Source organism: Oncorhynchus tshawytscha, linkage group LG04 (genome assembly GCF_018296145.1).
Source record: "Oncorhynchus tshawytscha isolate Ot180627B linkage group LG04, Otsh_v2.0, whole genome shotgun sequence".
NCBI classification, from domain to species: Eukaryota; Metazoa; Chordata; class Actinopteri; order Salmoniformes; family Salmonidae; genus Oncorhynchus; species Oncorhynchus tshawytscha.
Window position 1 is genome coordinate 31,790,454 of NC_056432.1, and position 132,641 is coordinate 31,923,094.

General features: G+C 43.4%; 3 protein-coding genes and 1 pseudogene across 6 annotated transcripts; 1 reads left to right on the plus strand and 3 right to left on the minus strand.

Moving 5' to 3' along the window:
- The first annotated feature begins 18,741 nt into the window (after positions 1-18,741).
- On the plus strand, positions 18,742-23,024 carry LOC112249498 (annotated as a pseudogene).
- On the minus strand, positions 21,875-40,548 carry LOC112248537 (squamous cell carcinoma antigen recognized by T-cells 3). Of its 4 annotated transcripts, none has more exons than XM_024417661.2 (19): positions 37,547-37,827; positions 36,749-36,875; positions 35,742-35,846; positions 35,463-35,647; positions 34,717-34,822; positions 33,834-33,958; positions 33,409-33,564; positions 29,373-29,511; positions 29,086-29,193; positions 28,890-28,967; positions 28,745-28,803; positions 28,516-28,625; positions 28,285-28,397; positions 27,636-27,712; positions 26,023-26,194; positions 25,410-25,885; positions 25,159-25,311; positions 23,938-24,128; positions 21,875-23,703 (listed from the first exon to the last, which is right to left on the minus strand). In XM_024417661.2, the coding sequence occupies exons 1-19, from the start codon at positions 37,730-37,732 to the stop codon at positions 23,514-23,516; spliced, it is 2,856 nt and encodes a 951-aa protein (XP_024273429.1). In that variant the 5' UTR covers positions 37,733-37,827; the 3' UTR covers positions 21,875-23,513. The 4 variants fall into 4 exon arrangements, with proteins under 4 accessions (XP_024273429.1, XP_024273428.1, XP_042176565.1 ...); XM_024417660.2 differs by having other exon boundaries at positions 29,065-29,193; XM_042320631.1 differs by lacking the exons at positions 36,749-36,875; positions 37,547-37,827 and adding an exon at positions 40,439-40,548 and having other exon boundaries at positions 29,065-29,193.
- Positions 40,549-55,007: 14,459 nt separating this feature from the next.
- On the minus strand, positions 55,008-60,285 carry LOC112248538 (transmembrane protein 119-like). Its single transcript, XM_024417663.2, has 2 exons — positions 59,963-60,285; positions 55,008-56,670 (listed from the first exon to the last, which is right to left on the minus strand). Exon 2 carries the CDS (start codon positions 56,360-56,362, stop codon positions 55,853-55,855), a length of 510 nt encoding a protein of 169 aa, XP_024273431.2. The 5' UTR covers positions 56,363-56,670; positions 59,963-60,285; the 3' UTR covers positions 55,008-55,852.
- Positions 60,286-62,498: 2,213 nt separating this feature from the next.
- Positions 62,499-118,833, minus strand: LOC112248539 (coronin-1C-A). Its single transcript, XM_024417664.2, has 11 exons — positions 118,679-118,833; positions 102,051-102,250; positions 79,346-79,468; positions 77,078-77,207; positions 76,487-76,668; positions 70,094-70,213; positions 69,799-69,903; positions 69,466-69,611; positions 68,960-69,017; positions 68,556-68,798; positions 62,499-65,431 (listed from the first exon to the last, which is right to left on the minus strand). The coding sequence occupies exons 2-11, from the start codon at positions 102,246-102,248 to the stop codon at positions 65,312-65,314; spliced, it is 1,425 nt and encodes a 474-aa protein (XP_024273432.1). The 5' UTR covers positions 102,249-102,250; positions 118,679-118,833; the 3' UTR covers positions 62,499-65,311.
- Positions 118,834-132,641: the final 13,808 nt, after the last annotated feature.

Consider the following 132,641-nt stretch of genomic DNA (forward strand, 5'->3'; position numbering starts at 1 on the left):
CTGCCTGTCACCAAGGGAGTACCCAGGTAAGGGTGCTCTCAAGCGGCTGGATGTTCTTTACCATTCGGCCATCATATTTGCTACCAATGCTCCTTATAGGACACCAGTGCACTCTATACTCCTCTGTAAACTGGTCATCTCTGTATTCCAGTCGCAAGACCCACTGGTTGATGCTTATTTATAAAAACCCTCTTCGGCCTCACTCCCCCCTATCTGATGTGTGTTTTGTCCTATATTTATATTGTGTTTATTTTATTTTTTAAATCCCAGGCCCCCGTCCCTGCAGAAGGCCTTTTGCCAGGCCGTCATTGTAAATAAGAATTTGTTCTGAACTGACTTGCCTAGTTAAATAAAGGTTAAATAAAAATTGTAATAAAAATAACATGAGGCATGAGAGAGGTGGGTCGTTCCACAAAAGGAGTCCCTTTTGTATTCCACTGATATTTTAAGTTGAAGTCATTCACCAATATTTAATTTTAAAAGCATGTTATATTAAATGAAGTGTCCTTTAATATAGACCACATGGAAAATTCAATAAATCAGACTTTGTATATGAAAAGACTTGCTAAAGTGCCAAAAATCAGATTTTTGAAATGTGCCTTGTTTTTCCTACTTCTAGGAAGATTTCAACCCACTTAACCCCAACATTTCTTCAAGTTCTCACCAACATTGTAAAGCCCTAGTTATGTTCTTTCTTTGACAAAATCCTTTCTGAAGATTATTATGTACTTCATGTGATTAGTGATTAATTTACATCTGTACCTAATTTTAAGGTTAATCCTGTTATGCACTTGAACTGAACTCTCGTTTTAATATGGTGAAACTATTCCTTTAAAAAAATGAAAATATAAAATAAACATTGTACATAGAATAGTCAAATCATAGTGTAAAAGCAAGTAGGCTGGTTCTACTCTTTTTGGCCATTTGCTGGTGTTTTGTAGAGGAAAAATGATTGTGTCATGTATAACACGTCAACAGTGTTACCCATAGATAGATAGACAAGCAATGTTTTAACATTTTTTTTTTTTTTTTAAAGCTTGTTTTCAAATGCCCCTCCCTGTTGTACACAACAAGCTTTCATCCCCCCTGTCACAAGAGGATGTCTGGCTGAATTAAGATGAAAACCTCAACCATGTTACGGTCTTTTACTTTAATGGCACTTTATTGGTACATACTATCTTATTTTTTTATTTATTTTTTTTACCCAAGAGAAACATGTTTTTCTATGAAGTTGAACATCTGTTCTTTATTACAGATTGTAAACATTTTGTAAAATAAATAAAAATGTTGGACAAATGCGCACTACCCAAAATGTACTCTATTCGTTGAATGATGCAGGTAATGAATGCCTGTCTCGCACCGTTGGCCTGTTGTTCATGCATAACGCACAGCAATCACTTGGTACCAATGATCTGGTAGATAACAGGTGTTCAATGAGGGTCGTGCGGCCCGGCTTCTCGTATAACACTGTTGTGTTCCGATCGAAGAGCTCCCTGAGCTCTTGCTTCTGGGCTGGGTCGAGGTCCTCATTGCTCGGGACCACCACTAGTACCGTTGGCGTCCTGGGTTCTGACCATAACATGGCCAAGGCTGTCCTCTAAACTTAGCTAGTTATTTTAGCCTACTCAAACATCCGGCTCAAACAGAGGGATGCTATGTTAGCTAGCTGGCTATGACTATCCAACACAACACTGGAACTCTTCAAAGTCAAGGTAAGCGTTTGGTTTTACAAATGTATTCCCACTGGGCCCGCCGGTGTAACTGCTAAACTGTTTACTGACTGTACACTGTAACATTACTGCATGATTGTAGTGGGTTTACTAAGGAGTTAGTTCTATTAGCTATGTTGACTATGACATTACTTTAGCTAATATGGTGACAATGATGTAGGCTGTGTGTAACAGTTATATGGTTTGGATTGAAAAGTTTTTTTTCACCTGGTCACATACAGCTGATGTGTTATGCATTGAAGTCCACAAACTAAGAGAAAAGGTGAGAGGAGGAGAGCGCATAGATGCGAGAAGGAATACAATGTGGCTGCTATGAAAGTGAACTGTGTTTATGTGTGATCAGGGGTTTATTCATGCCACCGATTCTGTTGAAAAACTTTTCTTAAACGGAAGCAAAAGGAAACGAAACGTGGATAAACATGCTTGAATTTGTCCAATAGAAATGTTTTTTTTTGCAACTGCACCCTAGATTAGCTAGATGCAGGCAAGAGTGTGCAAGGCGTTATTGAATTTGTCACCGTCTGTCACCTCAATTTTTTTCTCTCCTGTGTGCACCTACGTTGTAAACTTTAATTCATAGGCTAGGTTGTAGCAACCTCATGATGTAGCAACCTCATGATGGGTATTGCTAGCCTAAACCTATTTATGTTACATTGAACTGGATAAATGGAATATGAATGACGGTCATCCAATATGCCGCAACAGAAATAAGGCCATGCTCATAAAAATAAATAAAAATCCCTCATCTTAAACGGCACCGACAGCCACTGGTGCAGAAACACCACTCTTTTCCCTCTGACATTTCTTTAGATGAAGGAATAAAAGCTTTGAATCATCACATCATAGGATGAGCCTTTGGGGTTGTTTTTTTCTTTCCCGAATATACAGTATGTTAACCATGGGCCAGCAATAAGGCCTTGGCATGTTTCATGAATTATGGTAGGCCTTTTCCTCCAAGGCACACCTGTAATCATATATGTGGCCCATACTAGCGAATGAATACCCATATGAATACCCATACTAGCGTACTGCCTACTATCTACTCACCGCCATTTAGTAGTATGCAGTATGCCACGCAACGCAGTAGCAGCTCCTGACTGGCTGAGTATTGGTGGGGCCGAGTGCGGGTGGTGTTTTCCAAATTCAACAGACATGCATGGCATTAACCAGCCTGATAATAGCTAGTTTCCAATTCAATTAATTTCTCTGAACACAGAATATAATAGGAATGGTGTTATAGGTCTACTCAGGCTGGTTATAGGCAGACTACCACAGTCGACCTACATTGTAGGTAAGAATTTGTTCTTAACTGACTTGCCTAGTTAAATAAATGTAAAAAATTAATTATATAAAAATAGCCCATCTATCCTATTTAACAGGAACTGAAGACAGAAACAGATCATTTGGTTCCAAGTCAACATATTTATTAATGAAACCAAAGCGCTGTAACATATATCAATTAGCCCAGTACACACACCAAAAGTTTAATGTTCAAATCAAAAGGCTTCGACTGTATTTAATTTTGAACAGCTATTGCACAGAAAAACATGGACAGTCAGCTGCATCACAAATTCAGAACCGCTGGAGAGCAACATACTAAAGCATTGATCATTGGGAATGAGATCAGAATGACTGCTAAGGCTTGATCCATAAATTAAATAGGTAGCCTAGCCTACAAAACTCAAACAAGCCATGTGCTCAAGTCAAAAGGCCTGATTAACATGACATCTATAATGCAGGCCACATCTCAAGTCCCCGGTGCCGACACACTCAGAAATCAAATGTTTAGTATTTATTTTAGAAGCTCTGACAAAGGCCAAGAGAACAAGAAACATTTTTCAATGAGAAAACAGAAATCCACTTTGGGTAAAAAAATGTAATAAAAATGTCATATGTTTTCAAAGATGTAGCCTACAGTACGATGCAATACTCATGTTCATTTTAAGGAGAACAAAACTACTTAGGCTACATTTGAACACCACAGCATAAACTTCGCTATTCGGTGTCTTCCCAAATTAGGCATAAGTAGTTTAGTTTTTGTTGTTTGGCTACTTGAAGAGAACTAGGGCCTATCACTCGCAGCCCACCTCTTCCAATGCATTGTCGAAAAGTGTGCATCAAAGTCTACTGGATGACAAGCCGAAATTAGTAAAACATCCTGGCATTTAAACCATACTCGACTTTCGAAAATTCACATACTATAAAACATTCTATTTTCGCATAGGCATACTAAGATTGCGTTGTTTTCCGCTACTTGTGTAAGGAGTGATGCTGGAAAAGCAGGTACAGGGAGTCAGACATTTATTCGGGAACAGACAAGGAAAGAAGACAGGAGCAGCATTAGAACACGGGTAACACAAACATGAGACAATTAATCCCGATGCAGGGAACAGGGCTTGGGAACAGACAGATATAAGGAGGGTAATGACACAAGTAATTGAGTCCACGTGAGTTCAATGATCGCGTATGCGTGTGACAGGGGGAAGGCAGGTGTGCGGTACTGATGGTGGCATGAGTGCGTAATGCTGGGGATCCTGGCGCCCCTTAGCGCGAGGGGGAGGAAGAGCGGGAGCATGCATGACAATTTCTTGATTTCGGTAGCACATACCCATATCTAATTGATAAGCTGTTGTCATATTTTTCGCAATTTCAAAAGACCTACTATTTAGGACGCAGGCATGGCTATTTGGACACTGCCACGGCCAAGGCCACTGTTGTGTGTAGTCTACACCTCCACCCCCATTCAATTGAAAGTGCAGGATGGGGCCTGTACAGTAAATACACTTGGCCACTAGAACTGCTTAAGGTTGCAGAGTAGAGTTCTCTCATGCTATAAATCACACTTTTCCCTGGGCACCACAGAGGAAGAAGACAGCTGCAGCTTTAGCGCAGGCCTCAGCCCTTTGGGAAGTGTGTGTGTATGTATGCGGGTGGGTGTACTTATGTATGCATCAGTGGAGGCTGATGAGGGGAGGACGGCTCATAATAATGGCTGGAACGGAGCGAATGGAATGTGCTTCCATGTGTTGGATGCCGTGTTTTATGTATTTGATACCATTCCACAAATTCCGCTACAAATCAAATTAAATCAGATTGTATTAGTCACATGCACCGAATACAACATAGACCTTACAGTGAAATACTTACAACCAACAATGCAGTTTAAAAAATCTGAATAAGAAATAAAAGTAACAAGTAGTTAAAGAGCAGCAGTAAAATAACAATAGTGAGACTATATACAGGGGGTACCTGTACAGAGTCAATGGGCGGGGGCACCGGTTAGTCGAGGTAATATGTACATGTAGGTAGAGTTATTAAAATGACTATGCATTGATCAACATACTAAACTGCACCAACAGTTGTTGCCTTCTCACCAAGCTGCTTGCCTATTGTCCTGTAGCCCATCCCAGCCTTGTGCAGGTCTACAATTTTATCCCTGATGTCCTTACACAGCTCTCTGGTCTTGGCCATTGTGGAGAGGTTGGAGTCTGTTTGATTAAGTGTGTGGACAGGTGTCTTTTATACAGGTAACGAGTTCAAACAGGTGCAGTTAATATAGGTAATGAGTGGAGAACAGGAAGGCTTCTTAAAGAAAAACTAACAGGTCTGTGAGAGCCAGAATTCTTACTGGTTGGTAGGTGATCAAATACTTATGTCATGCAATAAAATGCAAATTAATTACTTAAAAATCATACAATGTGATTTTCTGTATTTTTGTTTCAGTATCCCTCTCTCACAGTTGAAAAATTACAGACTTCTACATGCTTTGTAAGTAGGAAAACCTGCAAAAATCGGCAGTGTATCAAATACTTGTTCTCCCACTGTATATCCCAAAAATATTTGGCGCGTTTGATCCAGAAAAAAAATCAGCAACGTCACTAACATCACTTTCCCAAAATATTTCAAACTACTTTTGTAATACAACTTTAGGTATTTTTAAACGTTAATAATCAATCAAATTGAAGACGGGTCTATCTGTGTTCAATACAGGAACAACAAACTAAGCTACTTTTCAAGTCTTGCGCAACTCTCAACAGTGCTACGCAGTTCCTAGATGGCCGTACTTCTTCATTGCACAAATGAATAACCTCAACCAAATTCCAAAGACTGGTGACATCCAGTGGAAGCTGTAGGAACTGAAAACAAGTTCCTAAGTAATATTGTTTGCTAATGAGAACTCACTGAACAGAGATCTCAAAAATGTTTTATTCTGAACGGTTAGTCCTCTGGGTTTTGCGCAAGACTACTCACAGACATGATTCAAACAGTTTTATAAACTTCAGAGTGTTTTCTATCCAAATCTACTAATAATATGCATATCTTATATTCTTGGCATGAGTAGCAGGAAGTTGAAATTGGGCACGCTATTTATCTAAAAGTGAAAATGCTGCCCCCTATACCTTAAGAAGTTAATGGAAAAAAAGCTTCTGCCAATTCGTGGTGAGTAACCGCTGTTCTGATGTCCAGAAGTTATTTTCAGTCATAAGAGACAGTAAGCAGCAACATTTACAAACAATGCAAAAAAAACAAATATAAAAACACAATCGTTAGGAGCAAGTAAAATGTCAGTCATCTTCTCCGGGGCCGTCAACAACAACTTCTCCGGCGCGAGCCATTACTATGAACCAGTTCTTCCCAAATAAGGTGCCACCAACCTCCACCAACAGCTGGTGCACAAAATCTAAGGAAGTCTCTGGATTTTGCTTGCCTGAAGTAGAGTATATTGTGATGAACTCAGGCCACACTACTTGCCTAGAGTTCTCAGCTATACTTTTTTTTAAGCAAACAGGAAACCACTCACACAGAGGCAGCACTCCTAGTGGCCTGGAGATGTTAATGCAGGGAAACTTAAATCAGTTCTAGCAAATCGATCAGCATGTTAAATGTGCAACCAGAGGGGAGAAAAAAATTCTAGATCACCTGTACTCCACACACAGGCACGCATACAAAGCTCTCCTTCGCCCTCCATTTGGTAAATCCGACCACAATGTGGCAGGACTTGCAAACAGGGCTTACAGACTACAAAGGGAAGCACATCCGCGAGATGCCCAGTGACACAAGCCTACCAGTGAGCTAAATCACTTCTATGCTCGCTTCGAGGCAAGCAACACTGAGGCATGCATGAGAGCATCAGCTGTTCCGGAAGACTGTGTGATCATGCTCTCCGTAGCCGATGTGAGTAAGACCTTTAAACAGGTCAAAATACACAAGGCTGCGGGGCCAGATGGATTACCAGGACGTGTGCTCCGGGCATGTGCTGACCAACTGGCAGGTGTCTTCACTGACATTTTAAACATGTCCCTGATTGAGTCTGTAATACCAACATGCTGCAAGCAGACCACCATAGTCCCGGTACCCAAGAACACAAAGGCAACCTGCCTAAATGACTACAGACCCGTAGCACTCACATCCGTAGCCATGAAGTGCTTTGAAAGGCTGTTAATTGACTACAGCTCAGCGTTCAACACCATAGTACCCTCAAAGCTAATCACCAAGCTGAGGATCCTGGGACTAAACACCTCACGACAGCCTATAGGGAGGAGGTCAGAGACCTGGCTGGGTGGTGCCAGAATAACAACCTATCCCTCAACATAACCAAGACTAAGGAGATGATTATGGACTGGACTACAGGAAAAGGAGCACCGAGCACGTCCCCATTCTCATCGACGGGGCTGTAGTGTAGCAGGTTGAGAGCTTCAAATTCCCTGGTGTCTACATGCCACATGAACAACAAACTAGATTGGTACAAACACACGAAGACAGTCGTGAAGGGGGCACGACAAAGCCTTTTCCCCCTCAGGAAACTAAAAAGATTTGGCATGGGTCCTGAGATCCTCAAAAGGTTCTACAGCTGCAACATTGAGAGCATCCTGACCGGTTGCATCACTGCCTGGTACGGCAATTGCTCGGCCACCGACCACAAGGCACTTCAGAGGGTAGTGCGTATGGCCCAGTACATCACTGGGGCAAAGCTGCCTGCCATCCAGGACCTCTATACCAGGCGGTGTCAGAGGAAGGCCCTAAAAATGGTCAAATACCCCAGCCACCCCAGTCATAGACTGTTTTCTCTACTTCCGCATGGCAAGCGTACCGGTTTGTCTAGGACAAAAGGCCTCTCAACAGTACCCCCAAGCCATAAGACTCCTGAACAGGTAACCAAATGGTTACGCGGACTATTTGCATTGTGTGCCTCCCCCCAACCCCTCTTTTATGCTGCTGCTACTCTCTGTTTATCTTATATGCATAGTCACTATAATTATACATTCATGTACATACTACCTAAATGGTCCGACCAACCAGCGCTCCCGCATATTGGCTTACCGGGCTATCTGCATTGTGTCCCACCATCTGCCAACCCCTTTTGACGCTTCTGCTAATCACTGTTCATCATATATGCATAGTCACTTTAACGATACCTACATGTACATACTACCTCAATAAGCCTGACTAACAGGTGTCTGTATATAGCCTTGCTACTCTTTTTTCAAATGTCTTCTGGCGATCCAGAAGAGCCGGCGACGGTGAAGCTCCCGCAGCAGTTCGGGGTCCAAGACATCCGAAACCGGAACCCAACAACTCTCCTCCGGACCGTACCCCTCCCACTCCACGAGGTACTGAAGGTCCCCTGCCCGACGCCTCAAATCCAGGATGGAACGAACAGAGTACACTGGGGCCCCCTCGATGTCCAGAGGGGGTGGCGGGACCTCCCGCACCTCAGATTCCTGGAGCGGACCAGCCACCCCCGGCCTGAGGAGAGACACATGGAATGAGGAGTTAATACGGTATTCAGAGGGAATCTGTAATCTGTAACACACCTCGTTCACCGTCCTCAGGACTTTGATGGGCCCCACTGTGGTGACGGTCCGCGCTGTTCTTCTGGCGAAGTGCAGCTCGCTGGAGCTGAACATGGGCGGCCTTCCATGTCTCCTCCTCGCGACTGAACCAGTCATCAACTGCAGGAGCCTCGGTCTGACCCTGATGCCATGGCGCCAGAACCGGCTTGTACCCAAATACGCACTGAAAGGGGGAGAGGTTAGTGGAGGAGTGGCGAAGTGAGTTCTGTGCCTTCTCAGCCCAGGGCGCAAACGCCGCCCACTCCCCCGGCCGGTCCTGGCAATAGGACCGCAGAAACCTGCCCACATCCTGGTTGACTCTCTCTACCAGCCCATTACTCTCGGGGTGAAAACCTGAGGTAAGGCTGATCAAGACCCCCAGACGTTCCATGAACGCCTTCAAAACTCTCGATGTGAATTGGGGACCCCGATCAGACACTATATCCTCAGGCACCCCGTAGTGCCAGAAGACGTGAGTAAACAGGGCTTCCGCAGTCTGTAAGGCCGCAGGAAGGCCGGGCAGAGTGAGGAGACGACAGGACTGAGAGAAACGATCCACAACGACCAAGATAGTAGTGTTTCCCTGTGAAAGAGGTAGATTGGTTAAAAAAATCCACAGATAGGTGTGACCAAGGTCGTTGTGGAACGGGTAAGGGGTGTAGATTACCACTGGGCAGGTGTCTCGGAGCCTTACACTGGGCACACACCGAGCAGGAGGAAACATAAACCCTCATGTCCTTAGCCAAGGTGGGCCACCAGTACTTCCCAGTCAGACAGCGCACCGACCGGCCGATCCCCGGATGACCAGAGGAGGGTGATGTGTGGGCCCAATAGATCAACTGGTCACGTACAGCAGACGGAACGTACATACGCCCGACAGGACACTGGAGGGGAGCAGGCTCTGTACGCAACACCAGCTCTATGTCCGCGTCCAGCTCCCACACGACCGGCGGTACCAGGCAAGAGGCCGGGAGTATGGGAGTCTGATCCATGGGTCGCTCCTCTATGTCATACAGCCGGGATAGTACGCCTGCCTTCGTATTCTGGGAACCTGGTCTGTAAGACAGGGTAAACACAAAATGGGTAAAGGACATGGTCCACCTTGCCTCCTCGCTGCCTGGATGTACTCCAGGTTGCGATGGTCAGTCCAGATGAGAAAAGGGTGTTTAGGCCTCTCAAGCCAATGTCTCCACTCCTTCAACGCTTTAACCACAGCCAACAGCTCCCGGTCCCCCACATCATAGTTACGCTCCGCTGGGATGAGCTTCCTCGAGAAGAAAGCACAGGGGCTGAGTTTTGGTGGTGTACCCGAGCTCTGTGAGAGCACGGCTCCTATCCCAGCCTCGGACGCGTCCAGCTCCACTATGAATGCCAAACAGGGATCCGAATGGGCCAGCACGGGAGCCGAAGTAAACAGAGCTCTTAGCTGCCCAAAAGCCCTGTCCGCCTCAGCCGACCACTGCAACCGTACGGGACCCCCCTTCAGCAGTGAGGTAATGGGAGCAGCCACCTGGCCAAAACCCCGGATAAATCTCCAGTAGTAATTGGCAAACCCTAAAAATCACTGCACCTCCTTTACCGTGGTGGGAGTCGGCCAATTACACACGGCTGCAATGCGGTCACTCTCCATCTCCACCCCTGATGTGGAAATGCGATACCCTAGAAAGGAGACAACCTGCTGAAAGAACAGGCATTTCTCAGCCTTGACGTACAGGTCATGCTCCAACAGTCATCCAAGTACCTTGCGTACCAAAGACACATGCTCGGCGCGTGTAGCGGAGTATATCAGAATGTCATCGATATACACCACTACACCCTGCCCGTGCAGGTCCCTGAAAATCTCATCTACAAAGGATTGGAAAACTGATGGAGCATTCATCAACCCATACGGCATGACTAAGTACTCATAATGCCCTGAGGTGGTACTAAACGCTGTCTTCCACTCATCCCCCTCCCGGATACGCACCAGGTTATACGTACTCCTGAGATCCAGTTTGTTGAAGAAGTGCACACCATGCATTGATTCAATCGCCATGGCGATAAGAGGTAAGCGGGTAACTGTACCTCACTATGATTTGATTTAGACCTCTATAATCAATGCACGGGCGTAGACCTCCATCCTTCTTCTTCACAAAAACTCGAGGAGGCGGGTGAAGTGGATGACCGAATGTACCCCTGACGAAGGGATTCAGAGACATATGTCTCCATAGCCACAGTCTCCGCTTGCGACAGGGGATACACGTGACTCCTGGGAAGCGCAGCTTCTACCAGGAGATTTATCGCACAATCTCCCCGTCGATGAGGTGGTAATTGAGTCGCATTCTTTTTACAGAAGGTGAGAGCCAAATCGGCATATTCTGGGGGGGATGCGCATGGTGGAGACCTGGTCTGGACTTTCCACCGTGGTAGCACCAACGGAAACCACTACACACCTCCACGAGCACTCTCGCGACCACCCTGTGAGAGCCCTCTGTTGCCAGGAGATAGTGGGGTTATGCTGAGCTAACCACAGAAGGCCTAGTACCATCTGCGTCACCATGCCCAAGGAGATGGTGACTTCCCTGATTAGCCCGAACCCTAATGGTCGACAATCCTGAGCATTTACCGGGAAAGGTCTAACTACAGGAATAATAGGGATCCCTAAACTAAGGGATAACGCTCTGTAGATAAAATTCCTCTGTTGACCAACCACCTGTTTGTACCTGTTTGTTTCCCTGATTTTCCCACGCATTCCCAGCATAAGGCGCCTGTCGATTCAGGCGCCTTATGCTGGGAATGCGTGGAAAAATCAGGGAAACAAACAGGTACAAACAGGTGGTTGGTCAACAGAGGACTTTGGATGAGTGTGGTGCAGACTCACCTGGGGTGATGCCAGAGTGCCCTGCCTGTTGCCTCTACTGCCAGAGGAACCGACATGGCACCGACCAGCAGTGTGCCCTCTGCGGCCACAGATGGGGAACGTGATGGCTCCTCCTCCAGTCTCCCTACGCGCAGGCCCTCCCAACTCCATGGGCACCGGAGCGTGGGTGCTGGAAGATGGCACCGACAGAGCCCCCTCTGGACGTCCGCGGGTGACCAGCAGGTTATCAAACCGGATGGACAAATCCACCAGTTGGTCGAAGGAGATGGTGGCATCCCTGCAGGCCAGCTCACGTCGGACATCCTCGCATAGGCTGCACCGATAGTGGTCGATGAGGGCCCTGTCGTTCCAGCCTGCTCCAGCGGCCAAGGTCCGGAATTCCAGGGTGAATTCCATGGCGCTCCTCGTCCCCTGCCTCAAATGAAAGAGCCGTTCCCCCGCTGCTCTACCTTCGGGTGGATGGTCAAAGACGGCCCGGAAGCGGCGGGTGAACTCCCCGAAGTGGGCCAACACCGCGTCTTCTCCCCACACGGCTTTTGCCCACTCCAGACCTCTCCCCGAGAGGCATGAGACGAGGGCAGAAACTCTCTCCCTTTCCGAGGGAGCTGGGTGCACAGTGGCCAGGTAGAGGTCCAGTTGTAGCAGGAATCCCTGGCATTGTGCTGCCATCCCATCATATTCCCTGGGAAGGGAGAGACGCATCCGACTGGGACTGGGTCCGGACGGGACGGGTAGAGGTAACCCCAGTTGCCCTGGTTGAGGCACTGGGGAGACTTCCTGTCTCTCCCAGCGGTCCATAGTCTGGACAACGCGATCCATCATGGTACCAAGATGATGTAACATAGCAGAATGTTCCTGGACGCTCCTGGACTCCTCTAACCGGGGTCCCTGCTCCTGCTGACTCCATAGTTTGGTGTGTAATTCTGTCAAGGGTGTGTACGGGAGGCAAAGTCAGGTGCAGGAGAGCAGAGTGTAGTGAACAGGTGCACTTTAATTCCGTTCCACAAAATATAGCACATAAAAACAACAGGCCAAAAACACAGAACATGGCAAAAGGAAAGCGCCCGATATTAATCCACATCACAAACAAACAATTACACACAAAGACATGGAAGGGAAACAGAGGACTAAATACATGCAGTAATTATGGAATGAAATCCAGGTGTGTAACGGAACAAGACAAAACCAATGGAATATGAGAAATGGAGCGGCAATGGCAAGAAAGCCGATGACGACGATCGCCGAACGCTGCCCAAACAAGGAGAGGAGCCGACTTCGGTGGAAGTCGTGACATAACTAGTTAATTGTTTACAAACAAAGTAGTGAATGTGCTAGAAAGCTAAACAGCTATCTAGTATGAGGTTTCTGTGTTATGCACTATAGCCCGTTACCATATGTGATTTTATATTATCTGCTGTTGGCTTGTGTGGATGTATGTATGTGTTATGCAACATAGCTGACTTTAAACATTGTTAACAGTTTCAGGGCCATGGGCCTTTCTCGTGATGGAAAAATACAGAGTAGCATGAAGACGAGAACTGTGCAATGAGTTGGCGGGGCATATTCAGAGCATGGGGTTGCGAGAACAAGCGGTCTTTTGTTAGATAACAGGAGCCAGGTGCGAGATAACAGTATCGAGCATGAGCGCATGGATGTTCTTCACAGCAACAGTTGCATCTATCAACTGAAGCGCTTAGGGGGTTGGGACCAGCCTCTGCGCCAACAATCAACGATAGGCTGGGTGAGTCTAAACCACGCCCAGTCTCTACTCTGACAGGCCGGCTCGGAAGTGGAACTATTACTGTCAGAGTATATTTATAATATCTTTGTCAGGAACAAGTCAGTTCTCTGTTTTGCCCTGCGAGGTGGGACAGAGAACCCGTATATATGAAAATTGCATTTACCACTTATTGCTTAGCTAATAAAAAATACATAGTATACAATCGGTGACTCAGTGTCATATTTATCCTGATACCAGATTCGAATTGACGCAACTCTAACACTAGCTAGTTTATTGCTGTGGCTAGCCAAAAAATACTTGTTTTGAAAGTTGGGTCATCTTATCCTTTAAAAGTGTTCTTATACTATGATTTTGAACATTCAAAGCAACTTTGAAACATCCATTGCTGTCACTTTAGCTTACTACATAACACGGAACCCAAATTTTGTCCAACTATACCAAACGCGATCACAACATGCAGGTTAAAATATCAAAACAAACTCTGAACCAATGACATTAATTTGGGGACAGGTCGAAAAGCATTAAACATGTATGGCAATTTAGCTAGTTAGCTTGCACTTGCTAGCTAACTTACTGTTGCTAGCTAATTTGTCCTGGGATATAAACATTGAGTTGTTATTTTATCTGAAATGCACAAGGTCCTCTACTCCGAAAATTAATCCACACATAAAACAGCCAATCAAATCGTTTCTTGTCATCTCGCCTCCTTCCAGGCTTTTTCATCTTTGAACTTATATGGTGACCCATCTACACTTTCATAGTATTACCATGACAACCGCGAAAACAGTTCGTCTTTCTATCACCCACGTGGGTATAACTATGAGGAGATGGCACGTGGGTACCTGCTTCTATAAACCAATGAGGAGATGGGAGAGGCAGGACTTGCAGCGCCATCTGTGTCAGAATAGAAAGGAGTTATATTTTAGCCCTTGGCATTGCAGATGCTCGTTGGCTCGCGCGAGCAGTGTGGGTGCAATAATTGAATAACATGGATTTCTACATTTATTTTGCGAAGCTCGCACACACGTCTGGTCAGCATGTTCTTGAGTGAGCACTCTTTGTAGTACTCACTCACTGCACGAGAACCACCACCAATCAGCCTACACCACTGCGCATTCACCTATCGTTACTATGGCAATTAGCGTAGCCATATCAGCAAATGACTGCTGTCTGAAAACACATTCAATTTGGTCACTTGTAACTTGCTGTTTGGACAGTCAAAAACAAAACTGATTTGAGCATTAAAGCTTGCAGTGTGAACAAGGCTTTATAAGCCTTGACACTGATTTTGGACATGGATTGGGAGATAATCATCAAGTCAAAGCAGAGCAGGGACGTAGATATATACACTGCACACTACTTAAAATAAACATGCCCTCCTTTCATCAGTAACATTCTGCCTTTACACAAAATGTCCCCAGGGTTGGGTAGGTTACTTTCTAAATGTAATACAGTTAGCCTACTACACTGAACAAAAATATAAAACGCAACATGTAAATTGTTTCATGAGCAGAAATAAAAGATCACAGAAGTTCCCTCAAAATTTGTGCTCACATTTTATACATCCTTGTTAGTGAGCATTTCTCCTCTGCCAAGATAAACCTGTCACGCCGTTGTAGGGAGGAGACCAAGGCGCAGCGTGTTATGAGTACATTCTCTTCATTATAAGAATGAACACTGAACAAAACTAACTGTGACGCTATACAAAGAGTGCTGAACAGGAAACTACACATAGACAAGAACCCACAAAATACCCAAGGGAATATGGCTACCTAAATATGGTCCCCAATCAGAGACAACGATAAACAGCTGCCTCTGGTTGGGAACCAATTCAGGCCACCATAAACCTACATATGCCTAGACTTACAAACACCCCTAGCCCCTAGACATACAAAAACCCTAGACAATACAAAACAAGCATACCCACCCTCGTCACACCCTGACCTAACCAAAATAATAAAGAAAACATAGATAACTAAGGTCAGGGCGTGACACCACCAGACAGGTGTAGCATATCAAGATGCTGATTAAACAGCATGATTATTACACAGGTGCACCTTGTGTTTGGGACAACAAAATACCTCAAATGTGCACACAACACAATGCCACAGATATTTCAAGTTTTGAGGGAGAGTGCAACTGGCATGCTGACTGCAGGAATGTCCACCAGAGATGTTACCAGATACTTTAATCTTGATTTCTCTACCATAAGCCGCCTCCAATGTCATTTTAGAGAATTTGGCAGTACGTCCAATCAGCCTCACAACCGCAGACCACATGTAACCACGCCAGAAAAGGAACATCACATCCGGGTTCTTCACCTACGGGGATTGTCTGAGACAAGCCAGATGGACAGCTGATGAAACTGTGTGTTGCCACAACTGAAGAAATCCATACGTAAATTGTTAGGATCGTAATTAAAACCATGCGTGAAACATGAAATGTACAAACCCTATGTTACGACTATGAATGAACATTTAAACACTGCTCAAAAAAATAAACGGAACACTAAAATAACACAACCTAGATCTGAATTAATGAAATATTTTTATCAAATACTTTGTTCTTTACATAGTTGAATGTGCTGACAACAAAATCACACAAAAATGATCAATGGAAATCAAATTTATCAACCCATGGATGTCTGGATTTGGAGTCCACACTACAGGCTGATCCAACTTTGATGTAATGTCCTTAAAACAAGTCAAAATGAGGCTCAGTAGTGTGTGTGGCCTCCACGTGCCTGTATGACCTCCCTACAACGCCTGGGCATGATCCTGATGAGGTGGCGGATGGTCTCCTGAGGGATCTCCTCCCAGACCTGGACTAAAGCATCCGCCAACTCCTGGACAGTCTGTGGTGCAACGTGGTGTTGGTGGATGGAGCGAGACATGATGTTCCAGATGTGCTCAATTGGATTCAGGTCTGGGGAACAGGCGGGCCAGTCCATAGCATCAATGCCTTCCTCTTGCAGGAACTGCTGACACACTCTAGCCACATGAGGTCTAGCATTGTCTTGCATTAGGAGGAACCCAGGACCAACCGCTCCAGCATATGGTCTCACAAGGGGTCTGAGGATCTCATTTCGGTACCTAAAGGCAGTCAGGCTACCTCTGGCGAGCACATGGAGGGCTGTGCAGTCCCCCAAAGAAATGCCACCCCACACCATGACTGACCCACCGCCAAACCGGTCATACTGGAGGATGTTGCAGGCAGCAGAACGTTCTCTACGGCGTCTCCAGACTCTGTCACGTCTGTCACATGTGCTCAGTGTGAACCCGCTTTCATCTGTGAAGAGCACAGGGTGCCAGTGGCGAATTTGCCAATCTTGGTGTTTTCTGGCAAATGCCAAACGTCCTGCACGGTGTTGGGCTGTAAACACATCCCCCACCTGTGGACGTCGGGCCCTCATACCACCCTCATGGAGTCTGTTTCTGACCGTTTGAGCAGACACATGCACATTTGTGGCCTGCTGGAGGTCATTTTGCAGGGCTCTGGCAGTGCTCCTCCTGCTCCTCCTTGCACAAAGGCGGAGGTAGCGGTCCTGCTGCTGGGTTGTTGCCCTCCTACGGCCTCCTCCACGTCTCCTGATGTACTGGCCTGTCTCCTGGTAGCGCCTCCATGCTCTGGACACTACGCTGACAGACACAGCAAACCTTCTTGCCACAGCTCGCATTGATGTGCCATCCTGGATGAGCTGCACTACCTGAGCCACTTGTGTGGGTTGTAGACTCATGCTACCACTAGAGTGAAAGCACCGCCAGCATTCAAAAGTGACCAAAACATCAGCCAGGAAGCATAGGAACTGAGAAGTGGTCTGTAGTCACCACCTGCAGAACAACTCCTTTATTGGGGGTGTCTTGCTAATTGCCTATAATTTCCACCTGTTGTCTATTCCATTTGCACAACAGCACGTGAAATGTATTGTCAATCAATGTTGCTTCCTAAGTGGACAGTTTGATTTCACAGAAGTGTGATTGACTTGGAGTTACATTGTGCTGTTTAAGTGTTCCCTTTATTTTTTTGAGCAGTGTATGTTAAATACTTACTTTACGTTTCCCTTAACTCGGTTACGGATATTTTTTATAGGTACAAACTTTTGTCAGTATTGTGACATCTGCAAAGGACATGAACCGAACGTAGCTAGTCGAAGTTTGCTAGTCAATCAAGCAACTCTAGCCCAAACGTTAGAGTTGCTTTGCATCTTCCGGTTTCATTTCCAAAATAAAAGTCTAGAGCTTGTTTTATAACTGCATTCAATAACAACGTTATACCATTAGATGGCGTAGTATAGGCTTGGTCCTTCAGGAAATGACTTAGACACAGTCTTGTCTAGATTCTAGAATAACTGCCTGAGCTGCAAAATAGAAAGTAAATATCATTTAGACTAGGTCTATTCCGCCATCTAAATATGCCGTGCTGTTGTGTGTTATTTAATGGCCATATAAATGCAAAATGTATTTTTATAGCCGCGTGAGGCTGCTGTGGTAATCATGTAACCTAATGAATAACACTTTTTCTAGTATTTGGGAGCACGGACTGTGCACGGACTGTAGGCTTTCTTAGGCATCTTGACTGTTGTATTAGTAAATTCCACTCTGTATGCAGGCTTGTTATAGCCATTTGAATTGCACAACCCCATCACGCACAGACTGTATCCATATCAATGAATGAGACAAAACAAAATAAGTATTGGCTATAACCTGTCCTGAGCAAAATAGCCAAGGGGTCCCGAATGGTCAAGACTATCTATAGCCTATTCTTATTGCCAGACCTGTTATCCTTATTACCTCTTCTTCTTTTTTTATAACAAGTTATTTTTTCATTTCACTTTCCCAATTTTGACTATTTTGTGTATGTCCATTACATGAAATCCAAATAAAAACCAATATAAATTACAGGTTGTAATGCAACAAAATAGGAAAAACCCCAAAGGGGATGAATACTTTTGCAAGGCACTGTATAATTAATCAGGAGATAAATGTTCTGGGGGCAAGGATGTCTTCGCCAACAGTTGTCTTCTGTGAAAGACAACCCCTTTGAAAGATTGCTGTTTCTCCCAATCATCTAACTGCAGACATCATCTATCAGGCCGCTCTCCAACGCCAGGACACCTCAATGATATAAGTATACTGCCACCTACTGGTGGTACGAGTATTTGGCGTTGAATGAAAATGGTTGAATAAACAGTCAGTTGTAGTAGTGCTGTAAAGTTGGTTGCCAACCGCCATATAAAGTCTAAAGAAGAAAAGCCATATAAAGTCTAAAGAAGAAAAGCCATATAAAGTCCAAAGAAGAAAAAGATGCCGGAAGGGATGAGGAGAGATAACGAGAAACAAATTCGGTTTACCATTTTATCTGTGGATTAATTGTTCGGAGTAGAGGACTTTGTGCATTTCAGGTAAAATAACAACCCAATGTTTATATACCAGGACAAATTAGCTAGCAACAGCAAGCTAGCTAGCTAAATTACCATAAATGTTTCATGCTTTTGGACCTGTCCCCAAATTAATTTTGACTCTGGTTCAGAGTTGTATTTATTTTTTAAACCTGCTTGTCCTAATCAACGTGCACTTGATGGCGTACACGGCAGGTGTCCGGTTTGGTCAGCATCAGACACCAGCATAGGCACAAGATCAAATCCTGGCGCAAGAACTGGCAAATCTGGTGCAGTCCATGAGGAGGAAATTGTGGTGGTTAATTTCTGTATTATCAAACGAGGAGAGTTAAACTTAACACACGAGTCAGAGTTATACTTAAACAACATCTTTAACAATAAGAGCTTTGCAATAGCAATGCCTTTCAATGATGCAGCATTTCTAATGAACCATTGAAAGTGACCACACAATGGCTACTGAGATCTTTTATAGCAAAGATGCACCCCTCTCAACCTTGATGACGAACAACAGATGCATAGAATGGTCACAAGGTTAAGATTTGTATGAAATGTATCTATAATACATAGCACACAGCAACTGCTGTGTCAACAGTTTTCATTGTATAGACAAGTGTCTAGTCCTCCTACTCCAAATTGTAACCATCTCACCCTGGTACGGTATAGCACAAAAACATTACCTCATGTTATCTGGAATGCTTTTTAGGTTTTATCACCCAAAGACATCGTAAATCTCCTCTGTCAGTGTTATCTCATAGAGGTCCATCCTCAGGAGAACACACACACAGTAGTTAACAGAACACTCTATTCTGTCGAATAAACAACCATTATAATGCAATACAAGCATTATAACATAACCTTGAAATTTACACGACAAGATGCACTGCAGTACTTAATGCTGAAGGTGGCCACACCAGATACTGACTGTTACTTTTGATTTTGATCCCCCCCTTTTGTTCAGGGACACATTATTCAATTTCTGTTAGTGACATATCTGGAACTTTGTCTGTTTTTGAACATGTTTAAATAATTGTATGAACACAAGATTAAGTTTGCTGAAAATAAAGCAGTTGACAGTGAGGAAGTTTCCTTTTTTTTCCTGAGTTTATTTCCCCACAGCCAGATTAATTTGTGGATACCATTTTTATGTCTCTGCGTACAGTTTGAAGGAAGTTGCCAACTAGCGTTAGTGCAATTCCTAACTAACTATAACTTACTTCATAGTGCATGCAGGCATACAAATAGTATGCATGAATTCATCTGTCTGGGGAAGTAGATAAAGGCCCAAAATTAATTGCCAAAATCCCAAAGTATCCCTTTAATACACTTCTTTAACAGCACAGCCTGGTTATGTAATATATGTGTGTGTGTGGATTGCAGAGACCCAGCTGGAGGCCAAGGCAGCGCTGCAACAGGCTGTCAGATGAAGAAGCAGGGGAAGAGGGAAAAGGCCCACAAGCTGCTGGTGCATGCGCTCAAAATGAACCCGGACTTTGTGGAAGCTCTGACAGAGCTGGGGACCATTCTGGAGGAGGAGAAGGATGTTGTCCAAGCAGACTACCTATATACCAAGGCCCTGGCCATCTCACCATGCAACGAGAGTTCCCTGGCCATCTCACCATGCAACGAGAGGGCCCTGGTTAGCAGTGACCGCACACTCCCCCTGGTGGAGGAGATCGACCAACGCCACTTTGGGGTTATTGACAGTAAAGTAAGCAGTATGATGTCCATCCCCAAGGGTAACTCTGCCCTTAGACGTGTCATGGAGGAAACCTACTATTACCACATCTACCACACCGTGGCTATAGAGGGCAACACACTCACTCTGTCTGAGATCTGCCACATCATTGAGACTCGCTACGCCGTGCCCGGCAAGAGCCTCCAAGAGCAGAACGAGGTCATTGGTGTGGACGCAGCCATGAAGTACATTAACACCACGCTGCTGTCCCTCACTGTCAATGACATCCTGGAGATCCACCGGCGTGTGCTGGGCTACGCAGACCCTGTAGAGGGTGGGCGGCTGCGTACCAGCCAGGTTTTTGTAGGCCACCACATCTCACCCCACCCACATGAGCTGGTGCAGTGGCTCAACCCAGAGGAGGCCCTGCAGCTGCACCCTGTGGAATCCGCAGCGCTCACCCATTACAAGCTGGTGTATGTGCACCCCTTTGTGGACGGAAACGGGTGCACGTCACGGCTGCTAATGAACCTGGTGCTCATGCAGGCACGCTACCCACCCATCATTGTACGCAAATTTCAGAGTACTACACTGCTCTGGACACAGCCAACAAGGGTGACGTCCGCTTCATAGCCAAATGCACAGAGATCACCCTGGATACCCTGCTAATCGCCACCACTGAGCACAGTGTGGGGCTGCTGGCTCCAGCCACCACCAGGCCTGTCCCGACTGCAAACAAACCACCCCTGTCCACAACAGTGAGGGGACGGGAGTGAGTGGCGCATGACTGTTTGGCTTTGTATTTCTCTTTATTTAGATTTGCCAGTTTGGGGTTAATCTTACTCTAAGTGTAAAGATATGTCAGTTGATTTATGGATAAAGAGCAGCTCTGTGTCAATGATAGCATGACCGTGAACGTTTTTACTGGGAGAATGCATCTTTACAGAAATTAACATTCCCATATCTCATGGTTTGTTTCCTCATACCAGGTAGAGGTGCAGCCGTTTGAACTAATTATTACATATGTGTTGTGAATAGAAAACATGTTTTCAGCTGCAGATTGTTGTCCGTAAAGGGATAATAAGGGTCACATGTTTCTAACATTGAATAAACATAAGGGTCATGAACTTGTTGGTGCACAGACACAAATGGACCTGTTTCATACTCTTGCCAAAGCTACTCATTGTTTTTAGTGTCGGTTCTGAAGGACATTTAGGCCTATAATTCTGAATTTGCATTCTATTCATCTGAGTTATTTTGATGAGTGAATGCGTTACATTAACTGAAGGTGTTACAGTATGTGTACATGTCTGAGATGATTGAGTTGTGATTCTGCTTTGAATTGTCCCCCTTAAGAAATACAGTGCACAGTAGATCACTTGCAGTGTGTTGATTCAACATGTAAAATGTTCTGTGGTCAGGCGATAGGCAGGCCAACAGTCGTGTTATTCTGTCTTGTCATTTTGAGAACATGGTTTGCATCAATGTAATATACAGTACTATACTATACAGTAGGTCATCTGGGTCATACTGTCTGCTATTTCACTGAAGCACTTTCATGTATTTAATCGTTTATTTTAATGTAATTAGGGCCATTTCGGCCCTAAATGTGATATGCTTAGTTTCAAAACTCAACATCTATTTGAATTGCTTTAATAAACAACTTAAGGTCAGAAATGGCAACAAAACCACAAGATGACATTTTTACAAGACTCAAATCACAAGTGTAAAACTTGGAACAAGTGGTAAATAAAAGAATCACTGAACAAAAGTAAAACAAGTTCAATCTCACAGGGTTGCGCTGACACTTCTGCAACTAAAAAAGAAGCTATTTCTAGTTTACATTTGCGTTCTCGTAATAGAAAAATGCGAACACCATGACAATGATTTCAAAATTACTACACAATGTACATCATATATTGGACAAACAGAAAGCAACTTCTAAAGCTCAAATGTTTGTAGTCTCTAACTAGATTAGGCCACTGTGGTGATAGAACGTCGCTAAATATAGCTAATAATTCTCAAACATACAAATGTATTACAAAACTATGGCCAATCACTTGGAGTGTGTGAATTCTGAACACACATGACGTTCCCCACTCATCCAAACAGGATTACTGGTCGACAGAATTGTTAATGACCACATTCATTTGAAAGGCAAATGAGATTTAGGAATTTAGTTCAAACCTTTACATTCCCACGATATAATTTATTGAACTTATCAAATCTGCCTACAATATGTGGACATGGAGGGCTCTTGCAATCAAAACCGCTGCATAGATTCTTTCTCCCAACAATGGTTGATTCACTTGTGGACAGGACTGGTTAGAATGAGATGACAAAAGCCAAGGCCCTTTAGTGCTTCTCCAAACTGTCAGTTCATTCCCTACCCATCTCATAGCTTAATCAATACCTTAGACAGGAATGAGCAAATTGGAAACAATCTCAGGAATAAACGAGAATACATTTTCTTAAAGTATTCCCTTCTAACCTTTCAGGTAAGACAGCCTAAACATGATGGGGTTTAATGAGTCAGACAACCTTACATTACAGTGCCACCAAAGAAGTCCCAGTAAGGGAATAATAAAGGATTATGTTTTGATGGGCAAAGACTTAAACTAGTCTAAATGTGAGCACAGAACTGGTGAGGAATGATTTCTGGCCAGTGCATATGCAAATTAATTATTTGTACAACTGCAGTTTTAGGTAATATTCTGTAAAGCGAAGCATTAGTCATTCACTGCATGGGAACAAATATTGTGATTCAAACAACCTGTTTGGATAGGGGAAAAAAAAAAAAAAGTGGTATGTTGACACCTTAAGGAAACTTAACACACACAAAAAAAATCTTTCATTGTTGTAATACATATTTACACATACATCAATGTCAAGCTCTTGCATATACCTTTAAAACATGAGTCACAAGCTGGTTTTGTATATTTTTTTTTATCCCTTTCCAAAACAGAACACACGATAAGTATTATTTACATACACACATATGATACGTCTTCTATAAAACACCTTTCCCAATTAAAAACAAACTGAAATTGGTAATTAAAATAGGCACTCACACTTGTTCACAAGGATGTAGTAATATGGAGTCTGGGGCCAGTTGAGCCAGGGAGATTAAGGCTTTTTTACAGAAAGTGACAAGGAAGATGGGGGGGCCATTGGTGTCGAATAAAGGAGAGTCAAAAATGTACAGCACAATACCTGCCACCTCTTCTCCTCAAGGACACAAGATGGCTTTCCATACAAAGGCAGTTTTTATTATTTTCACTTTTTGAAAAGCATTTTAGCAAAGTCTGAATTAGACAAGGGCTTGGTTTGTGCTTTAATCCCAGCATCTCCAGATGCGCCCCCTGTGGGTTTAGGTGCAGTCCCATTCTCTGCTTTACTTTCTGATCCAGTCTGCCGATGTAGTGAACGAGGGAGTAATGAGAGCTGGGTGCGCCCTTTTCCCCTCCTGAAAAACAAATCCAAAGGAAATCAGACCTCTCAAATTCAAGTTATTGTTTCACATCCCTTTAGTGGGTGAGAATAGCAGTTTCAAAAAGCAGTTTATGTCTTATGAGTTAGATAAACAAATGGGCTGATAGGAATGAGTACCATGTTAAGGGAAATATCTTTGTCTATTAAATTGTTTTAGGTGCTAGTGTGTGTGAAGAATACATTATTCCTCGATCGTTGGACAACTTACGATCCATAGACCATAGACCGGGGCATCATGGCTCCCATGGGTCTGCTGAAGCCAGGCTTGTCGGCAGTGTTTCTGCGAGGCGGGTTGCTAATGGCAACAGAGAGTGTGTGTTCCTGTAGTACTGTGCCATCCAACTTCAGCACGGCCTGGGAGGCCTGAGCCTCATCCCCAAACTCCACGTACGCCAGACCCTGCAGACACCAAACAGTAGCACATTAGACCAGCAAAATCTAATGACCAATGTGTCAATGGAGCTTTTACATTTGTGATTCAAACGATCTGTTTGGATTAGTAATGTGACAAATGGAACATTTAACATTGAAACTGAATTTGTTGAAATCAGTTTTCCATTAAAACCATGTGAATTGACATTGCAGCTGTGCTGCCGCCAGCAATGGTTTGGTTCTCACGGTGTGTCCCTTTCAGAAGGTTAAGCATTGCACCTCAATTCACATGACATTTTATTTAATTTCGGAGGAGGCTGCTGTCGCTTGCCTTTCTCTGCCATTTTTCCAACTTCATGACGTAGTGGTGGAGAGTCAACTCCAAAATAATTGACTCCTTGCACATCGACTCCCAACTTCAGTAAAGCAGGGCCTATCATCCATGAACAGGTTAGAATATTGAGATTAGCGAGATGCAACACTTCGCTGTCATACAGTATCTGTGCTTGTGCACGGGTTCACTTCATGCTGTTCACCAGGTGGTGGTAGCCAATACACCAAAACAACTGAAAAGTTGAGTCTTGCGCTTCAACACTCTGTGGAAATGTACCTACTGTACTGTTCACTTCCTGCATCTACAAAAAAAGTGATTTTTCTTAATGTTAAGGACACCAATTTCATTTAAACCTTTTAACGTTTAAAATGTTCACACCCCTAGTTGGGGTTCCAGAGTGGCACAGCGGTCTTAAGGCACTGCATATCAGTGCTAGAGGCGTCACTACAGACCCTGGTTCGATTTCAGGCTGTATCACAACTGGCCGTGATTGGGAGTCCCATAAGGCGGTGAACAATTCGCAAAGCGTCATCCAGGTTAGGGATTGGCCGGGGTAGGCCATCATTGTAAATAATAATTTGTTCTTAAACCGACTTGCCTAGTTAAATAAAATAGTTTGGATGTTTTATTCGCATTACAACAAATATAAGACTCAAGAAAATAACTATTCTTAACATCTTGATAGAGAAAGGAATAACCCTACCTACCAGCGTTATGCCTCACCTTGGGTTTGCCTGAGCGGTTGGTGACCAAGCGGATGTCTTTAATGGTGCCATGAACCTTGCACAGCTCCTCTAGCTGCTCCTTGGTGCAGGAAAAGGGCAGGCCCGAGATAAAGATCTTGTGTTTCTCTAGGTTTGTGTTGTACTTAAACACCTAGAGGAAGAGAAATTAAGTTACTTACTAGCCACATGGTGAACCACCATTCCATTCATTCACCTCTAAATGCAAACTAACAGATGTGGGTCTCATACCTTAAAATCAGGGTTCTTGTTTTTATCCACACAGGGTGATACGAACATGGGTCTGCCTTCCACCTCTTGCCGGTCCATCTTCAGGGCCTCGACCACAGACGCCTTGCCCTCAAACTGTACGTAGCAGTACCCTCTGAAGCCCTTGGCAGCATAGACGGGGCGCACTGACTGGACAGGACCACAGGGCTCAAACAACTGCTTCAGCCTCTTCTCTGGATCCTCCATGGTGAAGGCCAGGTTACTGATAAACACACTGCAGTCGTCCTTGCGTAGCTCGGGGTCATCTTCCTGGGTCTTCCATACGGTGGCTGGCGCCACCTGCTGGCCCCTCTTAGTACCAGGGGGTTCCTGTCTGCGGCCAGGGGGGGCTCTCCTCCCAAACAGCCCACTCTCTGTCCCCATGAACTCCTCAGCACCACCACATCCCCCCCTGAAGCCTTGGTCGCCCTCCCTTCGGTGCCTCTTTGGAGGTTGCTCTGTTGCAGAGGTGACACAAAGATTGCGCAAACACACAGGATGACTTCTATACATGACACTTTATTAGCATAAGTGGAGACCAAGCAATAATAATCCTATGTTAAATAAAAGGTATGATCTTCATGCTTCTCCTTACCCGATTCCTCTCCCCACTCATCCTCGTAATCCTTGTCCTCTGCCTTCCGCTTCTCTCCAGGCCTGCTGCCTTTCTGGCCCTTCTTCTGGTTCTTCTTGTCTGCCTTGGCCCTCCGCCGCTGTTCAGTCTTCTCCTCCACCTGTCGAGCCACATGGGCCTCTTTCTCTGTCACCTGAGAGGGACAGGGATGACGTTATGAACCTGACAGTTCCAGTCCTCAGGAACCTGATTGGTGTCACAGTTTTGCCCCAGCTAACACACCTGAATCCAATAATAAACTAATCATGATCTTCAGTTTAGAATGCATTTGGATTAAATCAGTTGTGTTTGCTAGGGATGGAGAAAGTGTGACACCAATCAGGCTCCCGACAACTGGAGTTGCCCAGGCCTGTATTACAGCCTGAATTTATAAATTGAGATGTTTTGTGTCACTGGTCTACACACAATGCCCCATTAAATGAGGTTTAGCTTTTTGAAAGGTTTATAAAAATAAAAAAAATGGAAAAGAGTCAAGTATGCAACCTCTTATGGCAAACCTAAAGCACATTTTTACTGATTAACAAGTCACATAATAAGTTGTGTGCAATAAGTGTTTAACATGCTTTCTGAATGACTACCTCATCTCTGTACCCCACATATATCATTAATTATCTGTAAGGTCCCTCAGTCAAGCAGTGAATTTTAAACACAGATTCAACCACAGACCAGGGAGGTTTTCCAATGCCCCGCAAAGAAGGGCACCTATTGGTAGATGGGTAAATATTTTTAAAAGCATTGAATATCCCTTTTAGCATGGTGAAGTTATTAATTAGACTTTGGATGGTGTATCAATACACCCAGTCACGACGAAGATACAGGTGTCCTTCCTAACTCAGTTGCCAGAGAGGAAGGAAACTGCTCAGGGATTTCACCGTGGCAAATGGTTACTTTAAAACAGTTTGAGTTTAATGGCTGTGATAGGAAAAAAAAAAAACAACAACATTGTAGTTACTCCACAATACTAACTAAATTGAGAGTGAAAAGTAGGCCTGTACACAAAAAAATATTCCAAAACATGCATCCTGTTTGCAACAAGGCACAACAAAATGTGGCAAAGCAATTAACTTTTTGTCCTGAATACAAAGTGTTTGTGTTATGTTTGAGGCAAATCTAATACAACACATTTACTCTCCATATTTTCAAGCATAGTGGTGGCAGCATCATGTTATGGGTATGCTTGTAATCGTTAAGGACTGGGGAGTTTTCTAGCAATACTCAACAACCAATTTGACAGCGCTTAAAGAATGATGGGCAAATGTTTCACAATCAAGGTGTGGAAAGCTCTTACAGACGTACCCACATCTTGTACAAAGTATTGCCCCAGGGGTGTGAATACTTATGTAAATTAGATATTTCTGTATTTCATTTTCAATAAATTTGCCCCAAAAAACAAAACATGATTTCACTTTGTCATTATGTGTGTAGATGGGTGAAAAAAGAAATCAATTTAGAATTCAGGCTGTGCACCAACAAAATGTGGAAGAAGTCTAGTGGTATGAATACTTTCTGAAGGCACTACATCCACAGGCATGACTAGCAGCAGTGTTGTTTTGAGTGTTGCTGTGTCGTCCTACCTTGGCCCTCTGCTCATTGACTCTGTTCAGCCGTGTCTCAGTCTTCTGCACCGCTGCATCCCAGTCCTCCAGAGAACCTGGAGGTTACATAGAACAAACCGCAATGAAACATTCACCTTACTCTCAGACTAAGGTTTACCAATACAGTGTTGTTTTCAACAAATCAGCCAATCCAGCCCATCAACTGACACTCCAGATACCGGTCCACTTATTGAGGGGATTTGGTTAAGCTCATGGTTGGTGAGAGTTCGCACTGGTGAAAAGTGATTGCATTCGTTTTGGAACCAGGCTGCCTCCCGGGCCTGACCTAGGTGCCCCGCTATGGCCGACGGCGAAGTACAAAAGTGACACAAGTTAAGTACGTGGAGTAATGAGTAGGATTCTGTGTTTTCACATTCTAAAGTGATTGTTTTGATAAAAATGCTTTCTGCCTTCCCAATGAAAACTAGTTTGAAAATTTTTAAATATATTTTAATGGAAAATAGATGTTTGTTTCTGAATAATGCATCATGCTGCCTTATTTTACAATATGACCAAGAGGCACTTCCCTCTCTGGCTTTGTGGTCACGTGACGGGCCATAGCCCAGTGCAACCCAGACCAGCTTAATCGAATCTCCTCATTCATGACATTTCCATCACGTTGACTTACCCTCAACCCTCTCAAAGGTGAGCAGGACCTCGCACACATGCTCTGGGTAGTCGGAGGTACACTGGACGGCCCTGTGGAGGGCTTTCCTGCAGTGGAGAGCATCTCCGTACGACCTGCAGAGTCAGAAAACGTCACACACAAAATCAGCATCAGATTTGTCACTAATAATCAATATCTCTAACCTTGAAAACAACAGTTTATAGGTGACGACTAAAGAGTGACCTCACTGACCTCTCCAGGTTATAGTACTCCAACCACATGTTGGCGAATTTGGCGTTCCCTTTGGTCATGATGCTGTCCCACAGTTCTCTGGCCTTCTGCATGTTCTTACAATGCAAGGCCTGGTCAAAGAGAGGAAAGAGATGGTTTAAAAATCACATTTTAATTTGTATAGATGCTGTTTTTGCACCGATAGAAGCAAGTGAACACAAGACAAGTGTGTCATAATCTTCACCCTTACCTCTATCTTTGCCCAGACCTGCATGATAGTACAAGAGGGGTCTCCACTTTCACTAAACCCTTAAAAGGAGCAAGACATGGTGGTGAGTCTCCAACACAAACACACAAAGACAGATGAACAGTACACAGGCTGCAGGTCCACTTACTCTCTTCCACATCCTGTTTCATATAGTCCAGGGACCGGGTGAAGGCTGCCCGCAGCTCCTCCAGCTCTCTGCTCGACTCTGGAAACGCATAATGCCATTATCAATAGAGGACTTCTTTCATGTATACACTTGACTCCACTAATAAGATTGTATTACTTATGTTACTTTGCATTACCCAATGTTAAGGTGCTTTCACCTTTACTGAAATCGACGCGCCGCCTCAGGTAATCAAGGTATGCTTCCCAGATATTCACGTAATCTGTGGCTTGTATGAAACCAGCATTCAGGGCCCTTTCAAAAACATCTGTGGAGGGAAAGAGATGATCTTCATAATTTCACAGTCTCATGGGCAAAACAACTCCTGTAACCAAGTTCACCTATTTTCATTGAAAATGAAAACAAATGTCTTCTTTGTTTACATCCACTCCACATATGACAGATATTAGTGTTGCCACCATGACCCTCCTGTGGTCCAGTGGTTACCTGAGATAGTGTGGTGGTCAGCCCCATGCCTCTCCAGGGCCAGCAGGTAGTTCTTCCACAGGCCCATGGTCCAGGGGCAGTTCCTGACCGCACGGTCGTGAGAGGACAGGACCAGGTCTTTGATCTTCAGTTGGCGGTCCTGAGGCAACAGCAATTCGATACAGTAGAGTATCCGCATTAGAGGTCGACCTGATTAATCGGAATGGCCGATTAATTAGGGCCGATTTCAAGTTTTCATAACAATCGGAAATCTGTATTTTTGGGTGCCGATTTGCCGATTTTTTAAAAATAGCTTTATTTAACTAGGCAAGTCAGTTAAGAACACATTCTTATTTTCAATGACGGCCTAGGAACGGTGGGTTAACTGCCTTGTTCAGGGGCAACATGACATAATTTCACCGTGTCAGCCCGGGGACCCAATCTTGCAAACTTACAGTTAACAAGTCCAACACAATAACGACCTGCCTCTCTCTCATTGCACTCCACAAGGAGACTGCCTGTTACGCGAATGCGGTAAGCCAAGGTAAGTTGCTAGCTAGCATTAAACGTATCTTATAAAAAACAATCAATCCTAATCACTAGTTAACTACACATGTTTGATGATATTACTAGATATTATCTAGCGTGGCCTGCGTTGCATATAATCTGACTGAGCATACAAGTATCTGACTGAGCGGTGGTAGGCAGAAGCAGGCGCGTAAACATTCATTCAAACAGCACTTTCGTGCGTTTTGCCAGCAGCTCTTCATTGTGCGTCAAGCATTGCGCTGTTTATGACTTCAAGCCTATCAACTCCCGAGATGAGGCTGGTGTAACCGAAGTGAAATGGCTAGCTAGTTAGCGCGCGCTAATAGCGTTTCAAACGTCACTCGCTCTGAGTTTTCTAGTAGTAGTTCCCCTTGTTCTGCTTGGGTAACGCTGCTTCGATGGTGGCTGTTGTCGTTGTGTTGCTGGTTCGAGCCCAGGGAGGAGCGAGGAGAGGGACGGAAGCTATACTGTTACACGGGCAATACTAAAGTGCCTATAAGAACATCCAATAGTCAAAGGTTAATGAAATACAAATGGTATAGAGAGAAATAGTCCTAGAATTCCTATAATAACTACAACCTAAAACTTCTTAACTGGGAATATTGAAAGCACCCCCACATCTACTCTACATGCTTCTGCGGCTCACAAAGACACGGCGGTTGGAACGAAATATCTAAAATTTGGACTCATTAGACCAAAGGACAGATTTCCACCGGTCTAATGTCCATTGCTTGTGTTTCTTGGCACAAGCAAGTCTCTTCTTTTTATTGGTGTTCTTAGTAGTGCTTTCTTTGCAGCAATTTGACCATGAAGGCCTGATTCACACAGTCTCCTCTGAACAGTTGATGTTACTTGAACTCTGTGAAGCCTTTATTTGGGCTTTAATCTGCGGTGCAGTAAACTCTAATGAACTTATCCTCTGCAGTAGAGGTAACTCTGGGTCTTCCTTTCCGGTGGTGGTCCTCATGAGAGCCAGTTTCATCATAGCGCTTGATGGTTTTTGCGACTGCATTTGAAGAAACTTTCAAAGTTCATGAAATTTTCTAAATTGACTGACCTTCATGTCTTGAAGTAATGATGGACTGTCGTTTCTCTTTGCTTATTTGAGCTGTTCTTGCCATAATATGGACTTGGTCTTTTACCAAACAGGGCTATCTTCTGTATACCACCCCTACCTTATCACAACACAACTGATTTGCTCAAATGCATTAAGGAAAGAAATTCCACAAGTTAACTTTTAAGAAGGCACACCTGTTAATTGAAATGCATTCCAGGTGACTACCTTATAAAGCTGGTTGAGAGAATGCCAAGAGTGTGCAAAGCTGCCATCAAGGCAAGCGTGGCTACTTTGAAGAATCTCAAATATAAACTATATTTTGATTTGTTTAACAATTTTTGGTTACTACATGATTCCATATGTGTTATTTCATCGGTTTGATGTCTTCACTATCATTCTACAATGCAGAAAATAGTAAAAAATAAAGAAAAAGCATGGAATGAGGTGGTGTCCAAACTTTTGACTGGTACTGTATATATATAACCCAATAATCACACTCACTACTTACCAACTATATAACCCAATAGTCAGATTCATTACTTACCAAAAACAGAGGCAAACTCCAATAAAACTAATGTTACATCACGTTTTGAAGTTCACTTTCCTTGCTTTGTCTAACACCATCATGACTGTAGCAAAGAAATTGTGAGTGCAGTATTTATTTAGTTTTATATTCATAGCACAAACAATTGTTAGCAAGTTTCACACACTGGCATTAGCCACAAGGGAAAGGCCTGCCCCAGCAAGTGCAGAGGGAGGTTGCCTAGCAACACATGTCTGGGGGAGCCAATGTCTGTACTGCACAACAAATTCCAATGATTTGTGAAGATTTGTGTAGCAAGGCAGCTAAAATGGCTTTGAAAAAAATACGATTTCAACTAATAGGGAGAAGTATCTAACAAAATAACTACATTGTGGCATTCACTGATCCTAAACCATTTACCTATAATAGAAATGTTGATACATTTGTGGACAAAATTCTTAACTGCTTCTCAAAAGAGAGGCTGCAGTAGCCAAGACGAATGCCAGTTGAATTTTTGTAGAGCTGTCTTCCTGTGTACTATCAACAGTAGCCTACTGCTAATTTTCAACTATGTTCACTATTGAAAGTGAACTTTTGTAAATCACTTTCCCTCAAAATAAATAAGCTCAGCGAGTGGATTGATGAGTTTTAGTTTTTTTGATAGTCTGGACAGTCCGCATGTGAATTACATTTTACAATTTAGTCTGATGCTCTTATCCAGAGTGACTTACAGTTAGTGCTCTGATCTTAAGATAGCTAAGTGGGACAACCACATCTCAAGTAAGTAAAATGTTCATAAATAAAGTAGTCATCAGCAAAGTCAGTGCTAGTAGGGGGACAAAAGTAAAGTGTGAGTCTTAGTTTACAAAGGACAAGTTCTTTTTTTTTGGGGGGATTATTGAATGATTGATTTATCGACTCACCCATGTACTGCTCAATAAAATGCGACTTGCATCAAGTATGGTGGTGCTAGAATGAACGGTCAATTATATTGCTCAAATAAAGCATGAGTTTTCCACGTGTAATCTCAATGCGGTGCACCAGCAGTTTTCTATTGGACTTTTACAGGGCATGTCGAACTGGAACGCCGAATGCATTGAGAAGTTACTGGCCCCGTTGGCAAATGACTAGACTTGATCCTCTCAGTCAGTATATGAAGTGAGACACAGTTGATAGAAGAATCGAAAGTAACAAATTCTAGTACCAAAATGTTTTTTCATGCTATAGTATCGAAAAAGTACCTAGGTTTCTGTACACCGTGCAACACTATTGACAAGGAACTCAAAGACAGCAAAACTTCTATAATTTCTACCTGGGTGATATTAAGGACATGTTTTTGTTAGATAGGTGCAACCATTGGATAGCAGAAATGTTTCACTACGGCAGCTACTGATATTCCACACCTCTGTAGATGTGAAAAGACCTACACCTGCAACACAACACTGCACCAGGAATAATATACTGCCAAACTCCATTAGACAGTGTCATGATTTGATTAATGTGTGGAAGCATATAATTCAGTTAAATCACACTTCCAATGTAACCAATTCCCTGAGTATATGCAGGAGACGACTAGATTTAATCACAGCACTTCCACAGCATATAGCTACCTTGATGGCTTTCTTTATTTCCTTAAATTCTATAGTTGTGAGACACAGAATGTGAGACACAGAAAGTGCCAAAACTGGGCTTCTTAAAGACAGCCTAATGGATTACAGGTTAGGAACCATATGATTAAAAGTATTTTTTCCCCTTCAAACTAGTGAAACGCCAAGGCTCTGATGAATTACTCTGTCTGTGTTTGCTATCGCAGCATCTAATTTCCATCCCATTAAAGATATTCAAAGGCCCATGAATACATTTCAGGAGCTGCTGGGGAGAGGGAGACGGCTGGCTGTGAGTAATGAAAATGGGGGAGGGGCACTCACCAGGTATTTGGTGTACTTTGCCCACATGTCTGGTACCAGGCAGTTTTCTGACAATGCCCGCTCAAAGATGATCTGGATCCGTGCTGGGTCACCCTCCTTTTGCTCATAGTCAATGTAGGTCTGATACTCTGCCAGCTTGGGTGGCTCGGCTATCATCTGCAACACAAATGTTGGCATGTTAAGGGCATTGAGCAGATAACCATGTCTAGAATAAAGACTCAAGAGTCCACAGAGATTTCACACGCATAAAAAAGCAAGACCTTTGCTTAAGCACATAATACTTAAAATTATACACAACTTTACTACTAATCCACTGCTACTTTCTAGGCAGTGTAATCAAATTGAATGCTTAAAATCCATTAAATCCTTCTAAAACAAACAGTATGGTACAAATGTCCAGACTAGAATACAATCTAGGTAAGTACCAGAGTCTCCTCATAAGGCTTGCTCTTCTCCATTTCTTGCAGGGCCCCCTTGTACTTCTGGGAGACTGTATCAGACACTCCCTGGTCAGACCACTCCTCATACTCTGCATATGTTCCATCCATGTCTGCAAAAGAGCAGTTATCATTATGAAAAACCTTTCACACTCAACCCTGAATATGCATACAACAGCCAGCCACATTCTAAGTGTGGCTAAGAATGAAGGTGATTCTATAAAAAGCATACTGTGCGTTTATTACAATGACTTGAATGGAGACAGACCAATAGTTCCAAATCTCATTTATTGGGATATTGGATTTTGAAATGTTCGAGTTCTTCCTCATTTGACTAATAACACACAGCCATGTAAATGCTTCACCGGTTTTCTTTTTCTCTGTGCCATCATCTTGTGGGGGTACAAAACACTCACTGATGACAGGCCATAGATAAGGAGGGATTATACACTGAGCGTTGGCACAGGTCATAGAAGAGGGAGATGGGTTTAGCCGTTCCAGAAATGCCTCCGGTGGCCATTCAGCCGTATCAGAAAAAAGGCAGCAGACAATGCCAGACCATTTATCTCTTGGCCAGTTCTGCACTTAGATGAAAGGTTGGTCAGGGACCACATTACTGGGCCTGGTGAGGATGAGTGCTTTCTCTGTAAACTTCTGTTTAGTCTTTCAAAAGCCACATAGTAAGAGAAAGCAACACACCACAACTCTCCTGACATTGCACTGGCTCTCCACATCTGTCCTGAAAAGGTCTTTGCAACGGGTACCTCCCAAGTCTGCCATGATGGACTCTTAAGGACATGCTATTCCATCCAACCGAATCTCCTCCCCTCTGTACAGCACCACCCCCAGAGACGAGCAGGAAGAGCCTTACCCATTAAGGGGATGGACAGCTGGCGGCGGAACAGAGTGTGGATGCGCTCGAGCTGAGCGTTCAGAAGCTCCTGCTGCTCGCGGGTGGGAACGCTGCCAGGGGGCGGCTGAGGAGAAAGTAGGGAGAGAAAACGGATTCAAAATCCAGCAAAGAGACTGGTTTGTGTAATATCAGATTGAGTTAAAATCATGCGTTTTTGTTTCTGCCTAATACTCAGATATAAGGAAAACGTACCATCATTCATTTAGCAAATGTTCTTATACAAAACACCAGTGATTGGGAAATCGATAGTTACATACCGGCATATAATTTTAGGCGATAAATCACCATATCGCATTGACAGTATCGCAATAATTATTGCGCTAGTTTGCTGTACGTGCACCAAAACACAAGTATTTCTCCTTCATAGCGTGTTCTCCATCTTCTTTTCAAATAGGGAGGCAATTTGTTTTTCGGCACTTTTATTTCCACGACTGATCAAAACTCGTTTTCTCATGGCTCTCTTGTCCTTCTGCAGCAGACATATGGTCAGCAATATGTTTGGAACATCAAATCACAGTATCGAATTGCAATACATATAGAATCGTGAGAACCGCAATACATATCGGCACATAAGTATTGTGATAATAATGTATAGCAATTCCGAGCCCTACAAAACACCCTAAGAAATAAAGACATGGGGAGGTATAGAGAAATGAGTAGCATTTTGCAGCTATTTGAGATCATTATTCTTCAGGGGAGCTCACCTGAACTGTTGCCAGTATGGCGTTCTCAAACTCCCTGTAGGCCTCCCACACTGTCGCCCCCTTGGTCATGTGCAGCCCCACAGCTGTCAGGGCTCTCTCGAAGATGGACCTCACCTTCTCGATCCCACCAGGCAGTCCCATGCCCCCGATAGAGTATTGGGCATATTCCACCCAGATTTCAGGGCCTGAAGGCCACACAAGAATTGCAATGTTTAGTTTACAATAACATCACATCATATAGAATTGTAACACAAGCCAATGAGTGGGGGCAGAACTCACAGATATAATCTTTCATAGCCGTCTCAAAGAGCTCATAGACTTTCTCCCGGTTCGGCTCCTCTTCTGTTAGGTGGATCTCATCCTTGAGCCAGTCCAGCCAAATCTCTGCAGGAGGACAAGTCAGCTTTGCATACAGTTCACAACAACATTCAATATGTTCAAAACAATGAAACTATCACAACTTTCCACAGGAATGTGTTGAAACAGTAAACCTTGTTCCAAATGATTAAATCATCATCCATAAAAGGCCAATCACAACAAAAGGAGCAGCAGAACTATTTTCAACCAGTCTTAAAATGCTGACTAGACCTGGCGCGCGCGTACGCCATCGCGCACATGTTGATTTTTCTCCACCCACCCCATACGCGATCAGGACACGCAGGTTGAAATATCAAAAAGAACTCTGAACCAACTATATTCATTTGGGGACAGGTTGAAAAAAACAACATTTATGGCAATTTAGCTAGCTTGCTGTTGCTAGCTGATTTGTTATGGGATATAAACATTGAGCTGTTATTTTACCTGAAATGCACAAGATCCTCTACTCTGACAATTAATCCACAAACAAAAGTGTAAATCGATGACTAGAAACTTCTTTCAGGTTTCTTCTTCTTCTGACTTTATATGGCGGTTGGCAACCAACTTTAAGGTGCATTACCACCACCAACTGGACTGGAGTGTGGACCTCAGCTCATCTTTCAATCAACAGTATATGCTTCTAAAAACCTATGAGGAAATGGAATGGGCGGGCCTTGCAGTGTGTCAAGCAGTCACAAATAGAACCAAGTTACATTTCAGCGCCTGACTACGCAGATGCTTGTGCAATGATTGAATAATGTGTGTACATTTATTTTGCAATACTCGCTCATGTGACGCAGGTGATGTGGTCAGCACGTTAGATGTAATCCAGTCTACTGCACGTAGCACTTCAGATCAATCATAGAAGTAGTAATGCACAAAGCTGTCCGCAACACCACATCTCCAGAGGCCATCAGACACCAACCAACCTTCAGTGAGTGGGAAGAGCTCACTCATCTTCTGCCTTGCCTTACGCAGCCGAGGCAGCTCCCCCTCCTGCCTCAGGAGTTTTATGAGGTCCACATGACAGTTGTAATCAAAAGCATTGATGGACAGCTGAAAGTTAGAGTATAGAGTCAGACCAACAACCACTGGGGTGCATTTACAAAGTGTCTTTGGTAAGCAAACAAACACACAACGTAACTAACTAAACAGGACCACTTAAATTGTGTAGTAAGATTGTGAAATCAACCAAGTACTGTTCAATTTTGTTGCTGACTGTCTAGTTAGCTACCTTACTAGTTGCAGCTCGCAAAAAAGGGCGCGTGTTTACAGCTGCTGCAAGCACGTTGTCGTTGGGTAAATCAACTTCGCAGAAGCATGGATTTGTTGCCTATCTAGCTAACGCCAATGTAACTTGCTAACTAACTGCCTAGAAATCAGTATTTGATATGTATTAAATTCGTAAGCATGATATTATTGTGGCTAGGTAACATGCTAGCAAGTTGAGTCAACATTAGCTAGTATAGTAACGTTACGTAGTCAACGTTACTCCAACGAAGCTAGCTGGCTAATAGTAGCATGCTAGCTAGCTTTCGTTCTTTTCAATGTAAGCGGTGCAAGTCTGCAAACAAGCCAACTTGCTATTTGATGTGGATTGCTTTCAAATCTCAATGTAACCGACAACGTTGTTGACAAACGTTAGATAAATGGCTAGCTAGGTTTCCATGAATTTCTCAAACAAAGCTAGAGTAAGTTAGCTTAGGTAGCTAAATTTGCTAACGTACCTGCTCCTCCAAACGCTGAATTTCGGCTTCATTCTCTTTTTCGTCTTCTGATGAATTGTCTGTTTCATCGTCGGAATTTTCTATTCCCAAACCCTCCTCTTCATCTGAATCCATTTCATTTTCCATCACTGCCTCTTCCTCCATCTCTTGCAACTGAGTCTCATCTGCGTCCCCCGTTGCTGCCATGTTGGAACTTTGTCTGCCTGGTAACAGTCAGTGAGAGCTTTCCAAGGTGAGAAGGGTGCAACTGCAGCCCGTAATTCGGGGCGTTCCTGCATGTGGGCATTCCTGCACCTGCAGGAACCCCTCTTTATAAACTCGGCAAAAAAATTAAACATACCTTTTTCAGGATCCTGTCCTTCAAAGATAATTGATAAAAATCCAAATATCTTCACAGATCTTCATTGTAAAGTGTTTAAACACGGTTTCCCATGCTTGTTCAATGAACCATGAACAATTAATGAACATGCACCTGTAGAATGATCGTTAAGACACAAACAGCTTACAGACAGTAGGCAATTAAGGTCACAGTTCTGAAAACTTAGGACACTAAAGAGGCCTTTCTACTGACTCTGAGGAACACCAAAAGAAAGATGCCCAGGGTCCCTGCTCATCTGCGTGAACGTGCCTTAGGCATGCTGCAAGGTGGCATGCAGATGTGGCCAGGGCAATAAATTGCAATGTCTGTACTGTGAGACGCCTAAGACAGAGCTACAGGAAGACAGGACAGACAGCTGATCGTCCTTGCAGTGGCAGACCACGTGTAACAACACCTGCACAGGATCGGTACATCCGAACATCATACCTGCGGGACAGGTACAGGATGGCAACAACAACTGCCCGAGTTACACCAGGAACGCACAATCCCTCCATCAGTGCTCAGACTGTCCACGATAGACTGCGAGAGGCTGGACTGAGGGCTTGTAGGCCTGTTGTAAGGCAGGTCCTCACTAGACATCACCAGCAACAATGTCGCCTATGGGCACGAACCCACCGTTGCTGAACAAGACAGGACTGGCAAAAGTGCATTTCACTGAGGAGTCGCGGTTTTGTCTCACCATCGGTGATGGTCGGATTCACGTTTATTGTCGAAGGAATGAGCGTTACACCGAGGCCTGCACTCTGGAGCGGGATCGATTTGGAGGTGTAGGGTCCATTATGGTCTGGGGCGGTGTGTCACAGCATCATCGGACCGAGCTTGTTGTCATTGCAGGCAATCTCAACGCTGTGCGTTACAGGAAAGACATCCTCCTCCTTCATGTGGTACCCTTCCTGCAGGCTCATCCTGACATGACCCTCCAGCATGACAATGCTACCAGCCATACTGCTCATTCTGTGCATTATTTCCTGCAAGACAGGAATGTCAGTGTTCCATTGAGCACGTCTGGGACCTGTTGGATCGGAGGGTGAGGGCTAGGGCCATTCCCCACCAGAAATGTTCTGGAACTTGCAGGTGCCTTGGTGGAAGAGTGGGGTAACATCTCACAGCAAGAACAGGCAAATCTGGTGCAGTCCATGAGGAGGAGATGCACTGCAGTACTTAATGCAGCTGGTGGCCACACCAGATACTGACTGTTACTTTTGATTTTGGCCCCCCTTTGTTCAGGGACACATTATTCCATTTCTGTTAGTCACATGTCTGTGGAACTTGTTCAGTTTACGTCTCAGTTGTTGAATCTTATGTTCATACACATATTTACACATGTTAAGTTTGCTTAAAATAAACGCAGTTGACAGTGAGAACGTTTCTTTTTTTGCTGAGTTAACTTAAAAATTGACCAATAGAAGTAATGACTCCAGTACATAGGCAGGAGGGCTCCAATACAGTCAATGACGGTAATGCACCATAACGTTTAATCCCAACCGCATATAAACCCCACAGAAGAGGCGGGGCAACAACGTAGATAGCTATAGTTAGTACACACCGGTAGAGTGTCCTTTGCCCCTGCCTGTCGGGCACTGTTTTCCCACAGTTCTGTTAAATATGGCAAGGGAAGGTGTTAAGCAGGAGGGGGCGAAGGAAATTGAGTGCTACCTTAGCCAGCTAGTCCTAAGGAGAACAATGGTACATGGAAGGCGGGTGCAACACTGTATTGTGCCCTTACAAAAAAAGATTGCAGTAAGTGCAGTCGACTGGTATTTTGGATGCAGTAATTGCAGAATAACTGCAGTTATTCTGCACTGTAACTGCAGTAAAAAAAAACATATTTTGGCTGCAGTATTTGCAGCATACTGCAGTTATACTGCACTCTAACTACAGTTATACTACAGTTATACTGCACTTTGACTGCAATTGTTTTCCGTAAGGGTAGCTCGTTAAGTAGCAAGCTAAATTGCACACAGTGTCGCCTCCACCTCCCACCTGCTGTGTACCGGAGAAGCTAGCGGTAGGCGATACTGGTAGACAGTGTACTTCGCTCCTGCCTGCTGGGCACGTTTTTTTTTCAGTACAAAGCAGGCCGAAGGCAGAGGCGACACCATGTGCTAACTAGTAAGCAAGCTAGTTAGCACATAGTGTCACTCCCGCCTACTGTGCTAGCAGTAGACTGTGTCCTTCGCCCCACCTGTCGGGCACTGTTTTTCCCGAAGTTCTGTTTACAACGGTGAGGGCAGGTGTTCAGCAGACAGGATCGAAGGACACTGTCTACCGGTGAAAAAACTCAGATAATACTTTTATTTCCCTTTTGACCCACATTCAAAAGTGTCAAGTTGTCCAAGGTAGAGCCTGGCAAGTGAACACACCCCCAGATTCTATGCAAAATTCAAAACGTCATGTAATCTGGTACCTTTCCAAAATATCAGACTGTTACCATTACCGAAGTCACCCTTAAGAAGACACAAACCAGAAGGTTGAATTAAATTATATTTACACTTTACCAGTTGTAGGCATACCTGCTGTTGGTCCTTTTGGTGGTAGGATGTGGAGACAGGGTTTCCACAAGAAGGTGTTGTTTACCCTACTTTTTAGGGCGCTGGTAGGTTCTGTCTCTTATATTTTAGATCACTTGATGCATTGCACGTGATGCACAATATGTAAATAATAACCAAATATGTGGACCGAAGCACATTTATGGGAAGTGGTCCACTATTTGTGCGAATAGCATCAGTATTAAAAATAAAAATCGTAAATAGAAACGATATACAGACCAGCGTACTGAAGGTCGGGTTGATAACACTTCTCTGTTTATATTTTGTATCAGATTAGATCCGACATAGGGACAAAATTGGCGGACAAAAGGTCAAGTAAATTGAAATTAAGTTTGTTCAACATTCTGACTTGTAATGGGACTGTTCGAGAATGCTGAGCCTGCATGTTAGAGGTGTGTGTAAATATTTCAATCTCTGATTCTAAGAGGCTATCTGGTACCGAGCGACATGGCAAGAATACGACAACCTAATAACAATTGTATTTTATTTGGACAAAAATTGCTATAACCACTATCTATTGCATTTGCTAAAATTCTTCTTGAAAAGAGCCGATACTGAATCTCCCTGCAATTAAATAAAGCCAGATTTACAGTAGGCAATTAAGCAATTTTAATGGCCGATGTCATGTCATGATGAGCCTTCACCATGATTGTACATTGGGGTTTGGGGAAAATATAGTATGTATCCCTGTGCATTCTGTGCAATGGGAAGCACATAAGAAGTAGCCTATTGCACTGTTATGCAGTTCATCACCGATATCATGCGAGTAAATTCATCATTGTGGGATATTTATATCTATTTGTTCATATATGCTCTGAAATTATTGGGCGTGTTCCTCTGCCCAGGCGTTGCTGATGCAGTTCAGATCTTATAATGCCTGGATAGGTATTGCTAACTTAAAGAAAATTCCACTCAAAAACTATCTTTTGGTATTTGTTTCATTAGTCCGCTGTTGATACAGTCCCAAAATGTTTTGCATGTCAGCAAATCAGTTTAAGATATAATATAAAGTATAACATAAAAAATACAGAAAGTCTCACACTGATGCATTATGCCGCATGCAACGTGACTATTACAGAGTCAGCAACAGCAGGCAAAGAAAAGCAAAACAAATGTTTAGGAATAAGAGATTTGTCACCAACTACCATTCCGAAATGGTGACGCTCTAAAGATGTTCAAATTCCTATAGGAACACAGCCATTTTAGAAGTGCAGGGCTTGTGCAACATGCCATGCCTTTATTTTTTCGTCTTACAGGAATGCTATACATACACTGCATTCGGAAAGTATTCAGATCCTTTGACTTTTCCCCCCAAAAATTACATTACAGCCTTATCCTAATATGGATTAAATAGTTTTTTTCCCTTCATCAATCTACACATAATACTCTATAATGACAAAGCAAAAGCAGGTTTAGACATTTTTGCAAATATATTACAAATAAAACACTATCACATTAGTATTCAGACCCTTTACTCAGTACTTTGCTGAACCTTTGGTAGCGATTACAGCCTTGTGTCTTGGGTATGACGCTACAAGCTTGGCACACCTGTATTTGGGGAGTTTCTCCCATTTATTCTCTGCAGATCCTCTCAAGCTCTGTCAGGTTGGATGGGCAGCGTCTCTGCAGAGCTATTTTCAGGTCTTTCCAGAGTAGAAGTCGACCGATTAATGCAAGTTTCCATAACAATCGGTAATCAGCCTTCTTGGACCCCGATTATGGCCGATTACATTGCAGTCCATAAGGAAACTGCATGGCAGGCTGATCACCTGTTACGCGAGTGCAGCGTCAAAAGGACCTTGTGGCTGCAATGAGCCAAGGTAAATTGCTAGCTAGCATTAAACTTATCTTATAAAAAACAATCAATCTTCACATAATCACTAGTTAACTACACATGGTTGATGATATTACTAGGTTAACTCGCTTGTCCTGCGTTGCATATAATCAATGCGGTGCCTGTTAATTTATCATTGAATCACAGCCTAATTCAACTTCGCCAAACGGGTGAGGATTTAACAAAATCGCATTCGTGAAAAAAGCACATTCGTTGCACAAATGTACCTAACCATAAAAATCAATGCCTTTCTTAAAATCAATACACAGAAGTATATTTTTTAAACCTGCATATTTAGTTAAAATAAATGCATGTTAGCAGGCAATATTAACTCTGGAAATTGTGTCACTTCTCTTGCGTTCAGTGCAAGCAATGTCAGGGTATATGCAACAGTTTGGGCCGCCTGGCTCGTTAATTTGCCAGAATTTTACATAATTATGACATAACATTGAAGGTTCTGCAATGTAACAGCAATATTTAGACTTAGGGTTGCCACCCGTTCGACAAAATACGGAATGGTTCCGTATTTCACTGAAAGAATAAACGTTTTGTTTTTTCGAAATGATAGTTTCCGGATTTGACCATATTAATGACCAAATGGCTCATATTTCTGTGTGTTTATTATAATTAAGTCTATGATTTGATATTTGATAGAGCAGTATGACTGAGCGATGGTAGGCAGCAGCAGGCTCGTAAGCATTCATTCAAACAGCACTGTTTTGCATTTGCGAGCAGCTCTTAGCAATGCTTGATGCACTGTTTAGGACTTCAAGCCCATCAACCCCTGAGATTAGGCTGGCAATACTATAGTGCCTATAAGAACATCCAATAGTCAAAGGTATATGAAATACAAATGGTATAGGAAGAAATAGTCGACGTGTCATAATTCCTATAATAACTACAACCTAAAACTTCTTAACTGGGAGTATTGAAGAACTAGGAATATTGAACCACCAGCTTTCACATGTTCTCGTGTTCTGAGCAAGGAACTTAAATGGTAGCTTTTTTACATGGCACATATTGCACTTTTACTTTCTTCTCCAACACTGTGTTTTTGCATTATTTAAACCAAATTGAACAGGTTTCATTATTTATTTGAGACTAAATAGATTTTATTTATGTATTATATTACGTTAAAATAAGTGTTCATTGTTCATTCAGTATTGTTGCAATTGTCATTATTATGAATATATATAAAAATTGGCCGATTAATCGGTATCAGCTTTTTTTTTGGGTCCTCCCTTAATCGGTATCGGTATCAGCATTGAAAAATCATAATCGGTCGACCTCTACTCCAGAGATGTTTGACTGGATTCAAGTCCAGGCTCTGCCTGGGCTGCTCAAGGACATTCAGAGACTTGTCCCTAAGCTACACCTGTGTTGTCTTGGCTGTGTGCTTAGTCGTCCTGTTGGAAAGTGAACCTTCACCCCCTGTCTCAGGTCCTGAGTGCTCTGGAGCAGATCTCTTTGTACTTTGCTTTGTTCAACTTTCGTCTCCCAGTCCCTGCCGCTGAAAAACATCCCCACAGCATAATGCTGCCACCACCATGCTTCCCTGTAGGGATGGTGCCAGGTTTCTTCCAGACGTGATGCTTGGCATTCAGGCCAAAGAGTTCAATCTTGGTTTCATCAGACCACAGAATCTTTTTTCTTATGGTGTGAGAGTCTTTAGGTGCCTTTTGGCAAATTCCAAGCGGGCTGTCATGCCTTTTACTGAGGAGTGGCTGGCCACTCCACCCATCCGTCTGGCCACTCCACCATAAAGGCCTGATTGGTAGAGTGCTGCAGAGATGGTTGTCCTTTTGGAAGGTTCTGCCATCTCCACAGAGGAACTCTGGAGCTCTGTCAGAGTGACCCTCTGGTTCTTGGTCACCTCCCTGACCAAGGCCCTTTCCCCCAATTGCTCAGTTTGGCCGGGCAGCCAGCTCTAGGAAGAGTCTCGGTGGTTCCAAACTTCTTTCATTTAAGAATGTTGGAGGTCACTGTGTTCTTGGGGCCCTTCAATGCTGCAGAATTTGTTTTAGTACCATTCCCCAGATCTGCGCCTCGACATAGTCTTGTTCCAGAGCCCTACGTATAATTCCTTCGACCTCATGGCTTGGTTTTTGCTCTGACATGCACTGTTAACTTATAAACCTTATAAAGACAGGTGTGTGCCTTTCCAAATCATGTCCAATCAATTGAATTTACCACAGGTGGACTCCAATTAAGTTGTAGAAACGTCTCAAAGATGATCAATGGAAACAGGATGCACCTGAGCTCAATTTTGAGTCTCAAAGCAAAGGGTCTGAATACTTAAATAAGGTATTTGTTTTATTATATTTAATACATTTGCAAAAAATGTCTAATCATTATGGTGTGTAGATTGGGAGAAAAAAAAATGTAAATCCATTTTAGAATAAGGCTGTAAAGTAACAAAATGTAGAAACAGTGAAGGGGTCCGAATACTTTCCGAATGCACCGTACCTAGGTGATGTGTGCCCTTGATAAAACAGCAGATCAGGGGGTACTTCCCCACTGTATTGTTGAAGCCTATATATGGCAGGCAGAGATGGCAGAAAAAAGCTTTTCCCTTGTCGAAAAGGTCCAGCAGAAAGCAAAGTACCTCTGGAACGAAGCAAAGAAAGGGAATTATCTGTTTCTGATTGCACCGTGTTGCAAATACACGCCACTTATTGTTGTATAGTGAGTGTGTGGCTGGAGCTTTAGCATTCTGAATAGTCTCCACATCTTTCAGCGGTAGGCCTGTCTCATTAAGATTTATCCTCTCATTGGCCGGCCCAAAAGACCATCATGTCCGGACGGGGATGAAAAATCTCTGTTCTCGCATGGGTCAGCAGATCCCTGAGTAACAGTAGTTGCCAGGGCGTACTTATAAACCTGCCAATTGTAGGCGTGTGGAACGCAATTTCTCCTTAGAGCAATTTTATTAGACAGAGTGTACCCTTGTTGTATTGCTCCTGCACCCAAATTACCCGGCTGATGACAGCTAGGCTCTCTCACAGTAGCAGAAGAACAGTGCAGAAGATCTGTTACGGCGGCATAACCCTTGGAAGCACACGCAAGATGGTGGCTATGGGACCATCGAAACACATCATATTGGTATCCATGTAGCGGACGGCAGGACAAGGAGACAAACCTGGGACGCTGGTTGTGAGAAACAACACTCTAAGCATGGGGCCCAACAGTGGCTTTCGCTAAAACTTAGCGTAACAGGTGAAGAGTGCCTGCTGCATCTGACAGTCTTGGAGTCCATCTGTTAGATGAAGGGAGCAAAAACACCCTAGCGGTTGCGGGTTGTTAGTGCAGTCAAAAACCCTCTACCGTAGGATGTGGACACCTGCTTGTCGAACATCTCATTCCAAAATCATGGGTATTTATATGAAGTTGGTCCCCACTTAGCTGCTATAACATCCTCCACTATTCTGGGAAGGCTTTCCACTAGGTGTTGGAACATTGCTGCGGGGACTTGCTTCCATTCAGTCACAAGAGCTTAGTTTAGGCTTGGCTCGCAGTCGGCATTCCAATTCATCCCAAAGATTTTTGATGGGGTTGAGGTCAGGGCTATGTGCAGGCCAGTCAAATTCTTCCACACTGATCTCGACAAACAATTTTTGTATGGACCTCGCTTTGTGCATGGGGACATTGTCATGCTGAAATTGGAAAGGGCCTTCCCCAAACTGTTGCTACAAAGTTGGAAGCACAGAATCTTCCAGAATGTCATTGTAGCGTTAAGATTTCCCTTCACTGGAACTAAGGGGCCTTGCCCCAACCATGAAAAACTGCCCCAGACCATTATTCCTCCTCCACCTAACTTTACAGTTGGCACTATGCATTGCGGCAGGTAGCGTTCTCCTGGCATCCGCCAAACCCAGATTCGTCCGTCAGACTGCCAGATGGTGAAGTGTGATTCATCACTCCAGAGAATGCGTTTCCACTGCTCCAGAGTACAATGGCAGCGATCTTTACACTACTTTACACCAACGCTTGGCATTGCGCATGGTGATCTTAGGCTTGTGTGCAGCTGCTTTGCCATGGAATCCAATTTCATGAAGTTCCCGACAAACAGTTATTGTGCTGACGTTACTTCCAGAGGCAGTTTGGAACTCGGTAGTGAGTGCTGCAACCGAGGACAGATGATTTTCAGCACTCAGCATTCCCGTTCTGTGAGCTTGTGTGGCCTACCACTTTGCGACTGAGCCGAATCCACTAATTTGAATGGGTGTCCAAGTTGATGCTGAGGACAGTAGAGGATCTTAATCGAAACAACACTCTAAGCATGGGGCCCAACAGTGGCTTTCGCTAAAACTTAGCGTAACAGGTGAAGAGTGCCTGCTGCATCTGACAGTCTTGGAGTCTTGCTACCCTCTCCACTACTGTTCCATCGATGTGGATAGGGGGGTGTTCCCTCTGCTGTTTCCTGAAGTCCACAATCATCTCCTTAGTTTTGTTGACGTTGGCCGGCCCAAAAGACCATCATGTCCGGACGGGGATGAAAAATCTCTGCACCACTCCCCAGTATACTTCTCGCCAATGTCCAGTCTCTTGACAACAAGGTTGATGAAATCCGAGCAAGGGTAGCATTCCAGAGGGACATCAGAGAATTCCTCACAATCAAATGTCGACCGCATTATCTACCAAGGGAATTCTCTTCGATTATAATCACAGCCGTATATATTCCTCCCCATGCAGACACATTGATGGCTCTGAACTAACTTTATTTGACTCTTTGCAAACTGGAATCCACACCTGAGGCTGCATTCATTGTAGCTGGGGATTTTAACAAGGCTAATCTGAAAACAAGACTCCCTAAATTGCATCAGCATATCGATTGCGCAACCAGGGCTGGCAAAACCTTGGATCATTGCTATTCTAACTTCCGCGACGCATATAAGGCCCTGCCCCGCCCTCCTTTCGGAAAAGCTGACCACGACTCCATTTTGTTGATCCCTGCCTACAGACAGAAACTAAAACAAGAAGCTCCCACGCTGAGGTCTGTCCAATGCTGGTCCGACCAATCTGATTCCACACTCCAAGACTGCTTCCATCACGTGGACTGGGATATGTATCGTATTGCGTCAGACAACAACATTGACGAATACGCTGATTCGGTGTGCGAGTTCATTAGAACGTGCGTTGAAGATGTCGTTCCCATAGCAACGATTAAAACATTCCCAAACCAGAAACCGTGGATTGATGGCAGCATTCGCGTGAAACTGAAAGCGCGAACCACTGCTTTTAATCAGGGCAAGGTGACCGGACACATGACCGAATACAAACAGTGTAGCTATTCCCTCCGCAAGTCCTTCTAGGCAATCAAACAAGCTAAGCGTCAGTATAGAGACAAAGTAGAATCTCAATTCAACGGCTCAGACACAAGAGGTATGTGGCAGGGTCTACAGTCAATCACGGATTACAAAAAGAAAACCAGCCCCGTCACGGACCAGGATGTCTTGCTCCCAGGCAGACTAAATAACTTTTTTGCCCGCTTTGAGGACAATACAGTGCCACTGACATGGCCTGCAACCAAAACATGCGGCCTCTCCTTCACTGCATCCGAGGTGAGTAAAACATTTAAACGTGTTAACCCTCGCAAGGCTGCAGGCCCAGACGGCATCCCCCAGACCAGCTGGCTGGTGTGTTTACGGACATATTCAATCAATCCCTATCCCAATCTGCTGTTCCCACATGCTTCAAGAGGGCCACCATTGTTCCTGTTCCCAAGAAAGCTAAGGTAACTGAGCTAAACGACTACCGCCCCGTAGCACTCACTTCCGTCATCATGAAGTGCTTTGAGAGACTAGTCAAGGACCATATCACCTCCACCCTACCTGACACCCTAGACCCACTCCAATTTGCTTAACGCCCAAACAGGTCCACAGACGATGCAATCTCAACCACATTGCCCTAACCCATCTGGACAAGAGGAATACCTATGTGAGAATGCTGTTCATCGACTACAGCTCGGAATTTAACACCATAGTACCCTCCAAGCTCGTCATCAAGCTCGAGACCCTGGGTCTCGACCCCGCCCTGTGCAACTGGGTACTGGACTTCCTGACGGGCCGCCCCCAGGTGGTGAGGGTAGGCAACAACATCTCCACCCCGCTGATCCTCAACACTGGGGCCCCACAAGGGTGCGTTCTGAGCCCTCTCCTGTACTCCCTGTTCACCCACGACTGCGTGGCCACGCACGCCTCCAACTCAATCATCAAGTTTGCTGACGACACAACAGTGGTAGGCTTGATTACCAACAACAACGAGACGGCCTACAGGGAGGAGGTGAGGGCCCTCGGAGTGTGGTGTCAGGAAAATAACCTCACACTCAACGTCAACAAAACTAAGGAGATGATTGTGGACTTCAGGAAACAGCAGAGGGAACACCCCCTATCCACATCGATGGAACAGTAGTGGAGAGGGTAGCAAGTTTTAAGTTCCTCGGCATACACATCACAGACAAACTGAATTGGTCCACTCACACAGACAGCATCGTGAAGAAGGCGCAGCAGCGACTCTTCAACCTCAGGAGGCTGAAGAAATTCGGCTTGTCACCAAAAGCACTCACAAACTTCTACAGATGCACAATCGAGAGCATCCTGGCGGGCTGTATCACCGCCTGGTACGGCAACTGCTCCGCCCACAACCGTAAGGCTCTCCAGAGGGTAGTGAGGTCTGCACAACGCATCACCGGGGGCAAACTACCTGCCCTCCAGGACACCCACACCACCCGATGTTACAGGAAGGCCATAAAGATCATCAAGGACAACAACCACCCGAGCCACTGCCTGTTCACCCCGCTATCATCCAGAAGGCGAGGTCAGTACAGGTGCATCAAAGCTGGGACCGAGAGACTGAAAAACAGCTTCTATCTCAAGGCCATCAGACTGTTAAACAGCCACCACTAACATTGAGTGGCTCCTGCCAACACACTGACTCAACTCCAGCCACTTTAATAATGGGAATTGATTGGAAATTATGTAAAATTTATCACTAGCCACTTTAAACAATGCTACCTAATATAATGTTTACATACCCTACATTATTCATCTCATATACGTATATACTGTACTCTATATCATCTACTGCATCTTTATGTAATACATGTATCACTAGCCACTTTAACTATGCCACTTTGTTTACATACTCATCTCATATGTATATACTGTACTCGATACCATCTACTGTATCTTGCCTATGCCGCTCTGTACCATCACTCATTCATATATCTTTATGTACATATTCTTTATCCCCCTACACTTGTGTGTATAAGACAGTAGTTTTGGAATTGTTAGTTAGATTACTTGTTGGTTAGTACTGCATTGTCGGAACTAGAAGCACAAGCATTTCGCTACACTCGCATTAACATCTGCTAACCATGTGTATGTGACAAATACAATTTGATTTGATTTGATTTCTTCTTCGTCGCTCAGGGGGAAAAGTTGTCTATACTGTTGATATTTTGTAAATCCCTTACAGTACGTATTTAGCCATGCATGAGCCTCGGTTTGTGCGAGTCGGAATGGCTCATAGGAGCAGGAGCCTATGAGGTAGGTTGATGTACAAGTACACCCCCCGGACAGGACGCTAGTCTATCGCAGGGCCTTAGCATTAAATCTATCTCCTTAATGCTGAGTGTCAAGCAGAGATGCACCAATCCCTTTACAATCTTTGGTATGACTTGGCTGGGAATTAAACTCCCAACCTTCCCGTCTCAGGACAGACACTGAAACCTAAAGGCCATTGAGTTGTGTGTTACAGTACCAGTTAAAACAATCTGATAAACAAAAGGTTTTTAGTATATTTTGCTCTCATGATTGCTGAGGTGGGGCCACGCTTTGGTAATGGGCAAGTATATTTTTCAGGACTAGCAGCACTGCTGGCATGAGGAGACGCACCAGCACACACAACACAGCCAACAGGCCTATGACTGATGAGGAGCCCTGCAGAGTGAGGGTTCTGGGAGTGGGTGAAGGTGAAGGTGAGGAGCCACCCTGGTTTGTGAAACCTTTTGACTCTACAGCGCTTGAGTTACCAGGGGAGTATTGGCCTGTAACAACCTGGGCTCCTTAATGGGTAAAAAAGTGGTATAAGGCTCCTTGAGTGGGGCTACAGATGGTGTTGAATTCAGAAAAAAGCACTTTTCATAGCTTAGGTCCTCTGATATGTATTGGTCAGATAGAAAGCGAGATTGAGGGGCATCTTTGTGAAGGTATGGTGGTTGAATGAGGCTCTTTGCATTGAAGATTCCCTTCAACGCTTGCTTTCATGAACCAGAGAGACTTACAAAATCCCTGGTTTTGATGTATGAGTATAGGGAGTGATGTATGTGTATAGGGAGTGATGTATGAGTATAGGTGTAACCGATGTGAAATGGCTAGCTAGTTAGCGGGGTGTGCGCTAATAGCGTTTCAATCGATGACGTCACTCGCTCTGAGATCTTGAAGTAGTTGTTCCCCTTGCTCTGCAAGGGCCACAGCTTTTGTGGAGTGATGGATAACGATGCTTCGAGGGTGGCTGTTGTCGATGTGTGCAGAGGGTCCCTGGTTCGGGGCGAGGAGAGGAGAGGGACGGAAGCTATACTGTTACCTAGGCAGTGTGGTTTCCACTGTGTAGGTATCCAGCTCTGTCTCTGGCTTTGTGGTGAAGCTGAGGTGAGAAATTTCTCATTAGGCTTCAGGACCCGTGGACAGATAGACATGACAGATAAGGTGAGGAGCATGCAATGTGTGAGATGTGCTGGCTCAGCATACATCAGGTCAGTGGCCATCTTTAGCCTTCCATTAAGTAGCCACCGGTACAGGATGTCACACTCATCCTGTGGTTGAGGCGGAGCTCCTGCAGCCCAGAGAGGGCCCAGCGTAGGTGGTCCACAATACAGAGCTGGTTCCAGGCCACAGAGACGACAGATGTGGTGAGAGAGATGGAGATGGGCAGGGACATCAGGCCCAGAGAATCAAAGAAGACCATCAGCCCTGGGCAAGGACAGCACCAGCCCTCGGGGCAGGGGTGTGTCACAAGGCAGGCCAGGGGAGACGCACACAGCAGTATGAGACCATAGAGGCGCCACGGCATGGCTCATGAGGAGTGGGGGAAGAGAAGGAGAGGGAGGAAAAAGGACAAGGCAATGTGGAGACAAGCACCAGCTGCAATCTAAAATCTAAAAACTACAGCAGCATGCACTGCATTTAATAACAAAGACAACTGTGTGTGTTACTGAGACATAGCCTAAGGCAATTTCAGAGGCAGATATAATTATAAGGAAGGGGAGTCACAGATTATTCCGAGCTGTCATTCCAGTCTTATGAAGCTTGGATTTTTAAAAAGATAAGACCGTGTTGATATAGTAAAAGCCAAATAAGGTTATGGTAAAAGAGAATGTGTTCAACGACCTGATTTAAACAAAAGCAAAGTAAAGAACATGCACTATTGTCACATTTGTCAGCGTGACCATCGTCATTGTAAATCTCTAAGAAATAGTCTTAAATTCAGATACACAAAATCAAATCAAATCTATTTATATAGCCCTTCGTACATCAGCTGATATCTCAAAGTGCTGTACAGAAACCCAGCCTAAAACCCCAAACAGCAAGCAATGCAGGTGTAGAAGCAAAAAAACTCCCAAGAAAGGCCAAAACCTAGGAAGAAACCTAGAGAGGAACCAGGCTATGTGGGTGGCCAGTCCTCTTCTGGCTATGCCGGGTGGAGATTATAACAGAACATGGCCAAGATGTTCAAATGTTCATAAATGACCAGCATGGTCAAATAATAATCACAGGCAGAACAGTTGAAACTGGAGCAGCAGCACGGCCAGGTGGACTGGGGACAGCAAGGAGTCATCATGCCCGGTAGTCCTGAGGCATGGTCCTAGGGCTCAGGTCCTCTGAGAGAGAGAAAGAAAGAGAGAATTAGAGAGAGCATACTTAAATTCACACAGGACACCGGATAGGACAGGAGAAGTACTCCAGATATAACAAACTGACCCTAGCCCCCCGACACAAACTACTGCAGCCTAAATACTGGAGGCTGAGACAGGAGGGGTCAGGAGACACTGTGGCCCCATCCGATGACACCCCCGGACAGGGCCAAACCTGTACACAACCTGTAACTACTACCGTACTCAATAAACCATTGTGTACCATTCTTCCAGGGCTCTGTTTCATCCGCTCTTCCCAATAAGTTGGCCAGCCAAGACGTCTATGGTCGATCCATTGTGTGACTGGCTCTCCAGAAACCACCGTCGTTGAGAATTTCAAGCAGCCGCCCATCAAAGTTTGACGATGCCTTTAAGATGCTCTATTACCTGTTTTTGTTATCCTCTTCATCCTCCAAAATGTATTCATTTTCAAGGGCAGAGAAACAACACTGAAGTCTCATCACATAAGAGAGGTAGAACCATGAAAATAGAAACACAGCAATTGTCTCTTTCAGGAGCAGACCTCCCACAGGTAGCGTTCTCTTTACGACTAACATCCAGGTCATAGAACATCCTCCAACGTCCTGCCACTCTGAGAAGCTGAACTAAATGAAGCCTCGCCAGACCGAGACGCGGTTGTGTGCCTTCCGTACTCCCGGTAGAAAGAGTGAGAGTGCAGGAGTAGTATATTGCAGGATTATTTAGCACCATGTTGAAAAAGAGGGAATCTGACCCTGGTGCGAGGCTCCCTTGGGGCTCATATTTCAGGCTCTACAAGGTTTGCACTTGCTTTTGGGCTGTTCTGCCTTTATCTTTGATGTTTGCTCTTCAGTAAAATGGCTCTGAATAACTGGGATCAAACTTCCATTTTTCACTTTGAAAACAAATTGGTATTTGTCAATCATTCACCCCCTTTCTGTGGTAGGATATTTTATGATCATTAAATCACAAACGTTTAAGATGGTAATCGATTCTTTCTCTGTTTTAACTATGTTCTGTTCAAATAAAGATGGAAATCGATCCTTTTTCTCTACGTTTTAACTATGTTCTGTCTGGCAATGTAAACAGCCGGTGCTTACAATACTTAAAACATTCACAGGAGGGCAGCATTTGCCTACCTTTAAGAATCCCTGGCACAAAATCATATACAGTAGAAGTGATCTGACATGATATGAGCTTGTGTGTACAAATCAGTGTCTTGTATTCAAATACACTCATGTTCCATTTCAATGCAAAGTATATAATGTTGTTGGATTGACAGCTGTTGAAATATCGATTGAATCTTGTAAGGAAGCTAGGGGGCAGGAGATCGAGGCTCTGGTCCCTTTCACTGGCTTTGTGTTTGGGCATGACATTACATGGTGGTGCCAGCCTGCTTGAACTGGCAAATCACCAATGTGGATATGCAGGTGACACTACGGACACATTTCCCATGTAATGTGTGAGTGGACAGAGTATTTCAAAGTTTGTTGCTGAAATATTTAGAGTATATATAATATGAATATACAACTGTAGGCACATCTGCCAATGCAGACAAAGTACATGCAGTGATGTGCAGGTCACTATAATTGTCCTTTTTCTTTTTGAAATTTGAGAACAGACATAAACTAGACAGCTTTTCTTCAAACATATTCTTGGGTAGAAATAAATGAAAATGAGGAGCTCCAAAGTTGTATTTAATGTACATGCAGTATGCCTCATCCCTTTCTTCCAAGGCTGTTTTTACACACCCTGTGACCAAACTTGCCAATACTACCATTCAGAGATGGCCAAACTCCATATGGCAATTTATCATGAACAACAATATATACGCAAAATATTTTACTTTATTTCATATAAGAAAATCAGTCAATTGAAATAAATTACTTAGGCCTTAATCTACGGATTTCACATGACTGGGCAGGGGTACAGCCATGGGTGGGCCTTGGAGGGCATAGGCCCACCCACTTGGCAGCCAGGCCCACACACCCGAGGAGCCAGGCCCAGCCAATCAGAATGAGTTTTTCTCCACAAAAGGGCAGAAATACTCCTCAGTACAGACAGAAATAGTCCTCAGCTCCCCCTCCACCTCCCCTCAGACGATTCCCAGGTGAAGAAGCTGGATGTGGAGGTCCTGGGCTGCCGTGGTTACATGTAGTCTGCGGTTGTGAGGCCAGTTGAACGTATTGCCAAATTTTCTAAAACAAGGTTGGAGGTGGCTTATGGTAGAGAAATTAACATTAAATTATCTGGCAACAGCTCTGGTGGACATTCCTGCAGTCTGCATGCCAATTTCACACTCCCTCAAAACTTGAGACATCTGTGGCATTGTATTGTGACAAAACTGCACATTTTAAAGTGGCCATTATTTTTCCCAGCACAAGGTGCACCTGTGTAAAGATTCTTGATATGCCACATCTGTCAGGTAGATAGATTAGCTTGGCAAAAGAGAAATGCTCACTAACAGGGATGTGAAAAACATGTGTACAATACATGAGAGAAATAAGCTTTTGGTGCGTATGTAAAATTTCAGGGATTTTTTATTTCAGCTCATGAAACATGGGACCAATACTTTAGAGGTTGCATTTAGATTTTTGTTCTGTGTATGTTTTTGAAACACTTAATGAACATGGTGAAATGTCACACTCACTGCCTGTCTTTTACAGTTACAATTTCCAGAAAAACAAATATATCAACAAAATCTCTATTGAAGCTGGACAAAAATAAAATAAGATCCATTACGCAAACAAAATGACCATAATGTGCAGAAGAACTGAGGGTCACTGTAAAACAATCCTTAAAGGGACTCAGGAGAATTTGGGGATTTTAATTTACTTGAGTAATGTAAGTCCATTTTTAATAAAAACTTGCACTGACCTTTGTAACCACATACTCCCACCTGCAAATCACAGTTATTTTGAAGTTCGGAAAGAATAGATAATGTAATAAAAAAAAAGCAGCTCTACCGTCTATCCATAGAGCATGAGCAAATTCTCTTCAATATTAATCCACAAAGCACCCATGTGACATGTATAGAATTGTAACATTTCTAATGAAATAAGAGAAAAAAAAGGAGTCCATTGCTAAAAGAAAATACATTTTCTCACATCAATCATTTACTGTGTTGAAATCAACTGGCCAGGTTATCGCCATAGAGTTAGCAAACAGAAATACGCTTGGCTTTCTCTCGTTCACAGAAGATAACTTTCTTTTTTCTGTGTGATCTACATCTTTTTAGTTAAGCTTAACTGAGCAGTACAATTTCCCAACAGTAATAACATGCAAACATCCTAAACACACTGTCTTGGTATATGTTTTGACATGGCGCTTTGAAAGCTATCAATTGATGAACAAATCTCATATTTCACAATGACTGTTTTCTACAACAAGGAAAGTATATGAGGAATAATTTATCAGATATATCAAAAAGGACAGTCAGGGCTGAAATTCCTTATGTTTTTAAGGCCTGATAGTATGCTCTTTAGACCTAATTGTACAGTATCTGTATGCTAAAAGGTATCCACAAGGTCAGATTCCACATACAAGTTTGGCACACAGCAGCAGACGTACCCAGGGAGTTCCCTCTGCACAAGAAAAGGTTTCTCTCTCCTTTTTTTTTGCTAGTTTACATGGTTGGAGCCCCAACCTATACTTAGTGGTTGGCCTTCCTCAGGTGGCAGGTGCAGACCATAGGCTGGCTGGTGCTGGAGCTGGAGCATTGCTGCACCTCCTCAGCCTTCTGCCCTTTGTGCTTAGGCTCCACCCTCCGGGTCTCCTTCTCCTCTATATCGTTCACTTTCTGGACCTCCTTCAGTTTGGGCTCCTTGCCTACCTTTTCCCCCACCAGCGCAGCAGAAGGGGTGCGCAGATTCTTGGAGGTTCCCTGGATCTGGACCCTCCTGGCTGAGTCAGGCCCACCGCACACCCTACTCTGGACCTCACTGGAGGATTTGACTCCTTCCGCCGTGTGGTCCATATACTTGCTGGGTGAGTTGGCAGGAGGTTTGTAGGCCTCCAACTTGCGCTTTTGGCTCATGGTAGCGGCACAGCAGATGATGAAGATCATGACAATGAGGAGGGAGGTGACCACGATGATGATCAGCATATTATCCTGGAGGAAGTCCACCACCCGGGTGACCATAAAGTCCTTGAGGCGGATCATGGTGGTGGTGATGGTGTTGGTGATGGTGCTGACCAGGGTGGGGGCTAGGGTAGTGGTGGGGGAGACAGGGAGACATCGACGGTGGGGGACACAATGACGGTGGGGGACACAATGACGGTGGGGGAGACAGGGTGGTGGGGGCTATCAACGGGGAATATAAGATCCATCTCCCCTACATCACCACTGCCATCCATGGAAATGCTGTAGACCATTGGCACATGCCTGGCACAGCCATGGCCCCAGAGCATAACCAGACTCACGCATGACAGGTGAAGAATCAAGTGGTGCCTCATCTTTCCTTCAGAATCCTGTAAAGACAAGAGGGAGACTTTCAAAATAACATTTATTAAAATTGCAGATGGTTTAGAAATGTTGTGATGTCAAATGAATGAATATTTGGGCTGATTTAAAGATAGGCTTTAATTTTCTGCCTCTGTATTACAGCAGCTACTGTAGGCCTACAACACAACTCCTTTCCTCTCAACTAAGAATGCAGCGGCAGTTGGGTTTCTAGTATTAGTATGAAGAAACATTCATCAAATGGTCTGATACAGTGTGATGAGGGATTCTGTGTCATAACTCAGAACAAAGTAGAAACAGCCCTGGTGTTGCGGATTTTCCCAATGACCAGATTCATCTTTTTTATTTCACCTTTATTTAACCAGGTCACCTGCTGAGAACAAGTTCTCATTTACAACTGCGACCTGGCCAAGATAAAGCAAAGCAGTACGACACAAACACAGAGTTACACATAAACAAACGTACAGTCAATAACACAATAGAAAAAATCCATATACAGTGTGTGCGAGTGTAGTAAGATTAGGGAGGTAAGGCAATAAATAGGTTATAGTGGCGAAATAATTACAATTTAGCATTAACACTGGAGTGAGATGTGCAGAAGATGATGTGCAAGTAGAAATACTGGGGTGCAAAGGAGCAACAATATAAATAACAATATGGGGATAAGGTAGTTGGGTGGGCTATTTACAGACGGGCTGTGTACAAGTGCAATGATCTGTAAGATGATGCTTAAAGCTAGTGAGGGAGATATGGGTCTCCAGCTTCAGTGATTTTTGCAGTTCGTTCCAGACATTGGCAGCAGAGAACTGGAAGGAAAGGCAGCCAATGGAGGAGTTGGCTTTGGGGGTGACCAGTGAAATGTACCTGCTGGAGAGCGTGCTACGGGTGGGTGTTGCTATGGTGACCAGTGAGCTGAGATACGGCGGGTCTTTACCTAGCAAAGACTTATAGCTGACCTGGAGCCAGTGTGTTTGGCGATGAATATGAAGCGAGGGCCAGCCAACGAGAGCATACAGGTCGCAGTGGTGGGTAGTATATGGGGCTTTGTTGACAAAACGGATGGCACTGTGATAGACTACATCCAATTTGCTGAGTAGAGTGTTGGAGGCTATGGATGGTCAGTTTCACGAGGGTATGTTTGTCAGCATAAGTGAATGAGGCTTTGTTGCGAAATAGTTAGCTGATTTTAGATGCCTAATGCAAGTCTGGAAGGAGAGTTTACAGTCTAACCAGACACCTAGGTAGTTGTCCACATACTCTAAGTCAAAACCATCCAGAGTAGTGATGCTAGACGGGCGGGCGGGTGCGGCCAGCGATCAGTTTAAGAGCATGCATTTAGTTTTACTTGCATTTAAGAGCAGTTGGAGGCCACTGAAGCGTTGTATGGCATTTATACTCGTCTGGCGGTTTGTTAACACAGTGTCCAAAGAAGGGCCAGAAGTATACAGAATGGTGTCGTCTGCGTAGAGGTGGATCAGAGAATCACCAGCAGCAAAAGCGGAATCTAAGTTTAATCACTACAGAACATCCACAATATTTCTCCCATTTCACATCTTGTATTACATCTATTTTAACTGTCTGTAGTCATTACTTATTTGGGGTGGAGTCCGTCAGTTTGAGGTTTTAATTTGCATAGAGAAGGGAGGCCACCCATCCACCACACCAAAGAGGGGAGGAAGCTATATATGCCACAGGGAGCAGGGAGGCGTGGGAGACTTGTGACTGTGGCCTCTATATTTACACTGGGCTGCAGCAGGCTAACGACAGGTTACGGGCAAGGATCTGATGGGTTATTTCTGCTCATATGGAAGCCTGCATTCAGCCTGCCTTAGGAACGGGTGGACTTACAGTATGCTCTACAGACAAAGAATCAAAGTGTCTAGAGCATCTAATGCAGTTCAAATTCAGTCTGAACATCACCACGCAGTCCAAGCTCTCTCTAAATGTAATGTCTTTCTGCCTCTCTCTTTAGCTCTGGTGAAATTATAATAAGAATATTTAGAGACTTGAAAATCAACTATTGAAGTGTTTAAAAAGGCATAGAACGGAGCTGAACTCAAGTCTGTAACCCGGCACCTTCACTGTGTCTGGAAATACATGTAGTGTAATTACTACTCACTCATGAGGATGACTGGCTTCTAATCAGCCGCTTGTTACAATCAACCTCTGCTCCCTTACTCCTTCCTGTAAATGCTGTGCCCATGTCTGATTGTGTGGTCATGAATATGCATGTACTGTAAACCACAGTCATACTAAAATGGATGGTTATCTTGATCTCCCCACCCATGCATGTGCAGTCAGGGTGGCTACAGAGCCACATGCACTCTGACTGGACCATGGTATTAACCAGCCATAATTACATCTTCAGGAATATAATCACTGTAAGGCCCTCCACTGAAAGACCATCTAAAGAGAATCATCTTGAATTCCTCTCTCCATCATCACCTACAAGCTACAAGAACCACAAATAAAACAACTGTATTGGTCATGTACACAGTAGGTATAAAAGGTGCGGCGAATGAAATGCTTTTGTGCCAGTTCCATCAACAGTGCAGTACAATAATCAATATCAATAATACGAGTCAAATACAAAATAACAAGTAATAGAAGAGGTAGTGTCGTAGTAATATCCTTTTATGTACACGGTATGATATACAGTATAGATACAATAGCATAATAGATACTGAATGTGCTGTGTCAAAAGTGGGCAGTATCTTGGTCGTGCAGTTGAATACATAGTATATAATAGAACAGCAGAGTTGACTGTGTGTGCTTGTATGTAAGGGTTGGATGTATATATAATCTCTAGGGTGCAGGTTGTCTCCGCGTGCTAATAGTCACTAAGGTGCAGGTCTGTGCCAGGAGACCGCTAGGGTTACCAATCACTTGTGTGATTGTGACTTTTCCCCCTGTAATTATTAAGACCAGCTCTCTGTAACATGCCCCATAACATCTCGTTAAAGGTTCTATTCGCTCCAGGTCTTGACTTCTCGAACTTTGAGATATATATATATATATATATGAGGGACTTTATGCTTATCATGTTAACGCTACACTTTTCTCAAAACATTTTCTGATGTCTTCCCTTAAAAAATGAAGTCTACAACTGTTAGTAGATGACAAACGAAAAAGGCATGTAAATGCGATTTCCACAAAAAGAAAACATCTCCTCTGTCAGTCTCTAAACCTTAAATTGACAGGTTTGTCATCACTGTACAGTCTACAGCAATCAAAACAACTTGTTATACATGTTCTAACCATGAATTAAACTGAACAAAAATGTAAAAGGTCAGTACTTACAGATTGTATGTCTGGCTGGTGTCTCCTCTGGACTGAATGGTACTGGGATCCTAACAGCAGAGAAGGGGAGAGGGAGTGCAAGAGAGAGAGAGCAGAGAAGGAAATTGAGGGAGAAAGAGAGAGCTTCCAAGTTTCCACCCTTCTCCTATAACTTGAAGTATACTGAAAGTTATTTCTCCAATTGTAAAAAACAAAAGCCTGCTGATTGCAGAAAGATGTCCATCCCTCTACATTTCCATATTTTCCTGCTACCTCCCCGAAATCCTCCTCTCCTTGCAGAGGGACATTGGTGGATGCTCACATACTTTGGTGGATGCTTTGGTCGGTCTAGAGAGGGGGGACAGTTAGGGGCTGCCATACTGAATATATTTTCCTTGCCTGCTCCTAAACATTACATATGATGGGAGATATGAGGGGGACTGGGACATCTTTGTCCACTACTAATATATACTTCTAATTATTCACAATCCCTGATTCACTGGTTCATGTGGCAATCCTGAAAGTTGAGCAATGAGGTCAAATACAAAATTCTGCTCTGGTGTTGTAGATGTTAGTGCAGTGCAATATGTGAGGGACTTTATAATCAAAGATGAAAATAAAACACGTCCCCCTTACCTTCACTCATAGTTGAATCAGTATTCTCTAAAATGGAAAATAACACTTATTCTTTGTACATTTTGAAGGTTAGTGGGTATTTTAGTTCTCCACAGGGCGAGTCCCTAGGTTTCTCTGCCTCCCACGGAATCCTCTAATTACGTGCTCCAGATTACAGCCCATCTCCACACGGCCTACAGGACCAGCTCACAGGCAGGGGGCCCGTCTTTCATCATATTACACATACAAATCTAACATATAAACTTTATGGTCTGCTATAAACACATACCTCAGTTCTCACATCCCACATCCCTGCTGGCGCTGCAGGGCTTTTGTTCTGCCCACGGCTGTTTGGAGCACCTCGTGGTCCAGCCTTGCCATAAGAAGATTTGAAATCATAGGTTGAACAACTCAGTTCAACAGATATTTTTTTCATCCCCCTATTGATTTATTTTCTGAAGGTTTTGTTCAGTAAGTACAGGGAAGGTCAGGTGTACACTTGCTTGGACATAGTGATAGATTTGTATTTCTCAAGAGTAATGCTGAAAGTTAATGCTTTTTCTGTATGAGAACAAAACATTTGCTATGTAGTTGACAGACTCAAAGCTCTAGTGTGGTATATATTGTGAGTTTGACTAGTGTTACAAGCCTCTGTCAAGGTCTGGGATGGAGCTGTTGAGAGCGAGGTTGTCCCCGTCCTCTGCTGGACATCAGGGTTACGTTGCGTTTGGGACGTCTGGATCTCCCCTGGCCTCAATCAGTAGTACTGGTGGGGACCATTGCACACCATCTCTGTGCTCTGCCCCTGTAGCTGCTGGCCCGTGTCTATACCTGTTGCCCCTCAGCTTGGTCAGGATGACAGTGCTGACAATGAACAACGTCATTGGTGATCAGGCACCGAGACCTACCAGTCACTGGATGTCCTGGATAATTTTGACATCCATTCTGTGGAGGAGTTGAAGACAGTGGTAGGGTAGGGGGTTGGATGCAGGGCTATTGAGATGGGGGTTCGTTTACCGCTCAAAGTGGTGTGGGCGATCTCAGTCTCATGGCCTGTCTCAAAGGTTTCAGTTCTCATTGTTTGCTGGGTTACGGAGACTGTTGTGTTTTCTGGCAGGTCTTTGGTGAGGGCTACAAGGGGCATTGTTTGATGTGGTAGCTCAGACAGGTTTGGGGTCTATGGTTTGCTACCTTTCTGTAGACATTTTGAGACAGCCTTGCTTGAGAGAAGCAGCAGTAAAACAAGAGCTGGACATCTCCCAGGCCTTGGGGGAAATATAGTGGAAATCTGTAAAGTGAAACGACAACAGCAAATATTGAGACCGAGTTGAGCAACTGTTTCCTTGCACACAGACATTCATCACAAGCACCAAACTTTAAGAGGCATAGATGTGCCCAATTCAAACCATGTTATGAGAACGTGATGATTAACTTGTATTTCTGTAATATATTGTGATACATTACAGAACACTGCACTGCCAAGCACAATTACCCAGTACTTGCAATATGCATTTGCTTCATATTTAAGCTCATGTGTTGCTCATCAACATTACATCACTTGAGCCTCTGGAAAGACATCCATTTCCTTTACAAAGAATATCAGTGACAGAAATAATCATCTGATACAACCATAAGTCAATCTACCCCATCAGTAATGTTGCAATGTTCCCTCAGCATTTCAGACAAAACCAAAGAAATCAAGAAGTAGAGACTTTTTTAAAAACATTGACAAATGTCAAACTGACAAATGAGGAATGGGGGTATGGTTTCATACATAGGTTTCACACAATGAAAGCAAGAATCTCCTGATAAAGAATAACAGGTCTGCGAAAAAACACTAAATACCTTGGCATATCTCAGATATTTCTTGTTTGAAGATGGCCAAGTCACGTTTGTTTCTTGCAGTCCTCTGCCTCACCCATGAACTTGACACCAGATGACAAACTTTTCATTTCTTTATTAATTTTTCTGATAATCAATGAGTTGTTGATACATGAAGCAGGAGAAATTAACAAAAATGTTGAACAGACCTCCACAAGAGGCTGAATTCTTGTTCGTTTTTCTTCTGTAATTCATTTAGCTCTTTTTGTATCTATAATACCGGTGACAGAATGGAGATTCTGTTCTGTCATGATGCATTATGGCAAGGGCAGGGAACGCAGACAGGAGGAAACATTTAAAACCCACCATAAACAAAAACCCTCTTTCAGCTCAAAAACAAAACAAATGAATAAGAAAAAGTACAAAGAAAAATACAATTACATGGTCATGTTATTTACAAAGCTTTCAATCATATTCTAGGCCTTTATTTCAAAACATCACATACATCTCTACATATTTCACCAACCTACCGTGTCCCTTTGAATCGCTATTCACTAATATACCAAACATCACAGCTCTCACTGCCTTGAGTGGTCCAAGGAGGCCCAGGAGAAGCACTGATGTACATACAGGACACAAGACCCAAGACAACCTCCCCTGGCCAATCCATATCTCTGTGTCCAATTGCATCCATGGTTATAATCTTAGATACTTGGATTCCAAGATGGATTGATGAAAACGTACATTTCTCAGTGCTTTCTAGCCACTCAGGGCAGCCCATTCACTCCCTATCCTGCTAAATAACTCACACCATTCTCAAACCCTGTCTTCCATAAGCACTTCCTGTGCACACCTCTACGGCACTTTCTGATCTATTCAGTGGTAACAAACTTTAAAGGCTAATATTGAACCTTAACCCACCCCGCCTGGAAAATAAACAAAAATAGCATGACAACAGAACCTACTGTATTATCGTAGTTGGCAACACCATCAAATATTCAGATGATCCAAACGACTCCTTGTTCCTCTGATTCTCTAGTGATGTGACAGAGTATTTAAGGGTAGCTATTTAAAATTCTGCTAAGGAAGTACAGTGGGATATCTGCAATGGGAGAGCCGGAGAAGGAAGCAAGACTAAAACATACAGTATTTAAATTACTATCATCACCACCACACCATCTAATTCTGTTATCATAGGCCAGAACCTTGGTCACACCCTACGGTGAATCCATTTAATATCCAAAATCCCTCTCACATTCCCTATCTGGGGAAACAAAAAACTCCAACAAGGCCAAAGTAATACGAGGCACATATTCGCACATCCTGAAAGCCTAGCCTCTCCACGTCACATCTTGTCGTCCGTTGTCAACCAACAGAGGTTCAAAGCAGGATCAAATTGTTTTAGTTTCAGACACACCTTTCACTCACTCTGGTCGGCTGTACGAATATGGGCCAATGAGATGGTGAATAGTGAGCATCCTAGCACACGGACCCTGAACACAAGGGCATGGTTCAACATTGGGGTTTATGACTGCACAAACGACACAAACACCTCAAGAGGCAGAACAAGTCTGATATACTACTGAAAGCATGTGGAAATGTTAACCAGCGACATAACCCACAATTCCATTGGTCCTTCTCTGGGCAGCACACAGGTCATTGCCACAGGAACCTGTACAAAAGAAGCACCCCAGGTGACTGCATGTCATGAGTCAGTAGCACAGCTTACAGTACATACATACCATCTGTGTCACAGGGCCAGAGGGAGGGGGGACATACTGACAAATTTCTGTTTCATAAGACTGGAACTAACGATGTTGATCACAGTGGTCACCGAAATGATTGAAAAGGATTTTTGGATTGGGGCATGTGCATTGTAAACTCCAAACAAGAAACCTGTTTAAGGTGAGATCTAAAGGCTACGAGAAGTACAGATGACATCTAACCGGTCATTTTTATCTAGTTCACTAATACCCTTTCTGTTCCTGTGACACAAAATAGATGGAGATGAAAACGTTGTTCAAGTTGTTTACTGCAATAGATGCATACATACGTTATAGAAGGTATCAAATGATATGAAAGGACTGTTTGCTGCTTGCTTAGTAAGACAAGCTAGAGACCAAAGATGGAGAATTTCTCTCGAGTAGAATATCTATTGCATGCATTAACTCTGGTCAGGCGATGTTAGCAAGTGTAGACAGTGGTCCCCGTTACGATGTAGTCCACTAAGAGGGGAGGGTAAGGGTTGAGCTTCAGGAAAAAGACAAAAGGCAACCTTTCACACAACACTTACAGCATGAATCATGTCACCACTTGTATACCTCAGTACTTCTGTTGTCTTTGATATCTAAACACTCTTATGATACATCAGGATCAATTTCTCTGTGTGTTTAGTGGTCTGTCAGTCAGTTTCTCATTGATGTCTTTTACAGTATTTGATGGATTGTTGAAACCCTGCTCCTTGCATTACCAGCATATTGCATTGTCCCTTATAGTTCCGATTTGGAATCTTCCCAGAAAACAAAAGAAAAAAGATATACTGTCAAGGTGGTGTGTAAACAAAACTGCTTAAAAATTTGGCAAGATAAGAAGTTGGGGTATTTGGGGAGACAAAATACTGATACCTACATATAAAAACATAGGAACTGTTCACATTGGAATTCTCTGGGTCACAATCTTAAAAGGAATATGGGAGAATTTTCATACAAACAAAACTAAACTGCCGCTTATTAAAAGGAACGGTTTGCCATATTTCATCTGTTTTATCTGAGGGTTAGGGGCTGACTAAGAAAAAAAGTTAATCTCGGAATGTTGCTTGGGATCGTTACTAGGCAGGTTTCAGGCGGAACACTCGTCTAGATTGCCAGTGACGTGTCCCGCCCACCTCCCAGCCAACGGATCGTCCTGAATTGTGGCGGGGCGAGGGGAGGGTCCTTAAATGGCAATCTTGGACATCTGCTCCTCGAGTTGGATGATTCGCTTCTCCTGACTGCTGACCAGGTCCTTGAGGGATTTGATTTCTTTCAAGATCTCTTCCAGCTTGCCTTCGTTTTTCTGAGGAATACAGAGAAAGGAGCAAGACATAAGATACCCTTTCTGGAGAGGTTTGTGCCAGTCCCCCCCCCAGTTAGGTTTGGTACATTGTCATCTAAAAACCAACATACACTGTTTATATCCACTGAATTTCCCCAGATCCTTATTAAATCCTCACATCAGAGTCTATCCCTGCCGTCTGCTCTGCAGGCAGGCTATGCTGCAGGCAGGGCTCTAGTACCCTGTGGCACCCTGGAGGTTAACATGGCGTGCCTGCCCAGTCTGCTATGATTACAGGCCAGAGCTGCAGATAGAAGCTGAGGCCAGGGCTGGGTCCCACGCGGGCGTCTGTGTTGTGGACGAGGTAGGGCAGGACGCCCAGAGCACTCTGCCTCTGGGCGGGGGGGCGACTTCTAGTAACCACCTTGTGAAGTCAGGCAGCCGCCCCCTTCTAAATCACACCCTGCCAACATAGAGCCCACAGAGTTCATTTTCATCTGGCGTTAAGGCAGCGCTAGTGTCAAACGCATGTTAGTTTGCAATTTTGTCATGTAAAAACTGTCACACTGGCATTTTCCAGCCCTAAAGCCATGTTCAGCAATTTACCTGTCTTCTATCAGCTCCCTGCTCACTCAGATGGATGGGGTAGAAATGATCCAGAATGCTCATTTCAGGCAGCGCTGATAAGGATATTTAGGACCAACCAAAAGCTGATTTTAGCAGGAACGCAGTGTGACCGTGGAAACACAGCCTATCCAGCCGTGACGCACACTGCCCATATGAACATGGAACTTACTGTGCTATTGGTGCCTATTTACTGTTTACCACCATTTTGTTTTATTTGATTATAAACCAAGTACAGCCTCCCCTCTCAATGAAGGCTTTTTCTTTGTCTGCCCAATGCAATCGCGAAAAAGTCAAGACTGTCGATAAAGGGTTTGGCTCCTGAGACCGCTTGGAAATAAATCTTAGTCACCAAAGCTTTATTAAAATATCAAGTTTGTTAAGAGTAAAACGGTGAGCTGACATTCCCTTTTATCTATGCATTGTAGGTAGGCCCACATTTTTGCCATGCCGGTCCCGCCTATGATGTAGGCTGTGTGTCCATGCCCCTCACGAAAAGAGAGGAGAATTTCTACTTTTTTCTATAAGCTGTAAAAATGGCTTGTTTTCCATTTCATATGTTCAAAAAGCCAAGCCCTCCCTTAGGCCTACTATAGTGAAGGCAGATTCAACAGCAATGTCTGTCTTGTTCATCCTGGCGATTTTATGACATCATTACATCTTACATTTATTCATTGTTGTTTACAAAAATAAACAAAAAATGATCGCTTGTTTTTCATAAAATGAAATTACAACACTGTTGATTCACCTTCCTGGAATTATGGTGACAACGTCTGTGGCACGCTTGTGATGCAACTTCTGGAGATGTGTGAATGCGATCTGACCTCCAAGATGGTTGTGATCATGTTCATAAAACAGGCATATTTGGGAGCATTATTAAGGTGAGTGGACATTCTCCCTTTCTCTTTATATTGGATCTTTGTCCAGCTACTGTGAGAAGTTTGGATGTGTGTAAAACCCTCCATAGTCTGCATTGTTTTAATATTATATGACCATGGAAAGCAATTATGGTGTCTGTTAGTGTATTTAAAAACAAGTCGTTACATTTTGTTTAGAATTTGATTCAAATTATTTGCTCTTTTTAGTGAATTTAATCTTGCTTATTGACAACATTTGGCACATCCATGCTCAGCCATAATGCAATTGACACTATTCTATGCATTTATTTCCACATTGAAGCTACGCAATTACTTAGAACAATGTGGAGTGCAAACAGGTTCAATTTAACATATTTATATGGGATAGGTCTACATTGTTATTTTGTTTCTGTAAGCTCTTCAGCAAACTGTAAATGGACTAACATTGTAATTTGAGTTGATTCTCAGGCAATACAAAAAACACAAATACACAACTTGAAGCAACCACACTATTTAGCCATGGAGCACGTTCTGATTTGCCAGTGAGGGGCCAAGATTCGACACACCTATAACTTGTTTATTCATCAAAACCCAGCCCTTTTGCACCACAGCCGATAATTGTGCTTGTGAAAATAGCGCAAATATTTTAGCTAACACCCCTGGACCTATAGTGCTACCGCCCAGCGCTTAGATTGACCACTGCATTAGGCAGTGGTGTAAAGTACATACGCTAGTACTTTAAAATATTTTTATATTTTTGGGAGTATCTGTACATTACTTTTACTTCGCTACATCCTTAAAAATGAGGTACTTTTTACTCCATACAGTTTTCCTGACACCCAAAAGTACTCATTACATTTTGAATGCTTAGCAGGACAGAAAAGGTCCAATTCACACACTTACCAAGAGAACATCCCATGTCATCTCTACCCACCGGCGAACTCACTGAACACAAATGCTTTGATTCAGAATGATCTGAGGGATGGAGTGTGCCCCTGGCTATCCACAAATAAAACTATTGTGCCATCTGGTTTGCTTAATAAGGAATTTGAAATGATTTATACTTTTGATATTAAAGTACATTTTTGCAATTCCATTTACCCTTGATAGTTAAGTATATTTATAACCAAATACTTTTACTCAAGTAGTTTTTACTGGGGTGACTTTCACTTTCATTTGTATTATTTCACCTTTATTTAACCAGGTAAGCTAGTTGAGAACAAGTTCTCATTTACTTTCACTTGAGTCATTTCCTATTAAAAAAGGTATTTTTACTTTTGCTCAAGTATGACAATTGGGTATTTTTCCCACCACTGGCATTAGGTTTGTTAGAATAGAGCCTTCCATGTTCCTAGCTGCAATGTGCCAAGGCCAGGGCTGAACTAAAGGCCATTAATGACTACGTTTCAGTGGTGAAGGACGGTGTAGGCATGGTGATCATCAGACTAGTCCTGAGAAAGCACTGTAATCATACTTACTGTAGTGTTGGTATACTGTTCCAGTCTGGTGTCAACTTTCACTCACATTGCAAATACCAGATGCTAGGATATTCTTCTGTGAGTAGTACTTTGTTCACTGAATTGTATGCACACAATATTGTAACAGTCTCTAGCATACAACCCAGGCAGAGTCCTCCCAAGAGAGAAAGAGACAGCAGTACTCACTATGGATGGAGTGGATGAGGCAGACTTGTTGACTGTGCCCGTGTTCTCCGCATTCTTGCTCAGCTTGTTGTCCAGGATGTTCTTCTTGACCACCTTGAGGTCGCGGTTCTTGCCAGGGACGTAACCGTTCTTCAAGGAAATGAGGATGGGCTCGCCGTTCCTCCCCTCGAACCAATCCTCCGCCTCAATGGCACATTCTGGTCCTGCCGTGTCTGGGTACAGGTCGTCCTGGAACAGGTCAGACTGCAGGGAGAGAGAAAGAAGGGTATAGAGACAGCTGTTAGAGAACACTGGACCAAATATAACAGAGCCTGGCCTCAAAACAGAGTTGGAGTTAAATGTGGCATTGATTGTTGAAATCATTCGTATATTGAGTGTCTCTAGATCAGAATGAAGAAGCTCACCTTTCTTGGCACAGTCATGATGATCGGTTCACACTTCCTTTCGTGCAGTTTATAAAACCTGTCAACATAGGTCAAAGCACCATATTATCCACAACATCACATAACAGACCTACTGTCTAATAATCTTTCACACACCGCAGCCCAGCCGAATGCACTTCTACTTCCATGACACTGGCAATACTCTCAGGGCAGCCTCAGTAAACATGGAGCTGTATAAAGGCATGGTATATGATTCTGATTGGCAGGGCCTGAGGTAAACACAGATGAGAGAGCTCCCCTTCAACATCTGGTTCTGTGCTGCCTCCTGGTGGACATAGCTGGCCAATAGCTTCACATCACAAGTCATGTATTCCTCTTAGACCCTCATCATAGACCCAGCCAAGCACCAAAACACCTGGTTCAACTAGACATTGCTGAAATGAATCAGGGGTGTGCCCATCAAAGCATAATAACCAAATGAGCAGCCCTAAAATGGCTGATCTGTTTCCTTATCCAGCGAGCCGTACCTGGCGATCTCACACTTGTTGACGTCCAGGCCTCTCTTGGGCATGTATCCCATTCCCCTCTGGGGCTCCTTGGTGGTGAAGGTGCTGAGGTAGTGGACAAATGGGGCTTCGTCCGTGATCTCAAAGTAGCGAATGCTGCTGTCACCCTACAAACCACAGAAACAAGGTAACTTTAGTCTTTTAGTGTTTGGAACAGTACAACGTTTTAGTAATGCCTTTACAGCTAACAATTCATCATGCCTAACTTCATGGATCAGAGACCTGTTGTAAGTTACATGCACAGCAGATCAACTGGATGTGTATGTAACATTTGCCGGAAAAAACTCCACTCACCTTACCACACAGATAAACCACAGAGGTATCTGGGTCATAGAAGGGCAAGAGGACTCCATTGCTGGTGTCCATCTCATGCACTGAGATCGCCTCATCCATGGCTTGCTGTAAATGAAACATCGACAGTCAGTTACTGAGCAGTGCAATAAAATCTTTAAAATCAGGGCTGCGTCACAAATGCCACCCTATTCCCCATATAGTGCCCTGGTCAAAAGTAATCCACTATAAAGGGAATTCAGTGTCATTTGGGACAAAGCCCAAGAGTAGTGATGGTGAAGAGGACGAGGTGACCCACCGGGTTCCACAGGGCTAGCTGTCTCTCACTCATACGGCTGAAGCCTGTGGTGAACACGTTCCCGTCCGACAGGAAGATGGCCCTCATGGGCCGCGCCCCCTCGTGTGCCTTCTCCTTCTCCTGTGACACAGAGGGTCAACAGTCAACATACTGGGGGTACATCCTAAATCATCTCCTCAAAGAGATCCCTTTCAAATTAGGAAAAGAGTAGTCTCCCTAGGCAGATGGGTCGCCTCCCACAATGTTTCCAATGTTCCAGCATACACGTCAGCTTGGCATAGAGGAACGACGTCACTGTACCCACATCCCAACACAAAATAGTAGCTAGCAAGATGGAGGTTATTTTTAATGAGTGCATTTTGAAAGTGTCTAGTTCGCATCAACTACCTTCAGTAACACCACCGCAAAAGGTTTTGCCTGCAAACTTTAGTTACGAATCACGACATTCTGGCAGGACTCAACCTAAAATTGTTCTCTCTCTCAAAGTTACCAAAAGAGTCCGTCATATCTACCAGACCCTAGTCACTGCTGTTGCCTAGGGCTGGGTTTACTAAACTAGGCAAATGGTGACAAGTTGTTGAGATGAGTGGAAACATTAGTAAGGTTGCAAAATTCCAGTAATTTTCCCAAACTGTCCAGGTTTATCAGAATTCCCAGGAGGAGGATTCCCGGATTTCCTACTTATTCCGTCCTGATTCCAGGAATATTCCAACCGGGATTTCAGGAAAAGCTGGAATTTGACCACCCTATAGAGCAGCAGGTTTGTTCGTGAAAAGTCCTGTCAGTGGTAGAGTTGAATACTGGTAAGCGGTATCTCGGGACTTCCCGACCAACTCCTTCCAGTTTCCCTAGAAAAATGATCGTAGTCCTATTGACCAATATTCTAAAAATGTTTATGCCGCACTAATGCAAAAATACAAAACTTGCACTTGCGAATAACTGCATGAACCGGACTTCATACATCAGAACAGTCACCACAACTCTAGCACCCCTTTTGATTTGAACTAAACCTTCCATACATATTTGCCCATTATAGAAGAAGTGCTCGGGAAAAATGACTTTTTGGACCTGATTTCCCCACCATACCATGGGACGTCACTGAAAAATAAACAGTTGAGATTGATAACATTTCAATTCAAATCAAAAAGGTTATGTGTCACCTGCTCCGAATACAACGGGGTTAGACTTCACCGTGAAATGCTTGCTTCCGAGCCCTTCCCAACAATGCAGAATAAAACATGTATAATAAGAATGAAAAATAGTAACAAGGAATAAAACAATGGAGCTATCTACAGGGAGTACCAGATTAATGTGCAGGGGAACAAAGTATCTGAGGTAGATACTGTATGTACATGAAGGCAGGGTATAGTGGCTAGGTATTAGGATACATAAGAGTCAAATATAGAACACATTAGCAGCTGCATATGATTAGTGTTAGTAAAAAAAAAACATGCACATACACACTTTTTATTGAGGAAGACAAAAGTACAAATAAAGTAAAAGAACCCAAAAAAGAGCTGACAGTTACAGCGCACATCATATGTTCAGCCGTGACAGCCTGCCTTCTCTCCAACAAGGATGTAGGGAGCCGGTCTGTTTGTGATGTCAGCTGAGGTGTTATGAAGAAACGTATAACATTCTTCCAACAGAATTCTCTCCATGAACTTGAGTTGGTGGAGCTTTGTTGAGTCCCTAATATGTTCAACCATGTTTCATCAGTTATTTCAATGTTAAGTTCCTCCTCCCATTTCTGTTTAATATAGTTTGTAGATGGGTATTCAATCCTCAAAGAAACTTAGTTTCTTTGAGGATCGAATACCCAAGTAAAAATTGGAAATAGTTTTTTTTCCATACTCCAAGTTGCATGAGTTAGTGAATACTTGGATACATTTTTGAGATGCTCGAGGGTCAATCACTTTTATCTCCCTTAGTGTCAAACTTGTAGGCATCTGTAAACATCTTGTTTATTCACACGCAATGTAGATAGATACACACATAGATACACACACTCGTATACACACTCTCGCAAGGCTATATATATATGTAGAGTATGTATATACAGTGCCTTGCGAAAGTATTCGGCCCCCTTGAACTTTGCGACCTTTTGCCACATTTCAGGCTTCAAACATAAAGATGTGCAAAACTGATAGCGACTTACAGCTGTAATCGCAGCAAAAGGTGGCGCTACAAAGTATTAACTTAAGGGGGCTGAATAATTTTGCACGCCCAATTTTTCAGTTTTTGATTTGTTAAAAAAGTTTGAAATATCCAATAAATGTCGTTCCACTTCATGATTGTGTCCCACTTGTTGTTGATTCTTCACAAAAAAATACAGTTTTATATCTTTATGTTTGAAGCCTGAAATGTGGCAAAAGGTCGCAAAGTTCAAGGGGGCCGAATACTTTCGCAAGGCACTGTATGTATATAGTCTTGCAAGTGTGTTATATATATATATATATATATACACACACACATACTGCTCAAAAAAATAAAGGGAACACTTAAACACAATGTAACATCAAGTCAATCACACTTCTGTGAAATCAAACTGTCCAATTAGGAAGCAACACTGATTGACAATATATTTCACATGCTGTTGTGCAAATGGAATAGACAACAGCTGGAAATTATAGGCAATTAGCAAGACACCCCCAATAAAGGAGTGGTTCTGCAGGTGGGGACCACAGACCACTTCAGTTCCTATGCTTCCTGGCTGATGTTTTGGTCAATTTTGAATGCTGGCGGGTCTTTCACTCTAGTGGTAGCATGAGACTGAGTCTACAACCCACACAAGTGGCTCAGGTAGTACAGCTCATCCAGGATGGCACATCAATGCGAGCTGTGGCAAGAAGGTTTGCTGTGTCTGTCAGCGTAGTGTCCAGAGCATGGAGGCGCTACCAGGAGACAGGCCAGTACATCAGGAGACGTGGAGGAGGCCGTAGGAGGGCAACAACCCAGCAGCAGGACCGCTACCTCCGCCTTTGTGCAAGGAGGAGCACTGCCAGAGCCCTGCAAAATGACCTCCAGCAGGCCACAAATGTGCATGTGTCTACTCAAACAGTCAATAACAGACTCCATGAGGGTGTTATGAGGCCCCGATGTCCACAGGTGGTGGTTGGGCTTACAGCCCAACACCGTGCAGGACGTTTGGCATTTGCCAGAGAACACCAAGATTGGCAAATTTGCCACTGGCGTCCTGTGCTCTTCACAGATGAAAGCAGGTTCGCATTGAGAACGTGACAGACGTGACAGTCTGGAGACGCCGTGGAGAACGTTCTGCTGCCTGCAACATCCTCCAGCATGACCGGTTTGGCGGTGGATCAGTCATGGTGTGAGGTGGCATTTCTTTGGGGGGCCGCACAGCCCTCCATGTGCTCGCCAGAGGTAGCCTGACTGCCATTAGGTACCGAGATGAGATCCTCAGACCCCTTGTGAGACCATATGCTGGTGCAGTTGGCCCTGGGTTCCTCCTAATGCAAGACCTCATGTGGCTGGAGTGTGTCAGCAGTTCCTGCAAGAGGAAGGCATTGATGCTATGGACTGGCCCGCCCGTTCCCCAGACCTGAATCCAATTGAGCACATCATGTCTCGCTCCATCCACCAACGCCACATTGCACCACAGACTGTCCAGGAGTTGGCGGATGCTTTAGTCCAGGTCTGAGAGGAGATCCCTCAGGAGAAAACCCGCCACCTCATCAGGAGCATGCCCAGGCGTTGTAGGGAGGTCATACAGGCACGTGGAGGCCACACACACACTACCGAGCCTCATTCTGACTTGTTTTAAGGACATTACATCAAAGTTGGATCAGCCTGTAGTGTGGTTTTCCACTGTAATTTTGAGTGTGACTCCAAATCCAGACCTCCCTGGGTTGATAAATTTGATTTCCATTGATAATTTTTGTGTGATTTTGTTGTCAGCACATTCAACTATGTAAAGAAAAAAGTATTTAATAAGAATATTTCAATCATTCTGATCTAGGATGTGTTGTTTTAGTGTTCCCTTTATTTTTTTTATGTATGTATGTATGTTGTATATGTATGTATTTGTATATGTATTGTATGGTTGTATATGTATTGTATGGTTGTATATGTATTGTATGGTTGTATATGTATTGTATGGTTGTATATGTATTGTATGGTTGTATATATGTATTGTATGGTTGTATATGTATTGTATGGTTGTATATGTATTGTATGGTTGTATATGTATTGTATGGTTGTATATGTATTGTACATTGTATGGTTGTATATATTGTATGGTTGTATATGTATTGTATGGTTGTATATATTGTATGGTTGTATATGTATATGGTTGTATATATTGTATGGTTGTATATGTATTATATGGTTGTATATGTATTATATGGTTGTATATGTATTATATGGTTGTATATGTATTATATGGTTGTATATGTATTATATGGTTGTATATGTATTATATGGTTGTATATGTATTATATATACACACACACACACACACACGCACGACTATATATATATATAATATATATGTAGTCTTGCGAGCCTCTTAACTGTTTGAGGTTGTGGACAGGTGTCTTTTATACTGATAAGTTCAAACAGGTGCTATTAATACAGGTAACAAGTGGAGGACAGAGGAGCCTCTTCAAGAAGAAGTTACAGGTCTGTGAGAGCCAGAAATCTTACTTGTTTGTAGGTGACCAAATACTTATTTTCCACCATAATTTGCAAATAAATTAATTAAAAATCCTACAATGTGATTTATCTTTTTAAGTGGGAGAACTTGCACAATTGGTGGCTGACTAAATACTTTTTTGCCCCACTGTATACATAGTCTTGCGAGTGTGCATAGTGTCTGTAGAACTTTTAGGATCCGAGGGCCCATGCCAAATTTTTTCAGCCTCCTGAGGGGGAAGAGGCGCTGCCGTGCCCTCTTCATGACTGTGCGGATATATGTTAATTAAGTCCTTAGTAAGCCTACAAACAAGGGTTGTCAAACTATTTTAGCCTTAAAATGTCAATTATCTAAATGTGTAAACTTTCATATTGGCGTATTGTAGCTTAGAACCTATTTTACATCTGAGGTTGTGTTGTGTCCAACATCAGTTGAGACACAGCATGTTCTTTAATAAAGGGTGGGCATCATGTTTGGCTGATAAATGTCCTAAAATGGGAATAAAATTAAAATTTCAACATTCAAATGTTTTTTTAGATAATTGACGTTAAAAAAAGTAAAACAATTATATTATTTTTGTAAAAAAAATATATATATTCAAGAAATTATCAAATAGCTTTTAAAATGACAAACAGTTCCAGCGATGAGGACATGGATGTCTCATGGTATGGTATGCAAAATGGGTTAACTTTGAGCACCTCTATCTCCTGCATGTTTTAGCATTCAGGTCTAAAATCACTGACCACTTCTTCCATGGGCAAACATATATGGAAAGTTGTTTAAATCAAAAGGGATGCAGTCAAAAAGTGATTGAATTCAAATGTACTTACCCAATAATAAAAGCGAGTGAACGAATCTTGACTAATCAGATTCGTGGGATTTGATCAATCGTGGCGCTATCCATGGTGCTGAATCAACACTACTAGGCCTATTCACTTGTTTGTTTAGCGGAGAATCGGATATGTTCCCTGTGACAAAGTTACCACAATAAGCGGGTTGGGCCGACCAACCAGTGCTCCCGCACATTGGCTAACCGGGCTATCTGCATTGTGTCCCGCCACCCACCAACCCCTCTTTTACGCTACTGCTACTCTCTGTTCATCATATATGCATAGTCACTTTAACCATATCTACATACTACCTCAAATCAGCCTGACTAACCGATGTCTGTATGTAGCCTCGCTACTTTTATAGCCTCACTACTGTATATAGTCTTTTTACTGTTTTATTTCTTTACTTACCCATTGTTCACCTAATACCTTTTTTGCACTATTGGTTAGAGCCTGTAAGTAAGCATTTCACTGTAAGGTCTACCTACACCTGTTGTATTCAGCACACGTGACAAATAAACGTTGATTTGGTTATCATAAAGTAAAAACAGCAACAATCTTCAGAAATTCACCTGATAGCCAGGTGCAAGAGGAGCGAAAAGGGCCAACAAGCATGGCTGACATCTTTCAGTCAAAGCTACACTAAAACTAAATGTAGTTTTCACTAGGTTGTAGGGTAATAACCTCAATATTTTAGGCCTTCATATAAACTAGGCTACAACAAGAAACCTTTGGAGTCTAGTCGATATTTCTCCATTGACTGTGGTATAATCATTTTCGCTGGTATTATATGCCTTTAAATAGCCTTTCCTTTATGAACCGGAATACCGAGATGGTACCAGGTCGGTAGCAATTTTCTCCAAACAATTGTTTTTGGGAAAATACTCAAACCTAGTCAGTGGTGCTCACCCCTACAATCTCTTCCTTGCGGGGGTCGATGACGCGGATGGTCTTGTCCTTGCAGGCGGTGCAGATGAGGCTGCCGTTGCGGTTCCAGCAGGCGCTGAAGATGACGTCAGGGTGCATGTCCTCCAACTGGATCATGGCCTCGCCCGTCCCCACGTTCCAGATGATGACCAGGTTGTCACAGCCTGAGAAGAGAGGAACACACACATTTAATATACACACATTAATATACCCATACTACACAATAGAAAAAGGACAACACCAAATAGCACTGATTTGACAAGATAATACCATCTACAAGTCGTAGCTCATTCTGGGTTTTTTTTCGACATGGAGGATAAAAACAGGGTAAACGGTCATTTTAAAGTCAATGACAGATGTGCGTTGATCAGGCATTTCAGTGTTTAGGGGAAATGACGCAAGCTCACAGCAGGTTGCCACTTCTCTCAGAGCGAGGAGAAGATTAGGAGGGGCAGAGAGCACAGAGGCTGAACCAGAACTATAAATGATAACATGTAAGATGTCCACCTCACACAAGCCATCCACGACATGTTAAAAGAAGGGTTTTAAAATGGACAGGAGGACGCCACTCACCAGCACTGAGCAGGACGTTGCGTGCCGTGGGGTGCCATGTGATGATGCCAACCCTTTTGGAGTGTCCCTCCAGGACCACCACAGGCTCAGACAAGCCGGTAACCAGCCCGTTCTCAGGGATCTGCCACACCTGCAGACAGACACGGGTCAACGGTCAGGACATAGCTAGGGTCATCATAGGATCATTATACTGATGTCTGCAGTTTCTGCAGTTTCCCTGCTGTTAGCCTGTGTCAGTAAGATCTAAACTGCTGGAACACAGAAAGCAGTACATTCACATGAACCGACTTGTCTTTTAGATTGGCATCACTGTGACATGAAGTCAGTAGATCACATTTACAACCAAGAGACTGAAGAGGGAAACAGAGACCCAAGGTTACTCATCATACTGACGTTTTCAAATCAAAGTTTATTGGTCATGTACACAGATTTTCAGATGTTATTGCAGGTGCAGCGAAATGCTTGTGTTTCAAGCGCCAACAGTGCAGTAATAATAGCTAGCACACACACAAATCTAAAAAGTTAAAATAAAGAAATATCAGAAAGAACAATACCAGAATATATAAATATTATGGTGTGTGTAGACAGTCTATGAATAGAAAAGGTGTGTATAGCAGTAGTTATATAGGATGAGCCATGACTACAACACAGTACATACATATAAAGTGGGTAAAACAAATGTGACCCGTGTTCAATGACTCGATGTACATAAGGAAGCAGTCTATAAGGTTCAGGGCAGAGTACTGGGTGGTAGGCAGCTAGAACAGTGACTAAAGTTCAGGGCAGGGTACTGGGCGGAGGCCAGCTAGTGGTGACTAACAGTCTGATGGCTTGGAAATAGAAGAGGTCTCTTGGTCCCAGTTTTGATGTAGAGTATCATCGTTCTAGAATGGTAGCGGGGTGAACAGGCCATGGCTGAGGTCTTTAATGATCTTCTTGGCCTTCCTGTGACACTGGTGCTGTAGATGTCCTGGAGGGCAGGGAGTGTGCCCCTGATGATGCGTTGGGCTGACCGTACCACCCTCTGGAGAGCCCTGCGGTTGCGGACAGTGCCGTACCAGGTGGTGATTACAACCCATAGGATGTTCTCAATGCTACATCTGTTGAAGTACGCGAGGGTCTTAGGGGCCAAGACAAATTTCTTTGTCCTTCTGAGGATGAAGGGGCGCTGTTGCACTTCACCACACTGTCTCTGTGAAGGGACCATTTCAGGTCCAGTGATGTGCACGGCGACAGACTTGAGGCTTGTGACCCGCTCTACTGTGGCCCCGTCGATGTGGATGGGGGTGTGCTCTCTCTCTGTGTTGTCGCCTGTAGTCCACGATCAGTTCCTTTGTTTTGTTGGATGTTGAGAGAGATGGGTATGGTCCTGAACTAGCATCTCAAAGTACTTCATGATGACAAAAGTGAGGGCTACCTTTTATGTACATATAGTGAGTAGCTTACTTCCTAGTGAGAAAATAGCCAGTAGCCTACGCAAATATGGTAAACATTACAGAATCAGAAAATGTACCTACGGAAATTAAGACTGAAGTTTAGTCTTTATCTCTACGAACCCTGACAGCAGTAGACAGAGACAGTAGGCACACCGCTACACTATCAGAGCTCCTACTCTAGCTGCAATAGGTTACTATGGAAACAGAAATCTCAACAGAAAAACAGTTCATCACTGCACTTAATCTAAAGTCAACATTACTTTTAGAGAACCTATTCAGAGTGCATTTCTAGCCACAATCTAAAATGTTCTGAAGAAAGGAACCTTCGGCGGTTCAACTTCTGTAAATACACGAAACACCGCATCTATTCACAGACGGAGGTCTTTTTCTGCCGTTCAGAGAGTTGCATGGGGAAGCCAATGCCTACAGGTGGGGAAGTGATAGAAGAATACCTAAGAACATAGCACACACTCTGATCACTGCCATTCACAGCCCAAATAAGGACATATAGTATAGCACCAGCCTCAAACAAGTTAGTGACCTCAGCCCTATAAAAAGGCTAAATCATTCCCCAAGTCTCTCTCTGGGTCTAATCTAATCCAGACTAGAGCGCAAGCCCTGCCTGCACGTACCCTTCGCTACCCTTCCACCATCTAATTCTGCACCCATCCCTACGCTATCAGTGTCTGGCCTTTCACAGTCAAAACCGGTCCTCTGTCAGTTGGAGTCGGTGAGAGGGTGTATACACTGTACATATGCAGGTAAAGTGTAAACAAACATTGTACTACACCGAGAGGAACAGTCTCTGCCGAGGCATGACCGTAAACCTTACCATGACCGTGCAGTCCTCCGAGCCGCTGGCGATGACCTGGTCATTGTGGGGGCACCAGTCGATGTCCAGTACAGGGCCTGTGTGACCACACACTGTGGGGTAGGCCTTGTCAATGCGGCCCGACTGTGGAGAACACACAGAGGCATGAGATTAAAACACCAGAAACACTGAGGTGTATGATCAGTGGTGATCTGAGGAACCAACCTGACCTCAGCTGAACTGGAACCATGAAATCACAGGGTGAGAGTGACCAATCAGAGACTATGTACAAACCAATAGCCACTCCAATCACACAGAAATACAGAGAGACAGAATTCACATTCTCCCTCTTAGAAAATGTAGTTTCCCCATCATTCAATCCTTGGGCAGAATCATTGTTAGACAAATACACCTGTGGCATAGCCTGAGAAGGGGGGCATGGGAGACTGAATTCTCAACCTCCACAAAAGAAAGGGGAGAATGAGAGATGGCGCAGATGTGAAGAAACCATGCATAGCCCTGTGACTGTTGCTGTGTGAAGGAGGCCAGTGACTGAGGCGAGGAAAACAGGAATACCACTCCAACCAAAAGAGAAGGCGCTCTCAGGTACAAACCAGACATTTTGACTAGGGCTGGGCATTGCCAGGGACCTCACGATACAGTCACAATACTTAGGTGCCAATATGTAGTGATTCTCACGGTCGCTGCCCACGGAATTTACACCTTTCCCTATGTCGCTATGTGCATACTAGCAAAGTTAAGCAGCATATTGGGATTAAGAACAATGTGGCAGAGGCAGCAGAAGAAACAAGGAAAAAGCCCTTAGCCTAATTGTATTAGAAAATTGAGGCACGACTCCGGTGCATTTATTTAGTGATGTTTGCATTGTTCAAAATGATCTGAAAAAAATATTGTAATCAAACAGCAACTGTTTGGCACATAATAAATACTCAACACTTGCTCATATACCCTCCTTTTTATTGATCTCCAGTACTTTGCACAACTAAGTCAACTGTCTTCCACAGTTCTGACTTTCACTTTCCCACCTGAGCAACCAGTAAACATTCCCCCGTTTCAAGTTTTTTTCCCCCCACACACTCCACATCCATTTGCTGTCGACATGACCTTTTTCATGGTTTGTTATAACCAATTTATTGATGTGATTATGATAAGGCCTGACCTATAGCCTATTGGTCACATGCATGCAATGTTTACATGTTTCACATAAAGAGAGCAAGGGTTGAGGGAATTGGCCATGTTTTTCGTAAAACAAATGAGGGATTCGGTAACAAAACTTTTCAATCAGAAACAAGAAACCAAAAATCGCCAAATTGATGATGCCGCTTCAGCACGGACAGCGCAATAAACATTTGCTTTTCTCTGGTGCCTTTTTTTCTGCAGTAGGGAGAGCGAGACAACATGCACCAGTCACAAAGGCACTGTCTTTTTTTTTTAAAACAGTGTGGCCATTGGGGTCATTCTTGATTCATTTGTGTGTATATTAATTATTTACATCAAACAAACAGTGTGCTTAAATCAGACAGGCTCAGTACATATGTAGTTGATTTTATTGAAACACTTAGGGTGTGTGTCTACAGTGCACTCGGAAAGTATTCAGACCCCTTGACAACCTCCACTGTTACGTTACAGTCTTATTCTAAAATGGATTAAATTGTCCCCCCCTCAATCTACACACAATACACCATAATGAATAAACAAAAGCAGTATAGACATTTTTGCAAATATCACAAGTATTCAGACCCTTGACTCAGTACTTTATTGAAAGACCCTTTGCAGCGATTACAGCGTTGACTCTTCTAGGGTGTAACGCTACAATATTATGGCACACCCATATTTGGGGAGCTTCTCCCTTTCTTCTCCGCAGATCCTCAAGCTCGGTCAGGTTGGATGGGGAGTGTCGCTGCACAGCTATTTTCAGGCCTCTCCAGAGATGTTCGATCAGGTTCAAGTCTGGACTGTGGCTAGGCCACTCAATGACATTCAGAGACTTGTCGCGAAGCCACTCCTGCGTTGTCTTGGCTGTGTGCTTAGTGTCGTTGTCCTGTTAGAAGGTGAAACTTAGCCCCAAGTCTGAAGTCCTGAGCAGGTTTTCATCAAGGATCTCTGTACTTTGCTCCGTTCATCCTTCCCTCGATACGGACTAGTCTTCCAGTCCCTGCCACTGAAAAACCTCCTGCTGCCACCACGCTTCACTGTAGGGATGGTGCCAGGTTTCAGATGTGACGCTTGGCATTCAGGCCAAAGAGTTCAATCTTGGTTTCATCAGACCACAGAATCTTGTTTCATGGTCTGAGTGTCTTCAGATGCCTTTTGGCAAACTCCAAGCAGGCCGTCATGTGCCTTTTAATGAGGAGTGGCATCCGTCTGGCCACTTTACCATAAAGGCCTGATTGGCGGAGTGCTGCTGAGATGGTTCTCCCATCTCCACAAAGGAACTCTGGAGCTCTATCGGAGTGACCATCGGGTTCTTGGTCACCTCCCTGACCAAGGCCCTTCTCCGATTGCCCAGTTCGGCCAGCTCTAGAAAAGAGTTGGTAATTCCATACTTCCATTTAAGGATGGAGGCCACTGTGTTCTTGGGGACCTTCAATGCTGCATACATTTTTAAGTACCCTTCCCCAGATCTGTGCCCTGACACAATCCAGTCTCAAAGCACTACAGACAATTCCTGCACTGTCAACTGTGGGACCTTATATAGACAGGTGTGCCTTTCCAAATCATGTCCATCAATTGAATTTACCACAGGTGGACTCCAATCAAGTTGTAGAAACATCAAGGATGATCAATGGAAAAAGGATAAACATGATCTCATTTTCAAGTCTCATAGCCAAGGGTTTGAATAAATACGTTTTTTTTATACATTTGGTATGATTTCTACAAACCTGTTTTTGCTTTGTCATTATGGGGTAGTGTGTAAATTGTTGAGGACCTTAAAAAAGTATCCCATTTTAGAATTAGGTTGTAAAATAATAAAATGTGGAAAAAAAAGTCAAGGGGTCTGAACACTTTCCGGAGGCACTGTATATGGAACATTTTGTTTAAAAATTTAGAACAAATCGATTGGTCTAAAGAACAGGACGACTCTCGGTTGAACAATATTTATTTTTAGTTGGGAACAGCCCTAAAAGGTGCCCTCCAGGACACCTACGCCACCCGATGTTACAGGAAGGCCATAAAGATCATCAAGGACATCAACCACCCGAGCCACTGCCTGTTCACCCCGCTATCATCCAGAAGGCGAGGTCAGTACAGGTGCATCAAAGCTGGGACCGAGAGACTGAAAAACAGCTTCTATCTCAAGGCCATCAGACTGTTAAACAGCCACCACTAACATTGAGTGGCTGCTGCCAACACACTGACTCAACTCCAGCCACTTTAATAAATGGGAATTGATGGGAAATGATGTAAATATATCACTGTGACGTAGAAGTCCGTCACTGGCCGCGGGCAGCATTTGGTTCTTTAACGCACACACATATTCATCACTCCTCCCTGCGCCATTATACCATAAGTTAACAATGTGGGTCGACACACAATTTAACTTCTGTCTTGGTGCATGCATTTCACACTTGTCAATGTTCATATTTGAGAGATACAATAATTATTATACTTATCAATGTTGTGGATGAGCGCATTGTTTGTTTGTTCTGTTCCTCTCTCTCCATCTCTGTAGCTTCTGGGTATGCTGGAAAAGGACCCGAGCTAAGGGAATTGGGTTGGCTTTATAGTGCCTGTCCCAAATGGCTCATTAATGCATATAGGCATATTGAAAGATATTGTCAGTAGTGATGTAATGTTGTAAATGTTATGTTGTGATATTGTTTAAAACCGTGTTGCAATGTATATCCTTGAGTATGTTTAGTTCATGGAAAATGTAGGTTTGTATTGTTAATTGATTAATTAATTAGGGTTAATTGTTCTGAGGGGAGGGGCTAGCCCTACAAAAGGAGCCTCTCTCCAGTCTCTAAGGGGGATTTTTTGGATTGAGCTGTGGATGGGGCAGCATTGTTGTTAAGCTGTCCCATAAGGTAGACGTTGATGGCAGTACTGTTATTTTCTGTTCCGGAATCACTTGTAAATAAACACCTTTGCACAGAAGAACTTTTGCGGTTCCGCCATCTTTTTATTTTTATAGAGGTTATCCAGTTTAGCCATCTGGCCTACTCTACGTGACAATCACTAGCCACTTTAAACAATGCTACCTTATATAATGTTACTTACCCTACATTATTCATCTCATATGCATACGTATATACTGTACTCTATATCATCGACTGCATCCTATGTAATACATGTATCACTAGCCACTTTAACTATGCCACTTTGTTTACATACTCATCTCATATGTATATACTGTACTCGATACCATCTACTGTATCCTGCCTATGCCGCTCTGTACCATCACTCATTCATATATCCTTATGTACATATTCTTTATCCCCTTACACTGTGTATAAGACAGTAGTTTTGGAATTGTTAGTTAGATTACTTGTTGGTTATTACTGCATTGTCGGAACTAGAAGCACAAGCATTTCGCTATGCTCGCATTAACATCTGCTAACCATGTGTATGTGACAAATAAAATTTGATTTGATTAAAAATGAAGGCATGTTGTTGGTAATAACATCCTCATAGACATGCCAGCAGATGCTTATTTTCTGCTCTTTAAAATGAAACCCTGAGATAACCTTGAATCTGAGCCCTTATATAACACCCTTATACAACAGGCCAGATGACCAGAAACAACCAGCTGTCATACAACACACACAACAAAAGGAGCCAGACAAACGGAAGGCTTTCCTGGCCATCCAGCTGACTAACTACATCAGCCTAGCCTGGGAGGGCGGGTTCTATCTTGACCTCTGACCCAAGTGATTGGAGGATCAGGTCCTCTCCACAGTGTGAAGTCTGAGTAACGTGAGCTCTGAAAATGCTGTGGAGGTTAGGGTTGGATTTGGGAGACTGACACGCCCATTTGTAGAATACCCAGCTGGACCACCATAGGGCCTGACAGTCAGATGATGTCACTGAGGCAGAGGGAGCCCTGCTGTAATGGCGGCAGCCCTAATTAAAGTATAATGGATTTGCCTCATGAATATCACTCAATGCCCACAGCCATTCCAGCACCATGACAACAATGATTTCAGAGGGGCTAAATATAAGCGCTACTTATTCACGGGATGAGAGGAGCTTTCCAGTTCTCTGTAGACAGAAAATCCTTACAGGCCCTGTTTTTAGTTATATACTAGAGACTTTAGTTTTCCGTCAAAACTCAAGACGAATGTTTAGAAAGACCATTCAGATAACTTAAGAATGTGAAGTCAAAACACAACCAGATTCAAGTATGAAGAAGCTCTGTCCTCATGAAGATGTACTAGAGGCGTACGTAGACAGAGAGAGGTTAAACAATGAGTGGGCAGTCTAGGCCCCATGTCTAAATGCTTGTGTAATAGCAGGCAGTAGACAGACCACTAGGTCTCATATCCTGGTATGGAATGGCTGTCTGAGTCAGTATGTTGTCGGAGGACTCTACCATCCTTTCCCTGCCTACTGTGCCACTGAGGAAAACAAAGGACTGGCCAGTTCAACTCTGCTGCTCACATGTCACAATACAGTCCTGTTGATATTACTAAGCAACATGACTGACTCACTGTCCGATTTGGCAAGGACTAGATTATATGACACTGGGTAGTTGTTTTGTTAAACTGGCCTATATAAATAAATATATTAACTCCGTTAGTCACAGGCATTATTAAAGTTTCTCAAATAAAGGAACCATACAAGCCTATTAGGTTAAAACCTGATTACAAGTGGTCAGTGAGTCACAGTAGTTCAACCACTAATTTGGAGAAAGGGGTTTCATGTTGGGAGTGCCAGAGATGGACATAATGGGGACAAATCACCTAGTCCATAGATGACGGACAGTCCTCCCGACATCTCAGAGTCCCTCACAACATCACCTGACTGACAGAGTTGGGCTATGACACATACTCAAACTCCAAGCTCAGTGACCAAAGTCCAGGCTACGGGAGTTTGCTATACGTGCGTCAAAAATGACAAAACCTCGTCCATGATGGCATGCCTCGCCTTGTCCAGAGAACACTCCCGGAAATACTAAGCACCTGTTCTGGGCCTGTGAGTAACATGCTGACTAGACCGGGAAACGCGCGTCCAGACGCAGGCAGGACACGCAGGTTGAACTATCAAAACGAACTCTGAACCAACTAGATTCATTTGGGGACTGGTCAAAACATGAAACCTGCTGATGCGAGCTAATTTGACCTGGGATAAACATTTGGTTGTTATTATATCAAATGTACAAGATCATTTTTTTCTGGATCTTCATCGAATTTTGACCCATTGAGACACAAAATCGTGTGTTCCCTACTCAGACAATTAATCCACAGATAAAAAGGTAAACAAAGTTAGATTTGCTAGAAACTCTGTGGGAGAAAGGGCCGTCTCAACCTCTATCAGCAGAGGACCAGGAGTCACAGAGGGATATAGGCCTATACAAGGACACTGCTCAGTACATCCATTTCTTCTTTCCTGCTTAGGCCTTGCACAGGTAGACAATATGACGTAGATGCAGAAAGTAAACAGCACAGTGGGTCATTCATGTCGAGCTGCAGGTTTTTAGTAGTTTATTTGACCTTTATTTTAGCACGGAACCCCAATTGAGACCAAGGTCTCATTTTTGCAAAGGAGCCCTGCAGTTGCCAGTAGACCTGAATGTTTATTTACAGGGACAAAGGTATGGAGATGGCAGACTATGACCTGGGTGTGTGCAGTAGATTGGCCTATATGTGCTGACTGTGAATAACAAAACACTGCTATATTATTCAGTAGTATCCAATAAGTGCTGTAGTTCTGCCTGCCTGGCTCACTGGTATTTCCTGCTTAAAATAGTTGTGTTGTGTCCTCTAGGTTCCTGCCTGGTCCACCGACCCCAGAGAGATTAAGGCTGTGCCCCAAATGGCACCCTATTCCCTATAGTGCACTACTTGTTTTGACCAGAGCCCTTTGGGCCCTAGATATGGGATAGGGTGCCATGTGCATAGGGTCTGGGGAGAACATCACCACTCTACTCCAGACTCATATTCCTCAGAACATTTCACATCTGGCTGTTAGATATCTCACACCCTTGTTCAAATTATACACTTTTGTCAACACTCTTTTGTTGCTCTTTACAAAAAAAAAAACACCAGTACAGTACAGGCTCTCACCCAACCAACATACTCTACATACATGGTTGGCTTGTGAAGAGAGGACATTGAGCCCAGCAGCAGTGATGGCAGCCCTGTGTGTTCGGTCTCTGAGTGTACTGGAGTGCGAGTTAGCCGGGCCAAACTTGCTCTAGGACTGCAGTAGGCCTGTTACCACCACAGTTCACAGGGTTGCTTGTAGGCCTGTTACCCTGCCCCGGGTTCACAGGGCTGCCGACAGTGCCGTCCAGCGGGCCTGAGAGCCTGTCATTCCAGACATTCCACACCTCAGCCACAGGCATCTCTGGTATGGCTGTGACTAATGAGAGCAAGAGGGTCCAGCGGTGTTAATCTTGTTTGTGTCTGCTATACACAATAAGGAATTCCACAATCCGAGGGAAGTACATGAGGATCTCGCTTCAAGCCTGAATATATATTATTTGACAGCGTTGTGATTATCTACATAAGACTGGAGCGCCTGTGTACGGTGAGGTCACGGATGGTTAGGAAAGAACTGGCAATCAACAGATCACAGCCAAAAATGTTTCAACATTTCTAAGGCAGGTACAGGCACCACCATGCAGCCTTTTTTGATAACAGTACATACACGAAGGCCCTCTTACTCTTTAGACCACGACTGTTCAACGCATAATGAAAAGCCCTGCCATGCCAGCCCTGAATCTTATTACACTGTCATAATATTTACCCCCATGTCATCCAGTAACCACAGGAACTGTGGAACTGGAAACAGTCCTGAGAAAAAGGTACAAGGTGAGCACTTGCCAAAGTTGAAGTTAAGGTGAGTGGATAGGCGCTGAAGAAGTAGAGAGAATAGTGCTCTAAGCTAGAGACCAGGCAGTTGTAAGAATCCCTACATGTAGGAACACAGTGAACAGATAGTTACTTGGCACAGCCCCTTTACATGCCTGCTGTTAAAGTGACATCACATAACACGTCCACGACACAAGGAGCACAAAGAGTTACTCCTGCAATAAACCAAACCCGCAGAGCAAGGAATGGTTAGACAAGACCGCTGATCATCATCTCCATGGCAACCAGCCTGGTGGGAGAGACAGGAGACAGGGAAGGAGTGTGGTTCATGTAGACGAGGTGGGAGTGGAGATATTTGACAGCCTGTTGAGCAAAACACCGACATGAGTTGAACGGAGCTGAATAGCGCAGTCAATCTTGATGTGAAATTGAGGCAACCCATCAAATAAAGCCTAGGCTAGATTGAATTAAGCATTCAAGACAATTCTCAGTCCCTAACGGTCTACACGTGTTTTGATGTTAATGACCAGAACACCCAGGGACCTGGACTAGACTCTGTGCTGTATAATATCCTGTGAGAAAACGTGTGTCAAGCAAGCAGACCAGTTGCATAGCAACAAGTGAAGCTGCACAAAATGTGCTTGAACCTCATAAGATAACCTTTTTTTTATGGACAATGAATGACAGAAATAACACTTTCAATACCTAAATCAAGAGAGGCGTCACGCACAAGCGCATCCTTACAAGCAGAACGTGACGCGTGTAAAAGCCCTCCTATAGAGCATGCTTCCCTCAGAGCACCATGGTTATTTTTACTTTTCCACTTCCCGTTGTGAGTTTATGGCCTTGAAAGCACAGCTGCAGCCCAGTCAGATCCCGGGCTGGTCTCCATGATTTACTGCAGCACAGAGGGGAGGGTACAGTACAGTCAGACTGGACACCACTGTTGGGCCCTCTCTCTGCTCTGACTAAATGGCTGGAAGTCTGCTCCAGCTTTAACACAGTAATGGAGGGGTAAAGCAGAGGACAGCTGGCCAGGCATGAGTGACGAAGGGTAGGAGCCAAGACCAACATGTGGTTGCCCAGTCCCAGTCAGGTTGGGAGAGAGCCTGCAGGTACACAGAGGGAGCGCGAGAGAGAAAGAAACTGGACATCTATTGCCCATGGTAAGTGTTTGTCATAGAGATCAAAAAAGGAACGACTCCTGGACCCACCATTCTTACAAAGCCCACTAACAAAAATGTTTATAGCAGTGGTCACGAACCGGTCGATTGCGATGGGTTGATCTTTAAGGCATTCCTAGTTGATCACCTACCGCTTTTGGCGGTACCGCTGCTAGGTGCACTTGATTCAGAAGTCCTGTGCACCAGGTGGGCAAACAAACTGTTCCCATTTTGAACCTTACTTATGGCTTTGGGGCAGTATTGAGTAGCTTGGATGAATAAGGTGCCCAGAGTAAACTGCCTGCTACTCAGGCCCAGAAGCTAAGATACGCATATTATTAGTAGATTTGGATAGAAAACACTGAAGTTCCTAAAACGTCTATGATTATAACACAACTCAGGCAAAAACCTGAGAAAAAAATCCAACCAGGAAGTGGGAAATCTGAGGTTTGTCGTTAACTCTTTGCCTATCCAAGATAGTGTAAATTTGGTCCGATTGCACTTCCTACGGCTTCCACTAGATGTCAACAGTCATCAGAACCTTGTTTGAGGCTTCTACTGTGAAGGAGGAGAGAATGAGAGCTGAATGAGTAAGAGGTCTGGTAGAGTGCCATGAGCTCATTCAGGAACGCTCCCGTGAGAGGTAGCTGAGTTCCATTGCATTTCTAAAGACAAAAGAAATCTCCGGTTGAAATATTATTAAAGATTTGTTAAAAACATCCTAAAGATTGATTCTATACATCGTTTGACATGTTTCTACGAACTGTAATGGAATTTGACTTTGTCTGGCCTGCGCGTAGTGAATTTGGATTTGTGAACTAAAGGTGAGAACAAAAAGGAGGTATTTGGACATAAATGGACTGTACCGAACAAAAACATTTATTGAGGAACTGGGATTCTTGGGAGTGCATTCTGATGAAGATCAAAGTGAAGTGAATATTTATAATGATATTTCTGACTTCTGTTGACTCCACAACATGGCGGATATCTGTATGGCTTGTTTTGGTCTCTGAGCGCTGTACTCAGATTATAGCATGGTGAGCTTTTTCGGTAAAGCTTTTTTGAAATCTGACACAGCAGTTGCATTAAGGAGAAGTTTATCTAAAGTTCCATGCGTAACTCTTGTATCTTTTATGAATGTTTATTATGAGTATTTCTGTAAATTGATGTGGCTCTCTGCAAAATCACCGGATGTTTTGGAAGCAAAACATTACTGAATGTAACGCGCCAATGTAAACTGAGATTTTTGGATATAAATATGAACTTTATCGAACAAAACATACATGTATTGTGTAACATGAAGTCCTATGAGTGTCATCTGATGAAGATCAAAGGTTAGTGATTAATTTTATCTCGATTTCTGCTTTTTGTAACTCCTCTTTGGCTGGAAAAATGACTAGGTACTGACCTAACATAATCATGATCACATAATCGTGTGCTTTCGTCGTAAAGACTTTTTGAAATCGGACACTGTGGTGGGACTAACAAAAAGTTTATTTAAAATGGTGTATAATACTTGTATGTTTGAGGAATTTTAAATATGAGATTTGTTTGAATTTGGTGCCCTGCACTTTCACTGGCTGTTGTCATATCGATCCCGTTAACGGGATCTCAGCCTTAAGAAGTTAAATTTGTCTGAAAAGACCAACTCTGCCTACACGGTGGATGGCAGATGTGGCTAAATCGAGAGCGCCTACTGCACTGGCCAATTGGATAGCTCAAATCACAGAGCCTACCTACAGTTTCCTCGACCCCAACCACAGCAAATTTTGATACTGTCCTCCGTGAGATTTAAAGTTTAAACCCATACCCAGAGAAAGACTAAAAAAAATACAGCTAAGAGCTGTTTTTACGAGTGAGTTCATGTTATATTCAGCATGGTCACTGTTTTTATTCAACACTACTACAAAATATAACATGCTTCTCTACTTGCAATGAATGAGTAGCCAAGTGTATCGATAGCCCTGTTTTTTTTATATTAGCAGCTTGTTCTGCCTATTTTAAGATCGAGGAGTATTTGGTCAAAGTATCTGGTCAAAGGAACAATGTGAAATTGTGCCCGAGGCAGATACTACTTGAGTTCCACCATCAGGTGGAAGACTGTCCCCTCGCTGTGGTCTGTCTCACCGGAGGAAAGGAGAGAGCATGGACTGTGAGGGACAGACCCTTCTGCTGCTCTCACCCTCTCTCCGCTGAGACTAATGCCATATTCAAAACAACTGGGAACTCTGAAATCTCCGACTTCCTATTTCAGTGCGTTAAAAACTGGGGGTTCAAAAAAATGTTTTTAACTGTCATCCATTTCAGAAACTCTTACAAATAATACAAATTTGCAACAAGCATAGTCCTAAACCTTTGATTAGAAAACCAATGACGCTAAGTGTCCCTGATAACCAACAGAACATGGCAATGAGACACCACTTGATTCAAGAATCTCTCATCTAGGCCCCCCCTTACCTCTCCAGACTATCCCTGAAAGCGCAGAGAACTGGCAATGCTAGCAGCCAATTGAAAGGCAGGGAGGAAATGGTCCTGGAAGGCCGTCAGGCAGGGAGCAGTGAATGGCCATATATGGTTAAATCTGCAGTCACCACTGCTGCCGCTGTCCTGCTGACAGCAGTAGCAGCAGAATATGGATTCTGGAATAAAGATTGAGCAGCAGACCCTTATAATACCACCCTTTGCATGTGTAAGACTTTGTGTGTGTGTGTGTGTGTGTGTGTGTGAGAAAAAGTACTTATTTGTGTAAGCACAGTCCACACACCCAGGGATTGCTGATGCTAAAAGATTGAGGATTGGTCCAAACAGAACATGGTCAAATATGAGTGTTTGAACCACTGGTTTAGAACATGAGCCCATATTGTAGTTTTAGCCCAAAAGATCACCAGAATGGACAGATTAAACCCATTTCCTCAATACGTCTGAATAGCTGTCTTTTAACACAAGTACACTGTACTTGGAAAATAGCCAGTCACCAAAAATAATTCAACAAGTTCCTGCTTGACTGAATCAAAATGAGGGATTCCAAGGCTTGGGAATATAAATCAGAACTTGTGGTTCATTGAGATATTCCTCCAGAGTAGGGCCCGGCAGATTGAGAGGAATAAGCAGGAATGTCTCGCTGCACAGTTCCTACAGCATTCAGTCGCCCACTGCTTCCTCCACATGGAAATGAGGGAATAAATGACAGAGCGTCAGGCGCAGAGGCAGAAAGGAGGAGATTGAAAGCATGAGGGTTGAAGACCACATGCGTTTAGTCAGACATGTCCCCCATCTGTCCTGACAGGAGACAATGCAGCCAAAGAGGCAGGCAGCAACAAGGAGGTGCTAAGTCAACCTGGCCTGCCACAGAATCCCACTCCTACACACAGAACCACAAGACAGAAACACAGATGGCAGACCCAGCCCATCCCTGCGCTAGACTGACCAATAGCACAGGCCCCAGCCCAAGTCACAGGCCAAACCCCATCACCGTCGGGCCTCACACACAACATCGCTCCACAAGGTCAAGCACAGGCCAACGTGTCAGAGCACACTCACACTTAGGACAATAGGCAAAGTGCCAGGAAAGTACTGGGTGTGAATCTAAAAGCCCATTAGTCAAAGCTCAAACCTAAAGTTATTTGGAGGGTTGCTGTGGTTCTTCTGACTTACCACCAACAATACTGGATGTGGATGATGGGGAAATATGAAGAGCCACAAAGTGCATTTCAGAAGGGTCATACTCTGGGGGTTGGATCCCCCCCTGGCTGAATGGGCCTGGCTGGGAGTAGGCCTGGGACAAAGGCCCAGAGCAGCTGGCTGCCCACACAGACTGAACAGCACAGCATGGGCAGATGGGCCAGCCAGCCAGATGCACTGTCACATGGGCTATAGTGTGAGTACGCGTGTGTGACCCAGCAAAAGAGCAGAGAAGGCAGTGTTTGTGTCGGACAGATATACGTAGACAAATTGATCTGAACCCTGCTATGAGGCTGAGAAGTAACAGGCTACCTCTGAACATCATGGTGTGTAGGGGTTTTGTCCCAGTCAAAAAGCCATTTACAACCCTGAAACTGCAGCGTTTATATTAATGCAGTCTAACTTCTCTGTTGGCAGAGTAACATTTTCCACACTGCCATAGAGATGCGTGTTCTCTAAGCTTATATGGAGATAGAGAAAGCGGCCAGATGGACCCGTCCTAAAAGATTACTGTCCCGTTTCATTTTGACATGTTGTGGAAACAAAAGCCACAAGCCAAATACTTAAACACACAAAATGGCAATTTGAAACAATATTAACTCTTAAGAGTTTCAGCGCATGGCCTGTTGATAGGAAATTAAAAGAAAATCTCCCACAAGATTCCAAGGAGATTAGTCCATGCAGCTGTAACAGTGTTACTTCCGTCCCTCTCCTCGCCCCAACTGGGGCGTTTGAATAGTAACCGAGGTTGGAAGATCGAATCCCCGAGCTGACAAGGTGAAAATCTGTCGTTCTGCCCCTGAACAAAGCAGTTCCTAGGCCGTCATTGGAAATAAGAATTTGTTCTTAACCTCACTAGGGTTAAGAAATTCTCATTATAAAAATTCAGAAAACATAAAAGTATTTTACATAGGTTTAAATATTAACTTCTTGTGAATCCAACCACGGTGTCAGATTTAAAAAATGCTTTACGGCAAAGAATACCTTAAGATAATTTGAGAACATCGCCCAGCAGACAAATCATTACAAACTGTAACCAGCCAAGTAGAAGAGTTACACAAGTCAGAAATAGAGATAAAATTAATCACTTACATTTGATGATCTTCATATGGTTTCACTCAGAAAACATAAATTTACTCAATAAATGTTCCTTTTGTTTGATAAAGTCTCTTTATAGCCCAAAACATCAGTTTTCTAAATGTAATCCCAGGCTCAAACTCAGTCACAACAGGCAGACAAAAAATCTGAATTGTATCCATAAAGTTCATAGAAACATGTCAAACGACGTTTAATTCAATCCTCAGGTGGTTTTTAGCCTAAACAAATCGATAATATTTCAACCGGACAATGACGTTGTCAATATAAAAGGTAAACAAGAAAGGTACTCTCGGTCGAGCGCATGAAAAAGCTATTTGACACTGCAGTGTCCACTCATTCAGACTGCTCTTACTCATTTTTCAGAATACAAGCCTGAAACAATTTCTAAAGACTTGACATCTAGTGGAAGCCATAGGAACTGCAATTTGAGTCCTAAGTCAATGGATACTGTAATGGCATTGAATAGAAAACTACAACCCCCCCCCCCAAAAAAAACTCTGGTTTTTGCCTGCCAAATCAGTTCTGTTATACTCAGACATTATTTTAACAGTTTTTGAAACTTTAGTGTTTATCCAAATCTACCAATTATATGCATATCCCATCTTCTGGGCCTGAGTAGCAGGCAGTTTAATTTGGGCAGGAATTTCATCCAAAATTCCAAATGCTTCCCCCTACCCTAGAGAAGTTAATTAACCGACTTGCCTAGTTAACTAAAGGTAAAAAAATAAAATAATAATAAATATATATATACTTTAGAAACACTTAAAGGGCTGTGTTTTGTGTAGTCTTACCCTGGCGTTACGTTTTGATAACTGTAAATCTCTAGGTCAAGGTGACTTTAAATATATTTCCCCGAATTCCTATGTATTATCTGTGAAATGATATATATATATACACACACACACACACACACACACACACACACACACACACACACACACACATATATATATATATAAATAAACCTGGGCTCGAACCAGGGACCCTCAACACATCAAACTGCCTCCCACGAAGCATCGTTACCTATCACTGCACAAAAGGGAAACAACTACTTCAAGGTCTAAGAGCGAGTGACGTCACCAATTAAAATGATAATAGCACGCACCGCTAACTAGCTAGTCATTTCACACCAGTTACACTGCCAGCCAGTATCTAGGCAGATCTGAAAACAAGTTCTTTTTACCCATAGCCTGAGGAAATTACCCTTTAATCTACGCATAAAGCCATCACGCTCTGTCCACTTTTAATCCACCAGTCAAAGCAGACCATGTTCTGCCAACACACCCTTACTGTACAAAGTCAGAGACAAACCCACAGCAGAATCATCTGTCAGAAGACAGAGAATCAGATGTTGTTCTGGGACCTGGGAGTGGGACAGGCAGGCGGAAGCTGGATTGTAAAGCTGTGTCAAAGCCAGAGTCAGATGACAAGGCCCACTGCCCTGCTCACAGACCTGTCAACATCAGACAGACAACAAAAAAAATCACTTACTGTATGTCACACAGGGTATATCAAGCCCTGGCTGGCTGACTCTGGGGCACTGCTGGACCAGAAAAATAGTAACACCACCAAGCAGTGTGTTTGTGCGCATGTTTATGTGGGTGTGCGCCTATGTTTATTAGAGGTCGACCGATTAATCGGAATGGTCGATTAATTAGGGCCGATTTCAAGTTTTCATAACAATCGGAAATCTGTATTTTTGGACACCGATTTGGCCAATTTATAAAAAAACATTTTTTTACACCTTTATTTAACTAGGCAAGTCAGTTAAGAACACATTCTTATTTTCAATGGCGGCCTAGGAACGGTTGGTTAACTGCCTCGTTCAGGGGCAGAATGACAGATTTTCACCCTGTCAGCTCGGGGGATTCAATCTTACAACCTTCCAGTTAACTAGTCCAATGCTCTAACCACCTGCCTCATTGCACGCCACGCGGAGACTGCCTGTTAAGCGAATGCAGAAAAAGCCAATGTAAGTAGCTAGCTAGTATTAAACTTCTTATAAAAAACAAAATCAATCATAATCACTAGTTAACTACACATGGTTGATGATATTACTAGTTAACCTAGTGTGTCCTGCGTTGCATATAATCGATGCGGTGCGTATCGTTGCTCCAATGTGTACCTAACCATAAACGTCAATGCCTTTCTTAAAATCAATACACAGAAGTATATATTTTTAAACCTGCATATTTAGCTAAAATAAATCCAGGTTAGCAGGCAATATTAACCAGGTGAAATAGTGTCACTTCTCTTGCGTTCATTGCACGCAGAGTCAGTGTATATGCAATAGTTTGGGCCGCCTAATTTGCCAGACTTTTACATAATTATGACATAACATTGAAGGTTGTGCAATGTAACAGGAATATTTAGACTTATGGATGCCACCCGTTAGACAAAATATGGAACGGTTCCGTATTTCACTGAAAGAATAATAGTCTTGTTTTCGAGATAATAGTTTACGGATTCTACCAAATTAATGACACAAGGCTTGTATTTCTGAGTGTTATTATGTTATAATTAAGTCTATGATTTGATAGAGCAGTTTGACTGAGCAATGGTAGGCAGCAGAATGCTCGTAAGCATTCATTCAAACAGCATTTTTGTGCGTTCTGCCAGCAGCTCTTCACAAGCACAGCGCTGTTTGTGACTTTAAGCCTATCAACTCCTGAGATTACGCTAGTGTAACCGATGTGAAATGGCTAGCTAGTTAGCTGGGTGCGCGCTAATAGCGTTTCAAACGTCACTCGCTCAGACTTGCAGTGGTTGTTCCCCTTGCTCTGCAAGGGCCGCGGCTTTTGTGGAGTGATGGGTAAAGCTGCTTCGATGGTGGCTGATGTCGTTGTGTTCCCGGTTCGAGACCAGGTAGGAGTGAGGAGAGGGATGGAAGCTATATACTGTTACACTGGCAATACTAAAGTGCCTATAAGAACATCAAACAATGCTACCTAATATAATGTTTACATACCCTACATTATTCATCTAATATGTATACACTGTACTCTATATCATCTACTGCATCTTTATGTAATACATGTATCATTAGCCACTAACTATGCCACTTTGTTTACATACTCATCTCATATGTATATACTGCACTCAATACCATCTACTGTATCTTCCCTATGCCGCTCTGTACCATCACTCATTCATATACAGTGCCTTGCGAAAGTATTCGGCCCCCTTGAACTTTGCGACCTTTTGCCACATTTCAGGCTTCAAACAAAGATATAAAACTGTATTTTTTGTGAAGAATCAACAACAAGTGGGAGACAATCATGAAGTGGAACAACATTTATTGGATATTTCAAACTTTTTTAACAAATCAAAAACTGAAAAATTGGGCGTGCAAAATTATTCAGCCCCTTTACTTTCAGTGCAGCAAACTCTCCAGAAGTTCAGTGAGGATCTCTGAATGATCCAATGTTGACCTAAATGACTAATGATAAATACAATCCACCTGTGTGTAATCAAGTCTCCGTATAAATGCACCTGCACTGTGATAGTCTCAGATGTCAGTTAAAAGCGCAGAGAGCATCATGAAGAACAAGGAACACACCAGGCAGGTCCGAGATACTGTTGTGAAGAAGTTTAAAGCCGGATTTGGATACAAAAAGATTTCCCAAGCTTTAAACATCCCAAGGAGCACTGTGCAAGCGATAATGTTGAAATGGAAGGAGTATCAGACCACTGCAAATCTACCAAGACCTGGCCGTCCCTCTAAACTTTCAGCTCATACAAGGAGAAGACTGATCAGAGATGCAGCCAAGAGGCCCATGATCACTCTGGATGAACTGCAGAGATCTACAGCTGAGGTGGGAGACTCTGTCCATAGGACAACAATCAGTCGTATATTGCACAAATATGGCCTTTATGGAAGAGTGGCAGAAGAAAGCCATTTCTTAAAGATATCCATAAAAAGTGTCGTTTAAAGTTTGCCGGGAGACACACCAAACATGTGGAAGAAGGTGCTCTGGTCAGATGAAACCAAAATTGAACTTTTTGGCAACAATGCAAAACGTTATGTTTGGCGTAAAAGCAACACAGCTCATCACCCTGAACACACCATCCCCACTGTCAAACATGGTGGTGGCAGCATCATGGTTTGGGCCTGCTTTTCTTCAGCAGGGACAGGGAAGATGGTTAAAATTGATGGGAAGATGGATGGAGCCAAATACAGGACCATTCTGGAAGAAAACCTGATGGAGTCTGCAAAAGACCTGAGACTGGGACGGAGATGTGTCTTCCAACAAGACAATGATCTAAAACATAAAGCAAAATCTACAATGGAATGGTTCAAAAATAAACATATCCAGGTGTTAGAATGGCCAAGTCAAAGTCCAGACCTGAATCCAACCGAGAATCTGTGGAAAGAACTGAAAACTGCTGTTCACAAATGCTCTCCATCCAACCTCACTGAGCTCGAGCTGTTTTGCAAGGAGGAATGGGAAAAAATTTCAGTCTCTCGATGTGCAAAACTGATAGAGACATACCCCAAGCGACTTACAGCTGTAATCACAGCAAAAGGTGGCGCTACAAAGTATTAACTTAAGGGGGCTGAATAATTTTGCACGCCCAATTTCAGTTTTTGATTTGTTAAAAAAGTTTGAAATATCCAATAAATGTCGTTCCACTTCATGATTGTGTCCCACTTGTTGATTCTTCACAAAAAAATACAGTTTTATATCTTTATGTTTGAAGCCTGAAATGTGGCAAAGTTCAAGGGGGCCGAATACTTTCGCAAGGCACTGTATCTTTATGTACATATTCTTTATCCCCTTACACTTGTGTCTATAAGGTAGTAGTTTTGGAATTGTTAGCTAGATTACTTGTTGGTTACTACTGCATTGTCGGAACTAGAAGCACAAGCATTTCGCTACACTCACATTAACTTCTGCTAACCATGTGTATGTGACAAATCAAATTTGATTTGATTTAGTCAAAGGTTAATGAAATTCAAATGGTAGAGAGAAATAGTCCTATAATTCCTATAATAACTACAACCTAAAACTTCTTACCTGGGAATATTGAAGACTCATGTTAAAAAGGAACCACCAGCTTTCATATGTTCTCATGTTCTGAGCAAGGAACTGAAACGTTAGCTTTCTTACATGGCACATATTGCACTTTTACTTTCTTCTCCAACACTTTGTTTTTGCATTATTTAAACCAAATTGAACATGTTTCATTATTTATTTGAAGCTAAATTGATTTTATTGATGTATTAAAATAAGTGTTCATTCAGTATTGTTGTCATTATTACAATTTATTTTATTATAAAAAATAATAATAAAAACTGCTTTTTTGGGTCCTCCAATAATCGGTATCGGCGTTGAAAAATCATAGTCGGTCGACCTCTAATGTTTATGTGGGTGGGCGTATGTCTGGTGCAACCAGACTACTGAACACTAATGACAATGTAATAATACCTAAAAAGGGTTACAGAGGGACATTCCAGACCAAAGTGCCCCCCCCCTACCCCCGTTGGGTTCAACGAGTGTCTGACCCAAGTGGTCTGAGCTCTTCAAGGACCCTTATATGGAGGTGAGCAGAACAGGGAGGTTCCGTCCCCAGAGGCCTTTGGTTCAGTTTGTGTTGTACACAACACTATCATAAATGAGAGAGCCAGCCAGCCTATGTGAGGTTTCCTAACCCTCAACTCAGGGAGAGCTGACAATCATCCCAGTGGTACAGACACTAACATTGTTCTCCCTGTAACGAAATCTGAAATGCAAATGTTTATTCACTGTATGCAAAATAGACATTGTCACTGGAAAACCACCTTGCTGCTACAAAAGGGCAAAGCTGAAAGCAAAAGCTTGTCTGGATGGCCTTTGCTGTCCATGTGGAGTACCCTAGCTTCCAAAGGCACTGTAACACTTCTCGCCCTGTCCTCCCATGTTCGCATTCATATTGTGTCCAGGTCTCAGACATCATCTCTTCCTCATCCTGCTTGTATCAAATATCTGACCCCAGTTTGGATGCTTCTCTGAAAATACCCTAACACCCCTTAAGTAATATGATCCTCTTACTTCATCGACACTAACACGTGTCATCCCGCCACTGAGGATGTAGAAGGCCAACAGGCACAACGAACAAAAAGGTGGATGATAGCTGCTACAGCATTCTACGGTACTGTTTTGTCCCACCCTGAGGGAAGACGATAAATGACATATTTGAGGATGAACTGTGAATCTTTTAAGACTGGGTCATTTAGAGTCCTGTCATTAAAACTGAACTGCCTCTGGGCTGACAGGGGCTTCTTTCTGTTCAAAATGTAGAAGAGTTGAAAAAAAACAAGTTACTATTAAGAAAATGAGTTGATACAAAGACAGCACTAATAGACCCCTTTCCAGAACACGACACACTTGCAAGACTCTTGGTTGCAGAAAGAAAGCCATCTGCGCCCATTCAACATAGCCTAGATTTACATTATTACCTCTAAACAAAATCACTTCTTGGGGTCTCATTCACTCACAATGAATATCTGATTCTTGCTTGAACAGTCTAAGATTATAGTTTGCTTGTTATCTTCGCAAAAATAAATTATGGCTGCAGCAGTTTTTAGCTAGAATGCTAATGCTCGCTGACATAGGCGGTAGCAAAAGCTAGCCAAAGAGCCATTTTACTGGTTGAAGTGTATTTTTATTTATGTATTTATCTAACTAGTCAAGTCAGTTAAACTTCTTAATGTATAGGGGACGCTTGCGTCCCACTTGGCCAAAAGCCAGGGAAAATGCAGCGCGGCAAATTCAAATAAAATGATATAAAAATCTAACTTTCATTAAATCACATGTAAGAAACTAAATTAAAGCTACACTCGTGAATCCAGCCAACATGTCAGATTTTAAAAAGGCTTTTTGGCGAAAGCATAAGAAGCTATTATCTGATGATAGCACAACAGTAAACAAAGAGTAGCATATTTCAACCCTGCAGGCGTTACGCAAAACGCAGAAATAAAATATAAAACATGCCTTACCTTTTACGAGCTTCCTTTGTTGGCACTCCAATGTCCCATAAACATCACAATTGGTCCTTTTGTTCGATTAATTCCGTCCATATACATCCAAAATGTCCATTTATTTGGCGCGTTTGATCCAGAAAAAAAACAGCTGCCAAATTGCGCAACGTCACTACAAAATATCTCAAACGTTGCCTGTAAACTTTGCCAAAACATTTCAAACTACTTTTGTAATAAAACTTTAGGTAATTTAAACGTTAATAATCGATCAAATTGAAGACGGGTCTATCTGTGTTCAATACAGGAAGACAACAAACCAAGCTACTTTTCAAGTCTTCGGCACTCTCAACAGTGTTACCCAGTTCCTAGATGGCCGTACTTCATTGCACAAAGGAATAACCTCAACCAAATTGCAAAGACTGGTGACATCCAGTGGAAGCGGTAGAAACTGAAAACAAGTGCCTAAGAAATATCGTTTCCCAATGAGAACTCACTGAACAGACAGAAACCTCAAAATAAATTAATTCTGAACGGTTAGTCCTCGGGATTTTGCCTGCTACACAAGTTCTGTTATACACAGACATTATTCATGATTTCGTTTTAGAAACTTCCGAGTGTTTTCTATGCAAATCTACTAATAATATGCATATCTTATATTCTTGGCATGAATAGCAGGAAGTTGAAATTGGGCACGCTATTTATCCAAAAGTGAAAATGCTGCCCCCTATACCTTAAGAAGTTAAGAACAAATTATTATTTTCAATGATGGCCTAGGAACAGTGGGTTAACTGCCCTGTTCAGGGGCAGAACGACAGATTTTTACCTTGGCAGCTCGGAGATTTGAACTTGCAACCTTTCGGTTACTAGACCAACGCTCTAACCACTAGGCAACCTACCGCCCCACAAGTATAATGCAGTTGGTTTACGATGACAAACATTATATTAAGCAGGACATCCATACGAGCCTTAAAATCCAATTATAATACAACAGTAGTTGGAAACGCACTCATAAGCAACATGTACAGAGGCTGTTTTTTGCTGGCGTTCTACAAGAACTCCCCGGTGTTCTGCCACCAACTTGCACGCATCCCCCTCGTGCGGCAATGTTTGCAAACACAGAAAGGGCTCTATAGGATCTTCCCCAGAATATAGAGTTTTGTACCAAAGTGTCAGTCTCCCACATCTGGGCCAGTCAGTCCGCAGTCTCTCTCCACTGACCACCACAAGTAGGTACTGCTCAGCCTGCACTGCTTAGCAACCCAGCCTGTCAAAATCCATCTTCATCTCAACCACTCAGCCAGGCCACCAGAGACTACAGTCACGCAGCAGAGAAATCCCCCCCCCCCGTCTTGTCTGTCCTCAACCACAGCCTGAAACATGCCTCCGTGATGCTGTTACTTCATCCTCATGAATGATTAAGGAAAATATGAACGCACACAAAAAGTTGTTTTTAAACTGCAATGTTGGAATTTGTAGGTGGCCAAAGTGTGATTTCCCCTGAGTGTGTGTGAGTATGTCAGCAGTAAATTGTGCTGTGTGTGACAGGCCTGGTTGTTCCCTGCAGAAAGGGCGTGTTGAATACCCAGGGGGCGTTGAAAGCCTGGCCCAGGCCAAAGTGTGTGGGATGGAGCAGGGTTGAAGTATGTTTCAAAGCCACAGACAGTGAGGATCGGTCAAACTAGGCCATAGTCAGAATCTGTTCAGGCAGCAAGTGCATATGCCCATATGAATGTAGAAACCCTCTGTCGCTTGACACAGGTTTCCTTGTGAAACCCACTGACAGATCCACACAATGCAGTGTTTATAGTCAATAACCCCAGACTCACCTTGTGAAGAGGGAGGACCAGGAAGGCCCCGCCTCCGCTGGCCTCTATGATGATAGCGACAAACTTGGGATTGACGGCACAGAACGAGCTGTCCCATGTGACCCTCGATACTCTGATGTCGTCGTAGCACTGGTCATTCTTCAGCGCCTGGCCGAAGACATGACGGAATTTGCTCGCTCGTACAACTCGCCTGAACATATCTGGGCAGTGGAAGGAAGGGGGGGTTGGAGAGAAATTTGGGGTTTAGTTTCAAAGTGGTCACGGTCAAGGATATAAAAGACAAAACCAAGCAAATGATTTTAGGATAAGAATCTAGGCCTATAAAATCTAAATCACATGAAATGGAAATTCTCTCCCCTGGTTACTCTGAGCCCTGTACCCATTCCCCACGCATATGAGGCTCAGCCTCGTATGCATCCCAAACTGCACCCTAATCTCTAGGGATAGCAATTGCCAGGGACCTCCAGATACAATCACAATACAATGTATTGCGATTCTATACTGTAATTTTATTAAGATTCCATATTCCAAACATACTGCTCATCATATACTGCAGAGGGACAAAGTTTTGATCAGTCATGGAAAATAAAAGTGCTGAAAACAAATAGACTCCCTATTTAAAAAGTTGGAGAACAAGCTATGAAGGAAAAATACTGGAGTTTTGGTGCAGGTACAGCCAACTAGCGCAAAAATAATTTATATGTCAAAACGATAGATACGATATATAGTCAAAAAATATTCCGATGTGTAACCGTATTGATCCCACCCCATCATTACTACTCTCTATGGGCCCTGGTCAAAAGTAGTGCACGATATAGAGAATAGGGTGCAATTTGGGATGCAAAAGGTTCTCCAGCAGCATTACAGTACAGACAGAGGAACCATGTGGCAGATCAGACTAACACTCCTTCCCCATTCCTCTGTCATACGACCAGGCTGACATTCAGCAGACACGAGCCAGCGTGGGAAATTATTTAGAGTTGAGCAATGAGCATAACTGTATCATTCCTTTGATCCACCACCAGAAATACAAGAACTACGCCTACATTGGCTGTTGTGTACTTCCTCATACACTGGCAATGAGGAACCAGATAATTAGGGTCAACTTGCAGAACGCTGAGAGTAGGGCTGGGCGATATATCTGTAAACTTTAACCACACAGGTTAAAGTGTAATCACAGTCTAATAAAACCAAGAGATAAGTCTTGGTTTGACAGGGATTAAAGGGCATCTTCAACATCAGATACAGTGTTCTGAAAAAAAGTGTTTGCCCCCTTTCTGATTCTCTATTTTTGATACTGAATGTTAACAGATCTTCAACCAAACCTAATATTAGATAAATGATATTTTGGCCATATCGCCCAGCCCTACCTTACGCTCAATAACAGGTTGTGCCACCTTTAGCTGCAACAACCAAATGCTTCCTGTAGTTGCTGATCAGTCTCACATTGCTGTGGAGGAATTTTGGCCCACTCTTGCATGCAGAACTGTTCTCACTTAGCGACATGTGGGTTTTCAAGCATGAACTTCTAGTTTCAAGTTCTGCCACAACATCTCAATTGGGATCGGAGTGGAGGAAGTGTGATGGTTTGGGGACACTTTGCTGCCTCAGGATCTGGATGACTTGCCTGAATAAAAAGGAACAATTCAGCTCTGTATCAGAGAATTCTACAGGAGAACGTCAGGCCGTCGCTGAGTGAAAGCAGTTCTGCATGTCGAGGTGACTTAAATTGATGAATGACGATGGATTAATCTAGTCAGCAACCAGGAGACCAGACCCACACCAAGACCCTCCCCCTCAACAACAGAGACAAAAAGATAGCTTTTTTTCCCCCCACACGGACAACAAGCAGTTTCAACTTCCGTATTAAGCGAGTCGCTGGTATTCCCTGCTTTAGTTTTTGCTTGTAAGCAGAAATCAGGAGGATAGAATTATGGTCAGATTTGTTAAATGGAGGGCGAGCTTTGCACGCGTTACTGCATGTGGAGTAAAGGTGGTCTAGAGCTATTTTTTTTCTTGTTGCACATGTAACATGCTGGTAGAAATTCAATAATGAGTCTTGTTCGTGAATAAACAGTTATTTTTGAACAGATCTTTTCAATGAACGTTGGGAATTGAATCACATCGGTGAAAGAGACGTTCACATTTGGCTCCCTAAGTTACATACAGCTACTAGTTTGCGGCTCAAAATAACAAATTACCTGCAAATAAATAAAAACTAATCTAAAGAGCGTGAATCCTCTTTGCAGAAATCAATAGCGGGGAGAGTGCGTCATTCTGCTCCACACTTTTAAGTAAAAATGTATTTGAATGTGGATTTCACAATCTGATTTAATGGTAGACCACTTTTGGGGCTTTACATTAGAGATTAGCACATTTTCCTTGGTTCTAGATTGATTTTAAGCATTTTGAACGAGGAGCCATTTGGGATCCTAATGAGCCGGCTCTTTTAGGTGAACGAAGGCTCACCAAAGACTAGGAAAGCCCATCACTAATTGCGATAGCAGGTACCGTTGGCAGCATTTTAGCCACAGGCTTATGTACCTATTTTTCATAGGCACAAAAAGGGTGCACTAAGGAGTATTTCTGTCAGTATTAAAGCCCTTTTGTGGGGAAAAACTCATTCTGAGTGGCTGCACCCCTGGCTCCCCAGTGGCTGCACCCCTGGCTCCCCAGTGGCTGCACCCCTGGCTCCCCAGTGGCTGCACCCCTGGCCAGTCATGAGAAATCCATAGATTAGGAATTCCTTACATGAACTGTTACTCAGTGAAATCTTTGAAATTTTTGCATTTATATTTTTGTTCAGTGTAAATGTGCAATAGGCATAAAATAAGCATTTGTATAAGAAATTGGCAACGTTCTCATTCATGTAGATGGTTCAGCTGAAATTCTCACCCAGTAAATAAATCTGTTATCAAATGAGGGAGCTTTGGAAAACACACCTTTTCAAAAGTCAAAAATGAGCTGCCAATAAGCAGTAGCCTCCAAAAGCGTGACGATAACCTATTACCAGGCAAAAGTAAATGGGCCACTTTGTCTTAGTTTTTAACTAGGCCTACAGTTCCGTTTGAAACAGATAAGAGAATGCTGCCATCATTCCATCAGACTGCAAAGAAACCAAAACCCACTGCTTGCAGACAGGTGTGATACTGCAGTGTGGGTCTGTTCTCCTGGTTGCTGATTAGATTAAGCCATCGTTGACATTCATCAATTTAAAATCACCTCTACACCCGATTTGGCAACTAAACATGGACTTAACTTCAACAGATCAAATACGGTGTTGGTGAGGCAACCAGGTAAGGGAGTAGAAATTAGGTCCTACACGATAGAGCCAAATCACTTCTCCGGGACATCTAACTTCTACATCTTTGTAGTTTTAGTTTAATAGCCTTCGGAGGATGAGTCTCTCACTTAACTGACCTCCCTGAACTTCAGATCTGTGTAGTCTAGCTCTGATCTGCTGATATGATGCAAGACTGCCTGGCAGCACCAGGCTATCTACAATTCACACACTTTACTACCCATTCCCATTCTAATTGTCTTGCGAAGAAGGGCATGTGGTGGTGTCTGTCAGGCAAGAAGTTATTTATGTGGATGGGAGTGGCAAACAGTGACAGGCAGATATGCAACACTACTCCGCTGATAATAACCCTTGTGGAATACAAGCCCAGATCCTGGTGTAGGTTAGGTTAGACTTAACCTCCCATCACCAGCCTCAACATGCTAGAGCCATTCAGGCACACAGCTCACATATGCCTCCCTCATGCTGGAGCTAAAGGAAGGTTAGAACCTTGGCAGCAGGGCAACCAACAGTGGAAACATTCACAAATCAACCACCATTTCCTCTTGTCCAATCCCTCGTCCACAGAGTCATAACCAACCCAAACAGAAGCACCTTCTCCTGTTGATCCCCTCTGTTCTCATGCTTAAGGCTCAGCCGAGGCCACCCCTGTAGGGAAAAGTACATTAAAGATATTTTCCGATACTTTTTAGCCAGTAGTTCTGAAAGTAGAGCCCACGAGCCAAAAGTGTGCACCACGTCATTGCACGCTCTCTGGCACTGTGTGATTCTTATTATCTGTCATTATCTAAGGGGCTGAAGCTCATTGGCTAAACTAATTTGCTAGGGGCTGGCCCACGTCAGGGTAAATGTAGGGTGTGGGGGGCGCTGCACAGCTTCCAGAAAACAGTCGCCTTTAAAGTAGGGATTTCATGGCTAATTGCGGTAAGGCAGTAATTCTGCTCATAGATAAGCCATGCATGAACTAAACATTGATACATCCAACCCAAAGCTGATGGTTAAAACATTTTTTAAACTTAGTACGTCACCAAAGGCACCAGAGCATGTCTAACAGTAACATACACAAAACAAACCCGTTGAGTGTGTGCGTTCTGAGAGACTGAGAAGAGCAAGGACGACGCTATAAGGAGGGTTATCATGTATGGATAACATGATGCTTATTCCGCTTTTTCCACACAAAACTCTGTATAAAGTGATGCTATAACAGCTGTATGGAACAATATGGCCACAACAACACTTTGGCTAACGCTTCAAGATTTGTTCCATGCTCCTCTGTCTTTTCACACAATATGATTGTGTGCTGCTGATATATAAACTGATTGAGTGAAAAAGAGAAAAAAAACAGGTAATGTAAACAATCAAGCGTATTGTCCTGCCAAAAGCATAAACACATTGTAGTGAGTGAGATAGGACAGGCATTAAGCCAACTGGGAGCTGTAGGGAATTACCACATAATTTAGACATTTGGACAGAAACTTGGGAGAGAAAAAAAATGCCTCAAATGTCCTTAATGACGTTTGAGGTTTTGGCATGGTGGCCTGCACAGTTTGAGCCCTCTTGGTGTGGTCTGAAGGTTGCCTAATACCCATCAGCTTTAGGTGAAGTCACAGCGGGCAGTTTTCCCCTTTTTCACACCATCATGCCGATCTAGACCATACTGTACTAGTGCAGTAGGCCTACAGCTCTTCGAACCAAGCTGAGGACATACAAGACCCCAGTCTCGTATGTCCTCATTATCCAAGACTGAGGGAACACAGAGTGGAAACAGCCTGCTTACAGCAGCCCAGTACAGAGCATTGCAACAACCTGTATGAGTTTCCATCAAGCTGCCTGAACCTGCAGATTCCATACGGACAGCTTGCGATCCAATGCAGATCACACGCACTCCAACTCCAGAAATAACACTATCTTAAGAAGGTATGATAAAGGAAGACATGTAGACGCCAGACATTTTAGTCCTCTATGGTGCCAAGTTGTCAGTGTGGTAGAAATTGTGCACAAAACAGCTTTATTCAGGAACAAACCGTGGTGTCCATGTTTAATAGGAAGGAAATACTCATTTAGGGCCACTCCAAGTGTTCAATTAAAGCCACTCTCCTCACACCGGGTCTGATGGCACCATATGGTCCCTTGGCTGAAGGAAGCCAACTCTAGAATGGGGAGGCAATCATTAACTGGCAGTCCACTGTGAACAGCAGAGCTCACCAGGGTCCTGGCTCAGTCAGAGCAGAGCCTGGTTGTTCCCCAGAATGTGAGGGACCATGGCTAATTAGCACAGTAAACCAAAATCAGTCTCGTTAGAGCGCATAGATGCCGAGTGGGTACATTTGATACCTGTTCCATTACGACAGAAGTACAGTTAAATAAATAACGTCAACAGGGTTCCTCTCCGTCGGCAGTGATTCATCTGCTGCTAACAGACAACACTTTCCAGGTCTACTACACATCATCCACAGATGGATGAGTAGGATGAAACGATGCATGGATAATGAGCGTTTTGTTCCTGCAGTGACAGGACCTCCACCAGCAGAGCAGCCCCAGCTACCCTCCTGCTCATCACAGGCCTCGTCTGTCCAACCCAATGAACCATAGAGCCCCCTCATAGTCAGACAAACATCCTGCTGTTCCAGTTCGGTCTCCACACTGGTCTGCCTGACCTGAATGCATAATGACCACAATCTCCATCCCTGGCGAGGAGCAATTCACGCTGGGACATTCTGCTATGCGTTGCGCCCCCTGCATCAGGGGTCAATGCAGGGCCATGTCTACAGATATTGGCAGTTGGCAGATATGCTGCGAGCTAGCTGAGGCTGGGACATCTTTGACTGAGACAGCAAGAGTGGAGAAGCGTTCTCTCAGTTCAGTAAGGACGTGCTTGACAGGCTGACTCTGTTTGGCCAAATGAACCATTTGTCAGTTTTAGCCTAATTTGTGAGTCAGCCATCCCTATAGTTGAGACTGGACACCCTGCCAAGTCACAGCAAGGTCTCCAGGCCATGTTTACAAACACTGAGACGCTGCTTAGCAACATCAGTAAAATACCAGCCAAGGAATGTTTAAAAACGTAACATTTATGAGAGAAGGTGCAGCCATAAACAAACAGCACAGTGAATTAAACCCTATGTCCATGAGTAGTATTTGAAGGCAAGCTGCTGTCAGATCAGTTCTGTTTAACAGGTATTATATCACATAGAGCGGAATGCCCAACTTCATGCCAAGAATTAGGCCACACACAGATAACACTTTTCTCCAAACAAAAAGACAGGGAACGTTTTGATAAAAAGGCTATTTGACCTCTAAAACGAAGGAAAGAAAAGTTGTTTCATGGCATTATGCAAACTTCTCCACATGTAAAAGAAAACATTTAAGGGGCTACATTAATTAGGCTACTGCTCTGAGGACAACAGAGAGCCAGACTGGCAGTAGATTGATGTGATATTCAGTACCAGTCAAAAGTTTGGACACACCTACTCATTAAAAGGGTTTATTTATTTTTACCATTTTCTACATTATATAATAGTGACGACTTAAACACATTTGGAATCATGTAGTCACCCAAAAAGGGTTATGCAAATCTAAATATATTTTATATTTGAGATTCTTCAAACAGCCACCCTTTGCCTTGATGATAGCTTGGCATTCTCTCAACCAGCTTCAAGAGGAATGCTTTTCCAACAGTCTTGAAGGAGTTCCAACATACGCGAAGCACTTGTTGGCTGCTTTTCCATTACTCTGGGGTCCAACTCATCCCAAACCAACAGTCTCATCCCAAACCATCTAAATTTGGTTGAGGTCCGGGGATTGTGGAGCCCAGGTCATCTGATGCAGCACTCCATCACTCTCCTTCTTGGTCAAATACCCCTTACAAAGCCTGGAGGTGGGTTGGGTCATTGTTCTGTTGAAAAACAAAATGAGTGGGACTAAGACCAAACCAGATGGGATGGTGTATCGCTGCAGAATGCTGTGGTAGCCATGCTGGTTAAGTGTGCCTTGAATTCTAAATAAATCAGACAGTGTCACCAGCAAAGCACACCCACACCATAACACCACCATTATTGGTGTCCTTTAGTAGTGGTTTATTTGCAGCAATTCGACCATGAAGGCCTGATTCACACAGTCTCCTCTGAACAGTTGAGATGTGCGTTACTTGAACTCTGAAGCATTTATTAGCCATTTCTGAGGCTGGTAACTCTGCAGCAGAGGTAACTCTGGGTCTTCCATTCCTGTGGTGGTCCTCATGAGAGCCAGGGTCATCGTCGTACTAGATGGTTTTTGCGACTGCACATGAGGAAACCTTCAAAATCGAAATTTTCCGTATTGACTGAACTTCATGTCATAAAGTAATGGACTGTATTTTCTCTTTGCTTATTTCAGCTGTTCTTGCCATAATATGGACTTGGTCGGTTACCAAATAGGGCCGTTCTGTATACCCCCCTACATCGTCACAACACAACTGATTGGCTCAAACGCATTAAGGAGGAAAGAAATTCCACAAATGAACATTTAAGACACACTGGGATTTTACAACTGTGGTATGTGACAGTGATAGCAGAGTGGGCGGTGGAGGTTAGGTGTGTAACAGAGCTCGGTCAGACAGTCTTGCATGACGGAGCACCGTAGCCTGGCTATCCTATCCTCTACAGGAGGATATCACATACTTCCTGCTCCACACAGCATCCTCAGTCACCACTGGTGGTGGATAGATTAAATCAACCAGTCTCCAGGCTGGACCTGCACTACTGTATTCAGTCCTCAAGGGCTCTCATCTGAATGCATATGTCAAGGTTAACAAATACAATAGAGCACCAACATGAGTAGAGGTACTGGTGCTTGATTGCCAAAATTCCAAAGGATAATTTTAACCTATGAGGCCCAAAACTGCCTCATACCGGACAAACAAAAGTGGCAGCCACGAGTTCATCGGACTCTGTGGAAGTAGATAAAGTGCCTCATTGCCAAAATCCCAAAGTATCCCTCTAAAGGTTAGCCAGGGCTGGGTTCTCTGATAGCGATGGAACATAGGCTTACGAGTGTTTAATTGGATGCATCGTTCCAACAATGGCCGAATATAACATGTTTCCCAAAACACCACCAACACACCTTCGCTAAGTGCGTCATTGAAGTATGTGTCAATACTGATAGGATTGAAAGACAGAAAGCTGATCCGAGAGCAGCGCTATTAAAATCTAGCCTTAACATTATAACTATTCCACAATACTGATGACAGATCAGCTCCAAACTGGATCAAGCTAACTAGTGGCTTGAGCCGGCCAGTCTGGGCCTCATCTGCCTAGTAACCCCACCAGCGGGGCGACAGAGGGTTGTTACCAATCCGAGTCTCAGCCATGTGTCACTGTTCCTGAGGGTGCCTTGTCATTCCCTCTACTGTCTCCTGGGTCATGTGGTTCACTGATCGTAGGACAGGCCAGTCAGATCACGGAGATGTCAGATCTCTCAACATCAAGTGATGTTGAAAGACAGGAGGACCACCAAGGATCACACCATGGCTTTGGCTGCCACTGATAGGCCAGGACCCTCAGCCTGAGGAAATGACTAGCAGGAAATGGAACCAGGGCAACTTTTTTGAATCCTTCTCTTCATACCACTACTTCAGCCTATTCCCCCTTTCCTTGAGAGCACAGAGAGTTAGAGGACTCCACTCCCCTCTACCAAACAGTCAAAGTGGAGTGCTGGGGAGTGGGGACTGCTGCCTTCTATTAAACCAAGGCACATTGTTATGCTCTGACATAAGGCTGGGAAGCAGTTACTGAAAAAGAGGTGAAGAGAGTCAAAAAGAGGAGTGCGAGACCTTGTAGTTGCCCGGAGGGAACGCCTTTTATTTCTCTTGCAGCTCAGTCACAATCTAACACCATACATGGTTATGTTCATGCATCACAATTAGGCCTACTACTACAGGTTGTTTTCTGCATAGAAATTCTCAGGCAGGCAGCCTATTGTCTGAACAGTAAAACTAATTTGGGATGGAAAAGTTTAAACTTAAGACTAAAACCAGACAGATGTAGAAAATATAAAATGGACCCATTTATTTTTGAAATAAGATCTGAGAACTAAGTCACCAAAATAAAAGCAAGACAAGGAGAATTTAAAAATCGCTATTTAAAAATAAAAAAAAGTACAATGTTTGAGTCACTCAGATCACATACGGCATGGCATAATGTATTATTTCAGGAAATAGGCTACATTGTCACTGCGGCTAACAGGAGTGACAAACAGTGATCAGTGATTGCACCATTGGCCACGCCCAGTCACACCCACCACCTAAGCCCCATTTTGATGCAGAAGAAAACCCTGTTCTAACAGCATGGTTACCTCATTCTGTCTACAGCTATCAGTGCCAAAACTGGTTTGTCAATAAGAAGCCTGCAACGCTAATACTGCCCCACCCAGACAATGTTCCACATGGATCGCTGCAAAACAATACAAACAAGGAAATAGAGACAATATCAGGCTGGGGGAAAGGTTGGTTTACTGATCTGAATCCTGAGTAAAGGGAAATTGGACACAGACATGGAAATGAGGAGGAAGGGCCATATCCTGTTTGATCCCAAATCCCCCCCACCCACACTGACAGATCAGGTCAGCATCCTCTCTGCTTTAAAGTCCCAGCATGTCTCTCCCTCTCTACATGTGAGAGCCACTGACAATATAAGAGAAGGGACTTTACAAAGTACATGGTACAGTACATGGGGTATTGGCAGGAGGTCAACCAAAGCCAAGGTGAACAATGTCAATCCAAATAGATTTCACAATTTTCTTTCAACATACACTCACTACATAGTGGTTACTTGGGAACCAGACCGGTGCTGATGTTATCAAGCACTCAATTTCATAGCTCACTGCAGGGATCACCAGCAAGATTTGACCAGGAAATCCCAACAACACACACAGGCTCTATGTGAAGAAGAGAGTAAAGTCAGCCAAGGAAAGAGATCAGAATTAGAAAAGGACCAAATATGATGGAACCACTTCATAACACACAGCATCAAAATTGGAATCTGTTCAATCACTAGGCTATATTCACATCACACATTGGTATGGATTCAAACTCAAGAGAGAAAAACTTGCCAAAAGTGGCCAATAAAATAGGGCACAGAAAAAGAGGAAGAAAAGGAGCAATGACCATGTTTTTCAAACACCTGACATGTCAGAATTTAACCAGGACTGTGTGTGTTCTTTACAAGTTATGAAATATGTTCCATTTGGTAATTTTGTCAATTGAAAGCTATTTGCCCAGAGGATACTAGTGATTTACAAAGTTAAGCAGAGAGAGCTTATTTTGTTGACAGATACAAGGCCTCGCGTCCTCAACTGACAGGACGAGCTAAATGGCTATGACATCAAGGAAAGCAAAGCCACAACCTATTTGATGATGAAATGCATAATAACTACACCACATGCTATATCTGTATGGTATTTGTTTGCCATCTGTTTGTCAGTGAGTGCACATTAAGTATCTCTAATTAAATAACATACCAACAATTAACCACATAGCCACCACACTGGAGTGGCCCCTCTCTTGCCACAGAGTCTGCCATCCATGTTGTCCCAAGGCTTTTCTTTCTGTACCATCACCTCAATGCTCTCCATGTACTTTTGCCACGCAGAACGCATGGAGAGATACCAAACATGAAATCTCTTTCCTGTAACCAAAGCCACAGTGAACCACTGTAATCCAATTCCATCTACATTCCACCGCTTTTCTTAAATGAGATAAGGTGCTGCTTTTTCACCCCTCTCTGCCCCTGGGTGACCATGTGGCCTGTGCTCTGCTTGTTGTAAAATACCATGCGGGCACAATGTCTGCAGCGCAGTTCAATGGAATGTTGAATTATTTGACAAAACATGGGACTGGGAGGACAAAGGCCAAGAATAATGTATCCTGCAAAATACAGACAAAGCCAGTGCAAAAAGACGAGACACTGGAACTGATCCACTCATCTCCCTACCTATCTAGGCTTGGACGAGTCAGACATTTCAAACAATGTTCAAATGGCACATCAAATGTCAAGTAAGGACAAGGCAGCATTCGCCATTTCACCTTGATTTTTCAAACTGGAACGTCAGGATCCATTACAGGATCTTGCCAGGGTCTAGCCTAAACTATAACAATGAAACATGTAAAATGTCTCAAATGAAGGCCTTCGTCTAAGCATGCACTAATCCCATTTCATTCCAATACATGAGAGCCCACGCCACCAATCCTATAAAACTACTTAAATCAGGACAGGCTTTAGACAGACCACCTAGGCCTAGGTTAAATGTTACCATCACAGCACAGGATTTAAAGGTGCAAGGTTCTGTTGTGTTACATCCACCAAGACAATGAACCCAATTGAATGAGGCAAAAAAAAAAAAAAAAAAAAAAAACTGTGGGCAATAGTTGCAATGAAACAATTATTTTTGACCAGAAGAATACACCACAGAAATCATGCTGAATGGTGTGCTCATCCAATCCATGCATGATCCTGGTCACTTACCAAGTAAGTCACATCTGCAGTGCATCCAGAAAGTATTCACACCCCTTGACTTTTCCCACACATGTTAGGTGGGATTCAAATGTATGTCATTTTTTTTGTCAACCATCTATACATAATACTCTAGGTCAAAGGGAAAAACATTCTAACCCTAACCCTTGATTACAAGTATTAAACATGTTAGAATCATCTTTGGCAGCAATTACAGCTGTGTGTCTTTCAAGGTAAGTCTTTAAGAGCTTTGCACACCTGGATTGGACAATATTTGCATTATTATTTTTTAAATTCTTCAAGTCCTGTCAAGTTGGTTGTTGATCATTGCTAGACAGCCATTTAAGTCTTGCCATAGATTTAAGCAGATTTCAAAACAATAACTAGGCCACCCAGGAACTTTCAACGTCATCTTGGTAAGGTTATTGCCCTGCTGAAAGGTGAATGGCTGCCAGTGTTTGTTGGAAAGCAGACAACCAGGTTTGGCCTGTGCTTAGCTCTATTCAGTTTTAACTCCCTTGGGGATGATAAGCATACCCATAACATGATGCAGCCACCACCATGCTTATAAATATGAAGAGCGGTACTCAGAGATGTGTTGGATGTTCCCTAAACATTACACTTTGTATTCAGGGCATAGTTGATTTCTTTGCCACATTATTTGCAGTTTTACTTATTGCAAACAGGAATATTTGTATTCTGTACAGGCTTCCTTTTCACTCTCATTTAGGTTAGTATTGTGGAGTAACTACAATGATGTTGATCCATCCTAAGTTTCTCTCCAATCACAGCCTTTATACTATGTAACCGTTTTAAAAACACCATGGGCCTCATGGTGAAATCCTTGAGCTGTTTCCTTCCTCTCTGGCAACCGAGTTAGGAAGGACACCTGTATCTTTGTAGTGACTGGGTGTATTGCTACACCACCCAAAGTGTAATTAATAACTTCACCATGCTCAAAAGGCTATTCAATGTCTGCCCTTCTTTGCGAGGTATTCGAAAACCTACCTGATCTTTGTGGTTGAATCTGTGTTTGAAATTCACTGATAAACTGAGGGACCTTAAAGATAATTGCATGTGTAGGGTACAGAAATTAGGCTTTGGTTCAAAACTCCATCCTACTTATTCTGACTAAAGAAAAATGTATTCTTAACATATTTAGGGGTTGAATACTTAACATTGCAGCTTTTCATTTTTAATTGTAAAACCATAATTCCTCTTTTACATTATGGGGTATTGTGTGAAGTACAGTGACAAAACATCCATTTTAAATTCAGGCAGTAAAAACAAAATGTGGAAAAAGTCAGAAAGTGTGAATACTTTAGGAAGGCACTGTAGTTAGACACATCACATGCTATCTTGCCATCACCCTCAAGTTCAACAAATCTCAGAGCAGGTTTGGCAGCACACAGAAGAGGGCAAAGGAAATGCAGCGGACAAAAATACCATTATGCTGCGTTTAGATGAGGGATGCAAAAACCATCATACCAGTTGGTATAGCAGGATAAGAAAGCAAGACAGAGGGTGACTGCAAAAGCAAGCCAGCACAACTGTATGCATTACTATGGTGATTTCAGTAAACAAACAGTGCAAATCAACATCCAGTAGAAAACAACGTTATGGCAGATGGCAAAGTTTAAATATTTGAACTGGCGGCAAGTCCCATCTACCGTGCCGGCTGACGGCATTTACCATGTACGCTCATGAAAACAATGACATCTGGTTCGCCGTCTATCTCATACCATCTAAAACGCAGCATTAAACTTGGTGTCCCACAAAAAAGGATACTATTGGCAAGACGCCAACACCTTTCCGTGATGGGTCATGTTTACAGCACCAAGGTCCAAGTGCCTAAACAAACAAAGAGACAATCTTCATCCTATTTTACGCACTTATGTAAAACTCCTGCTGGCTATGCTGTTAATCACTGGATGGAATACATTTATCATGCACCTGTGTGAGGGTTAGGAGTTATAAAAACTGTTTGTCATAGTGCATCATGACTGAATCATTAATGGTGTTGGGTGTGATAATCCCATCTTTGAATCTTTAGTAACATTGTGTACAAAATCTGAAAGTCAAATCTAAACAAACCCTGTGTCTTTAAAAATCATATTTGTACTTTAAATCCATGATTAAACCACCTTTTGTCTATTATGCTTTTTTTAAATGTTTACATTTTTTTACCATTTGCCTAGTCTGTTTATTTGAACAAGTGTTATTTCTGTATATAAAACATGCCCGTTTGGTTTAAAAAAACATCTGAATATAATAAATCTGTGTTAGTCTACAAATAAACAACCAGCAAGAACTCTGAGCACAGAGCAGGTGTGCATGATGATTTGACACCTCCACAGTGCAGAAAGAAATTGGCTGAATAAACCACCAAAAGTAATGTGTAGGGCTGTAGGCTTAATTAGTTGCTTATGTGTACTCCCAATCGTTATCAAAATCCTATTTAAAGTTTAATCATTTAATTTTCCTGTAGAGTTGTCGTCTCAGGAGGAAGGCATAACCTCGTCACCTTGGTGATGTGGACTCAGATGCATCTTGCACAGAGAACCTGACACTGACTTAATGTAGAACATGTTAACAGAGGTTTGCATTCTAAATTACCAATAGCCAGAATTGCTACCTGAAAATGTGTGCTCTTGTTGTGTTCTCGTGAATTTCTTAAGGACCTTCATCTTGGAATACATTCATACAAATGCGGATGGAGAAGAGGGGTGTTAGTGGGGTCGGCGACATTGAGTCCTCTCTCCACGAATCCCAAACCACCCCCACGTCCCTACCAAATCTCTCAGAGGGCCCTTCGTTGTCATGTGTAGCTGACTGAACTCACAGGGTGGTGACTTCCAGAGAGTGGCAAGGGGATCAATAAACCAATCAACTTCGGGACACATCGTGACTTGAATGGTGCAATTCATGTTCCACTTTTAATTAAAATGTCATACTTGTTTTATTATTTAACAAATGCACGTGACATTATTAGGCACGCCTCTCCATTATTTTGTATCAAATTGCTTAAACTCCAACCACATCGCAGTGCATGTCGGGATAGCACTTAGCTCTGAAGCCTTCAGCCTTGATGGCTTGGCGGAAGAGGCTATCGGAGAGTCTAATTATAACCCTCGATAATGTTCACTCACTCAGCTTTGGGACACTTGTGCATTATGGTGGAGACTCACATGAATGCGCAAATGGAAGGGCAAGGGAGTGCTTTGGGATTCAGTACCTCTCTCCCTGCTGCATCCTCTGTAGCCTAACACTTCCTTGCATCTCACACTTAATTTCCCTCTGCATTCTGACCCACTTCCTCTCCTAGCAGAGCTATAGGAGGCAGGGGAGAGACTTCTAAGGAAACGACGGTGTGATCTGAGGGGCCAGCCAGCCCGAGGTTGATGTGTCCTGACATCCAGACCAAACATGACCGTGGTGTTAACATGCGCCCCTCAGGTCCGACTGACAGCTAGCAATGGCCAGTCCTGCACCCACGACTCAAACTCAATCTCTCCAATGGAAGGGAACTCCCAAGCTACTTACGAACAAAACTATTTGAATAAAAGTGTGTTGAGGGGGATCAAGGCTAATAATTTATAGGCAAGTCACTTTGTTCTGAAAACCAAAATCCAGTAAAAATCTAAATGGCCTGTCAAAAGGTCAAAATGCTACTTAACAGACTGAAAAGTGTAAATGCTGATAAAAGCTATGGCTGTTCAACACATCTAGCCAAGTCACAAAAGTAGGTTGGCATTATACATGGCCATCCATGGTGACCCATCACCGCGCGCCCGCTGCTGCTAGAAGGTAAGCAATAGAGGAATGTTTATGGGGATACAAAAATACAGATAAATCGGATACAAAATCATAACGTCTTTATGGTCTCACTAAAATATATCTTTATCCACTTAATTTGACCCAATCGATCGTTGAAACATAGCTGTGTCGGTAGCGCAGCTATGCTTTGCCTTGACCCCCCCTTCCCTTTTGCTGAGTATTATTCAGCTGCAAGTAACGTTAGACTTGCTAGTACATTATTCGTTCTCCCTTGGTCTTCCTGACTACACCAAACAAATTAGAATGACAGAATATTATTTTTCCAGACATAAGACAAGTCTCATCTCAAGAAAGCTCCGTCAGAATTAAACGTAACGTTATTAGCCTATTCCTCGAACTATTTAAAATAAAGTGGTGCAATCATTGCAACTATGTTCTTAAAAAAAGAACGACACTTCTGCGGGAACAATGCGCTTCCGTCAGGGAATGATTGTATCGGTGGACAAAATACTTTGATTTGATTGTACTCAAAATTATTACAAACACACCCAACTGACATTGCGTGCTGAACGCTGAATGAAGCTCTCTGAATCAAGACTTTCCAGTTACCTAAATATTCTCTAATTTCGTTCAGTTTGACGCTAAATTACATTACCGTCTTCATCCTCTTATTTTTAGTGGAACCGCAGGTTAGTTTGGTTCATCAGATACGATGACGTTGTCGTGGCTAATATACCCCACCCCAACTGGCTGCTGGACTGGCCATTCATTCCGCATAGAGGCTATCATAAATATTAGAGAAACAAGGTAGCTAACTAGCAGACATCACCTAACTTAGCTAGGTAGCAAACTCATTGACGTTGAAAACGTGGCGATCCTAATTCAGCTAGCCAATGTTAACTGTACTAGCTAGCTAACGTTAGCTTTCTTAACTGAACCCAAGCAATTGCCTCGCTAACGTCACTTAACTAAAACGTACACGGCACAGTTGAATACAATCAACCAAGCAGGAATGACGCTAACTGTGTGTACAATATTAGTAAACATAAAGCAACAAGACGTACCTTCCAGATCAAAGTTTTTTTTTTTTTTAAATATCCCTGACTGTTGAATTATCTTAAATAGAACTCCCGACGTTTATCCAGCTGAAGCCGCTGACAACTCGCCTAGTGCTCTCTTTTCCCCTGTCACTGCTGCACCGGATACAACGCCCGCCCCCTGTCCCCGCCTCAGTTATGGCTTGCCCAGGCATTTTTGGACAAGAGCACCCAGTGGTGTCATAATACCCATAAAACCTAGCGGTCAAACTGGAAATAGGGCCAATCGTTTTTCCCTTAGAGAATTTTAGAAACACCTAACATAAGGTCTGTGATTCATGTAAGCTTACCCTGGCATGACGTTTTTCATAACAATATAAAATCTCTCTCGGACAAGGTGACTTTTATCAATATATTCAGCTCTTTTTATTCTCAGATATGACAATTAGTATCGAAGTAGACCTCATGCAAACTCCTGCACGTCATCTCTAGCCGACAACTTTGCTAAGTGGTAGTGTCAATTTAAAACTTGCACAAGCCAGTTAAATAATTGTCCATGTAAAGAAATGTAACAAAATTAATTATTACATTTAGTTATTAGATAGTTGATCCAGAGACTCTTACATTTGCCTCAATTCGCCAGTCTTGTCCAGATCATAATGACAAATGTAGTTCTTCATGGTCGCCACATTATCAGCAAATTAGCATTTCATTTTTGGAGGGTAAATACAGGCAAATAAATTGAAGTCACTTTGTCCTAGAGAGATACACAGTTATCAAAACGTCACTCCAGTGTAAGCCTCCAGGAAACACAGCCCTTATTTTGCAAACTGGAATCTCTACATCCTGAGGCTGCATTCATTGTAGCTGGGGATTTTAACAAGGCTAATCTGAAAACAAGACTCCCTAAATTGTATCAGCATATCGATTGCGCAACTAGGGCTGAAAAAACCCTGGATCATTGTTACTCTAACTTCCGCAACGCATGTAAGGCCCTGCCCCGCCCTCCTTTCGGAAAAGCTGACCACGACTCCATTTTGCTGATCCCTGCCTACAGATAGAAACTAAAACAAGAAGCTCCCACGCTGAGGTCTGTCCAACGCTGGTCCGATCAAGCTGATTCCACACTCCAAGACTGCTTCCATCACGTGGACTGGGATATGTTTCGACAAGCGTCAGATAACAACATTGACGAATACGCTGATTCGGTGTGCGAGTTCATTAGAACGTGCGTTGAAGATGTCGTTCCCATAGCAACGATTAAAACATTCCCTAACCAGAAACCGTGGATTGATGGCAGCATTCGCATGAAACTGAAAGCGCGAACCACTGCTTTTAATCAGGGCAAGGTGACTGGTAACATGACCGAATACAAACAGTGCAGCTATTCCCTCCGCAAGGCTATCAAACAAGCTAAGCGTCAGTATAGAGACAAAGTAGAATCTCAATTCAACGGCTCAGACGCAAGAGGTATGTGGCAGGGTCTACAGTCAATCACGGACTACAAGAAGAAAACCAGCCCAGTCACGGACCAGGATGTCTTGCTCCCAAGCAGACTAAATAACTTTTTTGCCCGCTTTGAGGACAATACAGTGCCACTGACATGGCCTGCAACGAAAACATGCAAACTCTCCTTCACTGCAGCCGAGGTGAGTAAAACATTTAAACGTGTTAACCCTCGCAAGGCTGCAGGCCCAGACGGCATCCCCAGCCACGCCCTCAGAGCATGCGCAGACCAGCTGGCCAGTGTGTTCACGGACATATTCAATCAATCCCTATACCAGTCTGCTGTTCCCACATGCTTCAAGAGGGCCACCATTGTTCCTGTTCCCAAGAAAGCTAAGGTAACTGAGCTAAACGACTACCGCCCCGTAGCACTCCCGTCATCATGAAGTGCTTTGAGAGACTAGTCAAGGACCATATCACCTCCACCCTACCTGACACCCTAGACCCACTCCAATTTGCTTACCGCCCAAATAGGTCCACAGACGATGCAATCTCAACCACACTGCACACTGCCCTAACCCATCTGGACAAGAGGAATACCTATGTGAGAATGCTGTTCATCGACTACAGCTCGGCATTCAACACCATAGTACCCTCCAAGCTCGTCATCAAGCTCGAGACCCTGGGTCTCGACCCCGCCCTGTGCAACTGGGTACTGGACTTCCTGACGGGCCGCCCCCAGGTGGTGAGGGTAGGCAACAACATCTCCACCCCGCTGATCCTCAACACTGGGGCCCCACAAGGGTGCGTTCTGAGCCCTCTCCTGTACTCCCTGTTCACCCACGACTGCGTGGCCACGCACGCTCCAACTCAATCATCAAGTTTGCGGACGACACAACAGTGGTAGGCTTGATTACCAACAACGACGAGACGGCCTACAGGGAGGAGGTGAGGGCCCTCGGAGTGTGGTGTCAGGAAAATAACCTCGCACTCAACGTCAACAAAACTAAGGAGATGATTGTGGACTTCAGGAAACAGCAGAGGGAACACCCCCCTATCCACATCGATGGAACAGTAGTGGAGAGGGTAGTAAGTTTTAAGTTCCTCGGCATACACATCACAGACAAACTGAATTGGTCCACTCACACAGACAGCATCGTGAAGAAGGCGCAGCAGCGCCACTTCAACCTCAGGAGGCTGAAGAAATTCGGCTTGTCACCAAAAGCACTCAAACTTCTACAGATGCACAATCGAGAGCATCCTGGCGGGCTGTATCACCGCCTGGTACGGCAACTGCTCCGCCCACAACCGTAAGGCTCTCCAGAGGGTAGTGAGGTCTGCACAACCCATCACCGGGGGCAAACTACCTGCCCTCCAGGACACCTACACCACCCGATGTTACAGGAAGGCCATAAAGATCATCAAGGACATCAACCACCCGAGCCACTGCCTGTTCACCCCGCTATCATCCAGAAGGCGAGGTCAGTACAGGTGCATCAAAGCTGGGACCGAGAGACTGAAAAACAGCTTCTATCTCAAGGCCATCAGACTGTTAAACAGCCACCACTAACATTGAGTGGCTACTGCCAACACACTGACTCAACTCCAGCCACTTTAATAATGGGAAATTATGTAAAATATATCACTAGCCACTTTAAACAATGCTACCTAATATAATGTTTACATACCCTACATTATTCATCTCATATGTATACGTATATACTGTACTCTATATCATCTACTGCATCCTTATGTAATACATGTATCACTAGCCACTAACTATGCCACTTTGTTTACATACTCATCTCATATGTATATACAGTACTCGATACCATCTACTGTATCTTGCCTAAGCTGCTCTGTACCATCACTCATTCATATATCTTTATGTACATATTTTTTATCCCCCTATACTTGTGTGTATAAGACAGTAGTTTTTTTTTGGAATTGTTAGTTAGATTACTTGTTGGATTATTACTGCATTGTCGGAACTAGAAGCACAAGCATTTCGCTACACTCGCATTAACATCTGCTAACCATGTGTATGTGACAAATACAATTTGATTTGAAGTGTTAATAAATTCCCCATATGGGAAAAATGTATGGTGTAAAAACAATTGGAACTATTTCCTTGTTTGACTGCTATGTTTTATGGGTATTATGACTCATACTGTGGGACTCTATAGGTGAGCAACAGCCAAAGCCACCAATCATTGTTAGAGCTGAGTCTGGTATAATTAAGCAGTAAGGCCTTAGGGGGTGTGGTATATTGGCCATATATCACAAACCCCAAGGTGCCTTATTGCTATTATAAACTGTTTACCGACGTAATTAGAGCAGTAAAAATAAAATGTCATACCCGTGGTATACCGTCTGATAAACCACGGCTCTCAGCCAATCAGCATTCACGGCTTGAACCACCCAGTTTACAATACATACATACAGCATACTGTATATTGTTTCAGTGTGAAAAATGTTAACGCCTGCAAAAATCAGAAACTTGTGGAGCAAAAACCATTGACATAATCCCCCCTCTATCTTTTCTTTTAATGGCAGACGTTAAACAATTTGAAGGCATGGGAGTGGTTGGTGAACTGCAGCTATGCAAATGTCATCCAGACACATGGTGTGGTGTGTTACTATAACTGCTACCTCTGCAGCTGTTGAGAAAATATTATTTCAGGTATTTTAGCTATTAGATTTAATAGATCATGAATTGAAGATCGAAATTGGGGAGAAAAAGAGTTGTCAATTATTTATTTATTTAAATAATGGACCTCATGACTTTTTTTTCTAATTGCCACAAGATGGCATCATTTTACAAAGCCACATTTAGCAGAATAAGCCACATTCTACAAGTATTACAAATAGCAGCTTTATCCTATCAGCACACCAAATGTTTACCCGAGCCACATTGTTTAGGGCAACTAGATGAAGGTAGATCTGTGGGTATTGGGATACATTGCATAACTAAGTAAAAAAAACATGTAAACAAATTATTTATATACAGTACCAGTTAAGAGTTGACACACCTGCTCATTCAAGGATTTCTTTCTTTTACTATTTTCTACATTGAAGAATAATAGTGAATACATCAAAATTATGAAATAACACACATGGAAAGTGTCAAACAAATCAATGTTTTACATTTGAGATTCTTCAAAGTAGCCACCCTTTGCTTTGATGACAGCTTTGCACAATCTTGGCATTCTCTCAACCAGCTTCATGAAGTAGACATCTGGAATGTATTTCAAGTAACAGGTGTGCCTTGTTAAAAGTTAACTTGTGGAATTTCTTTCCTTAATGCATTTGAGCCAATCAGTTGTGTTATGACAAGGTAGGGGTGGTATACAGAAGATAGGGCTATTTGGTAAAATAGCAAGTCCATATTATGGCAAGAACAGCTCAAATAAGCAAAGAGAAACAACAGTCCATCATTACTTTAAGACATGAAGATCAGTCAATAGGGAACATTTCTAGAACTTTTAAAGTTTCTTCAAATGCAGTCGCAAAAGCCATCAAGTGCTATGATGAAACTGGCTCTCATGAGGACCGCCACAGAAAAGGAAGACCCAGAGTTACCTCTGCTGCAGAGGATAAGTTCATTCGAGTTACCAGCCTCAGAAATTGCAGCCCAAATAAATGCTTCAGAGTACAAGTAACAGACATCTCTACATCAACTGTTCAGAAGAGACAGCGTGCAATCAGGCCATCTTAAGATGGCACAGACAGAGACGGCTGCCTCACTTCTAGGGCGGCAGGGTAGCCTAGTGGTTAGAGCGTTGGACTAGTAACCGGAAGGTTGCAAGTTCAAACCCACAAGGTAGAAATCTGTCGTTCTGCCCCTGAACAGGCAGTTAACCCACTGTTCCTAGGCCATCATAGAAAATAAGAATTTGTTCTTAACTGACTTGCCTGGTTAAATCAAATTTAAAAAATAGTCCTTAGCAAACTTTGCAGAATTTAGTTTTTTTATGTATTATTTCTTACATTGTTAGCCCACATACAGCCGGGAAGAACTATTGGATATCAGAGAGACATCAACTTACCAGCACTATGACCAGGAATACGACTTTCCCGAAGCGGATCCTTTGTCGAACCACCCAGGGCATTTGAACTGATTCCAGAGACTGACCCAAAACATCGGCGCCAGAGAAGAGGCAAACGGATTGGTCTTCTGGTCAGACTTCAGAGGTGCGCACAACACCCACCACTTCTGAGTATATTACTTGCTAATGTCCAGTCTCTAGATAAAAAAGGTAGACAAAATTAGGGCAAGGGTTGCTTTCCAGAGAGACATCAGGGATCGTAACATACTCTGTTTCACAGAAACATGGCTCTCGTGATATGCTGTCAGAGCCGGTACAGCCACCTGGATTCTTTGTGCGTCGCACCGGCAGGAATAAGCATCTCTCCGGGAAGAAGAATGGCGGGGGTGTATGTTTCATGATTAACGTCTCATGATGTAGTTGTAACAACATACAGGAACTCAAGTCCTTTTGTTCACCTGACCTAGAATTCCTCACAATCAAATGCGGACCGTATTATCTACCAAGGGAATTTTCCTTGGTTATTGTCAGAGCCGTGTATATCCCCCCTCAAGCAGATACCCTGACGTTCCTCAAGGAACTTTACTGAACTTTATGCAAACTGGAAACCATACATCCCAAGGCTGCATTTATTGTAGCTGGGGATTTTAACAAAGCAAATTTGAGAACTAGGCTACCTAAATTCTATCAGCATATTGACTGTAGTACTCACGCTGGTAAAACACTGGATCACTGATACTCTAAATTTTGCGATGCATACAAGGCCCTCCTTTCTGCAAATCTGACCACAACCCCATTTTGTTCCTCCCTTCCTATAGGCAGAAACTCTAACAGGATGTACCCGTTTCAAGGGATATTCAACTCTGGTCTGACCAACCGGAATCCACACCAAGATGTTTTGACGTATACGCTGATTTGGTGAGTGAGTTTATAAGGAAGTGTTTTGGAGATGTTGTACCTACTATGACTAATAGTTACCCTAACCAGAAACCGTGGATAGATGGCGGCATTCACACAAAAATGAAAGCGTGACCCATCACATTTACTCATGGAAAGGTGAATGGGAATATGACTGAATACAAACAGTGTAGTTATTCCCTCCGCAAAGCAATCAAACAACCGAAATGTCAGTATAGAGACAATATGGAGTCACAATTCAACAGCTCAGACACAAGACGTATGTGGCTGGATCTACAGACAATCACGTACTCCAAAAGGAAAACCAGCCACGTCACGCACACCGACGTCTTGCTTCCAGACAAACTTTCTTTGCCCGCTTTGAGGATAATACAGTGCCACCGACGCGGCCCACTAACAGGGACTCTCCTTCTCCGTGGCCGACACGAGTAAGACATTTATTTTTACACCCTTTTCTCCACAATTTCGTGGTATCCAATTGTTAGTACACACCATGCAACCTTGGTTAGCGTGCACTGCGCCCGGCCCGCCACAGGAGTCACTGGTGCGCGATGAGACAAGGATATCCCTACCGGCCAAACCCTTCCTAACCCGGACGACGCTAGGCCAATTGTGCACCGCCCCACAGATCTCCCATTCGCGGCCAGCTGCGACAGAGCCTGGGCGCGAACCCAGAGTCTCTGGTGGCACAGATAGCGCTGCGATGCAGTGCCCTAGACCACTGCGCCACCTGGGAGGGCGAGTAAGACATTTAAACGTATTAACCCTCGCAAGGCTGCCAGTGCAGACGGCGTCCCTAGCCATGTCCTCAGAGCATGCACAGACCAGCTGGCTGGTGTGTTTACGGACATTTTCAATCAATCCCTATCCCAGTCTGCTGTCCACACATGCTTGAAGATGGCCACCATTGTTCCTGTACCCAAGAAGGCAAAAGTAACTGAACTAAATTACTATCGCCCCGTAGCACTCACTTCTGTCATCATGAAGAGCTTTGAGAGACTAGTCAAGGATCATATCACCTTACCGGTCACCCTAGACCCATGTCAATTTGCTTACCGCCCCAATAGGTCCACAGACGATGCATTCGCCATCACTCTGCCCTATCCCATCTGGACAAGAGTAATACCCATGTAAGAATGCTGTTCATTGACTACAGCTCAGCATTCAACACCATAGTACCCTCCAAACTCCTCATTAAGCTTGAGACCCTGGGTCTTGACCCCGCCCTGTGCAACTGGGTCCTGGACTTTGACGGGCCACCCCCAGGTGGTGAAGGTAGGAAACAAGATCTCCACCCCGCTGATCCTCAACACTGGGACCCCACAAGGGTGTGTGCTCAGCCCCCTCCTGTACTCCCTTTTCACCCATGACTGCGTGGCCATGTACGCCTCCAACTCAATCATCAATCAAGTTTGCAGATGACACAACAGTAGTGGACTTGATTACCTACAATGGCGAGATAGCCTACAGGGAGAAGGTGAGAGCACTCGGAGTGCGGTGTCAGGAAAACAACCTCTCACTCAACGTCAACAAAACAAAGGAGATGATCGTGGACTTCAGGAAACCACAGAAGGAGCACCCCTCTATCCACAGGACAGCAGTGGAGAAGGTGGAAAGTTAAGTTCCTCGGCGTACACGTCAGAGACAAACTGAAATGGTCCACCCACACAGGCTGTGTGGTGAAGAAGGCGGAAAAGCGCCTCTTCAACCTCAGGAGGCTGAAGAAATGTGGCTTGTCACCTAAAACCCTCACAAACGTTTACAGATACACAATTGAGAGCATCCTTTTGGGCTGTATTAAAAAAACATATATATATATATATTTAACCAGGTAGGCTAGTTGAGAACAAGTTCTCATTTACAACTGCAACCTGGCCAAGATAAAGCAAAGTAGTTTGACAATGACTTACACATGGAATAAACAAACAGTCAATAATACAGTAGAAAAAGTCTATATACAGTGTGTGCAAATGAGGTAAGGCACCACCCACCACTGCGATCCCATCTTGCTCCTTTTGCACCCCAGTATCTTTACTTGCACATTCATCTTCTGCACATCTACCATTCCAGTGTTTAATTGCTATTTTGTAATTACTTTGCCACCATGGCCTATTTATTAGTCTTCCATTTACTAATAATTGCTCCCACAGTTGATTTCTTCAAACCAAGCTGCTTACCTATTGCAGATTCAGTCTTACCAGCCTGGTGCAGGTCTACAATTTTGTTTCTGGTGTCCTTTGACAGCTCTTTGGTCTTGGCCATAGTGGAGTTTGGAGTGTGACTGTTTGAGGTTGTGGACAGGTGTCTTTTATACTGATAACAAGTTCAAACAGGTGCCATTAATACAGGTAACGAGTGGAGGACAGAGGAGCCTCTTAAAGAAGAAGTTACAGGTCTGGTGAGAGCCAGAAATCTTGCATGTTTGTAGGTGACCAAATACTTATTTTCCACCATAATTTGCAAATGAATTCATAAAAAATCCTACAATGTGATTTTCTGGATTTTTTTCTTCTCATTTTGTCTGTCATAGTTGAAGTGTACCTATGATGAAAATTACAGGCCTCTCATCTTTTTAAGTGGGAGAACTTGCACAATTGGTGGCTGACTGTGTGTGTGTGTGTATACACACACACTATTTTATACCATCTATTGCATCTTGCCTATGCCGCTCTGTCATTGCTCATCCATATATTTATATATTCTTATTCCATTAAATTGACTTAGATGTGTGTATTAGGTAGTTGTGGAATTGTTAGATATTGCTGCACTGTCAGAACTAGAAGCACTTCGCTACACTCGCAATAACATCTGCAAACCATGTGTAAGTGACCAATAACATTTGATTTGTTCGGCGAATTGCTGCAAAGAAGCCACTAGTAAAAGGTCAACAATAAGAAGAAGAGACTTGCTTGTGCCAAGAAACACGATGTGTCCAAATTGGTTCCAACCACTGTGTCTTGAATTCAAGGCACACTTAACCAGCATTGCTACCACAACGATATGCCATCCCATCTGGTTTGCGGTTAGTGGGACTATCATTTGTCTTTCAACAGAATAATGACCGAAAACACTCCTCTAGGCTGTGTAAGGGCTATTTGACCAAAAAGGAGAGTGCTGGCGTGCTGTATCAGATGACCTGGCCTGCACAATCACCCAACCTAAACCCAATTGAGATGGTTTGGGATTAGTTGGACCGCAGAGTGAAGGAAAAGCAGCCAACAAGAGCTTCGCATATACAGTTGAAGTTGGAAGTTTACATACACAGTTTGGTTAAAACTCATTTTTCAACCACTCCACACATTTCTTGTTAACAAACTATAGTTTTGGCAAGTCGGTTAGTACATCTACTTTCTGCATGACACAAGTAATTTTTCCAACAATTGTTTACAGACAGATTATTTCACTTAAAATTCACTCTCACAATTCCAGTGGGTCAAAGGTTGACATACACTAAGCTGACTGTGCCTTTAAACAGCTTGGAAAATTCTAGAAAATTATGTAATTTCCTTTAGAAGCTTCTGATAGGCGAATTGACAGGATTTGAGTCAATTGGAGGTGTACCTGTGGATGTATTTCAAGGCCTACCTTCAAACTCAGTGCCTATTTGCTTGACATCATGGGAAAATCAAAATAAATCAGCCAAGGCATAAGAAAAAAAATTGTAGAGTCTGGTTCATCCTTGGGAGCAATTGCCAAACGCCTGAAGGTACCACGTTCATCTGTACAAACAATAGTACGCAAGTATTAACACCATGGGACCACGCAGCTGTCATACCGCTCAGGAAGGAGACGCGTTCGGTCTCTAGAGATGAGCGTACTTCGGTGCGAAAGGTGCAAGTCAATCCCAGAACAGCAAAAGACCTTGTGAAGATGCTGGAGGAAACAGATACAAAAGTATCCATATCCACAGTTAAACAAGTCCTATATCGACATAACCTGAAAGGCCACTCAGCAAGGAAGAAGCCACTGCTCCAAAACCGCTATAAAAAAGCCAGACCACGGTTTGCAACTGCACATGGGGACAAAGATCGTACTTTATGGAGAAAGGTCCTCTGGTCTGATGAAACGAAAATAGAACTGTTTGGCCATAATGACCATCGTTATGTTTGGAGGAAGAAGGGGGAGGCTTGCAAGCCGAAGAACACCATCTCAACCGTGAAGCACGAGGGTAGCAGCGTCATGTTGTGGGGGTGCATTGCTGCAGGAGGGACTGGTGCACTTCACAAAATAGATGGCTTCATGAGGGAGGAAAATTCTGTGGTTATATTGAAGCAATATCTCAAGACATCAGTCAGGAAGTTAGCTTGGTCACAAATGGGTCTTCCAAATAAACAATGACACCTAGCATACTTCCAAAGTTGTGGCAAATGGCTTAAGGACAACAAAGTCAAGGTATTGGAGTGGCCATCACAAAGCCCTAACCTCAACCCTATATAAAATTTGTGGGCAGAACTGAAAAAGCGTGTGTGAGCAAGGAGGCCTAGAAACGTGACTCAGTTACACCAGCTCTGTCAGGAGAAATGGGCCAAAATTCTGGTAAAACCTTGGATCATTGCTATTCTAACTTCCACGACGCATATAAGGCCCTCCCCCGCCCTCCTTTCGGAAAAGCTGACCACAACTCCATTTTGTTGCTCCCTGCCTACAGACAGAAGCTAAAACAAGAAGCTCCTGCGCTGAGGTCTGTTCAACGCTGGTCCGACCAATCTGATTCCACGCTCCAAGACTGCTTCCATCACGTGGACTGGGATATGTTCCGCATTGAGGCGAACAACAACATTGACGAATACGCTGATTCGGTGTGCGAGTTCAGTAGAACGTGCATTGAAGATGTCGTTCCCATAGCAACGATTAAAACATTCCCAAACCAGAAACCGTGGATTGATGGCAGCATTCGCGTGAAACTGAAAGCGCGAACCACTGCTTTTAATCAGGGCAAGGTGACCGGAAACATGACCGAATACAAACAGTGTAACTATTCCCTCCGCAAGGCAATCAAACAAGCTAAGCGTCAGTATAGAGACAAAGTAGAGTCGCAAAACAAAACCAGCCCCGTCACGGACCAGGATGTCTTGCTCCCAGGCAGACTAAATAACTTTTTTGCCCGCTTTGAAGACAATACAGTGCCACTGACACGGCCCGCTACCAAAACATGTGGACTCTCCTTCACTGCAGCCGACGAGAGTAAAACATTTAAACGTGTTAACCCTCGCAAGGCTGCAGGCCCAGACGGCATCCCCAGCCGCGCCCTCAATCAATCCTTATCCCAGTCTGCTGTTCCCACATGCCTCAAGAGGGCCACCATTGTTCCTGTTCCCAAGAAAGCTAAGGTAACTGAGCTAAACGACTACCGCCCCGTAGCACTCACTTCCGTCATCATGAAGTGCTTTGAGAGACTAGTCAAGGACCATATCACCTCCACCCTACCTGACACCCTAGACCCACTCCAATTTGCTTACCGCCCAAATAGGTCCACAGACGATGCAATCTCAACCACACTGCACACTGCCCTAACCCATCTGGACAAGAGGAATACCTATGTGAGAATGCTGTTCATCGACTACAGCTCAGCATTTAACACCATAGTACCCTCCAAGCTCGAGACCCTGGGTCTCGACCCCGCCCTGTGCAACTGGGTACTGGACTTCCTGACAGGCCACCCCCAGGTGGTGAGGGTAGGTAACAACATCTCCACCCCGCTGATCCTCAACACTGGGGCCCCACAAGGGTGCGTTTTGAGCCCTCTCCTGTACTCCCTGTTCACCCACGACTGCGTGGCCACGCACGCCTCCAACTCAATCATCAAGTTTGCGGACGACACTACAGTGGTAGGCTTGATTACCAACAACGACGAGACGGCCTACAGGGAGGAGGTGAGGGCCCTTGGAGTGTGGTGTCAGGATAATAACCTCACACGCAACATCAACAAAACTAAGGAGATGATTGTGGACTTCAGGAAACAGCAGAGGGAGCACCCCCCTATCCACATCGATGGGACAGTAGTGGAGAGGGTAGTAAAGTTTTAAGTTCCTCGGCGTACACATCACAGACAAACTGAATTGGTCCACCCACACAGACAGCATCGTGAAGAAGGCGTAGCAGCGCCTCTTCAACCTCAGGAGGCTGAAGAAATTCGGCTTGTCACCAAAAGCACTCACAAACTTCTACAGATGCACAATCGAGAGCATCCTGTCGGGCTGTATCACCGTCCTGTTACGGCAACTGCTCCGCCCACAGCCGTAAGGCTCTCCAGAGGGTAGTGAGGTCTGCACAACCCATCACCGGGGGCAAACTACCTGCCCTCCAGGACACCTACACCACCCGATGTCACAGGAAGGCCATAAAGATCATCAAGGACAACAACCACCCGAGCCACTGCCTGTTCACCCCGCTATCATCCAGAAGGCGAGGTCAGTACAGGTGCATCAAAGCAGGGACCGAGAGACTGAAAAACAGCTTCTATCTCAAGGCCATCAGACTGTTAAACAGCCACCACTAACATTGAGTGGCTGCTGCCAACACATTGACTCAACTCCAGCCACTTTAATAATGGGAATTGATGGAAATTGATGTAAAATATATCACTAGCCACTTTAAACAATGCTACTTAATATAATGTTTACATACATATACATATGAGATGAATAATGTAGGGTATATACTGTACTCTCATCTACTGCATCTTTATGTAATACATGTATCACTAGCCACTTTAAACTATGCCACTTTGTTTACATACCCTACATTACTCATCTCATATGTATATACTGTACTCGATACCATCTACTGCATCATTTTTCTGTACCATCACTCATTCATATACCTTTATGTACATATTCTTTATCCCTTTACACTTGTGTGTATAAGGTAGTAGTTTTGGAATTGTTAGGTTAGATTACTGCATTGTCGGAACTAGAAGCACAAGCATTTCGCTACACTCGCATTAACATCTGCTAACCATGTGTATGTGACAAATGCTTGACCCAAGTTAAAAAATTTAAAAAGGCAATGCTACCAAGTACTTACTGAGTGTATGTAAACTTCTGACCCACAGGGAATGTGATAAAAGCAATAAAAGCTGAAATAAATCATTCTCTCTACTATTATTCTGACATTTTGCAGTCTTAAAATAAAATGCTGATTCTAACTTACCTATGACAGGGAATTGTTACTAGGATTAAATGTCAGGAATGATGAAAAACTGAGTTTAAATGTATTTGGCTATAGTGTATGTAAACTTCCAACTTCAAATGTATATGGGAACTCCTTCAAGACAGTTGGAAAAGCATTCCTCATGAAGCTGGTTGAGAGAATGCCAAGCTGTGTGCAAAGCTGTCAAGGCAAAGGGTGGCTACTTTAAAATATATTTTGATTTGTGCAACTATTTTTTGGTTAGTACATGATTCCATGTGTTATTTCATAACTTTGATGTTTTCACTATTGTTCTACAATGTAGAAAATATATGTTTTTTTTTGTACCCTTGAATGAGTAGGTGTGTCCAAACTTTTGACTGGTACTGTATATATTGGACTTATGGATCAGAAAAGCCTGTGGTTACCAAATGCTTTCAGCATAG

Excerpts from the sequence above, each read along its gene's own strand:
- LOC112248537 (XM_024417660.2), bottom strand. The coding sequence starts at position 37,732 with ATGGCAGCAACGGGGGACGCAGATGAGACTCAGTTGCAAGAGATGGAG. Across the intron at positions 25,312-25,409 it reads ACAAGAACCCTGATTTTAAG|GTGTTTAAGTACAACACAAA; the intron begins GTATGAGACCCA and ends CTCTTCCTCTAG. Across the intron at positions 24,129-25,158 it reads ACCGCTCAGGCAAACCCAAG|GGTCTGGCGTACGTGGAGTT; the intron begins GTGAGGCATAAC and ends TGGTGTCTGCAG.
- LOC112248538 (XM_024417663.2), bottom strand. The coding sequence starts at position 56,362 with ATGATCCGCCTCAAGGACTTTATGGTCACCCGGGTGGTGGACTTCCTC.
- LOC112248539 (XM_024417664.2), bottom strand. The coding sequence starts at position 102,248 with ATGTTCAGGCGAGTTGTACGAGCGAGCAAATTCCGTCATGTCTTCGGC. Across the intron at positions 69,018-69,465 it reads AACAAGTGTGAGATCGCCAG|GTTTTATAAACTGCACGAAA; the intron begins GTACGGCTCGCT and ends CTATGTTGACAG. Across the intron at positions 65,432-68,555 it reads CCTCATCCACTCCATCCATA|AAAAACGAAGGCAAGCTGGA; the intron begins GTGAGTACTGCT and ends TGTATTCCTCAG.